The sequence below is a fragment of the Anolis sagrei genome, chromosome Y (assembly GCF_037176765.1).
Source record: "Anolis sagrei isolate rAnoSag1 chromosome Y, rAnoSag1.mat, whole genome shotgun sequence".
Lineage (NCBI taxonomy): Eukaryota > Metazoa > Chordata > Lepidosauria > Squamata > Dactyloidae > Anolis > Anolis sagrei.
In genome coordinates, this window is record NC_090035.1 from 6,113,469 (window position 1) to 6,252,962 (window position 139,494).

A 139,494-nucleotide genomic window follows, 5' to 3' on the forward strand; every position below is an offset into this window, starting at 1 on the left:
TCTGTGTGCCATATTTGGTTCAATTCCATCATTGGTGGAGTTCAGAATGCTCTTTGATTGTAGGCGAACTATACATCCCAGTAACTACACTTGCCGCACTTGCTCCCTTGCCTGGCCCGCTTTGGGTCCGGAGGCGTGCCTGAAGACCCCGGCCTGAAGACACCTCTTCTCCTGACTTTCTCCTCAGCCATTGGGACCAAGAGAGAGAGAGAGAGAGAGAGAGAGATGCCCACCTTTCCTGAAGGTAGGCGCAAAAACAAAGAAGGGAGCGGAGGTGGGAGATACCTCCAGCCAGAGGGGCTCTCTCTCTCTCTCTCTCTCTCTCTCTCTCTCTTGATCCCAATGGCTGAAGAAAAAGTCAGGAGAAGAGGCGACTTTTGGTGCACACGCTGGGGTCTTCAGACACGCCTCCGGACCCGAAGCGAGCCAGGTGTGGCAGCTCCGCCCCTTGGCCCACCTGGGGAGAGGAGAGGAGGCGGGTGGAGAGCCGGGGGATCGGGAAAGGGAGCCGGTCATGGGGAAGGGATCGAACGCGGAGAACGATTGAGCACCAGCTTTGCTCGCGCACTCGGTGGCGGGTGGAGCAGGAACGAGAGGGTCTAGGCGAGGCTCAAGGGCCCGGCCCCTTTGGGAAGAGGATCGCCTGGCAGCAAGGCAAGAAGGCCAAGGCTCCCCCCGGACTGCTGGGGCTGTTGTGAGCTGAGTGGGCGCTCCTCAAGTGGCGGTCGAGGGGCATTTACAGAGGCGCCTCTGCACCCCTGGCAAAAAAAAGTGTTCTGCGACCGCTTACTTCGCGTAATGGACGAGCCGCCCCTGGAGGCAGGCCTCACACGAAGGAGCCCTCGCCTGGCCCGCGCCCTTGGGGTGGGGCCAATGGAGGCAGCCTTGCGACCTCTCCAAAATGTCCAGGTGACCCCCCTGGGGATCACGACCCCCAGGTTGAGAACCGCTCTTTTAGAAGCATTCTCTCCTGATGTTTCACCTGCATCTATGGCAGGCATCCTCAGAGGTTGTGAGGATGCTTGCCATAGATGCAGGTGAAACATCACACTTCGGGGCGGAGAGTTCAACTGCTGAACAGCTCTCTCTCACAGTCAGGAAGTTCAATGTATTGTCGAAGGCTTTCATGGCAGTATTGTCATCTGAGTCCACACTGCCATATGTCCCAGTTCAAAGCAGATAATGTGGGATTTTATTCAGCTGTGTGGAAGGGGCTCATATAATCCAGTCCAAAGCAGATAATGTGGATTATCTGATTTGATAATCTGGAATTATATGGAAGTGTAGGTAGGTAAAGGTAGTCCCCTGACATTAAGTCCAGTCATGTCTGACTCTGGGGTGTGGTGCTCATCTCCATTTCTAAGCCGAAGAGCCAGCGTTGTCCGTAGACACCTCCAAGGTCATGTGGCCGGCATGACTGCATGGAGCGCCGTTATATGGAAGTGTGGAAGGGGCCTATCTCATACATGATGATCTCATAGAGTTGGGAAACTTATCACCACTTAGAGTTCATTGTTTTGGCACCATATATGTGGTTTTGCACGTGTGTTGTAATCTATTATTTATTTTTTTGCTTTTAAAGTTTCTTCTGCTGTATTTTTCAGTGTTTTTATGAGTGATGGTCACTAGTTGGCCTGATAGATGTCTTGTATCCAAATTTGGTGTCAATTCGTCCAGTGGTTTTTGAGTTATGTTAATCCCACAAACTAACACTACATTTTTATTTATATAGATTATCATAAGAGTTGTAGTTTCACAAAGTTTTAGCCATCAACTGTGAAAGCATGTTGGTTCCTCACCAGATGATGCTGCAAGTCGCTTTTGGTTGCTTCTGGAGTGAGAGAATCAACCGTCTACGAAGACGTTGCCCAGGGGACACCTGGATGTCTTGCAACCCTGCGAGGACTTCTCTCATGTCCCCCACACAAATGACCAGCCACTGCCAGAAGGGACAGAGAGTTCCATCTATGCTGATGATCGTGCCATTACTGCTCAAGCAGGGAGCTTTGAAATGGTAGAACAGAAGCTCTCCGAAGCTCTAGGTGCTCTAACTGCCTACTACAGGGAAAACCAGCTGATCCCTAATCCATCTAAAACACAGACATGTGCCTTTCACCTTAAGAACAGACAAGCATCCTGAGCTCTGAGCATGACTTGGGAAGGAATCCCACTGGAGCATTGCAGCGTACCCAAATACCTGGGAGTCACTCTGGACTGTGCCCTGACCTACAAGAAGCACTGCCTGAATATCAAGCAAAAGGTGGGTGCTAGAAACAATTTCATCTGAAAGCTGACTGGCACAACCTGGGGATCACAACCAGACACAGTGAAGACATCTGCCCTTGCGCTATGCTACTCTGCTGCTGAGTAAGCATGCCCAGTGTGGAACACAGCTTACCACGCTAAAACAGTGGATGTGGCTCTTAATGAGACATGCCGCATTATCACAGGGTGCCTGCGCCCTACACCACTGGAGAAATTACACTGCTTAGCCGGTATTGCACCACCTGACATCCGCCGGGAAGTAGCAGCCAATAGTGAAAGGACCAAGGCAGAGGCATCTCCAGCTCATCCCTTGTTTGGGTATCAGCCAGCATGTCAATGATGTAAATCAAGAAATAGTTTTCTAAGATCTACAGAGACACTCGCTGGAATACCTCAGCAAGCGAGAGTCCAAAAGTGGCAGGCTAAAATCCGGAACCTCAACCAATGGCTGATACCAAATGAGAGACTCCCCCTGAGCACACAGAAAACTGGGCAACTTGGGGGGCGCTGAACAGACTGCGCTCTGGCACCACGAGATGCAGAGCCAACCTCAAGAAATGGGGCCACAAAGTGGAATCCACGACATGCGAGTGTGGAGAAGAGCAAACCACAGACCACCTGCTGCAATGCACCCTGAGCCCTGCCACATGCACAATGGAGGACCTTCTTGCGGCAACACCAGAGGCACTCCAAGTGGCCAGATACTGCTCAAAGGACATTTAATCAACTACCAAGCTTGCAAACTTTGTGTTTTGTCTGTTTGTTTTGTTCTGTTAGAAATGTAATACAATTGCCTGGTTGCCCTGACACGATAAATAAATAAATAAACCAGATTATGAATCCCAACTACCTTCGATAGTTTTGAATATGTCCGATTTTGGATTTCCAAAATTTTGGATTTCTCTTTTGTCCGCTTCTTCATGTTTCATATCAGCAGCAGAAAGGTGGAATATGAACGAAACACTAAATAAATATATAGTAAGTTGCAATAGAAGATGCTCCAGTGATGCCTTACCTTGGATTCAGCAAATAAATCCCCCCAAAGCAGGGAATCAATAACACGAAGCTACACCCTGAAGCATCAGGCAGTTAGATGTGGAGAGATTAGAAAGCAATCTTTCAAATGCAGAGGTTTCCCTCCCGCCTCCCAAAGTGTATTTCATTCCTCTGCTTTGGGAACCTGAGCCGCTTGGATTACTCTCGTTCTCCTTAAACAAGATCTTCTTCAAATACAATCCCTTATGCACACCTATTTTATTTGTACCTCCGGCTAAACCTGGATCATTTCCCGACACCTTTCTCTTTGTAGCGAAATTATTAGAGAACTCTATCAGGAGACAAATCCCATGTCGAAAAGGAAGACTCCAAAACCGAAACTCCTTCTCTTACTGCGAATCCCTTGCTTAGCTGGTGCAATAAATCCATTTAATCTATGGTTCACGCTCTTCTCATTCAGAGATGCCTTTGCTCTTGTCTTTGGACCATGCAAGATTTTCAGGCTCTTGATCGACCCATTTGTTTTGTTTATCTCACTGTATTGACTAAGCTGTGTAGTGAGGGTTGAGGAGGAAAAGAGTAAAACACACACAACACCCCTAGTAGGTAGGCACGTGAACTCCTTCTCTCATGGCCTCTTTCAACTACGCAATGGGACACTCTGTCTCCAAGGCAAGAAATTAGTTCAGATTCTCAAAACTCTGCAGAGTCCTGGTCACAGTTAACAGAGATTATATAGCACAGCCTCACACTTTGTATAGTATCTCACCAGGTTGAATAAGCACACTTGAGCTCAGGCTTTCATTCAGGGCCCTTCCACACTGCAATATAACCCATAATATCTAGGCGGATAATCCACAATACAAATGACGTGCCAGGAGAAGTGGGGAGAGGGAGGAAAATAGCTCCTGTCCCCCCCCTCCTTCTCCTGGCATGTCATAAGTACGCACCAGGAAATTTCCGGCAACCATCTGATGGAGCCCGATGAGTTCTTTTCTTTTTTAAAACTTTGTTTTGGGGGCTTCTGGGAAGGGGGTTACGTTGTCCCAGGGTTCTACTAGAAGTCCTAGTAGAACATTGGGACACCAACCCCAGAAAGTGTGCACTTAAAAACACAGATTCTCTTGGGATAAAGGCCTGTCTGGAAATGCCCACAGAGAGATTGTGCATCTACAAGGATTGAATGAAAAGTAATGCCTCCACTTTCGTAACTCCTCAACAGATGGCAGTACTGGTATGCGGCAGGTACTGGCTTGTTCATTAGACTCTCCTCTACAGTTCCATTTTGGCAGGAAGCCTTAGCATTGAACAGTTGTGTTGTTAAAGTGCAAAGGATGGAACCCTGCATAGATGGTCGGTCGATGCGACTTAAGAACCTGTACCTTGAATTGTTACTGGAAGATGAAGGGCAGCCAATGGATCTCCTTAAACAGGGGGGTTGACTGCTCCCTGTAAGTTGCCCCGGTTATTAATCTGGCTGCCGACCGTTGGACACGTTGTAATTTCTGGGTCGTCTTCAAGGGTAGCCTCATGTAGAGTGCATTGCAGTAATCCAGTCTAGAGGTAACTAAGGCATAGACCACCATGGCCAAGTCAGACTTCATGAGGTATGGTCGCAGTTGGCGCACGAGTTTTAATTGTGCGAAGGCTCTCCCGGCCACCGCCGACATCTCTGCTTCAAGCGTCAGCACTGAGTCCAAGAGAACCCCCAAGCTGCGGACCTGTGACTTCAGGGGGAGTGCAACCCCATCCAGCACAGGTTGCCACCCAATTCCCCCTGTCAGATGGGCAACCTGGAGGACCTCTGTCTTGTCAGGATTGATCCTCAGCTTATCCATCCTCATCCAGCTCATCACAGCAGCCAGGCACTGGTCCAGTATCCTTGGAGCTTCCTTGGAGTCTGATGGAAATGAGTAGTTGAGTTGGGTGTCATCTGTGTAGAGATGGCACTGCACTCCAAAAATTGCGGATGACCTCTCCCAGTGGTTCCATGTACAAGGGGTATTTTTAAAGTAAGGTCCATTTTGTTGTAGACACTAGTAGTTTGCGTGCATACCGCAACGAGCATGTGCGTCGTGTACTGGCATGCCTCGGGAACAACTGTGCTCAGTTTCCGCTCTGTAGCTCACCTGTACAGTTCTGTTCTGTGCTTTAAAAATGTTTAAGACTGAGGTTCGCTCAGTGATACGGTTTTTGTCAGCAAGGAACCTGCCTGCTGCAGAAATTCATCGACAGATTTGTGAAGTGTACGGTGAGACTGTGATGAGTGAAAGCACAGTGCGTAAGTGGGTACGACAATTCAAAGATGGCCGTGACAACGTCCATGATGAGGACCACTCCGGTCACCCTTCTTTGATTACAGACGATTTGGTGGCTTCAGTTGAAGTGAGGATTCGTGAAGAGGGTATATTAAAATTGGTTCAGAGGTATGATAAGTGTTTGAACAAACTTGGCAACTATGCCGAAAAATAGAGTGAAGTATGTACTTTCTGAAAACAAATTTACTTTTTTGAAATAAACTTTCATTGTGTACTTATGTTCAAACGGACCTTACTTAAAAAATACCCCTCGTAGATGTTAAAAAGCATGGAGGACAGAATGGATCCTTGTGGGACCCCACACGTCAATGGCCAAGGTCCAAAATGCACAAGCCTACTTGTGTTTTTGTTGTAACCAAAATAATTCTCAAGTAACAAAGAAAAAGTTTTCACAAGTAACAAAAGCAGTTTAAAATAGCAACAAGTATCTCAATTTTTTAACAAAACAAACAAATATTTTGTTAGGTTTTTATGTAACAAAAACTTTTGTCAGATTTTCCCCGCAAGTAACAAAAAAGAGATAAACTTTTTAGAGGAACTACAAAGCAACAAACGTGGCAACGTGCCATGCAATCGCTTATGCAACACAGAGCTGCTTTTGAAAGGAGGAGAGACAGAAAGGAAATCCTTCCCTAACTGGGCCCCTGAGCCCCTCCTTGGGCTTTATCTCGGCTCTCTTTGCCTTTGGCAGTGGCCACGCTCCCCCTTTCTTTGTGACCTCTGGCGACCCACCTGCTTGCATAAGAGAGCACAGAAGTGGTTTCCCTGGGACTAAACTTTCCTGACCTCCCCGGTTCAGAAACATGTTGTTGACACAAAACACGGCAAGTCACAAGGGGAAGTCAAGGCACTTTGCACTTAGACTTTTGTACGCAAGGGAATTAAACGCAGAGGAGAGATATGATAACGTTGATACAGAGAAGCTATGCTTATTTCCACAAGATTGTTGTGCATCAGTATATTTATTGCACATGATAAATAATAATGATAAATATCCATAATGACCAGAATTGCTATTAGTCGTTGTTTCTCAACCTTCCAATGCCGTTCATAGAATCATAGAATCATAGAATCAAAGAGTTGGAAGAGACCTCATGGGCCATCCAGTCCAACCCCCTGCCCAGAAGCAGGAATATTGCATTCAAATCACCCCTGACAGTTGGCCATCCAGCCTCTGCTTAAAAGCTTCCAAAGAAGGAGCCTCCACCACACTCCGGGGCAGAGAGTTCCACTGCTGAACGGCTCTCACAGTCAGGAACGGCTCTCACCATTCCTCATGTTGTGGTGACCCCCAACCATAACATTATATTTGTTGCTACTTCCTAACTATTATTTTGCTATTGTTGTGAAATATAATGTAAATATCTGATATGCAGGATGTATTTTCATTCATTGGACCAAATTTGGCACCAATACTCGATATGCCCAAATTTGAATTCTGGTGGGGTTGTGGGTGGGGGTTGGTTTTGTCATTTGGGAGTTTGGTCGTGTCAGGAGCAAGTCGCTTCTGGTGTGAGAGAATTGGCCGTCTGCAAGGACGTTGCCCAGGGGACGCCTGGATGATTTGATGTTTTTATCATCCTTGTGGGAGGCTTCTCTCATGTCCCCGCATGGGGAGCTGGAGCTGACAGAGGGAGCTCATCCGCCTCTCCCCAGATTCGAACCTGCGACCTGTCGGTCTTCAGTCCTACCAGCACAGGGGTTTAACTCACTGCGCCACCGGGGGAGTTGAGTTGCTGGGATTTATAGTTCACCAATGATGGAATTGAACTCCATCAATGATGGAATTGACCCAATCTTGACCATCAGAAAATACTCTGAGGGTTTGGTGAGTATTGACCTTGAGTTTTGGAGTTGTAGTTCACCTATCTCCAGAGAGCACAGTGGACCTAAACAATGATACTCCACCAATGATGGAATTGAGCTAAACTTGGCCCACAGAACTCCCATGACCAACGGAAAATACTGGAAGGGTTTGGTGGGCATTGACCTTGAGTTTTGGGAGTTGTGGCTTAAGGAGCTGGGCATGTTTAGCCTGAAGAAGAGAAGGCTGAGAGGAGACATGATAGCCATGTATAAATACATGAGAGGAAGTCATAGGGAGGAGGGAGCAAAGTTGTTTTCTGCTTCCCTGGAGACTAGGACGCAATGGAACAATGGCTTCAAACTACAAGAAAGGAGATTCCATCTGAACACGAGGAAGAACTTCCATTAGCTAACGCCTCAGTCTGCAAGAAAAGGTTTCTGTGTTAGTAGGCCTCAGTCTGAGAGAACCCTCAGTGTGAGAAGGCCTCAGTGGGAGAAAGGCTTCAGTCAGAGAGAATCATGTTCCATCTGAACACAAGGAAGAACTTCCTGACTGTGAGAGCTGTTCAGCAGTGGAACTCTCTGCCGCAGAGTGTGGTGGAGACTCCTTCTTTGGAAGCTTTTAAACAGAGGCTGGATGGCCATCTGTCAGGGGTGATTTGAATACAATATTCCTGCTTCTTGGCAGAATGGGGTTGGACTGGATGTCCCATGAGGTCTCTTCCAACTCTAGGATTCTAAGAGGGGTCAAACTGCATTCATTCAACAGTGTTGCTGCAGCTTAATTCACCCCTTCCTCTTTTCTAAGAGAAGGTTCAGCTTAATTGCCAATTTTGATCCACAAGAAATAGCTCTTGTTTATTTTTCCTCTGAGGAATATGGTGTTCTGACCCTACTCTGAACCCTTGAGGGAATAAATCAGGTACAGTGACTTGCTCGTGACAGGATGTGCAGTCTTGGAGGAATGCTGTGCCTATGTTGACACTGCATTACTTCATCGCATGAAATGTACAGCTGACCTCATACCTTTTTATACCTCGAGGGGAAAATGAAGGTATCACCAGATCCCACACGAGTTCATGGCGCTCTTTGTTCCGATACAGTTTGACACACTTAATGGTAGCCCATATCATTTTGCTTCCATCTCTGCATGGACATCCCAAAACTGAGAGGAAGAACTCTGGAACTCTGGAATGGACATCTATTTTGATTTTCTCACCAGTTTGGGTGAGACCACACCTGGATATTGTGTCCAATTCTGGGCACCACAATTCAAGAGAGATACTGACAAGCTGGAATGTGTCCAGAGGAGGGCGACTCAAATGATCAAGGGTCTGGAGAACAAGCCCTATGAGGAGCGGCTTAAGGAGCTGGGCATGTTTAGCCTGAAGAAGAGAAGGCTGAGAGGAGATATGATAGCCATGTATAAATATGTGAGAGGAAGCCACAGGGAGGAGGGAGCAAGCTTGTTTTCTGCTTCCCTGGAGACTAGGACGCAATGGAACAATGGCTTCAAACTACAAGAGAGGAGATTCCATCTGAACATGAGGAACTTCCTGACTGTGAGAGCCGTTCAGCAGTGGAACTCTCTGCCCCAGAGTGTGGTGGAGGCTCCTTCTTTGGAAGCTTTTAAACAGAGGCTGGATGGCCATCTGTCAGGGGTGATTTGAATGCAATATTCCTGCTTCTTGGCACAATGGGGTTGGACTGGATGGCCCAGGAGGTCTCTTCCAACTCTAGGATTCTATGATTCTATATACCATGCAGCTGTGGACAAGTCTACATGTTGTTGTTGTTCATTCGTTTAGTTGTCTCTGACTTCGTAACTTCATGGACCAGCCCACGCCAGAGCTCCCTGTCGGCCGTCACCACCCCCAGCTTCTTCAAGGTCAGTCCAGTCACTTCAAGGATGCCATCCATCCATCTTGCTTAATTGCCAATTAAGCAAAAGATTCCCCCAGACACTGCCAAGCCATCAAATGCTAATTAAGGTGGTCAGTTGAAACATTCACACCTAGCACCTAGCCCTGGGGAAGGCAATGGCAAACCACCCCAGTATCCTTGCCAAGAAAACTAAATGGACCAGCACAAGTCAACATAGGGACCACCAAACGTAGCATTGCCCAAACACGAATCAAGGAACATGAAAGGCACTGCAGACTACTTCAACCAGAGAAGTCAGCCATAGCAGAGCACCTGATGAACCAACCTGGACACAGCAGATTATTGGAGAAATGCTGGACCACTCTCACAACCACCATGTCAGACTACACAGAGAAGCCATTGAAATACACAAGCATGCGGACAATTTCAACAGAAAGGAGGAAACCATGAAAATGAACAAAATCTGGCTACCAGTATTAAAAAACTCTAAAATTACAACAGCAAAACAACAGAGAGGAAACAATTAGGCACATCTAATCACCTCTAAACAAAAGATTCCCCCAGGCACTGCCAAGCCATCAAATGCTAATTAAGGTGGTCAGTTGAAACATTCACACCTAGCTCCAGAAGACAAGAGTCCTTTGTCTCACTCCGGTTATTCCACAGATATATAAACCCATTTTCCTACTTCCAACAGACCTCACTACCTCTGAGGATGCTTGCCATAGATGCAGGCGAAACATCAGGAGAAAATGCCACTAGAGCATGGCCATATAGCCTGGAAAAACAACCCAGTGATTCCGGCCATGGAAGGCTTCGACAATACAAGGCTTTGTTTGTTTTTGGATGTTAGATCATATCGGATTGGTAATTTGTAATGTCATTTATTAGGGAAAAAAAGCCAGTCTTTGGTCATTATTTATGAATGCTCCTATTAGAAAATACATAAGGATATGGGTGAACTGCAATTCCCAGAATCGTGGGTCAATCACTCCAAAACCCTGCCAGCATTCACAGTTGGCCATGTAGGGTCTGTGTGCTAAGTTTGGTCCAGATCAATAGTCAGCTATGCTCAGTGCTCTCTGGATAAAGGTGAACTACAAAGGCCAGATCCAAGGTCAATCAGGCCTGTATGAACAGTTGGCCGTTTTGCGTCTGTGTGCCAAGTTTGGTCAAGATCTGATGTTGGCTGAGTTCAGTGCTTTCTGGATGCAGGTTAACTACAACTCCCACAAACCCCTGCAGTATGGAGTTTCACTGTGCCAAGCTTGTTCCTGGTCTATTGTTGTTGGTGGTGTGGAGGTCACAATTTCTCTGGAGGCAAGTGAATGATAATTCCCATTAATCAAGCTCAATTTCCCCCCAAATGTCTCCAGTATGTTCTGTTGGCCATGGGGAGTCTCTTTGCCAAGTTTGGTCCAGGTCCATCCTTTGTAGGGGTTGCAGTGGTCTGCAGAAGTTGGAGTTGAATCGGGCAAAGGTACTGCAAATCCCATCATCTGTGGCCCATTCTCCACCAAACTGTACCAGGACGTAAAGTTGGTCATCGGGGGCGCCTCTGTGCCAAGTTTGTTTTAGATCCGTCTTTCATGAGGGTCGCAGAGGTCTGCGGAAGTGGCCACGTCACTGTATACATACATACATACACATCTGAAATTGTCCCCGAATGAAAACCTTCACTTGGGTGGTGGGCAGAGTGGCATTTGTGGTGGACATTGGCAGGGCTCTTGAACATGGTCATGGCACTCACTATAACCTGCAATGTCACTGGAGGGAATGCCATTGGTGTCTCCTGAATGGTGGGAGCTATAGCTTTTTGTGAAGGCAGGAGCTCGTCTGTGTAAGTGGACACTCCAGCTACATACACACATACAAATTTTCACTTTCATTATTTCATTTTCATTTATTACTAGCCGTCCCCTGCCATGCGTTACTGTGGCCCAGTCTGTGTATATGTGTTTTGTGTGTGTGTATATATATGTGTGTGTGTGTGTATTTGTGTATACATGTGCTTTTGTGCATGAATTGTAATGTATTTTCTATTTTTTTTTTTTGGCTTTTTAGGTCCCTTCCACTGTGTTTTTCAGTGTTTTTATGAGTGATGGTCACTTGTTGGCCTGATAGGTGTCTTGTGTCCAAATTTGGTGTCAGTTTATCCAGTGGTTTTTGAGTTATGTTAATCCCACAAACGAACATTACATTTTTATTTATATAGATTAGCTGTCCCCTGCCACGCGTTGCTGTGGCCCAGTGTGTATATGTGTTTTTGTGTGTATATATGTGTGTTGGAGGAAAGTTCTGAGAGTGCCTTGGACTGCGAGAAGCTCCAACCAGTCCATCCTCCAGGAAATAAAGCCCGGCTGCTCACTGGAGGGAAGGAGACTAGAGGGAAAGTTGAAGTCCTTTGGCCACATCATGGGGAGACAGCAAAGCCTAGAGAAGACAATGATGCTGGGGAAAGTGGAAGGCAAAAGGAAGAGGGGCCGACCAAGGGCAAGATGGATGGGTGGCATCCTTGAAGTGACTGGACTGACCTTGAAGGAGCTGGGGGTGGTGACGGCCGACAGGGAGCTCTGGCGTGGGCTGGTCCAGGAGGTCACGAAGAGTCGGAGGCGACTGAACGAATGAACAACAACAACATCCCTAAAATTCCCAAGCCTAGAGAAGACAATGATGCTGGGGAAAGTGGAAGGCAAAAGGAAGAGGGGCCGACTAAGGGCAAGATGGATGGATGGCATCCTTGAAGTGACTGGACTGACCTTGAAAGAGCTGGGGGTGGTGACGGCCGACAGGGAGCTCTGGCGTGGGCTGGTCCATGAGATCACGAAGAGTCGGAGATGACTGAACGAATGAACAACAACAACATATGTGTGTATATTTGTGTGTTTGCATGTGTGTGTGTGTATATATATGTGTGTGTGTGATTTTGCGCATGGGTTGTAATGTAATTTTTATTTTTTTGGCTTTTAAAGTGTCTTCTGCTGTGTTTTCAGTGTTTTTATGAGTGGTGGTCACTCGTTGGCCTGATAGGTGTCTTGTATCCAAATTTGGATTGACACCAAATTGATTGAGGTTCTGGGTTTGAGCCTGCCACTTTTGGACTCTCCCTTGCTGAGGGGTTCCAGTGAGTTTCTCTGTAGATCTTAGAGCTATTTCTTGATTTAAGTCGTTAACATGCTGGCTGATACCCAAACAGGGGATGAGCTGGAGATGTCGGTCTGAGTCCCTCTACAGAGGTAGAGAAGATCAGGATATAAAAGTTTTAAATAAATAATAATAATAATGTCACTGCCTTGGTCCTTTCACTATTTGTTGCTACTTCCCGGCGGATGTCAGGTGGTGCAATACCAGCTAAACCGTGTAATTTCCCCAGTGGTGTAGGGCGCAGACACCCCGTGATAATGCGTTAATCCCACATACGAACATTACCTTTTTATTTATATAGATGTGTATAGATAGATGGATAGTTTTACTTTGCTCTTCAACCCAAGAGTACAGGTGGAGGCAAAGAATGGGAATGTGTGTTGGCTGCTTGTTTTGGTTCTAAACCAGTTCCACATCTGGAAATAGTGTGCCAAATCAGCCGATGAAAGTACCCTCCATGTCTCTCCAAACTAATGAATTCAAAGCTCATAATAATTTTTACAATTATGTTCCTGATGAATAAGGTTTGGTTGTGGAAGCTCATTAGTGCCTATTTACGATGCTAGGAATGTTTGGTTATTACCCTGGGTGAAGTTAGTTCATGGATGAGTTATCGGTCAACGCCTTTGGTCGACCCTGCAAAACAAACAGTTGGTGTTCTGAGCTCCTCCCAATGTTTTCTCAGTGGAAGTGCGGTGGAACAAATGAGTATGAACTCCTTTCACCTTTAGTGTAGGGCCAGTTCATTCTACTTGTAAGCAAGCACATCATTCAAATATACGAGGGTTGAATGAAAAGTAATGCCTCCACCTTCGTTACTTGGGTTTGGAGGGGAATATTTTAATAAATCAAACACAGAAATAATCCTTAGAATGTGTTCTTTAAGTACCACTATTCACTTTGCCACATAATCACCGGACAATTGGATACATTTCTGCCAACGATGAACAAGTTTCCTGAAGTCGTCACGGGAGAAGTTGACACACTGTTTCTGCAATCAGCATCTCACAGGCATCTCCAGCACATCCCCTGTTTGGGTATCAGCCAGCACGACAATGACTTAAATCTAGAAATAGTTTACTAAGATCTACAGAGACACTCGCTGGAACACCTCAGCAAGCTGGAGTCCAAAAGTGGCAGGCTCAAACCCAGCACCTAAATCCATGGCTGATACCAGATGAGAGACTCCCTCCTGGGCACACAGAAGACTGGGCGACTTGGAAGGCACTGAACAGACTGCGCTCTGGCACCACAAGATGCAGAGCCAACCTTCAGAAATGGGGCCACAAAGTGGAGTCCACAACATGCGAGTGCGGAGAAGAGCAAACCACTGACCACCTGCTGCAATGCAACCTGAGCCCAGCCACATGCACAAGGGAGGACCTTCTTGCAGCAACACCAGAAGCACTCCAAGTGGCCAGATATTGGTCAAAGGACAACTAATCAACTACCAAACTCACAAATTTTGTATTCTGTATTTTGTATTTTTGTATTTTGTCTGTTTGTTTGCTTTGTTCTGTTAGAAATGTAATATAACTTGCTGGTTGCTGATGACTCGATAAATAAATAAATAAAAATAAATCTCACAGTTCTCTCATCCTGGGTATCCATCATGCACAGATCTTCCGATAGCCAAGCAAAGCAATAATGTGACCCACATGTGCTTGTGAAATGCTGATTATGCTTGAAATTTCTCTCTGAGTGATTCGACGATTGTCCTGATTCAATCTGTCAACCTTTTGCTTGTGAAACTCAGTGGTTGCTGTCACAGGACATCCAACTCTTGGTTTGTCACGCAAATCAGATGTTCCCACCTTAATATCTTTAAACTTAATCGTCCAACAACACACAGTACTTGCATCAACACAATCACCATAAACAGCTTGCATTCTCTGATGATCCTCTTTTAGGGTGACACCTTCTGCTGTCGAGAATTCAATGACCACATGTTGCTTAAGTCACATTGACCGACCATCTGTGCAGGGTTCCATACTTCACACTTTAGGCATCACGATGTTACAATGGACATACTTTAACAACACAACCATAGAATCATAGAATCATAGAATCAAAGAGTTGGAAGAGACCTCATGGGCCATCCAGTCCAACCCCCTGCCAAGAAGCAGGAATATTGCATTCAAATCACCCCTGACAAATGGCCATCCAGCCTCTGCTTAAAAGCTTCCAAAGAAGGAGCCTCCACCACACTCCGGGGCAGAGAGTTCCACTGCTGAACTGCTCTCACAGTCAGGAAGTTCTTCCTCATGTTCAGATGGAATCTCCTCTCTTGTAGTTTGAAGCCATTGTTCCATTGCGTCCTAGTCTCCAAGGAAGCAGAAAACAAGCTTGCTCCCTCCTCCCTGTGGCTTCCTCACATATTTATACATGGCTATCATATCTCCTCTCAGCCTTCTCTTCTTCAGGTTAAACATGCCCAGCTCCTTAAGCCACTCCTCATAGGGCTTGTTCTCCAGACCCTTGATCGTTTTAGTCGCCCTCCTCTGGACACATTCCAGCTTGTCAATATCTCTCTTGAATTGTGGTGCCCAGAATTGGACACAATATTCCAGATGCTAAGGCTTCCTGCCAAAATGGACCTGTAAAGGAGAGTCTACTGAACAAGCCAGTACATGGTGTATACCAATACTGCCATCTGTTAAGGAGTTACAAAGGTGGAGGCATTACTTTTCATTCCACCCTCGTATTACTTTTTGGTGAACTTTGGGCAAATTAGAAATATTACATAAATAAACATACCAAATTATCCTGAGAATTGGCAAATTTCAGATCCTGCACCATCTTCTCTAGGTTGCATGGTGACATGGAGGACTCTCAGGGCAAGAACACTGTCTTGAAAACTGTAAGCGTTTTGATATATTCTTCATAAGATTTGGTATGTTTTATTTGAATGATACATACTTTGTTTCTGGGGCTGATGCTCTGTATAACACACTTAAGAATGCCACAGAGGAGATACTCATCGCGACATTTCACAGGTAATATCACTAAGATCTTGTCCACTGTAACATCGTGAGAATACCTGGGGTTGTCAGATTGGACCTGACAAACTCTACTTTTACGTATCTCCCTACAGATTTATGTACTTTCCTAAATACTAAAGGCACCAGATCATGCCTGATGCTGAGGCTAAGCAGGGTTAGCCCTGGTTAGCATTTGGATGTGAGACCACCAATGAATCCCAGTTGAGTGGGCTATATTTCAGAGAAAGGTACTGGCAAAAACAGCTCTGACTTCATCCCACGCAGCATTTCTACACATTTAAGAAATGGCAGCCCACGATGCCCATCACGTAATGCAAGCTTCAACTGTGAGGTTGAGGTTTTTTGCCATTTCTAAAGTGGGTTGTTGTAGTTTCTTTGGGCTATATGGTCATGGTCAAGAGGCATTCTCTCCTGATGTTTCACCTGCATCTATGGCAAGCATCCTCAGAGGTAGGTAGTGCTCACTACCTCTGAGGATGCTTGCCATAGATGCAGGCGAAATGTCAGGAGAGAATGCCTCTAGACCATGGCCATATAGCCCGAAAAAACTACAACAGCCCAGTGATTCCAGCCATGAAAGCCTTCGACAATACATTTCTAAAGTGTTGGTTTCCCCAACAATTTCTAAGATGGTTGGCAATTGACTTATTTTAAAATTCCTCACATGCCATCTGAATGAACACTACAAAACGAAAACATGAAATAGAAGATGAGACAAATACCGGGTCCATGACTACTAGGAAATTCAAGGAGCCACCCAAAATCAGCAGGCAACTTGAGGGCACAAACCTGGGGGAAAACCAGCAGCATCTACCACCAAAATAAGACAAAGTCCCAAGGCTAGCTCCTTATATCCTGAAACTCTCAGCTGCAACCTATCTCTTGCATACCTCCATCCTTAATGGTTTTCACCCATGAACTCTTACTGACAGATTGCTCAACCTTTTAGAACTAAAGGCTTACAGTTGAGCACTGAGTAAGAGGTGCTTGGCGCTTGGCTGTTGACCTTGCCAGGGCCTACAGCTGAGCATCCCAAGCGCCTGGTGTGCTTGGATGTAGGCCATGGAAGGGCCTACAGCCGAGCATGCTGAGCACTGAAAATCATCCAGCCAAACGGATACCATTCCCACTTACCTTTGATTTCACGAATTTTTCCAAACAGGAACGGGGTGTACCATTTTGTGCCATCCGAATGAACAGTACGACACGAAAACATGACAGAAACAAATGAGACAAATACCGGGCTCATGACTACTAGGAAATTCAGAGAGCCACCCAAAATCAGCAGGTGACTTGAGGGCACGAAACCTCTATTCCAGTGTTTCTCAACCTTCCCAATGCAGCAAACCCTTAATACAGTTCCTCATGTTGTGGTGACCCCCAACCACAAAATTATTTTAGTTGCTATTTCATAACGGTCATTTTGCTACTATTATGAATCGTCATGTAAATATCTGATATGCAGAATGTCTATTCATTCACTGGACCAAATTTGGCACAAATACCCAATACACCCAAATTTGAATACTGGTGGGGTTGGGGGGGGGGGGGGGAGTGATGTTGTCATTTGGGAGTTGTAATTACTGGGATTTATAGTTCACCTACAATCAAAGAGCATTCTGAATTCCACCAATGATGGAACTGAACCAAACTTGGCACACAGAACTCCCATGACCAACAGAAAACACTGGAAGGGTTTGGTGGGCACTGACCTTGAGTTTTGGAGTTGTAGTTCACCTACATCTAGACAGCACTGTGGATGCAAACAATGATGGATTTAGACCAAACTTGGCACAGATACTCAATGTGCCCAAATGTGAACACTGGTGGAGTTTGGGGAAAATAGACCTTGACATTTGGGAGTTGTAGTTGCTGGGATTTATACTTCACCTGCAATCAATGAGCATTCTGAACCCCACCAACGATTGAATTGAACCAAACTTGGCACACAGAACTCCCATGACCAACAGAAAATACTGTGTTTTTGAATGGTTTTTGGTGACCCCTCTGACACCCCCTCACAACCCCCCCCCCCCCCCCCAGGTTGAGAAACGCTGCTCTATTCCCATTAATTGTGGCCATCATGATGTGGCTTGGCTAAACATTTACTGGTTTGAAATGTCGGGAGGTATAGTTTTGACCGTATGCATTGCCCGGTTGTCCTCCGTTGAGGCTCATCAGCTGAGATTTCTTAAGTACATCTCTCTTTTTGTGAGCATCTTCCACACAGACTGTGGGGTGACCCTTTCTTGTGGGGTGGCTATGACGCCAGACCTTGATGAATGGATTTTGAAGGAACGACAAGGACATGGAAGAAGTAATTGGAAAAGGGACAAAGATTAAAGCCGGGCAAAGCTTTTCAGATACTCCTGTTCAATCTCTCTCTCTCCCTCAATCTCGCTTTTTTATCAAAGAGAGATTCAAACCTGCTGATCCGAACAAGACTGGGCATGTTGACAAAGGAAAAGTTCTAACTAGATAAGAACCTGTGAGTGATTTCTCCAAAGGGCAAAGGCTTTGACCGGGAGGGTGGCCCGCTGCTTTCCATTCTTGATAAAGATTCTGCTTGACAGACGTTGGAAAAGAAACACTCCAGAAGCATCGGAGGCCAAGTAAATGCCTTACGCTAGGCTCTCATTGTAGGAACGATTAAATAGCACTGAAGTGTAGAAAAATGTCAAGCTAAAGATGGACTGCAGACACCTGGAGGAGGCAGAATATGGTATAATAATCCAGTAGATGAAAGGGTGGACTCAAATGATTTGGGATCAAGCCTCTACTGAAATATGAAGCTCATGTATTACATAGAATCATAGAATCAAAAAGTTGGAAGAGACCTCATGGGCCATCCAGTCCAACCCCATTCTGCCAAGAAGCAGGAATATTGCATTCAAATCACCCTTGACAGATGGCCATCCAGCCTCTGTTTAAAAGCTTCCAAAGAAGGAGCCTCCACCACACTCCGGGGCAGAGAGTTCCACTGCTGAATGGCTCTCACAGTCAGGAAGTTCTTCCTCATGTTGAGATGGAATCTCCCTTCTTGTAGTTTGAAGCCATTGTTCCATTGCGTCCTAGTCTCCAGGGAAGCAGAAAACAAGCTTGCTCCCTCCTCCTCCTTGTGGCTTCCTCTCACATATTTATACATGGCTATCATATCTCCTCCCAGCCTTCTCTTCTTCAGGCTAAACATGCCCAGCTCCTTAAGCCGCTCCTCATAGGGCTTGTTCTCCAGACCCTTGATCATTTTAGTCGCCCTCCTCTGGACACATTCCAGCTTGTCAATATCTCTCTTGAATTGTGGTGCCCAGAATTGGACACAATATTCCAGGTGTGGTCTAACCAAAGCAGAATAGAGCATGGGGAGCATGACTTCCCTAGATCTAGACACTAGGCTCCTCTTGATGCAGGCCAAAATCCCATTGGCTTTTTTTTTGCCACCACATCATATTGTTGGCTCATGTTTAACTCGTTGTCTATGAGGACAACAAGTCCTGCTCTCAAGCCAAGCGTCCCCCATTCTGTATCTTTGCATGTAGTTTTTCCTGCCTAAATGGAGTATCTTGCATTTGTCCCTGTTAGGGTCACCAGATCTCAGCCTTGAGTTTCTAGTTTTGTGGGTCATCTCCAGGGGTTACTCTGGCGTTACTCTAAGAAGGTCCTCCATTGTGCATGTGGCAGGGCTCAGGTTGCATCACAGCAGGTGGTCTGTAGTTTGCTCTTCTCCACACTCGCATGTCGTGGATTCCACTTTGTGGCCCCATTTCTTAAGACTGGCTCTGCATCTCATGGTGCCAGAGCGCAGTCTGTTCAGTGCCTTCCAAGTCGCCCAGTTTTCTGTGTGTCCGGGGGGGGGGGGGGGGGGAGTCTCTCATTTGGTATCAGCCATTGATTGAGGTTCTGGGTTTGAGCCTGCCACTTTTGGACTCTCGCTTGCTGAGGTGTTCCAGCGAGTGTCTCTGTAGATCTTAGAAAACTATTTCTTGATTTAAGTCGTTGATGTGCTGGCTGATACCCAAATAGGGGATGAGCTGGAGATGTCCCTGCCTTGGTCCTTTCACTATTGGCTGCTACTTCCCAGTGGATGTCAGATGGTGCAATACCGGTGAAACAGTGTAATTTATCCAGTGGTGTAGGGCGCAGACACCCGGTAATAATGCGGCATGTCTCATTAAGAGCCACATTTACTGTTTTAACGTGGTGAGATGTGTTCCACAGTGGGCATGCATACTCAGCAGCAGAGTGGCAAAGCACAAGGGCAGATGTCTTCACTGTGTCTGGTTGTGATCCCCAGGTTGTGCCAGTGAGCAGCCGGAATTTATTTCCAGGAGGATGGACTGGTTGGATCTTCTTGTGGTCAAAGGCACTCTCAGAATTTTCCTCCAGCCTTCTTTATGGCCCAGCTCTCACATCTATAGTTCACTACGGGGAATACCATTGTGCTAACATTGCCAGTGTGATGTCTCTACTCCTCACTATTTTATCGAGATGGGTCCTTGTTCTCCTACCAAGAAGGAAATGTCTTCTGATTTCCTGGCTGCAGTCTGCATCTGCAGTCCTCTTTGCACCTAGAAATACAAAATCTGGGTTGTTGTAGGTTTTTCCGGGCTATATGGCCATGTTCTAGAGGCATTTTCTCCTGACATTTTGCCTGCATCTATGGCAAGCATCCTTAGAGGTAGTGAGGTCTGACTACCTCTGAGACCTCACAACCTCTGAGGATGGTTGCCATAGATGCAGGCGAAACGTCAGGAGAAAATGCCTCTAGAACATGGCCATATAGCCCGGAAAAACCTACAACAATCCAATACTAAATCTGTCACTGCCTCCATGTTTTCTCCCTCTATTTGCTAGTTATCAATCATTCTTGTTGCCATAATCTTGGTTTTTTTTATGTTGAACTGCAACCCAGCTTTTGGCCTTTCTTCTTTCACCTTGGTGGTTAGAAGGCTCCTCAGTTCCTCCTCGCTTTCGGCCATCAAAGTGGTATCATCTGCATATCTAAGGTTGTTAATGTTTCTTCCAACAATTTTAACCCTAGCCTTGCCTTTGTCAAGCCTGTCAGGTTTGAGCATTCTTTAGCATTTCCCTTTTTGGTATGGGGATATAAGTTGATTTTCCTCCCAGTTTGATGGCCATTCTTGTGTTTTCCATATTTGCTGGCATGTGGCATGCATCACCTTGACAGCATCATCTTTCAAGGTTTTAAACAGTTCAGCTGGGATCCCGTCGTATGAACTTTGATTCATATTTAATGCATAACCTTTCATCACAAGAGCCATCCCTCAGTTTTGGCCCCGAAACTTCAGGCCTTGAGATGGTTCAGAACTGGCAACCTAATAGGAAGCTCTTTGGCAACTCTTTATCTCTTTCAGCTTAACCTGAAAGATTGTTTTTCAAGATAAAGGGAGAGAGGAAGAGCTATGAATGCCACCTTGAGGTCGTTGAAAGTAGAATTCATATATCACAACACACGTACACATGAATAAATGCTAATTGATAGTAGACAGTTTTTGGATGATAATCATCATCAACATCATCATCATGCACAAGATACCTTCTTTTGCAACATTTCTAAAAGTACATCTCCTGGTGTAACTGGGCCTTTGTTGGCATATGTCTTGCATGGATGTGTTTCTTCAGCTATCCAACATGGAGGACCAGAAGGTCTCCATTCCCGTTGATGTAACTAGGCCCAACACCATCCATGAAGTGATGAATGGATGGATATTTCTGCTCATTGTTATTGTTGTTCATTCGTTCAGTTGTCTTCGACTCTTCGTGACCTCATGGACCAGCCCACACCAGAGCTCCCTGTTGGCCGTCACCACCCCCAGCTCCTTCAAGGTCAGTCCAGTCACTTCAAGGATGCCATCCATCCATCTTGCCCTTGGTCGGCCCCTCTTCCTTTTGCCTTCCACTTTCCCCAGCATCATTCCCTTCTCTAGGCTTTCCTGTCTCCTCATAATGTGGCCAAAGGACTTCAGCTTTGTCTCTAGTCTCCTTCCCTCCAATGAGCAGTCGGGCTTTCTTTCCTGGAGGATGGACTGGTTGGATCTTCTCGCAGTCCAAGGCACTCTCAGAACTTTCCTCCAGCACCACAGCTCAAAAGCATCGATCTTCCTTCGCTCAGCCTTCCCTAAGGTCCAGCTCTCACATCCATAGGTTACTACAGGGAAGACCATGGCTTTGATTAGACGGATCTTGTTGCCAGTCTGATGTCTGCTCATTAGTGTTGTGCATTCGGGGTAAGCCTTGACCTATTTCATGTCCCAGTTTTCGGTGGGGGCTCCAATCCATTTTTGGGAGCCCCCCAAAATCGGAAGGTCAGATATCTGTTTTCGCTCTGGGGTGCCTAAAGATCTATCGGCCCATTATGGACTGGGGGGGGGGGGTGTCTTCCAAGGTTCCCTTTCCCATCATTTTAGACATTCAAGCTGTTTTACTCCAGAGGTGAAACACTCAGCTGCAGGCAAGCATGCCCTTTAAAGAGGCTACAGGCAGGTGGGCTAGGAAGCCCTGACATTGAGTGTAGTTGATTCCGACTCTGGGGGGTGGTACTCATCTCCATGTCTAAGCCGAAGAGCAGGCATTGTCCTTAGACACCTCCAAGGTCACATGACTGACATGACTGCATGCCAGCCTTCCTGCAGAAGCAATACCTATAGATCTACTCACATTTGCATGTTTTCAAACTGCTAGGTTGGCAGAAGCTGGGTCTAACAGTGAGAGCTCACCTTGCTCCCCAGATTCAAACCACCAACCTTTTGGTCTTCAAGTTCAGCAGCTCAGCAGTTTAACCCACTGCATCACCAGGTGGCCCCCAAAGGAGGCTTCTTAGCTTTTTCTTACTCTAGAGGAGGCACTTCGCTGCAGGCAAGTGTGTGCACTTTCTCAGCCTGAAAGCCACACATGCACTCTCTTTTCAAGGCAAGGAGGCAAGTTCTCATTCTTACTCTAGAGGAGGCGCTCAGCTGCAGGCAGGTGCATGCGCTTTCTGGGCCTGCACACCACACACACATTCTTTCCAAGGCAAGGAGGCAAGTTCTCTTACTCCAGAGGAGGCACTTGGCTAAAGGCAGGTGCACATGCTTTCTGGGCCTGCACGCTACATGCACTTTGCAAGGTAAGGAGACAAGTTCTCTTACTCCAGAGGAGGAGCTCAGATGTAGGCTGGTGCACATACTTTCTGGGCCTGAATGCCACACACACACTCTTTCCAAGGCAAAGAGAAGTTCTCTTACTCCAGAGGAGGCACTTGGCTGCAGGCAGGTATGCACACTTTCTGGGCCTTCACACCACACACACTCTCTTTCCAAGGCAAGTTCTCTTACTCCAGAGGAGGCACTTGGCTTCAGGCAGGCACATACACTTTCTGGGCCTGAATGCCACACACACTCTTTCTAGGGCAAGCAGAAGTTCTCTTACCCCAGAGAAGGTGCTTGGCTGCAGGTAGGCGCACATGCTTTCTGTGCCTGCATGCCACATGCTCTTTCCAAGGCAAGGAAGCAAGTTCTCTTACTCCAGAGGAGGAGCTCGGCTTCAGGCCTGAACGCCACACATGCACTCTTTCCAAGGCAAGGAGACATGTACTCACAAAAAGCAGGCGAGGAGCCGAGTTCAGCTCCCGCTTACTTTCGTGTTGAGCTGATTTTTGTACCGGAAGGGGCTTTCCCGTTACGTTCTCCCAAAGGTAACAAAAGTAACGAAAGAATGCATGAAACGAAGGAAAACGATTCTGTGCATAACCCTACTACTCATTGTCTACAATTGTTTCTCTCTATCTTGGAAACACCTTGCCACAACTCCAGCACTCCTGAAAGATTTCCACCCAGACTCTGCTTAGGTAAAGATAAAGGTTTTCCCCTGACATTAAGTCCAGTCGTGTCTGACTCTGGGGGTTGGTGCTCATCTCCATTTCTAAGCCGAAGAGCCGGCATTGTTCGTAGACACCTCCAAGGTCATGTGGCCATAGGCATGACTGCATGGAGCACTGTTACCTTCCTGCTAGAGTGGTACCTATTGATCTACACACATTTGCATGTTTTCGAACTGCTAGGTTGGCAGAAGCTGGGGCTGACAGCAGAAGCTCACACCGCTCCAATGATTCAAACCTGTAACCTTTTGGTCAGCAACTTCAGCAGCTCAGCGGTTTAACTCACTGTCCCTGACTCTGTTTAAAGATATTCAAACAGGAGAACCCATCACTTTCTGGGAAAGTCTGTTCTTTACTTTCTTACTTAGGCGATTCTCGTTGGCCGAGTAGGATAGTCTTCCAAGATCGGTATTCTGGTGAGTCCGTAGGTGACTGTGGAGCCCTATTCTTCTCCCACAGTGAGGGCTTTGGTTTCCAGTTGGAAGGCGGTCTCAGTCGGGGTTGGCTTGATGTGCCTTCCTCTTGGCACATTTCTCTCTCTCACCCTCCATTCGTGCCTCTTCAAATTCTGCAGCATTGCTGGTCACAGCTGACCTCCAGCTGGAACGCTCAAGGGCCAGGGCTTCCCAGTTCCCAGTGTCTATGCCACAGTTTTTGGCTTTGAGTCTTTTCTACTGTCAAATAATTAATATAGACAAGAAGTTCCTAATGTTTGAGTGGAATCTGTTTTCACGTAACTTGAATGCATTGGTTCATGTTCTAGTCTTTGGAACAGCAGAAAACAAGCCTGCTCCACCTTGTACACAGTGTCTCATCAGATATCTAAAGCATTGTGTAGTCCTTTGAGCATTGGACTATGATTTTGGACTATGATTTTGGTTTGCCCAATGTTTCCCCTGCTCCATCTTGTACACAGCGTCTCATCAGATATCTAAAGCATTGTGTAGTCCTTTGAGCGTTGGACTATGATTTTGGTTTGCCCAAGGTTTCCTTAGCCAGGAAACCTTGAGCAAACCACACTCTCTCAGCTTCAGAGGAAGACAATAGCAAGCTCCTTGCAAACAAATCTTGCCAAGCAAACCCTGTGTCTTAGGACCACGATAGGTTGGAAACAACTGAAAACCACACAACAATAGCAACTCATCTCAACTTTCAGTCTTCTCCAAACTAAATGTGCCCATCTCCTTAAGCCCTCAGTTGATGCTCCCTGGTGGCTTCCGGAAAAGGAATCATCAATGGTAGCCAATGCGCACAAATATGGCACTGATCCCTGGCCTTCTGGAACATCAAATATCCTGAGAGATACTGTTCTATTCACATATCTATTTCCAGAAGGTCACTGTGTCTGCTCATAGATTTCATCTGGACCTTTTTTGATTTGTTCTTCTACAAAATGTGTGTTTTGGGGTTGGCAACACTCTCAAAATAAATCATATCATGAGACCACTCATGGCACTCTTATCAACATTTCTAATGTGCCGACCCAAAGGTTAGTGAGATTGGGTCCAGTCAACTCAGGGCTGGATGAGTCAGCGTTCTTCAACCTTGACATGAGCTAGTTTTCCTATGGTCTGTGTCCATTATTTCATTATCCTGGCAAATAACGTAACGTTGATCAGCATCTGCTGTTGGGAAATACTTTATGCGTAGGCCAAAAGAGTTTGCATGGCATCCAAAGTCAATTCCGAGCCTCACCACACAAACTTTCATGACCCTTGCAGTCAACTCCAGTCACCTGTTTAGTTTGCCCTTTGGAAAGTTCATTTGCCCTTTGGAAAGTTCATGCCTTCGGTTTCTGAGACTCTGAAACAGCACAGCGTGTTCTGAACTATATTACATTGTGATACATTGTGAGCAATAGATACCAAGTGGGAATGAGGAAATACGTTATTGTCAGACTACAAATCCCATTCCCCATACCCCATAATATAATTTATTGATTCATTCATCTTTTCAGCAGTGAAAGAAGCTGACAGTGTTTTAAACTGTGTGTTTAATCTTATAGACAAACAGAAAAGCTGATGAGTACACCATCAAAATCTAGGGTGCACATGAACAGAGATCAAGATCATCTCGTTCGTTTTCAAAGCTCAATAGTATAAAAATGTTTTGAAGGAGGCCAAATAGGGACCATCCTAGCCTCCCTAGCAAGAGATTTCCAAATACAGTTGAACCTCAACTTAAAGGCACCCCAACTTAAGAATGTTTTGAGTTAAGAGAATCAATTGGTCCAGTTTTGCTTTAACATATGAGCAGTGCTTTGAGTTGAGAGTGAGCACCAAATGGGAGCGCAAGTGCGAGAGTTTTAAATGTAGTTGTAGTTGTATTTATTGTATTTCACTGTATTTTAATTGTATACTCACACAGTAATATTTTGCTCTTTTTTTTGCATTTGTTTTGTTCCGATTGTGTTTGTTAGCCACCCTGAGTCTCTACGAGGAGAAAGGTGGAATAATAATAATAATAATAATAATAATAATAATAATGATCTGCCAAAGAGTGCTGGTGTCTCACAAAACTATAGCTTCCAGGATTTCATAATATGGAACCATGGAAGTTCAAGTGGTGACAAAATGCATTCGTTCTACAGCGTTGATAGATGGCACGTCGTATGACTCATGAAGTTGCAATGCCTATTGCGTGGAGCTTTTCCTGGATGGCAGAAGGGGGATGGACTGGATGGCCTCTGGGGTTGCTCCTATTATTATTATTATTACTATTGCAAAGTCTGGCTGGCCATCTGTTGGGGGTGCTTTGATTGTGCTTTTCCTGAATGGCAGAAGGGGGTTGGACTAGATGGCCTCTGGGGTTGCTCCTATTATTATTATTATTATTATTATTATTATTATTGCAAAGTCTGGCTGGCCATCTGTTGGGGGTGCTTTGATTGTGCTTTTCCTGGATGGGTTGGAGTGGATGGCCACTGAGGTTTCAGCTCTTCTTCTTCTTCTTCTTCAGACTGGGTGGCCATCTGTTGGTGGTGCTTTGATTGTGCTTCTCCTGCATGGTAGAAGGGGGTTGGACTAGATGGCCCCTGGGGTTGTCCTATTATTATTATTATTATTATTATTATTATTGCAAATTCTGGGTGGCCATCTGTTGGGAGTGCTTTGATTGTGCTTTTCCTGCATGTCAGAAGGGGGTTGGACTAGATGGCCCCTGGGGTTGTTCCTATTATTATTATTATTATTATTATTATTGCAAAGTCTGGGTGGCCCTCTGTTGGGGGTGCTTGATGGTGCTTTTTCTGGATGGCAGAAGGGGGATGGACTGGATGGCCCCTGGGGTTGCTCCTATTATTATTATTATTATTATTATTATTATTATTGCAAATTCTGGGTGGCCATCTGTTGGGAGTGCTTTGATTGTGCTTTTCCTGCATGTCAGAAGGGGGTTGGACTAGATGGCCCCTGGGGTTGTACCTATTATTATTATTATTATTATTATTATTGCAAAGTCTGGGTGGCCCTCTGTTGGGGGTGCTTGATGGTGCTTTTTCTGGATGGCAGAAGGGGGATGGACTGGATGGCCCCTGGGGTTGCTCCTATTATTATTATTATTATTATTATTGCAAATTCTGGGTGGCCATCTGTTGGGAGTGCTTTGATTGTGCTTTTCCTGCATGGCAGAAGGGGGTTGGACTAGATGGCTCCTGACGTTTCTCCCATTATTATTACTATTGTTATTGTTGTTGTTGTTGTTGTTGTTGTTATTATTATTATTAGAAAAACTGGGTGGCCATCTGTTGGGGGTGCTTTGATTGTGCTTTTCCTCGATGGCAGAAGAGTGTTGGACTTGATGGCTCCTGAGGTTTCTCCTATTATTATTACTATTGTTATTGTTGTTGTTTTTATTGTTATTATTATTATTATTACAAAAACTGGGTGGCCATCTGTTGGGAGTGCTTTGATTGTGCTTTTCCTGCATGGGAGAAGGGGGTTGAACTAGATGGCTCCTGAGGTTTCTCCTATTATTATTACTATTGTTATTGTTGTTGTTATTATTATTATTAGAAAAACTGGGTGGCCATCTGTTAGGGGTGCTTTGATTGTGCTTTTCCTGGATGGCAGAAGAGTGTTGGACTGGATGGCTCCTGAGGTTTCTCCTATTATTATTATTACTATTGTTATTGTTGTTCTTGTTGCTGTTATTATCATTATTACAAAGACTGGGTGGCCATCTGTTGGGGGTGCTTTGATTGTGCTTTTCCTGGATGGCAGAAGGGTGTTCCAGGGCTCTTCCACTGAAACACTGTTAAGTTTATGTTGGTTAATGATGTTCTTCAAAAGTTTGGCCATGCCTGATACGTATACATTATATAATATATAATGTATACCATCATATCTATGGTAAACAACATTTCTTGGGACTCCACAAGAAACTTTTGCTTCAGAAAGGGCTCTGCAGCTGAACAAGTTTGAGAATCCCTGCTCTGACATAACTGGGAGAACTGGAAAGTTATGTAATGGAGAATCAAACGAACTGCCCATTGTGCCCGACTGAAGTCCCCCAGATTAAATGCGAGCCAGTGGCCATCTCACCTGGGCATTTGCTCCACCCCTTCTGAAGGGTAATAAATGTGTCTCCATGCCAGAGTAAGTCACTGACCTACCTGAGCCGAAGCAGATAAGATCTTCAGTAGCAAGAACGGTGTCCAACGTTGTGCCAATTGGCTGCCAGAGTCCAAACAGAGAGAATATTAACCAGGATGGATCTCCTTTCTTACTTCTCCGTGGAGACCTGGGCTCTTCTAATCCTATCCCTAGGTCTCTTGATGCTGTAAGTAACTTTACTTATTGATTAATTTTTGCAGAAACAATGTCATTCACATAATACTAAATCCTTTAACTAAAACAATAAACACATATGGATTGAAATGCTAAAGCATAACAAAATGTAATGCATCGTCAAAATAGTCCTCCATTCTGTATACAAAAAGAAAGGTGGTATTCTCTCTGAGCAAAATCATGGTGACACATCCTTAAGCTTTCCTCTTCTGACCCTCAGAAACTTGAAATAAAAAATGTCATTCTTTTTATCATGTATGCAAAAGCCTTTACTTTTAAAATGTGACTCACGTATTGACTTATTGGAAGTGTTACTAATGACTCAAAGAGAGTAACTTAATTCTTATAGAATGAAATGTTGTTGCAGCCACATTACCAAAAGTATCCTGTTAGGTAACTCTGTCACCTTTTTTTCCTCCTGAACTCTCATCCACTTATACCAGTGGTTCCCAACCTTTTTTTTTTTTAAACCAGGGATCACTTTGACCAGGGACCACCTGGACCAGGGACCACTTTCACCAGTGCCCACTTTGACCAGGCCCAACTTGACCAGGGACCCTTTTGACCAGGGACCACTTTGACCAGGGACCCCTTTGACCAAGGACCACTTTGACCAGGGACCACTTTGACCAGGGACTATTTGTCCAGGGACCAGACCCCTTTTACCAGGGAACCCTTTGACCAGAGACTACTTAGACCAGGGAACCCTTTGACCAGGGACCACTTTGACCAGGGACCATTTGTCCAGGGACCCCTTTGACCAGGGACCCCTTTGACCAGGAACCCCTTTGACCAGGGACCCCTTTGACCAGGAACCCCTTTGACCAGGGACCCCTTTGACCAGGGACCCCTTTGACCAGGGACCCCTTTGACCAGGGACCCCTTTGACCAGGGACCCCTTTGACCAAGGACCACTTTGACCAGGGACCCTTTTGACCAGGGACCCCTTTGACCAGGGACCACTTTGACCAGGGACCACTTTGACCAGGGACTATTTGTCCAGGGACCAGACCCCTTTTACCAGGGAACCCTTTGACCAGAGACTACTTAGACCAGGGACCATTTGTCCAGGGACCCCTTTGACCAGGGACCCCTTTGACCAGACACCTTTGACCAGGGACCCCTTTGACCAGGAACCACTTTGACCAGCAGGGACCCCTTTGACCAGGGACCACTTTGACCAGGGACCCCTTTGTCCAGGGACCACTTTGACCAGGGACCCCTTTGAGCAGGGACCACTTTGACGAGGGACCACTTTGACCATGGACCACTTTGACCTGAACCATTTGTCCAGGGACCCCTTTGACCAGACCCCTTTTACCAGGGACCCCTTTGACCAGGAACCCCTTTGACCAGGAACCCCTTTGACCAAGGACCCCTTTGACCAAGGACCACTTTGACCAGGGAACCCTTTGACCAAGGACCACTTTGACCAGGGACCACTTTGACCAGGGACCACTTTGACCAGGGACTATTTGTCCAGGGACCAGACCCCTTTTACCAGGGAACCCTTTGACCAGAGACTACTTAGACCAGGGACCATTTGTCCAGGGACCCCTTTGACCAGGGACCCCTTTGACCAGACACCTTTGACCAGGGACCCCTTTGACCAGGAACCACTTTGACCAGCAGGGACCCCTTTGACCAGGGACCACTTTGACCAGGGACCCCTTTGTCCAGGGACCACTTTGACCAGGGACCCCTTTGAGCAGGGACCACTTTGACGAGGGACCACTTTGACCATGGACCACTTTGACCTGAACCATTTGTCCAGGGACCCCTTTGACCAGACCCCTTTTACCAGGGACCCCTTTGACCAGGAACCCCTTTGACCAGGAACCCCTTTGACCAGGGACCCCTTTGACCAAGGACCACTTTGACCAGGGAACCCTTTGACCAGGGACCACTTTGACCAGGGACCACTTTGACCAGGGACCATTTGTCCAGGGACCTCTTTGACCAGGGACCCCTTTGACCAGGGACCCCTTTGACCAGGGACCACTTTGACCAGGGACTATTTGTCCAGGGACCAGACCCCTTTTACCAGGGAACCCTTTGACCAGGGACCACTTTGACCAGGGACCCCTTTGACCAGGGACCCCTTTGACCAGGGACCACTTTGACCAGGGACTATTTGTCCAGGGACCAGACCCCTTTTACCAGGGAACCCTTTGACCAGGGACCACTTTGACCAGGGACCCCTTTGACCAGGGACCCCTTTGACCAGGGACCACTTTGACCAGGGACTATTTGTCCAGGGACCAGACCCCTTTTACCAGGGAACCCTTTGACCAAGGACCACTTTGACCAGGGACCACTTTGACCAGGGACTATTTGTCCAGGGACCAGACCCCTTTTACCAGGGAACCCTTTGACCAGGGACCACTTTGACCAGGGACCATTTGTCCAGGGACCCCTTTGACCAGGGACCCCTTTGACCAGGAACCCCTTTGACCAGGGACCCCTTTGACCAGGGACCCCTTTGACCAGGGACCCCTTTGACCAAGGACCACTTTGACCAGGGACCCCTTTGACCAGGGACCCCTTTGACCAGGGACCCCTTTGACCAGGGACCCCTTTGACCAGGGACCCCTTTGACCAGGGACCACTTTGACCAAGGACCACTTTGACCAAGGAGCACTTTGACCAAGGAGCACTTTGACCAGGGACCCCTTTGACCAGGGACCCCTTTGACCAGGGACCACTTTGACCAGGGACCATTTGTCCAGGGACCCCTTTGACCAGGAACCCCTTTGACCAGGGACCCCTTTGACCAGGGACCCCTTTGACCAGGGACCCCTTTGACCAGGGACCTCTTTGACCAGGGACCCCTTTGACCAGGGAACCCTTTGACCAGGGACCCCTTTGACCAGGGACCCCTTTGACCAGGGACCTCTTTGACCAGGGACCCCTTTGAACAAGGACCCCTTTGATCAGGGACCCCTTTGACCAGGGACCCCTTTGACCAGGGACCCCTTTGACCAGGGACCCCTTTGACCAGGGACCCCTTTGACCAGGGACCCCTTTGACCAGGGACCCCTTTGACCAGGGACCCCTTTGACCAGGGACCCCTTTGACCAGGGACCCCTTTGACCAGGGACCCCTTTGACCAGGGACCCCTTTGACCAGGGACCCCTTTGACCAGGGACCCCTTTGACCAGGGACCCCTTTGACCAGGGACCCCTTTGACCAGGGACCCCTTTGACCAGGGACCCCTTTGACCAGGGACCCCTTTGACCAGGGACCCCTTTGATCAGGGACCCCTTTGAACAAGGACCCCTTTGACCAGGGACCACTTTGACCAGGGACCTCTTTGACCAGGGACCCCTTTGACCAGGGACCCCTTTGACCAGGGACCCCTTTGAACAAGGACCCCTTTGACCAGGGACCTCTTTGACCAGGGACCCCTTTGACCAGGGACCCCTTTGACCAGGGACCCCTTTGATCAGGGACCCCTTTGAACAAGGACCCCTTTGACCAGGGACCCCTTTGACCAGGGACCCCTTTGACCAGGGACCACTTTGACCAGGGACCTCTTTGACCAGGGACCCCTTTGACCAGGGAACCCTTTGACCAGGGACCCCTTTGACCAGGGACCCCTTTGACCAGGGACCACTTTGACCAGGGACCTCTTTGACCAGGGACCCCTTTGACCAGGGACCCCTTTGACCAGGGACCCCTTTGACCAGGGACCCCTTTGACCAGGGACCTCTTTGACCAGGGACCCCTTTGACCAGGGACCACTTTGACCAGGGACCTCTTTGACCAGGGACCTCTTTGACCAGGGACCCCTTTGACCAGGGACCCCTTTGACCAGGGACCACTTTGACCAGGGACCTCTTTGACCAGGGAACCCTTTGACCAGGGACCCCTTTGACCAGGGAACCCTTTATCCAGGGACCCCTTTGACTAGGGACCTCTTTGACCAGGGAACCCTTTATCCAGGGACCCCTTTGACTAGGGACCATTTGACCAGGGACCACATGACCAGGGACGATTTTGACCAGGGACCACTTTGACCAGGGACCACTTGAACAGGGACCACTTTGACCAGGGACCCCTTTGACCAAGGACCACTTTGACCAAGGACCACTTTGACCAGGGACCACTTTGACCAGGGACCCCTTTGACCAAGGACCACTTTGACCAGGGACCCCTTTGATCAGGGACCCCTTTGAACAAGGACCCCTTTGACCAGGGACCACTTTGACCAGGGACCCCTTTGACCAGGGACCCCTTTGACCAGGGACCCCTTTGACCAGGGACCACTTTGACCAGGGACCCCTTTGAACAAGGACCCCTTTGACCAGGGACCCCTTTGACCAGGGACCCCTTTGACCAGGGACCCCTTTGACCAGGGACCCCTTTGACCAGGGACCCTTTTGACCAGGGACCTCTTTGACCAGGGACCTCTTTGACCAGGGACCCCTTTGAACAAGGACCCCTTTGATCAGGGACCCCTTTGATCAGGGACCCCTTTGACCAAGGAGCACTTTGACCAGGGACCCCTTTGACCAGGGAACCCTTTGACCAGGGACCCCTTTGATCAGGGACCCCTTTGAACAAGGACCCCTTTGACCAGGGACCCCTTTGACCAGGGACCCCTTTGACCAGGGACCACTTTGACCAGGGACCTCTTTGACCAGGGACCCCTTTGACCAGGGAACCCTTTGACCAGGGACCCCTTTGACCAGGGACCCCTTTGACCAGGGACCACTTTGACCAGGGACCTCTTTGACCAGGGACCCCTTTGACCAGGGACCCCTTTGACCAGGGACCCCTTTGACCAGGGACCCCTTTGACCAGGGACCACTTTGACCAGGGACCTCTTTGACCAGGGACCCCTTTGACCAGGGAACCCTTTGACCAGGGACCCCTTTGACCAGGGACCCCTTTGACCAGGGACCACTTTGACCAGGGACCTCTTTGACCAGGGACCCCTTTGACCAGGGACCCCTTTGACCAGGGACCCCTTTGAACAAGGACCCCTTTGAACAAGGACCCCTTTGACCAGGGACCCCTTTGACCAGGGACCCCTTTGACCAGGGAACCCTTTGACCAGGGACCCCTTTGAACAAGGACCCCTTTGAACAAGGACCCCTTTGACCAGGGACCCCTTTGATCAGGGACCCCTTTGAACAAGGACCCCTTTGACCAGGGACCACTTTGACCAGGGACCTCTTTGACCAGGGACCCCTTTGACCAGGGACCCCTTTGACCAGGGACCCCTTTGACCAGGGACCCCTTTGATCAGGGACCCCTTTGAACAAGGACCCCTTTGACCAGGGACCCCTTTGACCAGGGACCCCTTTGACCAGGGACCACTTTGACCAGGGACCTCTTTGACCAGGGACCCCTTTGACCAGGGAACCCTTTGACCAGGGACCCCTTTGACCAGGGACCCCTTTGACCAGGGACCACTTTGACCAGGGACCTCTTTGACCAGGGACCCCTTTGACCAGGGACCCCTTTGACCAGGGACCCCTTTGACCAGGGACCCCTTTGACCAGGGACCTCTTTGACCAGGGACCCCTTTGACCAGGGAACCCTTTGACCAGGGACCCCTTTGACCAGGGACCCCTTTGACCAGGGACCACTTTGACCAGGGACCACTTTGACCAGGGACCTCTTTGACCAGGGAACCCTTTGACCAGGGACCCCTTTGACCAGGGACCCCTTTGACCAGGGACCCCTTTGACCAGGGACCACTTTGACCAGGGACCTCTTTGACCAGGGACCCCTTTGACCAGGGACCCCTTTGACCAGGGACCCCTTTGACCAGGGACCCCTTTGACCAGGGACCTCTTTGACCAGGGACCCCTTTGACCAGGGAACCCTTTGACCAGGGACCCCTTTGACCAGGGACCCCTTTGACCAGGGACCACTTTGACCAGGGACCTCTTTGACCAGGGAACCCTTTGACCAGACCCCTTTGACCAGGGAACCCTTTATCCAGGGACCCCTTTGACTAGGGACCATTTGACCAGGGACCACATGACCAGGGACGATTTTGACCAGGGACCACTTTGACCAGGGACCACTTGAACAGGGACCACTTTGACCAGGGACCCCTTTGACCAAGGACCACTTTGACCAAGGACCACTTTGACCAGGGACCACTTTGACCAGGGACCACTTTGACCAGGGACCCCTTTGACCAAGGACCACTTTGACCAGGGACCCCTTTGACCAGGGACCCCTTTGACCAGGGACCCCTTTGACCAGGGAACCCTTTGACCAGGGACCACTTTGACCAGGGACCCCTTTGACCAGGGACCACTTTGACCAGGGACCCCTTTGACCAGGGACCCCTTTGACCAGGGACCCCTTTGACCAGGGACCCCTTTGACCAGGGACCCCTTTGACCAGGGACCCCTTTGACCAGGGACCCCTTTGACCAGGGACCCCTTTGACCAGGGACCACTTTGACCAGGGAACCCTTTGACCAGGGACCCCTTTGACCAGGGACCCCTTTGACCAGGGAACCCTTTGACCAGACCCCTTTGACCAGGGACCCCTTTGACCAGGGACCTCTTTGACCAGGGACCTCTTTGACCAGGGACCCCTTTGACCAGACCCCTTTGACCAGGGACCCCTTTGACCAGGGACCCCTTTGACCAGGGACCCCTTTGACCAGGGACCCCTTTGACCAGACCCCTTTGACCAGGGACCCCTTTGACCAGGGACCCCTTTGACCAGACCCCTTTGACCAGGGACCCCTTTGACCAGGGACCCCTTTGACCAGGGACCCCTTTGACCAGACCCCTTTGACCAGGGACCCCTTTGACCAGGGACCCCTTTGACCAGACCCCTTTGACCAGGGACCCCTTTGACCAGGGACCTCTTTGACCAGGGACCCCTTTGACCAGACCCCTTTGACCAGGGACCCCTTTGACCAGGGACCCCTTTGACCAGACCCCTTTGACCAGGGACCCCTTTGACCAGGGACCCCTTTGACCAGGGACCCCTTTGACCAGGGACCCCTTTGACCAGGGACCCCTTTGATCAGGGACCCCTTTGAACAAGGACCCCTTTGACCAGGGACCACTTTGACCAGGGACCACTTTGACCAAGGAGCACTTTGACCAGGGACCCCTTTGACCAGGGACCCCTTTGACCAGGGACCCCTTTGACCAGGGACCCCTTTGACCAGGGACCCCTTTGATCAGGGACCCCTTTGAACAAGGACCCCTTTGACCAGGGACCCCTTTGACCAGGGACCCCTTTGACCAGGGACCACTTTGACCAGGGACCTCTTTGACCAGGGACCCCTTTGACCAGGGAACCCTTTGACCAGGGACCCCTTTGACCAGGGACCCCTTTGACCAGGGACCACTTTGACCAGGGACCTCTTTGACCAGGGACCCCTTTGACCAGGGACCCCTTTGACCAGGGACCCCTTTGACCAGGGACCCCTTTGACCAGGGACCACTTTGACCAGGGACCTCTTTGACCAGGGACCCCTTTGACCAGGGAACCCTTTGACCAGGGACCCCTTTGACCAGGGACCCCTTTGACCAGGGACCACTTTGACCAGGGACCCCTTTGACCAGACCCCTTTGACCAGGGACCCCTTTGACCAGGGACCCCTTTGACCAGGGACCCCTTTGACCAGGGACCCCTTTGACCAGGGACCCCTTTGACCAGACCCCTTTGACCAGGGACCCCTTTGACCAGGGACCCCTTTGACCAGGGACCCCTTTGACCAGGGACCCCTTTGACCAGGGACCACTTTGACCAGGGACCCCTTTGAACAAGGACCCCTTTGATCAGGGACCCCTTTGACCAGGGACCACTTTGACCAGGGACCACTTTGACCAGGGACCACTTTGACCAAGGAGCACTTTGACCAGGGACCCCTTTGACCAGGGACCCCTTTGACCAGGGACCCCTTTGACCAGGGACCCCTTTGACCAGGGACCCCTTTGATCAGGGACCCCTTTGAACAAGGACCCCTTTGACCAGGGACCCCTTTGACCAGGGACCCCTTTGACCAGGGACCACTTTGACCAGGGACCTCTTTGACCAGGGACCCCTTTGACCAGGGACCCCTTTGACCAGGGAACCCTTTGACCAGGGACCCCTTTGACCAGGGACCCCTTTGACCAGGGACCACTTTGACCAGGGACCTCTTTGACCAGGGACCCCTTTGACCAGGGACCCCTTTGACCAGGGACCCCTTTGAACAAGGACCCCTTTGAACAAGGACCCCTTTGACCAGGGACCCCTTTGATCAGGGACCCCTTTGAACAAGGACCCCTTTGACCAGGGACCACTTTGACCAGGGACCTCTTTGACCAGGGACCCCTTTGACCAGGGACCCCTTTGACCAGGGACCCCTTTGACCAGGGACCCCTTTGATCAGGGACCCCTTTGAACAAGGACCCCTTTGACCAGGGACCCCTTTGACCAGGGACCCCTTTGACCAGGGACCCTTTGATCAGGGACCCCTTTGAACAAGGACCCCTTTGACCAGGGACCTCTTTGACCAGGGACCCCTTTGACCAGGGACCCCTTTGACCAGGGAACCCTTTGACCAGGGACCCCTTTGACCAGGGACCCCTTTGACCAGGGACCACTTTGACCAGGGACCTCTTTGACCAGGGACCCCTTTGACCAGGGACCCCTTTGACCAGGGACCCCTTTGACCAGGGACCCCTTTGACCAGGGACCCCTTTGACCAGGGACCCCTTTGACCAGGGACCCCTTTGACCAGGGACCTCTTTGACCAGGGACCCCTTTGACCAGGGAACCCTTTGACCAGGGACCCCTTTGACCAGGGACCCCTTTGACCAGGGACCACTTTGACCAGGGACCTCTTTGACCAGGGAACCCTTTGACCAGACCCCTTTGACCAGGGAACCCTTTATCCAGGGACCCCTTTGACTAGGGACCATTTGACCAGGGACCACATGACCAGGGACGATTTTGACCAGGGACCACTTTGACCAGGGACCACTTGAACAGGGACCACTTTGACCAGGGACCCCTTTGACCAAGGACCACTTTGACCAAGGACCACTTTGACCAGGGACCACTTTGACCAGGGACCACTTTGACCAGGGACCCCTTTGACCAAGGACCACTTTGACCAGGGAACCCTTTGACCAGGGACCACTTTGACCAGGGACCCCTTTGACCAGGGACCACTTTGACCAGGGAACCCTTTGACCAGGGACCACTTTGACCAGGGACCCCTTTGACCAGGGACCACTTTGACCAGGGAACCCTTTGACCAGGGACCACTTTGACCAGGGACCCCTTTGACCAGGGACCCCTTTGACCAGGGACCCCTTTGACCAGGGACCCCTTTGACCAGGGAACCCTTTGACCAGGGACCCCTTTGACCAGGGACCACTTTGACCAGGGACCCCTTTGACCAGGGACCCCTTTGACCAGGGACCCCTTTGACCAGGGAACCCTTTGACCAGGGACCCCTTTGACCAGGGACCCCTTTGACCAGGGACCCCTTTGACCAGGGACCCCTTTGACCAGGGACCACTTTGACCAGGGAACCCTTTGACCAGGGACCCCTTTGACCAGGGACCCCTTTGACCAGGGAACCCTTTGACCAGACCCCTTTGACCAGGGACCCCTTTGACCAGGGACCTCTTTGACCAGGGACCCCTTTGACCAGACCCCTTTGACCAGGGACCCCTTTGACCAGGGACCCCTTTGACCAGGGACCCCTTTGACCAGGGACCCCTTTGACCAGGGACCCCTTTGACCAGACCCCTTTGACCAGGGACCCCTTTGACCAGGGACCCCTTTGACCAGGGACCCCTTTGACCAGGGACCCCTTTGACCAGGGACCACTTTGACCAGGGACCCCTTTGAACAAGGACCCCTTTGACCAGGGACCCCTTTGATCAGGGACCCCTTTGAACAAGGACCCCTTTGACCAGGGACCCCTTTGACCAGGGACCTCTTTGACCAGGGACCCCTTTGACCAGGGACCCCTTTGACCAGGGACCACTTTGACCAGGGACCACTTTGACCAGGGACCACTTTGACCAAGGAGCACTTTGACCAGGGACCCCTTTGACCAGGGACCCCTTTGACCAGGGACCCCTTTGACCAGGGACCCCTTTGACCAGGGACCCCTTTGACCAGGGACCCCTTTGAACAAGGACCCCTTTGACCAGGGACCCCTTTGATCAGGGACCCCTTTGAACAAGGACCCCTTTGACCAGGGACCCCTTTGACCAGGGACCTCTTTGACCAGGGACCCCTTTGACCAGGGACCCCTTTGACCAGGGACCACTTTGACCAGGGACCACTTTGACCAGGGACCACTTTGACCAAGGAGCACTTTGACCAGGGACCCCTTTGACCAGGGACCCCTTTGACCAGGGACCCCTTTGACCAGGGACCCCTTTGACCAGGGACCCCTTTGACCAGGGACCCCTTTGAACAAGGACCCCTTTGACCAGGGACCCCTTTGACCAGGGACCCCTTTGAACAAGGACCCCTTTGACCAGGGACCCCTTTGACCAGGGACCTCTTTGACCAGGGACCCCTTTGACCAGGGACCCCTTTGACCAGGGACCACTTTGACCAGGGACCCCTTTGACCAGGGACCCCTTTGACCAGGGACCCCTTTGACCAGGGAACCCTTTGACCAGGGACCCCTTTGACCAGGGACCCCTTTGACCAGGGACCCCTTTGACCAGGGACCCCTTTGACCAGGGACCACTTTGACCAGGGAACCCTTTGACCAGGGACCCCTTTGACCAGGGACCCCTTTGACCAGGGAACCCTTTGACCAGACCCCTTTGACCAGGGACCCCTTTGACCAGGGACCTCTTTGACCAGGGACCTCTTTGACCAGGGACCCCTTTGACCAGACCCCTTTGACCAGGGACCCCTTTGACCAGGGACCCCTTTGACCAGGGACCCCTTTGACCAGGGACCCCTTTGACCAGGGACCCCTTTGACCAGACCCCTTTGACCAGGGACCCCTTTGACCAGGGACCCCTTTGACCAGGGACCCCTTTGACCAGGGACCCCTTTGACCAGGGACCACTTTGACCAGGGACCCCTTTGACCAGGGACCCCTTTGAACAAGGAGCACTTTGACCAGGGACCACTTTGACCAGGGACCACTTTGACCAAGGAGCACTTTGACCAGGGACCCCTTTGACCAGGGACCCCTTTGACCAGACCCCTTTGACCAGGGACCCCTTTGACCAGGGACCCCTTTGACCAGGGACCCCTTTGACCAGGGACCCCTTTGACCAGGGACCTCTTTGACCAGGGACCCCTTTGACCAGGGACCCCTTTGACCAGGGACCACTTTGACCAGGGACCACTTTGACCAGGGACCACTTTGACCAAGGAGCACTTTGACCAGGGACCCCTTTGACCAGGGACCCCTTTGACCAGGGACCCCTTTGACCAGGGACCCCTTTGACCAGGGACCCCTTTGACCAGGGACCCCTTTGAACAAGGACCCCTTTGACCAGGGACCCCTTTGATCAGGGACCCCTTTGAACAAGGACCCCTTTGACCAGGGACCACTTTGACCAGGGACCTCTTTGACCAGGGACCCCTTTGACCAGGGACCCCTTTGACCAGGGACCCCTTTGACCAGGGACCCCTTTGACCAGGGACCCCTTTGATCAGGGACCCCTTTGAACAAGGACCCCTTTGACCAGGGACCCCTTTGATCAGGGACCCCTTTGAACAAGGACCCCTTTGAACAAGGACCCCTTTGACCAGGGACCACTTTGACCAGGGACCCCTTTGACCAGGGACCCCTTTGACCAGGGACCCCTTTGACCAGGGACCCCTTTGACCAGGGACCCCTTTGACCAGGGACCACTTTGACCAGGGACCCCTTTGACCAGGGACCCCTTTGACCAGGGACCCCTTTGACCAGGGACCCCTTTGACCAGGGACCCCTTTGACCAGGGACCCCTTTGATCAGGGACCCCTTTGAACAAGGACCCCTTTGACCAGGGACCCCTTTGATCAGGGACCCCTTTGAACAAGGACCCCTTTGACCAGGGACCACTTTGACCAGGGACCCCTTTGACCAGGGACCCCTTTGACCAGGGACCCCTTTGACCAGGGACCCCTTTGACCAGGGACCCCTTTGACCAGGGACCCCTTTGACCAGGGACCACTTTGACCAGGGACCACTTTGACCAGGGACCACTTTGACCAGGGAACCCTTTGACCAGGGAACCCTTTGACCAGGGACCCCTTTGACCAGGGACCCCTTTGACCAGGGACCACTTTGACCAGGGACCCCTTTGACCAGGGACCCCTTTGACCAGGGACCCCTTTGACCAGGGACCCCTTTGACCAGGGACCCCTTTGACCAGGGACCCCTTTGACCAGGGACCCCTTTGACCAGGGACCCCTTTGACCAGGGACCCCTTTGACCAGGGAACCCTTTGACCAGGGACCACTTTGACCAGGGACCCCTTTGACCAGGGACCCCTTTGACCAGGGACCCCTTTGACCAGGGACCACTTTGACCAGGGAACCCTTTGACCAGGGACCACTTTGACCAGGGACCCCTTTGACCAGGGACCCCTTTGACCAGGGACCCCTTTGACCAGGGACCCCTTTGACCAGGGACCCCTTTGACCAGGGACCCCTTTGACCAGGGACCCCTTTGACCAGGGACCCCTTTGACCAGGGACCCCTTTGACCAGGGACCCCTTTGACCAGGGACCCCTTTGACCAGGGACCCCTTTGACCAGGGACCCCTTTGACCAGGGACCACTTTGACCAGGGACCCCTTTGACCAGGGACCCCTTTGACCAGGGACCCCTTTGACCAGGGACCCCTTTGACCAGGGACCCCTTTGACCAGGGACCCCTTTGACCAGGGACCCCTTTGACCAGGGACCCCTTTGACCAGGGACCCCTTTGACCAGGGAACCCTTTGACCAGGGACCCCTTTGACCAGGGACCCCTTTGACCAGGGACCCCTTTGACCAGGGACCCCTTTGACCAGGGACCCCTTTGACCAGGGACCCCTTTGACCAGGGACCCCTTTGACCAGGGACCTCTTTGACCAGGGACCCCTTTGACCAGGGACCCCTTTGACCAGGGACCCCTTTGACCAGGGACCCCTTTGACCAGGGACCCCTTTGACCAGGGACCCCTTTGACCAGGGACCCCTTTGACCAGGGACCTCTTTGACCAGGGACCCCTTTGACCAGGGAACCCTTTGACCAGGGACCCCTTTGACCAGGGACCCCTTTGACCAGGGACCCCTTTGACCAGGGACCCCTTTGACCAGGGACCCCTTTGACCAGGGACCCCTTTGACCAGGGACCCCTTTGACCAGGGACCCCTTTGACCAGGGACCCCTTTGACCAGGGACCCCTTTGACCAGGGACCCCTTTGACCAGGGACCCCTTTGACCAGGGACCACTTTGACCAGGGACCCCTTTGACCAGGGACCCCTTTGACCAGGGACCCCTTTGACCAGGGACCCCTTTGACCAGGGACCCCTTTGACCAGGGACCCCTTTGACCAGGGACCCCTTTGACCAGGGACCCCTTTGACCAGGGACCTCTTTGACCAGGGACCCCTTTGACCAGGGAACCCTTTGACCAGGGACCCCTTTGACCAGGGACCCCTTTGACCAGGGACCACTTTGACCAGGGACCCCTTTGACCAGGGACCCCTTTGACCAGGGACCCCTTTGACCAGGGACCCCTTTGACCAGGGACCCCTTTGACCAGGGACCCCTTTGACCAGGGACCCCTTTGACCAGGGACCCCTTTGACCAGGGACCCCTTTGACCAGGGACCACTTTGACCAGGGACCCCTTTGACCAGGGACCCCTTTGACCAGGGACCCCTTTGACCAGGGACCCCTTTGACCAGGGACCCCTTTGACCAGGGACCCCTTTGACCAGGGACCCCTTTGACCAGGGACCCCTTTGACCAGGGACCCCTTTGACCAGGGACCCCTTTGACCAGGGACCACTTTGACCAGGGAACCCTTTGACCAGGGAACCCTTTGACCAGGGACCCCTTTGACCAGGGACCCCTTTGACCAGGGACCACTTTGACCAGGGACCCCTTTGACCAGGGAACCCTTTGACCAGGGACCCCTTTGACCAGGGACCCCTTTGACCAGGGACCCCTTTGACCAGGGACCACTTTGACCAGGGAACCCTTTGACCAGGGAACCCTTTGACCAGGGACCCCTTTGACCAGGGACCCCTTTGACCAGGGACCTCTTTGACCAGGGACCCCTTTGAACAAGGACCCCTTTGATCAGGGACCCCTTTGACCAGGGACCCCTTTGACCAGGGACCCCTTTGACCAGGGACCCCTTTGACCAGGGACCCCTTTGACCAGGGACCCCTTTGACCAGGGACCTCTTTGACCAGGGACCCCTTTGACCAGGGAACCCTTTGACCAGGGACCCCTTTGACCAGGGACCCCTTTGACCAGGGACCTCTTTGACCAGGGACCCCTTTGAACAAGGACCCCTTTGATCAGGGACCCCTTTGACCAGGGACCCCTTTGACCAGGGACCCCTTTGACCAGGGACCCCTTTGACCAGGGACCCCTTTGACCAGGGACCCCTTTGACCAGGGACCCCTTTGACCAGGGACCCCTTTGACCAGGGACCCCTTTGACCAGGGACCCCTTTGACCAGGGACCCCTTTGACCAGGGACCCCTTTGACCAGGGACCCCTTTGACCAGGGACCCCTTTGACCAGGGACCCCTTTGACCAGGGACCCCTTTGACCAGGGACCCCTTTGACCAGGGACCCCTTTGACCAGGGACCCCTTTGACCAGGGACCCCTTTGATCAGGGACCCCTTTGAACAAGGACCCCTTTGACCAGGGACCACTTTGACCAGGGACCTCTTTGACCAGGGACCCCTTTGACCAGGGACCCCTTTGACCAGGGACCCCTTTGAACAAGGACCCCTTTGACCAGGGACCTCTTTGACCAGGGACCCCTTTGACCAGGGACCCCTTTGACCAGGGACCCCTTTGATCAGGGACCCCTTTGAACAAGGACCCCTTTGACCAGGGACCCCTTTGACCAGGGACCCCTTTGACCAGGGACCACTTTGACCAGGGACCTCTTTGACCAGGGACCCCTTTGACCAGGGAACCCTTTGACCAGGGACCCCTTTGACCAGGGACCCCTTTGACCAGGGACCACTTTGACCAGGGACCTCTTTGACCAGGGACCCCTTTGACCAGGGACCCCTTTGACCAGGGACCCCTTTGACCAGGGACCCCTTTGACCAGGGACCTCTTTGACCAGGGACCCCTTTGACCAGGGACCACTTTGACCAGGGACCTCTTTGACCAGGGACCTCTTTGACCAGGGACCCCTTTGACCAGGGACCCCTTTGACCAGGGACCACTTTGACCAGGGACCTCTTTGACCAGGGAACCCTTTGACCAGGGACCCCTTTGACCAGGGAACCCTTTATCCAGGGACCCCTTTGACTAGGGACCTCTTTGACCAGGGAACCCTTTATCCAGGGACCCCTTTGACTAGGGACCATTTGACCAGGGACCACATGACCAGGGACGATTTTGACCAGGGACCACTTTGACCAGGGACCACTTGAACAGGGACCACTTTGACCAGGGACCCCTTTGACCAAGGACCACTTTGACCAAGGACCACTTTGACCAGGGACCACTTTGACCAGGGACCCCTTTGACCAAGGACCACTTTGACCAGGGACCCCTTTGATCAGGGACCCCTTTGAACAAGGACCCCTTTGACCAGGGACCACTTTGACCAGGGACCCCTTTGACCAGGGACCCCTTTGACCAGGGACCCCTTTGACCAGGGACCACTTTGACCAGGGACCCCTTTGAACAAGGACCCCTTTGACCAGGGACCCCTTTGACCAGGGACCCCTTTGACCAGGGACCCCTTTGACCAGGGACCCCTTTGACCAGGGACCCTTTTGACCAGGGACCTCTTTGACCAGGGACCTCTTTGACCAGGGACCCCTTTGAACAAGGACCCCTTTGATCAGGGACCCCTTTGATCAGGGACCCCTTTGACCAAGGAGCACTTTGACCAGGGACCCCTTTGACCAGGGAACCCTTTGACCAGGGACCCCTTTGATCAGGGACCCCTTTGAACAAGGACCCCTTTGACCAGGGACCCCTTTGACCAGGGACCCCTTTGACCAGGGACCACTTTGACCAGGGACCTCTTTGACCAGGGACCCCTTTGACCAGGGAACCCTTTGACCAGGGACCCCTTTGACCAGGGACCCCTTTGACCAGGGACCACTTTGACCAGGGACCTCTTTGACCAGGGACCCCTTTGACCAGGGACCCCTTTGACCAGGGACCCCTTTGACCAGGGACCCCTTTGACCAGGGACCACTTTGACCAGGGACCTCTTTGACCAGGGACCCCTTTGACCAGGGAACCCTTTGACCAGGGACCCCTTTGACCAGGGACCCCTTTGACCAGGGACCACTTTGACCAGGGACCTCTTTGACCAGGGACCCCTTTGACCAGGGACCCCTTTGACCAGGGACCCCTTTGAACAAGGACCCCTTTGAACAAGGACCCCTTTGACCAGGGACCCCTTTGACCAGGGACCCCTTTGACCAGGGAACCCTTTGACCAGGGACCCCTTTGAACAAGGACCCCTTTGAACAAGGACCCCTTTGACCAGGGACCCCTTTGATCAGGGACCCCTTTGAACAAGGACCCCTTTGACCAGGGACCACTTTGACCAGGGACCTCTTTGACCAGGGACCCCTTTGACCAGGGACCCCTTTGACCAGGGACCCCTTTGACCAGGGACCCCTTTGATCAGGGACCCCTTTGAACAAGGACCCCTTTGACCAGGGACCCCTTTGACCAGGGACCCCTTTGACCAGGGACCACTTTGACCAGGGACCTCTTTGACCAGGGACCCCTTTGACCAGGGAACCCTTTGACCAGGGACCCCTTTGACCAGGGACCCCTTTGACCAGGGACCACTTTGACCAGGGACCTCTTTGACCAGGGACCCCTTTGACCAGGGACCCCTTTGACCAGGGACCCCTTTGACCAGGGACCCCTTTGACCAGGGACCTCTTTGACCAGGGACCCCTTTGACCAGGGAACCCTTTGACCAGGGACCCCTTTGACCAGGGACCCCTTTGACCAGGGACCACTTTGACCAGGGACCACTTTGACCAGGGACCTCTTTGACCAGGGAACCCTTTGACCAGGGACCCCTTTGACCAGGGACCCCTTTGACCAGGGACCCCTTTGACCAGGGACCACTTTGACCAGGGACCTCTTTGACCAGGGACCCCTTTGACCAGGGACCCCTTTGACCAGGGACCCCTTTGACCAGGGACCCCTTTGACCAGGGACCTCTTTGACCAGGGACCCCTTTGACCAGGGAACCCTTTGACCAGGGACCCCTTTGACCAGGGACCCCTTTGACCAGGGACCACTTTGACCAGGGACCTCTTTGACCAGGGAACCCTTTGACCAGACCCCTTTGACCAGGGAACCCTTTATCCAGGGACCCCTTTGACTAGGGACCATTTGACCAGGGACCACATGACCAGGGACGATTTTGACCAGGGACCACTTTGACCAGGGACCACTTGAACAGGGACCACTTTGACCAGGGACCCCTTTGACCAAGGACCACTTTGACCAAGGACCACTTTGACCAGGGACCACTTTGACCAGGGACCACTTTGACCAGGGACCCCTTTGACCAAGGACCACTTTGACCAGGGACCCCTTTGACCAGGGACCCCTTTGACCAGGGACCCCTTTGACCAGGGAACCCTTTGACCAGGGACCACTTTGACCAGGGACCCCTTTGACCAGGGACCACTTTGACCAGGGACCCCTTTGACCAGGGACCCCTTTGACCAGGGACCCCTTTGACCAGGGACCCCTTTGACCAGGGACCCCTTTGACCAGGGACCCCTTTGACCAGGGACCCCTTTGACCAGGGACCCCTTTGACCAGGGACCACTTTGACCAGGGAACCCTTTGACCAGGGACCCCTTTGACCAGGGACCCCTTTGACCAGGGAACCCTTTGACCAGACCCCTTTGACCAGGGACCCCTTTGACCAGGGACCTCTTTGACCAGGGACCTCTTTGACCAGGGACCCCTTTGACCAGACCCCTTTGACCAGGGACCCCTTTGACCAGGGACCCCTTTGACCAGGGACCCCTTTGACCAGGGACCCCTTTGACCAGACCCCTTTGACCAGGGACCCCTTTGACCAGGGACCCCTTTGACCAGACCCCTTTGACCAGGGACCCCTTTGACCAGGGACCCCTTTGACCAGACCCCTTTGACCAGGGACCCCTTTGACCAGGGACCCCTTTGACCAGGGACCCCTTTGACCAGACCCCTTTGACCAGGGACCCCTTTGACCAGGGACCCCTTTGACCAGACCCCTTTGACCAGGGACCCCTTTGACCAGGGACCTCTTTGACCAGGGACCCCTTTGACCAGACCCCTTTGACCAGGGACCCCTTTGACCAGGGACCCCTTTGACCAGACCCCTTTGACCAGGGACCCCTTTGACCAGGGACCCCTTTGACCAGGGACCCCTTTGACCAGGGACCCCTTTGACCAGGGACCCCTTTGATCAGGGACCCCTTTGAACAAGGACCCCTTTGACCAGGGACCACTTTGACCAGGGACCACTTTGACCAAGGAGCACTTTGACCAGGGACCCCTTTGACCAGGGACCCCTTTGACCAGGGACCCCTTTGACCAGGGACCCCTTTGACCAGGGACCCCTTTGATCAGGGACCCCTTTGAACAAGGACCCCTTTGACCAGGGACCCCTTTGACCAGGGACCCCTTTGACCAGGGACCACTTTGACCAGGGACCTCTTTGACCAGGGACCCCTTTGACCAGGGAACCCTTTGACCAGGGACCCCTTTGACCAGGGACCCCTTTGACCAGGGACCACTTTGACCAGGGACCTCTTTGACCAGGGACCCCTTTGACCAGGGACCCCTTTGACCAGGGACCCCTTTGACCAGGGACCCCTTTGACCAGGGACCACTTTGACCAGGGACCTCTTTGACCAGGGACCCCTTTGACCAGGGAACCCTTTGACCAGGGACCCCTTTGACCAGGGACCCCTTTGACCAGGGACCACTTTGACCAGGGACCCCTTTGACCAGACCCCTTTGACCAGGGACCCCTTTGACCAGGGACCCCTTTGACCAGGGACCCCTTTGACCAGGGACCCCTTTGACCAGGGACCCCTTTGACCAGACCCCTTTGACCAGGGACCCCTTTGACCAGGGACCCCTTTGACCAGGGACCCCTTTGACCAGGGACCCCTTTGACCAGGGACCACTTTGACCAGGGACCCCTTTGAACAAGGACCCCTTTGATCAGGGACCCCTTTGACCAGGGACCACTTTGACCAGGGACCACTTTGACCAGGGACCACTTTGACCAAGGAGCACTTTGACCAGGGACCCCTTTGACCAGGGACCCCTTTGACCAGGGACCCCTTTGACCAGGGACCCCTTTGACCAGGGACCCCTTTGATCAGGGACCCCTTTGAACAAGGACCCCTTTGACCAGGGACCCCTTTGACCAGGGACCCCTTTGACCAGGGACCACTTTGACCAGGGACCTCTTTGACCAGGGACCCCTTTGACCAGGGACCCCTTTGACCAGGGAACCCTTTGACCAGGGACCCCTTTGACCAGGGACCCCTTTGACCAGGGACCACTTTGACCAGGGACCTCTTTGACCAGGGACCCCTTTGACCAGGGACCCCTTTGACCAGGGACCCCTTTGAACAAGGACCCCTTTGAACAAGGACCCCTTTGACCAGGGACCCCTTTGATCAGGGACCCCTTTGAACAAGGACCCCTTTGACCAGGGACCACTTTGACCAGGGACCTCTTTGACCAGGGACCCCTTTGACCAGGGACCCCTTTGACCAGGGACCCCTTTGACCAGGGACCCCTTTGATCAGGGACCCCTTTGAACAAGGACCCCTTTGACCAGGGACCCCTTTGACCAGGGACCCCTTTGACCAGGGACCCCTTTGATCAGGGACCCCTTTGAACAAGGACCCCTTTGACCAGGGACCTCTTTGACCAGGGACCCCTTTGACCAGGGACCCCTTTGACCAGGGAACCCTTTGACCAGGGACCCCTTTGACCAGGGACCCCTTTGACCAGGGACCACTTTGACCAGGGACCTCTTTGACCAGGGACCCCTTTGACCAGGGACCCCTTTGACCAGGGACCCCTTTGACCAGGGACCCCTTTGACCAGGGACCCCTTTGACCAGGGACCCCTTTGACCAGGGACCCCTTTGACCAGGGACCTCTTTGACCAGGGACCCCTTTGACCAGGGAACCCTTTGACCAGGGACCCCTTTGACCAGGGACCCCTTTGACCAGGGACCACTTTGACCAGGGACCTCTTTGACCAGGGAACCCTTTGACCAGACCCCTTTGACCAGGGAACCCTTTATCCAGGGACCCCTTTGACTAGGGACCATTTGACCAGGGACCACATGACCAGGGACGATTTTGACCAGGGACCACTTTGACCAGGGACCACTTGAACAGGGACCACTTTGACCAGGGACCCCTTTGACCAAGGACCACTTTGACCAAGGACCACTTTGACCAGGGACCACTTTGACCAGGGACCACTTTGACCAGGGACCCCTTTGACCAAGGACCACTTTGACCAGGGAACCCTTTGACCAGGGACCACTTTGACCAGGGACCCCTTTGACCAGGGACCACTTTGACCAGGGAACCCTTTGACCAGGGACCACTTTGACCAGGGACCCCTTTGACCAGGGACCACTTTGACCAGGGAACCCTTTGACCAGGGACCACTTTGACCAGGGACCCCTTTGACCAGGGACCCCTTTGACCAGGGACCCCTTTGACCAGGGACCCCTTTGACCAGGGAACCCTTTGACCAGGGACCCCTTTGACCAGGGACCACTTTGACCAGGGACCCCTTTGACCAGGGACCCCTTTGACCAGGGACCCCTTTGACCAGGGAACCCTTTGACCAGGGACCCCTTTGACCAGGGACCCCTTTGACCAGGGACCCCTTTGACCAGGGACCCCTTTGACCAGGGACCACTTTGACCAGGGAACCCTTTGACCAGGGACCCCTTTGACCAGGGACCCCTTTGACCAGGGAACCCTTTGACCAGACCCCTTTGACCAGGGACCCCTTTGACCAGGGACCTCTTTGACCAGGGACCCCTTTGACCAGACCCCTTTGACCAGGGACCCCTTTGACCAGGGACCCCTTTGACCAGGGACCCCTTTGACCAGGGACCCCTTTGACCAGGGACCCCTTTGACCAGACCCCTTTGACCAGGGACCCCTTTGACCAGGGACCCCTTTGACCAGGGACCCCTTTGACCAGGGACCCCTTTGACCAGGGACCACTTTGACCAGGGACCCCTTTGAACAAGGACCCCTTTGACCAGGGACCCCTTTGATCAGGGACCCCTTTGAACAAGGACCCCTTTGACCAGGGACCCCTTTGACCAGGGACCTCTTTGACCAGGGACCCCTTTGACCAGGGACCCCTTTGACCAGGGACCACTTTGACCAGGGACCACTTTGACCAGGGACCACTTTGACCAAGGAGCACTTTGACCAGGGACCCCTTTGACCAGGGACCCCTTTGACCAGGGACCCCTTTGACCAGGGACCCCTTTGACCAGGGACCCCTTTGACCAGGGACCCCTTTGAACAAGGACCCCTTTGACCAGGGACCCCTTTGATCAGGGACCCCTTTGAACAAGGACCCCTTTGACCAGGGACCCCTTTGACCAGGGACCTCTTTGACCAGGGACCCCTTTGACCAGGGACCCCTTTGACCAGGGACCACTTTGACCAGGGACCACTTTGACCAGGGACCACTTTGACCAAGGAGCACTTTGACCAGGGACCCCTTTGACCAGGGACCCCTTTGACCAGGGACCCCTTTGACCAGGGACCCCTTTGACCAGGGACCCCTTTGACCAGGGACCCCTTTGAACAAGGACCCCTTTGACCAGGGACCCCTTTGACCAGGGACCCCTTTGAACAAGGACCCCTTTGACCAGGGACCCCTTTGACCAGGGACCTCTTTGACCAGGGACCCCTTTGACCAGGGACCCCTTTGACCAGGGACCACTTTGACCAGGGACCCCTTTGACCAGGGACCCCTTTGACCAGGGACCCCTTTGACCAGGGAACCCTTTGACCAGGGACCCCTTTGACCAGGGACCCCTTTGACCAGGGACCCCTTTGACCAGGGACCCCTTTGACCAGGGACCACTTTGACCAGGGAACCCTTTGACCAGGGACCCCTTTGACCAGGGACCCCTTTGACCAGGGAACCCTTTGACCAGACCCCTTTGACCAGGGACCCCTTTGACCAGGGACCTCTTTGACCAGGGACCTCTTTGACCAGGGACCCCTTTGACCAGACCCCTTTGACCAGGGACCCCTTTGACCAGGGACCCCTTTGACCAGGGACCCCTTTGACCAGGGACCCCTTTGACCAGGGACCCCTTTGACCAGACCCCTTTGACCAGGGACCCCTTTGACCAGGGACCCCTTTGACCAGGGACCCCTTTGACCAGGGACCCCTTTGACCAGGGACCACTTTGACCAGGGACCCCTTTGACCAGGGACCCCTTTGAACAAGGAGCACTTTGACCAGGGACCACTTTGACCAGGGACCACTTTGACCAAGGAGCACTTTGACCAGGGACCCCTTTGACCAGGGACCCCTTTGACCAGACCCCTTTGACCAGGGACCCCTTTGACCAGGGACCCCTTTGACCAGGGACCCCTTTGACCAGGGACCCCTTTGACCAGGGACCTCTTTGACCAGGGACCCCTTTGACCAGGGACCCCTTTGACCAGGGACCACTTTGACCAGGGACCACTTTGACCAGGGACCACTTTGACCAAGGAGCACTTTGACCAGGGACCCCTTTGACCAGGGACCCCTTTGACCAGGGACCCCTTTGACCAGGGACCCCTTTGACCAGGGACCCCTTTGACCAGGGACCCCTTTGAACAAGGACCCCTTTGACCAGGGACCCCTTTGATCAGGGACCCCTTTGAACAAGGACCCCTTTGACCAGGGACCACTTTGACCAGGGACCTCTTTGACCAGGGACCCCTTTGACCAGGGACCCCTTTGACCAGGGACCCCTTTGACCAGGGACCCCTTTGACCAGGGACCCCTTTGATCAGGGACCCCTTTGAACAAGGACCCCTTTGACCAGGGACCCCTTTGATCAGGGACCCCTTTGAACAAGGACCCCTTTGACCAGGGACCACTTTGACCAGGGACCCCTTTGACCAGGGACCCCTTTGACCAGGGACCCCTTTGACCAGGGACCCCTTTGACCAGGGACCCCTTTGACCAGGGACCACTTTGACCAGGGACCCCTTTGACCAGGGACCCCTTTGACCAGGGACCCCTTTGACCAGGGACCCCTTTGACCAGGGACCCCTTTGACCAGGGACCCCTTTGATCAGGGACCCCTTTGAACAAGGACCCCTTTGACCAGGGACCCCTTTGATCAGGGACCCCTTTGAACAAGGACCCCTTTGACCAGGGACCACTTTGACCAGGGACCCCTTTGACCAGGGACCCCTTTGACCAGGGACCCCTTTGACCAGGGACCCCTTTGACCAGGGACCCCTTTGACCAGGGACCCCTTTGACCAAGGACCACTTTGACCAGGGACCACTTTGACCAGGGACCACTTTGACCAGGGAACCCTTTGACCAGGGAACCCTTTGACCAGGGACCCCTTTGACCAGGGACCCCTTTGACCAGGGACCACTTTGACCAGGGACCCCTTTGACCAGGGACCCCTTTGACCAGGGACCCCTTTGACCAGGGACCCCTTTGACCAGGGACCCCTTTGACCAGGGACCCCTTTGACCAGGGACCCCTTTGACCAGGGACCCCTTTGACCAGGGACCCCTTTGACCAGGGAACCCTTTGACCAGGGACCACTTTGACCAGGGACCCCTTTGACCAGGGACCCCTTTGACCAGGGACCCCTTTGACCAGGGACCACTTTGACCAGGGAACCCTTTGACCAGGGACCACTTTGACCAGGGACCCCTTTGACCAGGGACCCCTTTGACCAGGGACCCCTTTGACCAGGGACCCCTTTGACCAGGGACCCCTTTGACCAGGGACCCCTTTGACCAGGGACCCCTTTGACCAGGGACCCCTTTGACCAGGGACCCCTTTGACCAGGGAACCCTTTGACCAGGGACCCCTTTGACCAGGGACCCCTTTGACCAGGGACCCCTTTGACCAGGGACCACTTTGACCAGGGACCCCTTTGACCAGGGACCCCTTTGACCAGGGACCCCTTTGACCAGGGACCCCTTTGACCAGGGACCCCTTTGACCAGGGACCCCTTTGACCAGGGACCCCTTTGACCAGGGACCCCTTTGACCAGGGACCCCTTTGACCAGGGAACCCTTTGACCAGGGACCCCTTTGACCAGGGACCCCTTTGACCAGGGACCCCTTTGACCAGGGACCCCTTTGACCAGGGACCCCTTTGACCAGGGACCCCTTTGACCAGGGACCCCTTTGACCAGGGACCTCTTTGACCAGGGACCCCTTTGACCAGGGAACCCTTTGACCAGGGACCCCTTTGACCAGGGACCCCTTTGACCAGGGACCCCTTTGACCAGGGACCCCTTTGACCAGGGACCCCTTTGACCAGGGACCTCTTTGACCAGGGACCCCTTTGACCAGGGAACCCTTTGACCAGGGACCCCTTTGACCAGGGACCCCTTTGACCAGGGACCCCTTTGACCAGGGACCCCTTTGACCAGGGACCCCTTTGACCAGGGACCCCTTTGACCAGGGACCCCTTTGACCAGGGACCCCTTTGACCAGGGACCCCTTTGACCAGGGACCCCTTTGACCAGGGACCCCTTTGACCAGGGACCCCTTTGACCAGGGACCACTTTGACCAGGGACCCCTTTGACCAGGGACCCCTTTGACCAGGGACCCCTTTGACCAGGGACCCCTTTGACCAGGGACCCCTTTGACCAGGGACCCCTTTGACCAGGGACCCCTTTGACCAGGGACCCCTTTGACCAGGGACCTCTTTGACCAGGGACCCCTTTGACCAGGGAACCCTTTGACCAGGGACCCCTTTGACCAGGGACCCCTTTGACCAGGGACCACTTTGACCAGGGACCCCTTTGACCAGGGACCCCTTTGACCAGGGACCCCTTTGACCAGGGACCCCTTTGACCAGGGACCCCTTTGACCAGGGACCCCTTTGACCAGGGACCCCTTTGACCAGGGACCCCTTTGACCAGGGACCCCTTTGACCAGGGACCACTTTGACCAGGGACCCCTTTGACCAGGGACCCCTTTGACCAGGGACCCCTTTGACCAGGGACCCCTTTGACCAGGGACCCCTTTGACCAGGGACCCCTTTGACCAGGGACCCCTTTGACCAGGGACCCCTTTGACCAGGGACCCCTTTGACCAGGGACCCCTTTGACCAGGGACCACTTTGACCAGGGAACCCTTTGACCAGGGAACCCTTTGACCAGGGACCCCTTTGACCAGGGACCCCTTTGACCAGGGACCACTTTGACCAGGGACCCCTTTGACCAGGGAACCCTTTGACCAGGGACCCCTTTGACCAGGGACCCCTTTGACCAGGGACCCCTTTGACCAGGGACCACTTTGACCAGGGAACCCTTTGACCAGGGAACCCTTTGACCAGGGACCCCTTTGACCAGGGACCCCTTTGACCAGGGACCACTTTGACCAGGGACCCCTTTGACCAGGGACCACTTTGACCAGGGACCCCTTTGACCAGGGACTCCCTTGACCAGGGACCACTTTGACCAGGGACCCCTTTGACCAGGGACCCCTTTGACCAGGGACCCCTTTGACCAGGGACCCCTTTGACCAGGGACCCCTTTGACCAAGGACCACTTTGACCAGGGACCCCTTTGACCAAGGACCACTTTGACCAGGGACCCCTTTGACCAGGGACCCCTTTGACCAGGGACCCCTTTGACCAGGGACCCCTTTGACCAGGGACCACTTTGACCAGGGACCCCTTTGACCAAGGACCACTTTGACCAGGGACCCCTTTGACCAAGGACCACTTTGACCAGGGACCCCTTTGACCAGGGACCCCTTTTACCAGGGACCCCTTTGACCAGGGACCCCTTTGACCAGGGACCACTTTGACCAGGGACCCCTTTGACCAAGGACCACTTTGACCAGGGACCCCTTTGACCAGGGACCCCTTTGACCAGGGACCACTTTGACCAGGGACCCCTTTGACCAGGGACCCCTTTGACCAGGGACCCCTTTGACCAGGGACCCCTTTGACCAGGGACCCCTTTGACCAGGGACCACTTTGACCAGGGACCCCTTTGACCAAGGACCACTTTGACCAGGGACCCCTTTGACCAGGGACCCCTTTGACCAGGGACCACTTTGACCAGGGACCCCTTTGACCAAGGACCACTTTGACCAGGGACCCCTTTGACCAGGGACCACTTTGACCAGGGACCACTTTGACCAGGGACCCCTTTGACCAGGGACCCCTTTGACCAGGGACCCCTTTGACCAGGGACCCCTTTGACCAGGGACCCCTTTGACCAAGGACCACTTTGACCAGGGACCCCTTTGACCAAGGACCACTTTGACCAGGGACCCCTTTGACCAGGGACCCCTTTTACCAGGGACCCCTTTGACCAGAGACTACTTAGACCAGGGACCCCTTTGACCAGGGACCCCTTTGACCAGGGACCCCTTTGACCAGGGACCCCTTTGACCAGGGACCCCTTTGACCAAGGACCACTTTGACCAGGGACCCCTTTGACCAGGGACCCCTTTGACCAGGGACCCCTTTGACCAGGGACCCCTTTGACCAGGGACCCCTTTGACCAGGGACCACTTTGACCAAGGACCACTTTGACCAGGGACCCCTTTGACCAGGGACCCCTTTGACCAGGGACCCCTTTGACCAGGGACCCCTTTGACCAGGGACCCCTTTGACCAAGGACCACTTTGACCAGGGACCCCTTTGACCAGGGACCACTTTGACCAAGGACCACTTTGACCAGGGACCCCTTTGACCAGGGACCCCTTTGACCAGGGACCCCTTTGACCAAGGACCACTTTGACCAGGGACCCCTTTGACCAGGGACCACTTTGACCAAGGACCACTTTGACCAGGGACCCCTTTGACCAGGGACCCCTTTGACCAGGGACCCCTTTGACCAGGGACCCCTTTGACCAGGGACCCCTTTGACCAGGGACCACTTTGACCAAGGACCACTTTGACCAGGGACCCCTTTGACCAGGGACCCCTTTGACCAGGGACCACTTTGACCAGGGACCCCTTTGAACAAGGACCCCTTTGACCAGTGACCCCTTTGACCAGGGACCACTTTGACCAGGGACCCCTTTGACCAGGGACCCCTTTGACCAGGGACCCCTTTGACCAGGGACCCCTTTGACCAGGGACCACTTTGACCAGGGACCACTTTGACCAGGGACCCCTTTGACCAGTGACCCCTTTGACCAGGGACCACTTTGACCAGGGACCCCTTTGACCAGGGACCCCTTTGACCAGGGACCCCTTTGACCAGGGACCACTTTGAACAGGGACCACTTTGACCAGGATCACTTGACCAGGGACCCCTTTGAACAAGGACCCCTTTGACCAGGGACCCCTTTGACCAGGGACCCCTTTGACCAGGGACCCCTTTGACCAGGGACCCCTTTGACCAGGGACCCCTTTGACCAAGGACCCCTTTGACCAGGGACCCCATTGACCAGGGACCCCTTAGACCAGGGACCACTTTGACCAGGGACCCCTTTGACCAGGGACCCCTTTGAACAAGGACCCCTTTGACCAGGGACCCCTTTGACCAGGGACCCCTTTGTCCAGGGACCCCTTTGAACAAGGACCCCTTTGACCAGGGACCCCTTTGACCAGGGACCCCTTTGACCAGGGACCCCTTTGACCAGGGACCCCTTTGAACAAGGACCCCTTTGACCAGGGACCCCTTTGACCAGGGACCCCTTTGACCAAGGACCACTTTGACCAGGGACCCCTTTGACCAGGGCCTATTTTGACCAGGGACCCCTTTGACCAGGGACCCCTTTGACCAGGGACCCCTTTGACCAGGGACCCCTTTGACCAGGGACCCCTTTGACCAGGGACCCCTTTGACCAGGGACCCCTTTGACCAGGGACCCCTTTGACCAGGGACCCCTTTGACCAAGGACCCCTTTGACCAGGGACCACTTTGACCAGGGACCCCTTTGACCAGGGACCCCTTTGACCAGGGACCACTTTGACCAGGGACCCCTTTGTCCAGGGACCGCTTTGACCAGGGACCCCTTTGTCCAGGGACCCCTTAGACCAGGGACCACTTTGTCCAGGGACCACTTTGACCAGGGACCCCTTTGTCCAGGGACCGCTTTGACCAGACCCCTTTGACCAGGGACCCCTTTGACCAGGGACCACTTTGACCAGGGACCCCTTTGACCAGGGCCTATTTTGACCAGGGACCCCTTTGACCAGGGACCCCTTTGACCAGGGACCCCTTTGACCAGGGACCCCTTTGACCAGGGACCCCTTTGACCAGGGACCCCTTTGACCAGGGACCCCTTTGACCAGGGACCCCTTTGACCAGGGACCCCTTTGACCAAGGACCCCTTTGACCAGGGACCACTTTGACCAGGGACCCCTTTGACCAGGGACCCCTTTGACCAGGGACCACTTTGACCAGGGACCATTTGTCCAGGGACCGCTTTGACCAGGGACCCCTTTGTCCAGGGACCCCTTAGACCAGGGACCACTTTGTCCAGGGACCACTTTGACCAGGGACCCCTTTGTCCAGGGACCGCTTTGACCAGACCCCTTTGACCAGGGACCCCTTTGACCAGGGACCATTTGTCCAGGGACCACTTTGACCAGGGACCCCTTAGACCAGGGACCATTTGTCCAGGGACCACTTTGACCAGGGACCCCTTAGACCAGGGACCATTTGTCCAGGGACCCCTTTGACCAGGGACCCCTTAGACCAGGGACCATTTGTCCAGGGACCACTTTGACCAGGGACCCCTTTGACCAGGGACCCCTTTGACCAGGGACCATTTGTCCAGGGACCACTTTGACCAGGGACCCCTTAGACCAGGAACCATTTGTCCAGGGACCCCTTTGACCAGGGACCCCTTTGACCAGGGACCCCTTTGACCAAGGACCCCTTTGACCAGGGACCCCTTTGACCAAGGACCCCTTTGACCAGGGACCACTTTGACCAGGGACCCCTTTGACCAGGGACCCCTTTGACCAAGGACCACTTTGACCAGGGACCCCTTTGACCAGGGACCCCTTTGACCAGGGACCCCTTTGACCAGGGACCCCTTTGACCAGGGACCCCTTTGACCAGGGACCCCTTTGACCAGGGACCCCTTTGACCAGGGACCCCTTTGACCAGGGACCCCTTTGACCAGGGACCCCTTTGACCAGGGACCCCTTTGACCAAGGACCCCTTTGACCAGGGACCCCATTGACCAGGGACCCCTTTGACCAGGGACCCCTTTGACCAGGGACCCCTTTGACCAGGGACCCCTTTGACCAGGGACCCCTTTGACCAGGGACCCCTTTGACCAGGGACCACTTTGACCAGGGACCCCTTTGACCAGGGACCCCTTTGTCCAGGGACCACTTTGACCAGGAACCATTTGTCCAGGGACCCCTTAGACCAGGGACCATTTGTCCAGGGACCCCTTTGACCAGGGACCCCTTTGACCAGGGACCCCTTTGACCAGGGACCACTTTGACCAGGGACCCCTTTGACCAGGGACCATTTGTCCAGGGACCCCTTTGACCAGGGACCCCTTAGACCAGGGACCATTTGTCCAGGGACCACTTTGACCAGGGACCCCTTTGACCAGGGACCACTTTGACCAGGAACCATTTGTCCAGGGACCCCTTTGACCAGGGACCCCTTAGACCAGGGACCATTTGTCCAGGGACCACTTTGACCAGGGACCCCTTTGACCAGGGACCCCTTAGACCAGGGACCATTTGTCCAGGGACCACTTTGACCAGGGACCACTTTGACCAGGGACCACTTTGACCAGGAACCATTTGTCCAGGGACCACTTTGACCAGGGACCCCTTTGACCAGGGACCCCTTAGACCAGGGACCATTTGTCCAGGGACCACTTTGACCAGGGACCACTTTGACCAGGGACCCCTTTGACCAGGGACCATTTGTCCAGGGACCACTTTGACCAGGGACCCCTTTGACCAGGGACCCCTTTGACCAGGGACCACTTTGACCAGGGACCCCTTTGACCAGGGACCCCTTTGACCAGGGACCCCTTTGACCAGGGACCCCTTTGACCAGGGACCCCTTTGACCAGGGACCACTTTGACCAGGGACCACTTTGACCAGGGACCCCTTAGACCAGGAACCATTTGTCCAGGGACCCCTTTGACCAGGGACCACTTTGACCAGGGACCATTTGTCCAGGGACCCCTTTGACCAGGGACCACTTTGACCAGGGACCACTTTGACCAGGGACCACTTTGACCAGGGACCATTTGTCCAGGGACCCCTTTGACCAGGGACCACTTTGACCAGGGACCCCTTTGACCAGGGACCATTTGTCCAGGGACCACTTTGACCAGGGACCCCTTTGACCAGGGACCCCTTTGACCAGGGACCCCTTTGACCAGGGACCCCTTTGACCAGGGACCCCTTTGACCAGGGACCCCTTTGACCAGGGACCCCTTTGACCAGGGACCATTTGTCCAGGGACCCCTTTGACCAGGGACCATTTGTCCAGGGACCACTTTGACCAGGGACCCCTTTGACCAGGGACCCCTTTGACCAAGGACCACTTTGACCAGGGACCCCTTTGACCAGGGACCCCTTTGACCAGGGACCCCTTTGACCAGGGACCCCTTTGACCAGGGACCCCTTTGACCAGGGACCATTTGTCCAGGGACCCCTTTGACCAGGGACCATTTGTCCAGGGACCACTTTGACCAGGGACCCCTTTGACCAGGGACCCCTTTGACCAGGGACCCCTTTGACCAGGGACCCCTTTGACCAGGGACCCCTTTGACCAGGGACCCCTTTGACCAGGGACCCCTTTGACCAGGGACCCCTTTGACCAGGGACCCCTTTGACCAGGGACCCCTTTGACCAGGGACCCCTTTGACCAGGGACCCCTTTGACCAGGGACCACTTTGACCAGGGACCACTTTGACCAGGGACCCCTTAGACCAGGAACCATTTGTCCAGGGACCACTTTGACCAGGGACCACTTTGACCAGGGACCATTTGTCCAGGGACCCCTTTGACCAGGGACCACTTTGACCAGGGACCCCTTTGACCAGGGACCATTTGTCCAGGGACCACTTTGACCAGGGACCCCTTTGACCAGGGACCCCTTTGACCAGGGACCCCTTTGACCAGGGACCCCTTTGACCAAGGACCACTTTGACCAGGGACCCCTTTGACCAGGGACCACTTTGTCCAGGGACCCCTTTGACCAGGGACCCCTTTGACCAGGGACCCCTTTGTCCAGGGACCCCTTTGACCAGGGACCCCTTTGACCAGGGACCCCTTTGACCAGGGACCCCTTTGACCAGGGACCATTTGTCCAGGGACCCCTTTGACCAGGGACCATTTGTCCAGGGACCACTTTGACCAGGGACCATTTGTCCAGGGACCCCTTTGACCAGGGACCATTTGTCCAGGGACCACTTTGACCAGGGACCCCTTTGACCAGGGACCCCTTTGACCAAGGACCACTTTGACCAGGGACCCCTTTGACCAGGGACCCCTTTGACCAGGGACCCCTTTGACCAGGGACCCCTTTGACCAGGGACCCCTTTGACCAGGGACCCCTTTGACCAGGGACCCCTTTGACCAGGGACCCCTTTGACCAGGGACCCCTTTGACCAGGGACCCCTTTGACCAGGGACCCCTTTGACCAGGGACCCCTTTGACCAGGGACCCCTTTGACCAGGGACCCCTTTGACCAGGGACCCCTTTGACCAGGGACCCCTTTGACCAAGGACCACTTTGACCAGGGACCCCTTTGACCAGGGACCCCTTTGACCAGGGACCCCTTTGACCAGGGACCCCTTTGACCAGGGACCATTTGTCCAGGGACCCCTTTGACCAGGGACCATTTGTCCAGGGACCCCTTTGACCAAGGACCACTTTGACCAGGGACCCCTTTGACCAAGGACCACTTTGACCAGGGACCCCTTTGACCAGGGACCCCTTTGACCAGGGACCCCTTTGACCAGGGACCCCTTTGACCAGGGACCCCTTTGACCAGGGACCCCTTTGACCAGGGACCCCTTTGACCAGGGACCCCTTTGACCAGGGACCCCTTTGACCAGGGACCCCTTTGACCAAGGACCCCTTTGACCAGGGACCCCATTGACCAGGGACCCCTTTGACCAGGGACCCCTTTGACCAGGGACCCCTTTGACCAGGGACCCCTTTGACCAGGGACCCCTTTGACCAAGGACCACTTTGACCAGGGACCCCTTTGACCAGGGACCCCTTTGACCAGGGACCCCTTTGACCAGGGACCACTTTGACCAGGGACCCCTTTGACCAAGGACCCCTTTGACCAGGGACCCCTTTGACCAGGGACCCCTTTGACCAGGGACCCCTTTGACCAGGGACCCCTTAGACCAGGGACCCCTTAGACCAGGGACCACTTTGACCAGGGACCCCTTTGACCAGGGACCCCTTTGACCAGGGACCCCTTTGACCAGGGACCCCTTTGACCAGGGACCACTTTGACCAGGGACCACTTTGACCAGGGACCCCTTTGACCAGGGACCCCTTTGACCAGGGACCCCTTTGACCAGGGACCCCTTTGACCAGGGACCCCTTTGACCAGGGAACCCTTTGACCAGGGACCCCTTTGACCAGGGACTATTTGTCCAGGGACCAGACCCCTTTTACCAGGGACCCCTTTGACCAGAGACTACTTAGACCAGGGACCCCTTTGACCAGGGACCCCTTTGACCAGGGACCCCTTTGACCAGGGACCCCTTTGACCAGGGACCCCTTTGACCAAGGACCACTTTGACCAGGGACCCCTTTGACCAGGGACCCCTTTGACCAGGGACCCCTTTGACCAGGGACCCCTTTGACCAGGGACCCCTTTGACCAGGGACCACTTTGACCAAGGACCACTTTGACCAGGGACCCCTTTGACCAGGGACCCCTTTGACCAGGGACCCCTTTGACCAGGGACCCCTTTGACCAGGGACCCCTTTGACCAAGGACCACTTTGACCAGGGACCCCTTTGACCAGGGACCCCTTTGACCAAGGACCACTTTGACCAGGGACCCCTTTGACCAGGGACCCCTTTGACCAGGGACCACTTTGACCAGGGACCCCTTTGACCAGGGACCCCTTTGACCAGGGACCCCTTTGACCAGGGACCCCTTTGACCAGGGACCCCTTTGACCAGGGACCCCTTTGACCAGTGACCCCTTTGACCAGGGACCACTTTGAACAGGGACCACTTTGACCAGGATCACTTGACCAGGGACCCCTTTGAACAAGGACCCCTTTGACCAGGGACCCCTTTGACCAGGGACCCCTTTGACCAGGGACCCCTTTGACCAGGGACCCCTTTGACCAGGGACCCCTTTGACCAAGGACCCCTTTGACCAGGGACCCCATTGACCAGGGACCCCTTAGACCAGGGACCACTTTGACCAGGGACCCCTTTGACCAGGGACCCCTTTGAACAAGGACCCCTTAGACCAGGAACCATTTGTCCAGGGACCCCTTTGTCCAGGGACCCCTTTGACCAGGGACCCCTTTGAACAAGGACCCCTTTGACCAGGGACCCCTTTGACCAGGGACCCCTTTGTCCAGGGACCCCTTTGAACAAGGACCCCTTTGACCAGGGACCCCTTTGACCAGGGACCCCTTTGACCAGGGACCCCTTTGACCAGGGACCCCTTTGAACAAGGACCCCTTTGACCAGGGACCCCTTTGACCAGGGACCCCTTTGACCAAGGACCACTTTGACCAGGGACCCCTTTGACCAGGGCCTATTTTGACCAGGGACCCCTTTGACCAGGGACCCCTTTGACCAGGGACCCCTTTGACCAGGGACCCCTTTGACCAGGGACCCCTTTGACCAGGGACCCCTTTGACCAGGGACCACTTTGACCAGGGACCCCTTAGACCAGGGACCACTTTGACCAGGGACCCCTTTGACCAAGGACCACTTTGACCAGGGACCCCTTTGACCAGGGACCCCTTTGACCAGGGACCCCTTAGACCAGGGACCCCTTTGACCAGGGACCCCTTTGACCAGGGACCCCTTTGACCAGGGACCCCTTTGACCAAGGACCCCTTTGACCAAGGACCCCTTTGACCAGGGACCCCTTTGACCAGGGACCCCTTTGACCAGGGACCCCTTTGACCAGGGACCCCTTTGACCAGGGACCCCTTTGACCAGGGACCCCTTTGACCAGGGACCCCTTTGACCAGGGACCACTTTGACCAGGGACCACTTTGACCAGGGACCCCTTTGACCAGGGAACCCTTTGACCAGGGACCACTTTGACCAGGGACCACTTTGACCAGGGACCCCTTTGACCAGGGACCCCTTAGACCAGGGACCCCTTTGACCAGGGACCCCTTTGACCAGGGACCCCTTTGACCAGGGACCCCTTTGACCAGGGACCCCTTTGACCAGGGACCCCTTTGACCAGGGACCCCTTTGACCAGGGACCCCTTTGACCAGGGACCCCTTTGACCAGGGACCCCTTTGACCAGGGACCCCTTTGAACAAGGACCCCTTTGATCAGGGACCCCTTTGACCAGGGACCCCTTTGACCAGGGACCCCTTTGACCAGGGACCCCTTTGACCAGGGACCCCTTTGACCAGGGACCCCTTTGAACAAGGACCCCTTTGTCCAGGGACCCCTTTGACCAGGGACCCCTTTGACCAGGGACCCCTTTGACCAGGGACCACTTTGACCAGGGACCACTTTGACCAGGGACCCCTTTGTCCAGGGACCCCTTTGACCAAGGACCCCTTTGACCAGGGACCCCTTTGAACAAGGACCCCTTTGAACAAGGACCCCTTTGACCAGGGACCCCTTTGACCAGGGACCCCTTTGACCAGGGACCCCTTTGACCAGGGACCACTTTGACCAGGGACCCCTTTGACCAGGGACCCCTTTGTCCAGGGACCCCATTGACCAGGGACCCCTTAGACCAGGGACCACTTTGACCAGGGACCCCTTTGACCAGGGACCACTTTGACCAGGGACCCCTTTGACCAAGGACCCCTTTGACCAGGGACCCCTTTGACCAGGGACCCCTTTGACCAGGGACCCCTTTGACCAGGGACCCCTTTGACCAGGGACCCCTTTGACCAGGGACCCCTTTGACCAGGGACCCCTTTGACCAGGGACCCCTTTGACCAGGGACCACTTTGACCAGGGACCCCTTTGACCAGGGACCCCTTTGACCAGGGACCCCTTTGACCAGGGACCCCTTTGACCAGGGACCCCTTTGACCAGGGACCACTTTGACCAGGGACCACTTTGACCAGGGACCACTTTGACCAGGGACCCCTTTGACCAGGGACCCCTTTGACCAGGGACCCCTTTGACCAGGGACCCCTTTGACCAGGGACCCCTTTGACCAAGGACCCCTTTGACCAGGGACCCCTTTGACCAGGGACCCCTTAGACCAGGGACCACTTTGACCAGGGACCCCTTAGACCAGGGACCACTTTGACCAGGGACCCCTTTGACCAGGGACCCCTTTGACCAGGGACCCCTTTGACCAGGGACCCCATTGACCAGGGACCCCTTAGACCAGGGACCACTTTGACCAGGGACCCCTTTGACCAGGGACCCCTTTGACCAGGGACCCCTTTGACCAGGGACCCCTTTGACCAGGGACCCCTTTGACCAGGGACCCCTTTGACCAGGGACCCCTTTGACCAGGGACCACTTTGACCAGGGACCACTTTGACCAGGGACCCCTTTGACCAGGGACCCCTTTGACCAGGGACCCCTTTGACCAGGGACCACTTTGACCAGGGACCCCTTTGACCAGGGACCCCTTTGACCAGGGACCCCTTTGACCAGGGACCCCTTTGACCAGGGACCACTTTGACCAGGGACCACTTTGACCAGGGACCACTTTGACCAGGGACCCCTTTGACCAGGGACCCCTTTGACCAGGGACCCCTTTGACCAGGGACCCCTTTGACCAGGGACCCCTTTGACCAAGGACCCCTTTGACCAAGGACCCCTTTGACCAGGGACCCCTTTGACCAAGGACCCCTTTGACCAGGGACCCCTTAGACCAGGGACCACTTTGACCAGGGACCCCTTAGACCAGGGACCACTTTGACCAGGGACCCCTTTGACCAGGGACCCCTTTGACCAAGGACCCCTTTGACCAGGGACCCCTTAGACCAGGGACCCCTTTGACCAGGGACCACTTTGACCAGGGACCCCTTTGACCAGGGACCCCTTTGACCAGGGACCCCTTTGACCAAGGACCCCTTTGACCAGGGACCCCTTTGACCAAGGACCCCTTTGACCAAGGACCCCTTTGACCAGGGACCCCTTTGACCAGGGACCCCTTAGACCAGGGACCACTTTGACCAGGGACCCCTTTGACCAGGGACCCCTTTGACCAGGGACCCCTTTGACCAGGGACCCCTTTGACCAGGGACCACTTTGACCAGGGACCACTTTGACCAAGGACCCCTTTGACCAAGGACCCCTTTGACCAGGGACCCCTTTGACCAGGGACCCCTTTGACCAGGGACCCCTTTGTCCAGGGACCCCATTGACCAGGGACCCCTTAGACCAGGGACCCCTTTGACCAGGGACCCCTTTGACCAGGGACCCCTTTGACCAGGGACCCCTTTGACCAGGGACCCCTTAGACCAGGGACCCCTTTGACCAGGGACCACTTTGACCAGGGACCCCTTTGACCAGGGACCCCTTTGACCAGGGACCCCTTTGACCAGGGACCCCATTGACCAGGGACCCCTTAGACCAGGGACCACTTTGACCAGGGACCACTTTGACCAGGGACCATTTGTCCAGGGACCCCTTTGACCAGGGACCCCTTTGACCAGGGACCCCTTTGACCAGGGACCCCTTTGACCAGGGACCCCTTTGACCAGGGACCCCTTTGACCAGGGACCCCTTTGTCCAGGGACCCCTTTGACCAGGGACCCCTTTGACCAGGGACCCCTTTGACCAGGGACCCCTTTGACCAGGGACCCCTTTGACCAGGGACCCCTTTGACCAGGGACCCCTTTGTCCAGGGACCCCTTTGACCAGGGACCCCTTTGTCCAGGGACCCCTTTGACCAGGGACCCCTTTGACCAGGGACCCCTTTGACCAGGGACCCCTTTGACCAGGGACCCCTTTGTCCAGGGACCCCTTTGACCAGGGACCCCTTTGTCCAGGGACCCCTTTGACCAGGGACCCCTTTGACCAAGGACCCCTTTGACCAAGGACCCCTTTGACCAGGGACCCCTTTGACCAGGGACCCCTTTGACCAGGGACCCCTTTGACCAAGGACCCCTTTGACCAGGGACCCCTTTGACCAGGGACCCCTTTGACCAGGGACCCCTTAGACCAGGGACCACTTTGACCAGGGACCCCTTTGACCAGGGACCCCATTGACCAGGGACCCCTTAGACCAGGGACCCCATTGACCAGGGACCACTTTGACCAGGGACCATTTGTCCAGGGACCCCTTTGACCAGGGACCCCTTTGACCAGGGACCCCTTTGACCAGGGACCCCATTGACCAGGGACCCCTTTGTCCAGGGACCCCATTGACCAGGGACCCCTTAGACCAGGGACCACTTTGACCAGGGACCACTTTGACCAGGGACCCCTTTGACCAGGGACCCCTTTGACCAGGGACCCCTTTGTCCAGGGACCCCATTGACCAGGGACCCCTTAGACCAGGGACCACTTTGACCAGGGACCACTTTGACCAGGGACCCCTTTGACCAGGGACCCCTTTGACCAGGGACCCCTTTGACCAGGGACCCCTTTGTCCAGGGACCCCATTGACCAGGGACCCCTTAGACCAGGGACCACTTTGACCAGGGACCACTTTGACCAGGGACCCCTTTGACCAGGGACCCCTTTGACCAGGGACCCCTTTGTCCAGGGACCCCATTGACCAGGGACCCCTTAGACCAGGGACCACTTTGACCAGGGACCACTTTGACCAGGGACCCCTTTGACCAGGGACCCCTTTGACCAGGGACCCCTTTGACCAGGGACCCCTTTGTCCAGGGACCCCATTGACCAGGGACCCCTTAGACCAGGGACCACTTTGACCAGGGACCCCTTTGACCAGGGACCATTTGTCCAGGGACCCCTTTGACCAGGGACCCCTTTGACCAGGGACCCCTTTGACCAGGGACCCCTTTGACCAGGGACCATTTGTCCAGGGACCCCTTTGACCAGGGACCCCTTTGACCAGGGACCACTTTGACCAGGGACCACTTTGACCAGGGACCATTTGTCCAGGGACCCCTTTGACCAGGGACCCCTTTGACCAGGGACCCCTTTGACCAGGGACCCCTTTGACCAGGGACCACTTTGACCAGGGACCCCTTTGACCAGGGACCCCTTTGACCAGGGACCACTTTGACCAGGGACCCCTTTGACCAGGGACCCCTTTGACCAGGGACCACTTTGACCAGGGACCACTTTGACCAGGGACCCCTTTGACCAGGGACCCCTTTGACCAGGGACCACTTTGACCAGGGACCCCTTTGACCAGGGACCACTTTGACCAGGGACCCCTTAGACCAGGGACCACTTTGACCAGGGACCACTTTGACCAGGGACCCCTTTGACCAGGGACCCCTTTGACCAGGGACCCCTTTGACCAGGGACCCCTTTGACCAGGGACCCCTTTGACCAGGGACCCCTTTGACCAGGGACCCCTTTGTCCAGGGACCCCATTGACCAGGGACCCCATTGACCAGGGACCACTTTGACCAGGGACCCCTTTGACCAGGGACCCCTTTGACCAGGGACCCCTTTGACCAGTGACCCCTTTGACCAGTGACCCCTTTGACCAGGGACCCCTTTGACCAGGGACCCCTTTGTCCAGGGACCCCTTTGACCAGGGACCCCTTTGACCAGGGACCCCTTTGACCAGGGACCCCTTTGTCCAGGGACCCCTTTGACCAAGGACCCCTTTGACCAGGGACCCCTTTGACCAGGGACCCCTTTGACCAGGGACCCCTTTGACCAGGGACCACTTTGACCAGGGACCCCTTTGACCAGGGACCACTTTGACCAGGGACCACTTTGACCAGGGACCATTTGTCCAGGGACCCCTTTGACCAGGGACCCCTTTGACCAGGGACCACTTTGACCAGGGACCCCTTTGACCAGGGACCCCTTTGACCAGGGACCCCTTTGACCAGGGACCACTTTGACCAGGGACCCCTTTGACCAGGGACCCCTTTGACCAGGGACCCCTTTGACCAGGGACCCCTTTGTCCAGGGACCCCTTTGACCAGGGACCCCTTTGACCAGGGACCCCTTTGACCAGGGACCCCTTTGTCCAGGGACCCCTTTGACCAGGGACCCCTTTGACCAGGGACCCCTTTGACCAGGGACCCCTTTGACCAGGGACCCCTTTGACCAAGGACCCCTTTGACCAGGGACCCCTTTGACCAGGGACCCCTTTGACCAGGGACCCCTTTGTCCAGGAACCACTTTGACCAGGGACCATTTGTCCAGGGACCCCTTTGACCAGGGACCACTTTGACCAGGGACCCCTTAGACCAGGGACCACTTTGACCAGGGACCACTCTGACCAGGGACCACTTTGACCAGGGACCCCTTTGACCAGGGACCACTTTGACCAGGGACCCCTTAGACCAGGGACCACTTTGACCAGGGACCCCTTTGACCAGGGACCCCTTTGACCAGGGACCCCTTTGACCAGGGACCCCTTTGACCAGGGACCACTTTGACCAGGGACCCCTTTGACCAGGGACCACTTTGACCAGGGACCCCTTTGACCAGGGACCACTTTGACCAGGGACCCCTTTGACCAGGGACCCCTTTGACCAGGGACCCCTTAGACCAGGGACCACTTTGACCAGGGACCCCTTTGACCAGGGACCACTTTGACCAGGGACCATTTGTCCAGGGACCCCTTAGACCAGGGACCACTTTGACCAGGGACCCCTTTGACCAGGGACCCCTTAGACCAGGGACCACTTTGACCAGGGACCCCTTTGACCAGGGACCCCTTTGACCAGGGACCCCTTTGACCAGGGACCCCTTTGACCAGGGACCACTTTGACCAGGGACCCCTTTGACCAGGGACCACTTTGACCAGGGACCCCTTTGACCAGGGACCACTTTGACCAGGGACCATTTGTCCAGGGACCCCTTAGACCAGGGACCACTTTGACCAGGGACCCCTTTGACCAGGGACCACTTTGACCAGGGACCACTTTGACCAGGGACCACTTTGACCAGGGACCACTTTGACCAGGGACCATTTGTCCAGGGACCCCTTAGACCAGGGACCACTTTGACCAGGGACCACTTTGACCAGGGACCACTTTGTCCAGGGACCACTTTGACCAGGGACCCCTTAGACCAGGGACCACTTTGACCAGGGACCACTTTGACCAGGGACCATTTGTCCAGGGACCCCTTAGACCAGGGACCACTTTGACCAGGGACCACTTTGTCCAGGGACCACTTTGACCAGGGACCACTTTGACCAGGGACCACTTTGACCAGGGACCCCTTTGTCCAGGGACCCCTTAGACCAGGGACCACTTTGTCCAGGGACCACTTTGACCAGGGACCCCTTAGACCAGGGACCACTTTGACCAGGGACCACTTTGTCCAGGGACCCCTTAGACCAGGGACCACTTTGTCCAGGGACCACTTTGACCAGGGACCCCTTAGACCAGGGACCACTTTGACCAGGGACCACTTTGTCCAGGGACCACTTTGACCAGGGACCATTTGTCCAGGGACCCCTTTGACCAGGGACCCCTTAGACCAGGGACCACTTTGACCAGGGACCACTTTGTCCAGGGACCACTTTGACCAGGGACCCCTTAGACCAGGGACCACTTTGACCAGGGACCACTTTGTCCAGGGACCACTTTGACCAGGGACCATTTGTCCAGGGACCCCTTTGACCAGGGACCCCTTAGACCAGGGACCACTTTGACCAGGGACCACTTTGTCCAGGGACCACTTTGACCAGGGACCACTTTGACCAGGGACCACTTTGACCAGGGACCCCTTTGACCAGGGACCCCTTTGACCAGGGACCCCTTAGACCAGGGACCACTTTGACCAGGGACCACTTTGACCAGGGACCACTTTGACCAGGGACCACTTTGACCAGGGACCCCTTTGACCAGGGACCACTTGACCAGGGACCCTACAAATCCTAGGAATCCATAGCACTGAGCCATGGCAGTTAAAGTAGAGTCAAACTGCTTTAATTCTTCAATGTAGGTGCACCTTTAGTCCACCCTCAAACTACAGCACTGCGCTGAATCAACACAGAGATAAATAGAAGTGACTCAACGAGTCTAGCAATAGATTTCATTTCAGACTTTCTCCTAAACCAACATTGACTTCCCAAACAACAAGAATCATAGAATCAAAGAGTTGGAAGAGACCTCATGGGCCATCCAGTCCAACCCCATTCTGCCAAGAAGCAGGAATATTGCATTCAAATCACCCCTGACAGATGGCCATCCTGCCTCTGTTTAAAAGCTTCCAAAGAAGGAGCCTCCACCACACTCTGGGGCAGAGAGTTCCACTGCTGAACGGCTCTCACAGTCAGGAAGTTCTTCCTCGTGTTCAGATGGAATATCCTCTCTTGTAGTTTGAAGCCATTGTTCCGCGTCCTAGTCTCCAGGGAAGCAGAAAAAAAGCTTGCTCCCTTCCTCCCTGTGGCTTCCTTTCACATATTTATACATGGCTATCATATCCCCTCTCAGCCTTCTCTTCTTCAGGCTAAACATGCCCAGCTCCTTAAGCCGCTCCTCATAGGGCTTGTTCTCCAGACCCTTGATCATTTTAGTCGCCCTCCTCTGGACACATTCCAGCTTGTCAATATCTCTCTTCAATTGTGGTGCCCAGAATTGGACACAATATTCCAGGTGTGGTCTAACCAAAGCAGAATAGAGCATGGGGAGCATGACTTCCCTAGATCTAGACACTAGGCTCCTCTTGATGCAGGCCAAAATCCCATTGGCTTTTTTTGCCACCACATCACATTGTTGGCTCATGTTTAACTTGTTGTCCACGAGGACTCCAAGATCTTTTTCACACGTACTGCTCTCGAGCCAGGCATTGTCCCCCATTCTGTATCTTTGCATGTCGTTTTTCCTGCCAAAGTGGAATATCTTGCATTTGTCCCTGTTGAACTTCATTTTGTTAGTTTTGGCCCATCTCTCTAATCTGTCAAGATTTTTTGAATCCTGCTCCTGTCCTCTGGAGGTCTATGGTGGCTCCAAAAACTGTAGTTCTATAGGTAAAATCCCGAAAGTGGGCCTTGAAATGTTTTTCTAAATACTCTTTCTGCAAACAGACCACTTTAAATCAAGAAGCAAGTTGAGGAGGGGGAAAAAACCCATCCTCCAAACCCAAACAAAGAATTCCTTTGATTCTTCAATTCAGGCCACAACTCCTAACTCGGCTTTGATTCCTCAGCAATAAATATGTGCAAGCAGCATTTTATTTTTCCTCTCTTCGTGCGCTCTTTGGCTCCGGCTTCCTATCTGGGTGCCTTGGTTTGGCAAAGAGCCGGGAGAGAAATCTCAGCCTCTCTCTCCCTTTCTCTCTCCTTGCTCAAGCCTTGAAGGCCCGGTCTCCACGAGGGCACCTTTCCCTTTATGAAATGATTGCTTTTACCTCGGGGTTATCTCCTTCCTCTGAAGATGTGTGCCGCAGCAGCAAGCGTGCGCCCGGCGCTTTATCAACAGCAGGGCTTATTAAACACTCTCGCAAAGCCCTTATTGCCAAAGTGGGAGGGAAAAGGATGAAGGCGGAGGGGGATGTCGACAGCACATTTCCTTTCTTTCCCTGGACCAGCGTAAATGCTCAGTTCCCGAGTTAACATTAACAACTTGACCGCCTCTGGGAACGGTTTCAAAGATCTTTCATCCCAACATTGTGTTCTATTTATGAAAGGATGGAGTGCCGCTGTTTTTCCCCCCCTAACAGCTAAGCTAATTTTGCTTAAATGGAACATCACTTTCCTTCTTCTATCTGCACTATCCAGAAGCCGGCTTTTGTCTCCCTCTTGCAAATTACCTGTTTCCAATATGGAAGTCATCACACTTTGCTCTCTTTTTTCTGGCTCTCCATTCTTAATCACAGCTGTGTTAGAATCATAGAATCATAGAATCCAAGAGTTGGAAGAGACCTCCTGGGCCATCCAGTCCAACCCCATTCAGCCAAGAAGCAGGAATATTGCATTCAAATCACCCCTGACAGGTGACCATCCAGCTTCCAAAGAAGGAGCCTCCACCACACTCCGGGGCAGAGAGTTCCACTGCTGAACGGCTCTCACAGTCAGGAAGATCTTCCTCATGTTCAGATGGAATCTCCTCTCTTGTAGTTTGAAGCCATTGTTCCATTGCGTCCTAGTCTCCAAGGATGCAGAAAACAAGCTTGCTCCCTCCTCCCTGTGGCTTCCTCTCACATATTTATACATGGCTATCATATCTCCTCTCAGCCCTCTCTTCTTCAGGCTAAACATGCCCAGCTCCTTAAGCCGCTCCTCATAGGGCTTGTTCTCCAGACCCTTTATCATTTTAGTCGCTCTCCTCTGGACACATTCCAGCTTGTCAATATCTCTCTTGAATTGTGGTGCACAGAATTGGACACAATATTCCAGATGTGGTCTAACCAAAGCAGAATAGAGCATGGGTAGCATGACTTCCCTGGACCTAGACACTATGCTCCTCTTGATGCAGGCCAAAATCCCATTGGCTTTTTTTGCCGCCACATCACATTGTTGGCTGATGTTTAACTTGTTGTCCACGAGGACTCCAAGATCTTTTTCACACGTACTGCTCTCGAGCCAAGTGTCCCCCATTTTGTATCTTTGCATTTCATTTTTCCTGCCAAAGTGGAGTATCTTGCATTTGTCACTGTTGAACTTCATTTTGTTAGTTTTGGCCCATCTCTCATCTGTCAAGATGGTTTTGAATCCTGCTCCTGTCCTCTGGGGTGTTGGCTCTCCCTCGCAATTTGGTGTCGTCTGCAAACTTGATGATCCTGCCTTCTAACCCTTCATCTAAGTCATTAATAAAGATGTTGAACAGGACCGGGCCCAGTGCCACATTCATCAAACATCACTTTCCTTCTTCTATCTGCACTATCCAGAAGCCTGCTTTTGTCTCCCTCTTGCAAATTACCTGCTTCCAATATGGAAGTCATCACACTTTGCTCTCTTTTCTCTGTCTTTCCATTCTTAATCACAGCTGTGTGATACTGCACAAGACGATCCTTCAGTGCCACATTCATCAAACATTTCTCTGGGTTGTTGTAGGTTTTTCGGGCTGTATGGCTATGTTCTAGAAGCATTCTCTCCTGACGTTTTGCCTGCATCTGTGGCAAGCATCCTCAGAGGTAGTGAGGTTTGTTGGAAACTAGGAATATGGGTTTACATATCTGTGGAATGATGTCCAGGATGGGAGAAAGAACTTATGCTCTAACAAATTGTGAATATCCTGCGGCTCCTCCATGATGACATGATGGCAACAGTTTTGGACAACAATGGCTCCCAAACTGCACGACAGCTCCAAGAAAAATGCAGGGAACAAAACCAACCTCTGTACATGGCATTCATCGACCTTGCAAAGGCATTCGACACAGTGAATCGCAGCGCTCTCTGGACCATCCTCCTAAAAATCGGGTACCCTAAGAAATTCGTGAACATCCTGCGGCTCCTCCACGATGACATGATGGCAACAGTCTTGGACAGCAATGGCTCCCAAAGTGACCCATTTAAGGTGGAATCAGGTGTCAAACAAAGATGTGTTATTGTCCCAACCTTATTCTCCATCTTCATCGCGATGATACTTCACCTTGTTGATGGGAAGCTTCCCACCGGAGTGGAAATCATCATTAGGGGACTATTACATACAGCTCTGTACATGGCATTCATTGACCTTGCAAAGGCATTCGACACAATGAATTGCAGCGCTCTCTGGACCATCCTCCTAAAAATCGGGTGCCCTAACAGATTTGTGAACATCCTGCGGCTCCTCCATGAGGACATGATGGCAACAGTCTTGGACAGCAGTGGCTTTCAAAGTGACCCATTTAAGGTGGAATCAGGTGCCAAACAAGGATGTGTTATTGCCCCAACTTTATTCTCCATCTTCATCGCTATGATACTTCAACTTGTTGATGGGAAGCTTCCCACCGGAGTGGAAATAATCTGTCGGACAGATGGCAAGCTATTTAACCTCAGCAAACTGAAAGCCAAAACCAAGGTTACAACATCTGTTATAGAACTCCAGTATGCTGATGACAACGTCATCTGTGCACATTCAGAAGAAGATCTACAAGCCACTCTAAACACCTTTGCAGAAGCATACAAGAAGCTCAACCTGTCATTGAACATCGAGAAAACCAAAGTGCTCATTACCTCTGAAGATGCTTGCCATAGATGCAGGCGAAACGTCAGGAGAAAAATTGCCTCCAGAACATGGCCATATAGCCCGGAAAAACCTACAACAACTCACAAACCAAAGTGCTGTTCCAACAGTCACCAACCAACCCCTCTCCAATGCCAGAGATACAGCTTAATGGCGTGACATTTATTTATTTATTTATTTATTTTGCGCATTTCTACCCCGCCCTTCTCAACCCCGAGGGGGGACTCAGGGCGGCTTACAAAAGGCACAATTCGATGCCAACACAGACAATAAGATAAAAAACATTAGAAAATGTGGGCCATTTCCGCTACCTTGGCAGCCACCTCTCTCACCTGGAGCATTATCTCACTAGTGGTGAGACTGGCTCAGTGCCTCTGCACTAAGCTTTTATTTATTTATTTATTTATTTACAGCTTTTATATTCCACCCTTCTCACCCCACAGGGGACTCAGGGTGGATTACAGTGTACACATATATGGCAAACATTCAATGCCAATTTTTGACATACAACACATACAGACATACACAGAGGCTTTCATCGTCCATCTGCAACACTGATGAAGTACTTCCGCATTCCCTGCATACTTTTGCTGGAGTGCTTGCTGGAGTCTTCTTTATGGCCTCATAAATTAGTTAATTTAGCCTCCCCACACTTTAAGGTGGTACCTAATTTTCCTACTTGACAGATGCAACTGTCTTTCAGGTTGCAAAGGTCGACAACAGGCTACACAATTGGTTGGAAACTCACTCCAACCCGGGCTGGCTTTGAACTCATGATCTTTTGGTCAGAGTGATCTTAATGCAGTGGTTCAGCCGGCACAAGGGTTTAACCCATTGTGCCATTGTGGCTCCTTCAAAGCAGCTGGAATAGTGGGATCTCAGGGGATTAATTGGGACCATTCCTAGCAGATTGGAACAGTTGGAGTTTTGGGGTGCCTCTACGCTATAGAATTGGTTCATACCACTTTAACTGCACTGGCTTTATGCTATGGAATCCTTGGTGAAGGACCACCCGACAATGCTAAAGAGTAAAGTCAAATGATACTCAGCCAGCTGCGCCACAATCTCCAGAGATGGGAGTTTTTAGATCTTCACACTCTTGTTCTTCCTAGACCAGTTCACATGGAAACACACCTTGATAACTCAACCTGATGGAAGCAGCAGCTCTATCAGAACCAAGGTGGTATTTCATCTCTGGCGACTCTTCCACACATACAGTCTGTCACTTGATGTCACTGTTTCCAAATGATGTACAGGCATGGATCTATCAAAGTCCATGTGACTTATCTACCTTAGGACTGATCTACAGGTAATGCTGTGGATGTAGCATATCTTGACAAGGTTCCTCATGATCATCTTTCAAATAAACTAGTAAAATCCGGATTAGATAGTACTACCGTTGGTCAAGTGACTGAACCGCAAGGAAGTCCACCATTGTGCATGTAGCAGGACTCAGGTTGCATTGCAGCAGATGATCAGTGGTTTGCTCTTCTCCACACTTGCATGTCGTGGATTCCACTTTGTGGCTCCATTTCTTGAGGTTGGCTCTGCATCTCGTGGTGCCAGAGCGCAGTCTGTTCAGCGCCTTCCAAGTCGCCCAGTTTTCTGTGTGCCCAGGGGGGAGTCTCTCATTTGGTATCAGCCATTGATTGAGATTCTGGGTTTGAGCCTGCCACTTTTGGACTCTCGCTTGCTGAGGTGTTCCAGCGAGTGTCTCTGTAGATCTTAGAAAACTATTCTAGTCTCACCTGGTATAGCATTCTCACCTGGTATAGTAGTCTCACCTGGTATAGTATTCTCACCTGGTATAGTAGTCTCACCTGGTATAGTAGTCTCACCTGGTATAGTAGTCTCACCTGGTATAGCATTCTCACCTGGTATAGTAGTCTCACCTGGTATAGTAGTCTCACCTGGTATAGTAGTCTCACCTGGTATAGTATTCTCACCTGGTATAGTATTCTCACCTGGTATAGTAGTCTCACCTGGTATAGTAGTCTCACCTGGTATAGTATTCTCACCTGGTATAGTATTCTCACCTGGTATAGTAGTCTCACCTGGTATAGTAGCCTCACCTGGTGTAGTATTCTCACCTGGTATAGTAGCCTCACCTGATATAGTAGCCCCACCTGGTATAGTAGTCTCACCTGGTATAATAGTCTCACCTGGTATAGTAGCCTCACCTGGTATAGTAGTCTCACCTGGTATAGTATTCTCACCTGGTATAGTAGTCTCACCTGGTATAGTATTCTCACCTGGTATAGTAGCTTCACCTGGTATAGTATTCTCACCTGGTATAGTATTCTTACCTGGAATACTATGTCATATTCTGGGCACCACAGTTTAAGAGGAATGTTGACAAGATGGATGGTGTCCAGAGGAGGACAACTAAAAGGATCAAAAGTCTGGAGACCATGATTTTTTTGGAGGATCATCTTAAAGAATTGGGTTTGTTTTGCCTCAGAAGAGAAGGTTGAGAGGAGACATGATCTCCATATCTAAATATATGAAAAGATGTCATAAGGAAGAGGGAGCATGCTTGTTTTCCGCTGCTCTGGAGATTAGGACTCAATGGAGCCATGGGTTCAAATGACCAAAAAAAAGAGTTTCCACTTCAACATTAGGAAGAACCTTCTGACCATAAGAATCATTCAACAGAGGAACTCACGGCCTCTGAGTCTGGTGGGTGCTCCTTCTTTGGAGGCTTTTAAACGGGTTGGATGGCCATCTGTCAGGGGTACTTTGAATGTTCTTTTCCTTCATGGCAGGGGGTTGGACTGGATAGCCCATGCGGTCTCTTCCAACTCTATGATTCTATGTAATTTGTTTCAACATACACAATGGCCATCATGGCAATCTACCATTTCATATTTCAACGTACTTTTCTGCTTTACAGGTATGGCATCTGGCCTTTCGGGGTCTTCAAAAAGTTGGGCATACCAGGACCTAGACCCCTCCCTTTCATCGGGACTGCTTTGGCCTATCGCAAAGTAAGCTCACAAATATTGTATTGTCGAAGGCTTTCATGGCTGGAATCACTAGGTTCTTGTGGGGGTTTTTTCGGGCTATAGGGCCATGTTCTAGAGGCATTTCTCCTGACGTTTCACCTGCATCTATGGCAAGCATCCTCAGAGGTAGTGAGCATATTATTTGAGAACACAGAAATGCTGGACCACTCCAACAACCACCATGTCAGACTACAGAGAGAAGCCATTGAAATCCACAAGCATGTGGACAATTTCAACAGAAAGGAAGAGACTGTGAAAATGAACAAAATCTGGCTACCACTATTAAAAAAAACTCTAAAATTACAACAGCAAAACAGCAGAGAGGAAACAACCAGGCACATCTTAACACCTCTCAACGAAAGATTCTCCCAGGCTCAGCCAGGCCTTCAAATGCTAATGAAGGTGGTCAGTTGAAACATTCACACCTAGCTCCAGCAGAGAAGAGCTCTTTGCCCCACCCCAGCCATTCCACAGATATATAAACCCGTTGTCCTAATCCCAACAGATCTCACTACCTCTGGGGATGCTTGCCATAGATGCAGGCGAAACGTCAGGAGAAATGCCTCTAGAACATGGCCATATAGCCCAAAAACACCCACAAGAACCTACTCACAAATATTGATTGACATTTTGCAATATGGGTGGTTTCTACTTTATAACTCACTTGATGTCCTTCACCACTTCCTTATGTCATACATGAAGGTGAACAGACGTCCTGTTGTAAACTAACCACAGTTCCTTGTAATGCCTGAATCCACTCATCTGTGTCTTGTAACAATGAATGTTTCTAAGATTGTGTCTGCATTTTACTGAATTTTGGTACAACTGATTGTAGTCTATTGTGGTGCTTCATTTTGACTCTATATTAAAACGTTTCCTTACAGGGACTCTTGGCGTTTGACAAAGCCTGCTTTAAGAAATATGGAAAAATCTGGGGGTAAGCAGCATATATTCTTTAATTTGCCAATCTCTACTGAAATGATTGCTAGTTTAAGCAACTCAAATCTTAGAACAGTGGTTCTTAACCTTCCTAATGCCGTGACCCTTTAGTACAGGTCCTCATGTTGTGGTGACCCCCAACCATAATGTTATTTTCGTTGCTACTTCACAACTGTAATTTTGCTACTGTTATGAATCGTCATGTAAATATCTGATATGCAGGATGTATTTTCAGTCACTGGAACAAATTTGGCACAAATACCCAATAAGCCCAAATTTGAATACTGGTGAGGTTGGGGGTGATTGATTTTGTCATTTGATAATGCTGGAGTTGCTGGGATTTATAGTTCACCTAAAATTAAAGAGCCTTTTGAACTCCACCAATGATGGAATTGAATCGAACTGGGCACACAGAATTCCCATGACCAAGAGAAAATACTGGGAAGGTCTGGTGGACATTGACCTTGAGTTTTTTGGAGTTGTAGTTCACCTACTTCCAGAGAACACTGTGGATTCAAGCAATGATGGATCTGGATCAAACTTGGCACAAATACTCAATATGCCCAAATGCGAACACTGGTAGAGTTTGGAGAAAATAGACCTTGCCATTTGGGAGTTGTAATTATTGGGATTTATAGTTTACCCACAATGAAATAGCATTCTGAACCCCACCGATAGAATTGGACCGAACTTTCCACACAGAACCCCCATGATCAACAGAAAATACTATGTTTTCTGATGGTCTTTGGCGACCCCTCTGACACCCCCTCGTGACCCCCACGGGGGTCCCGACCCCTAGGTTGAGAAACACTGTCTTAGAAGGAGAGAAAAAAAAAGACCTGGACCCACAAAATCTCTTATTTTAAAAACCTACCAAGTTTCAACAATTTGAGCACAAATTTTTGTCCTAGGTTTTACGATGGCCGAACCCCAGTCTTGGCCATCACCGATCCAGCTGTCATCAAAGCGGTCTTAGTGAAGGAGTGCTACTCGGTTTTCACCAATCGGAGGGTAAGTTCCCATTTGAGACTTTGTCTTTCTGCTTCCCTGGAGACTAGGATGCAATGGAACAATGGCTCCAAACTACAAGAAAGGCGATTCCATTTGAACATTAGGAAGAACTTCCTGACTGTGAGAGCTGTTCAGCAGTGGAACTCTCTGCCCCATAGGGAGTGTGGTGGAGGCTCCTTCTTTGGAGGCTTTTAAACAGAGGCTGGATGGCTATCTGTTGGGAGTGCTTTGAATGCAATTTTCCTGCTTCTTGGCAGAATGGGGTTGGACTGGATGGCCCATGAGGTCTCTTCCAACTCTAGGATTCTATGATTCTTGCAAGGTGGGAAAAAATCACTCTTAAACCTGATGATCCAAACTAATCCCCTCTCTCTTAGAGATGAGTAACTCTTGATAGTGTGTACCATAAGGACCATCCAGCCCAACTCCCATTCCCAAGAACAAGCAAGGCTGAAAGCGCAGAGAGGATGTGGAAATTAGGCAATGTGATGGTGAAGGACATAATTGTGTCCAATTCTGGGCACCACAATTGAAGAGAGATACTGACAAGCTGGAATGTGTCCAGAGGAGGGCGACTAAAATGATCAAGTGTCTGGAGAACAAGCCCTATGAGGAGCGGCTTAAGGAGCTGGGCATTTTTAGCCTGAAGAAGAGAAGGCTGAGAGGAGATACGATAGCCATGTATAAATATGTGAGAGGAAGCCACAGGGAGGAGGAGGGAGCAAGCTTGTTTTCTGCTTCCCTGGAGACTAGGATGCAATGGAACAATGGCTTCAAACTACAAGGAAGGAGATTCCATCTGAACATGAGGAAGAACTTCCTGACTGTGAGAGCCGTTCAGAAGTGGAACTCTCTGCCCCAGAGTGTGGTGGAGGCTCCTTCTTTGGAAGCTTTTATACAGAGGCTGGATGGCCTTCTGTCAGGGATGATTTGAATGCAATATTCCTGCTTCTTGGCAGAATGGGGTTGGACTGGATGGCCCATGAGGCCTCTTCCAACTCTTTGATTCTATGATGCTATGATTCTAAGTGAAGCACTAGTGCAGGCATGGGCCAACTTGGGCTCTCCAGGTGTTTTGGACTTCAATTCCCACAATTCCTAACAGCCAGTAGGTTGTTAGGAATGGTGGGAGTTGAAGTTCAAAACACATGGAAGTTTGCCCAGGCCTGCACTAGAGACTGAACTTTTCCTGAACCATATGGATGAGCTTATTTATTTATTTCATGCATTTTTACTCCACCCTTCCTCGCCGGAAAGGGGACTCAGGGCGGGCTCACACAAGCTCCATATGATGCTATCAACATATAAACATTAAAGACATTAAAATCATTAAAAACATTATACAATTCATTAAAACAATAAACAGTTAAAACCATATCCAAGTCTGAGCAGATTCAATGTCACAATTTCAATTGCCGCTATCCACTAATCAAACGCCTAGTCCCAAAGCCATGTCTTCAATTGTCTTCTAAAGGACAGGAGGGAGGTGGCCAACCTGATGTCCCTGGGGAGAGAGTTCCATAGATGGGGGGCCACTGCACAGAAGGCCCTGTCTCTCGTTCCCACCAACTGCGTTTGTGATAGTGGTGGGATCAAGAGCAGGGCCTCTCCTGAAGATCTTAAACTTCGTGATGGTTCATAACAGGAGATACATTCGGACAGGTAATCTGGGCCAGAACCATTTAGGGCTTTAAAGGTTAAAACCAGCACCTTGAATTGTGCTCAGAAGCTGATCGGCAGCCAGTGGAGCTGACGTAACACAGGAGTTGAATGCTCCCTGTATGCTGCTCCGGTGAGCAACCTGACTGCCGACTGTTTGACTAGTTGAAGCTTCTGGGCAGTCTTCAAAGGCAGCCCCATGTAGAGAGCGTTGCAGTAGTCTATTCGGGATGTAACAAGAGCGTGGACCACTATGGCCAAGTCAGATGGGTTGTATCCTCACTGTATGCTGCTCCGCTGAGCAACCTGACTGCCGACTGTTTGACTAGTTGAAGCTTCCGGGCAGTCTTCAAAGGCAGCCCCATGTAGAGAGCGTTGCAGTAGTCTATTCGGGATGTAACAAGAGCGTGGACCACTATGGCCAAGTCAGATGGGTTGTATCCTCACTGTATGCTGCTCCGCTGAGCAACCTGACTGCCGACTGTTTGACTAGTTGAAGCTTCCGGGCAGTCTTCAAAGGCAGCCCCACGTAGAGAGCGTTGCAGTAGTCTATTCGGGATGTAACAAGAGCGTGGACCACTATGGCCAAGTCAGATGGGTTGTATCCTCACTGTATGCTGCTCCGCTGAGCAACCTGACTGCCGACTGTTTGACTAGTTGAAGCTTCCGGGCAGTCTTCAAAGGCAGCCCCACATAGAGAGCATTGCAGTAGTCTATTCGGCATGTAACAAGAGCATGGACCACTATGGCCAAGTCAGATGGGTCGTATCCTCACTGTATGCTGCTCCGCTGAGCAACCTGACTGCCGACTGTTTGACTAGTTGAAGCTTCCGGGCAGTCTTCAAAGGCAGCCCCATGTAGAGAGTGTTGCAGTAGTCTATTCGGGATGTAACAAGAGCGTGGACCACTATGGCCAAGTCAGATGGGTTGTATCCTCACTGTATGCTGCTCCGCTGAGCAACCTGACTGCCGACTGTTTGACTAGTTGAAGCTTCCGGGCAGTCTTCAAAGGCAGCCCCACATAGAGAGCATTGCAGTAGTCTATTCGGCATGTACCAAGAGTGTGGACCACCATGGCCAAGTCAGATGGGTTACCATCCTGTCCTCACATGGGAAGCAGTAGCAGAGTTATTTGGATACACAACAGGGTTTTATTACCCTGCATTTCAAAGGATAGGAAGAAAAAATGGAGATGAGAAGGAGAAGGAGGATGCCAATAGAGACCTTAATGCAATCCATACCAGATACATTTATTCCCATAATGGTTTTTTGGTTTTTCCCTCGCCAATTTCAGAAATTTGGCCCAACTGGCAAACTGGAAAGTGCTGTTTCCCTTGCTGAAGATGAAAACTGGAAGAGGATCCGCACCGTGCTCTCTCCAACCTTCACCAGTGGAAAGTTGAAGGAGGTAAGAACGTGCAGACGGTTTGCAACAAACCACCACGAGGGGCAATGTATGAGGGTTGAATGAAAAGTAATGCCTCCACCCTCGTTACTTGGGTTTGGATGGGAATATTTTAATAAATCAAACGCAGAAATAATCCTTAGAATGTGCTCTTTAACTTGCTTGAAAGTTTACTCTGAGTAATATGACGATCGCCCTGAATCAATCTGTCAACCTTTTGCTTGTGAAACTTGGTGGCGGCTGTCACAGGATGTCCAACTCTTTGTTTATCACGCAAATCAGACATTCCCACTTCAACATCTTTAAACTTACTCGCCCAACGACGCACAGTACTCACATCAACACAGTCACCATAAACAGCTTGCATTCTGTGATTAATCTCTTTTGGGGTGACACCTTCTGCTGTCAAGAATTCAATGACTGCACGTTGCTTAAGTCGCATTGACCGACCTTCTGCGCAGGGTTCCATACTTCACACTTTAACAGCACAACCGTTCAATGCTAAGGCTTCCTGCCAAAATGGAACTGTAGAGGATAGTCTACTGAACAAGCCAGTACCTGTCGCATACCAGTACTTCCATCTGTTGAGGAGTTACAAAGGTGGAGGCATTACTTTTCATTCAACCCTTGTCCTGTGCAGGGTCCCATACTTTGCACTTTAACAACACAACCATTCAATGCTAAGGCTTCCCGCCAAAATGGAACTGTAGAGGAGAGTCTACTGAACAAGCCAGTACCTGCCGCATACCAGTAGAGCCATCTGTTGAGGAGCTACGAAGGTGGAGGCATTACTTTTCATTCAACCCTTGTACTGTGCAGGGTTCCATACTTTGCACTTTAACAACACAACCATTCAATGCTAAGGCTTCCTTCCAAAATGGAATTGTAGAGGAGAGTCTACTGAGCAAGCCAGTACCTGCCACATACCAGTACTGCCATCTGTTGAGGAGCTACGAAGGTGGAGGCATTACTTTTCATTCAACCGTCATAGCTAAAAGTAAACAAAAGCATGGGATCACCTATTCATCACACTAAACTGGTTTTACACTTGCAGCAGCTGAAGTTAGCTGAGGACAAAGGGAGAAATAGGACGAGAATGGGGAAACTGGGATATTTTCTAAGTAGCTTTTTATTTTATTTTACTAGCCGTCCCCTGCTGTGGCCCACTCTGGTGGTCATGGGGGTTCTGTGTTGGATGTTTGGCCCAATTCTATCATCGGTGGGGTTCAGAATTCTCTTTGATTGTAGGTGAACTATAAATCCCAGCAACTACAGCTCCCAAATGTCAAGAATCTATTTTCCCCAAACTCCACCAGTGCTCACATTTGGGCATACTGAGTATTTGTGTAGTTTGATCGAGATCTATAATTGTTTGACTTCGCAGTGATTGCTGGATGTAGGTGAACTACAACTCCAAAACCAAAGGACACTGCCCACCAAACCCTTTCAGTATTTTCTGTTGGTCATGGGAGAACTGTGTGCCAAGTTTGGTTCAATTCCATCGTTGGTGGGGTTCAGAATGTTCTTTAATTGTAGGTAAACTATAAATCCCAGGAACTACAACTCCCAAATGGCCAAATCAATTTTTTTTTGGGTGAAGGACATACATTGGGTTGTTAAGTGTCTTGTGTCCAAATTTGGTGTCAATTCGTCCAGTGGTTTTTGAGTTCTGTTAATCCCACAAACGAACATTACATTTTTATTTATATAGATTATTGTGTCAGAAGCAAATTGAGAATATACTGCAAGTTGCTTCTGGTGTGAGAGAATCAGCCATCTACAAAGATGTTGCCCAGGGGATGCCTGGATGTGTTACCATCCTATGGGTGGTTTCTCTCATGTCCTTACATGGGAAGCTGTAGCTGACTGACAGGAGCTCACCCCGTCTTGTGCATTTGAACAGCTGACCTTCAGGTCAGCAGTTCAGCCGGCACAAGGGCTTAACCCATCGTGCCATTGCGGCTCCTTCAAAGCAGCTGGAATAGTGGGATCTCAGGGGATTAATTGGGGCCATTCCTAGCAGATTGGAACAGGTGGAGTTTTGGGGTGCATCTACACTATAGAATTAGTTCATACCACTTTAACTACACTGGTTTTATGCTATGGAATCCTTGGATTTGTCATTTGCTGAAGTACCACCCAACAATGCTAAAGAGTAAAGCCAAATGATTCCACAGCATTGAGCAACGGCCATTAAAGTAGAATTAAAGTGTATTAATTCTACAGTGTAGATGCCCCCTTGGGTTTATTATCCTGGAAATCTTTTGAAACCACTGTCAGCTGGAACAGACTGATCTCTCCTTAAATGAGGAAAAATCCAAACTGCAATGTCTGAAGAGTGATGGTGAGCTTGGCCTGTGCAGCTCTCTCTCCTTCGGTGACGTTTGGCTTCAGATGTTTTTCTGCCAGAGGCAAGGAACAAAACATCTTCCCCTGCACCACAATCCCATGTAGGGAGCCTGACTTGACTGGCAACTGGCCGACTCCATTGCCTCTGAAGACAACGGGGTGGTTTTGGGAATGAAGGGCAGGATTCACAAGGAACATCAAATGTCACCCCCCATGACCTTAATGTCACTCTCTGACCCCCAGCATCTGCTGCCTGAGGCTGTTTCCTCATTTTGTCCAAGTTCAGCCTTGCCTTTAGACTTTGGAAAGCGGAGCAAAGTGAATCTTCTCAAAGTGGACTTTGGAGTTCATTTATTATGATGATTGTAATACAAGAATCATTGCGTACATTCTGTTACCAACGGAACGTATGCAATTTTTCTTATATTGCAATCTATATAAATAAAAATGTAATGTTCGTTTGTGGGATTAGCATAACTCAAAAACCACTAGACGAATTGACACCAAGTTTGGACACAATACACCTCTCAGGCCAACAAGTGTCCATCATCCCTAAACACACACACACATATAGACACACACACAAAACCCCAGCGGAACAGACTTAAAAACGCAAAAAATACACCATATATACATACACATACACTCATATACATATACACTAAAATGATAAAAGGTCTGGAGAACAAGCCCTATGAGGAGCGGCCTAAGGAGCTGGGCATGTTTAGCCTGAAGAAGAGAAGGCTGAGAGGGGATATGATAGCCATGGATAAATATGTGAGAGGAAGCCACAGAGAGGAGGAGGGAGCAAGCTTGTTTTCTGCTTCCCTGGAGACTAGGACGCAATGGAACAATGGCTTCAAACTACAAGAGAGGAGATTCCATCTGAACATGAGGAAGAACTTCCTGACTGTGAGAGCCGTTCAGCAGTGGAACTCTCTGCTCCGGAGTGTGGTGGAGGCTCCTTCTTTGGAAGCTTTTAAACAGAGGCTGGATGGCCATCTGTCAGGGGCAATATTCCTGCTTCTTGGCAGAATGGGGTTGGACTGGATGACCCAGGAGGTCTCTTCCAACTCTTTGATTCTATGATTCTATGCACACATTCATACACACACATGTATGCACAAACACACACAAATGTACACACATACACACAGACATATACATACACACATGTACACATGCACACATTCATGCACACACATACATATACACACACATACACACTAACATGCATATAGACAATCACACACATATACACAATATGCATGTACACATATAAACACACAAATACACATATATAAACACCCACACACACACCCATACACAAACACACATATATACACAAATATATACACATATATACACACACACACATAAACATATATATACACACACAAAACACATATACACAGACTGGGCCACAGCAACGCCTGGCAGGGGACGGCTAGTCTATATAAATAAAAATGTAATGTAATGTTGTGAAGGAGCGTAAAATTACTGCCACCAAGTTTGTGAGGAAAGCCAGGCAATGACCAGTATCAGCTTAGGAGCTAGTTTATAAAGGGACTATTATTTGCAGAAGGCTTTATTCATTTCATAGCGTAGCGTTTTCTGTCCCTGGTTTGGTTTTACGTCTTATGTAGGCTGTTTGACTTAGGAGAAACTGTATCAGGCAAGGCTTGAGGATAACAGTAACAAATTTATTTAACAGGAGTATAACATATTCAATTGTTTCTTCACAAGAGGCACAAATCTTGATTGGTTACATTAGTAAGGTTTCATGAGTAACTTTAGGTACAGACTTTAAGAGGTTTCTGTAAGCAGATGTATCTTTCCTGGACAACTCTCCTAATAAAACAAATAAGCTAAAAGGCTTATTTAACAGAATTGGCTCCCAACCAAACCCTGATTCTTAATATTAAAGAAACAGTCTTCCCTATAGTTCTCTAACTATAGTATTCCTTATGGTTTTCCACACACCACAAGATCAACTACCTTCTCCTGTAACTCTTTGGTCACAGACTAGTTCCCTGAATCGCCACCTAGAGATTTCAGTCTTCCCTGTAACTCTACCAGTCACAGACTAGTTCCCCGTTTCTCCCACTAGAGAAATCAGTCCTTTCTGCAACTCTAATAGTCACAGACTCTTCCCTGATTCCCCCACTAGAGAAATCAGTCTTCCCTGTAGCTCACCGGCTTACAGACTGCCTATTTCAAACTGCTGCCCCGTGAAGTGACAGTTGGCTCCACCCCCGTTGCTATGGCAACTCAGCTCAAGCCAAACCAGCCACCATCTCTAACAAAATATAATCCTACATACTTACCATTTATTAACTACTGTTTAAACAACATATAACCATAGAAATAAAATTACACATCGTCACAAATGTAATAAAATGTAATGTAATAAAAATGTAATGTTCGTTTGTGGGATTAACATAACTCTAAAACACTGGATGAATTGACACCAAATTTGGACACAAGACACCTCTAAGGCCAAGAAGTAACCATCACACATTAAAACACCGAAAACACAGCAAAAAAGATTTAAAAAGCTACCCCCCCCAAAAAAAAACAACAACGCATGCACAAAACCACATATATATATACGGAAACACACATATACACAAATATATACACATGCAAAACACATATACACAGACTGGGCCACAGCATCATGTGACAGGGAACAGCTAGTCTATATAAATAAAAATGTAATGTTCGTTTGTGGGATTAACATAACTCAAAAACCACTGGATGAATTGACACCAAATTTGGACACAATACACATATCAGGCCAATGACTGACCATCACTCATAAAAACAATGGGGGGAAAAGCAGAAGAGACTTTAAAAGCCAAAAATTTTTAAAAAAATCATTACAACGAATGCACAAAACTACACATATATATGCAAACGCACATATATACACACACAAAACACATATACACAGACTGGGCCACAATAACGTGTGGCAGGGGACAGCTAGTATCATAATAAATGCATTCATTACACGTTGGTTTTGTTGTCATTCTACTCTACTGCATTGTATGGCATTGTGTTGCCTCGTCAGTCTGTTTTCGGAACGAAAAATGAGGCAGGGCTCAATGGGAATGCCATCATCCTAACCTTGTTTTCCCATTTTCTGCTCCACCTACCAAGATGCTCCCTATCATCCAGCACTATGCAAAAAGCCTCATCAAAAACTTTGCAGAAAAAGCAGACAAAGGAGAGCCTGTGGATATTAAAGAGTGAGTAACTATCGTCGTACATCTAGCCATTTGAGTCATGCTTCATCACAGGGAAGAGGGGCTGTTTTCTGGGGAAACTCCATTTCTGCAGTGATGAATCTGTCTATTGGGAAGATTGAGAGCAAGAAGGAAAATGTGGAATGATGGAGACTGGAGACTGCGGCTTCTCCAAGAAATGCCAAAAATGACAACAAGAGGCAGGACTAGTTTCTTCCCTTCCCTCCCCCAAATGCTTTGAGTCGGATTATATGAGTCTGCATTGCCATATAATCCAGCCCAAAGCAAATAATATGGATTTTATATGGTGGTGTAAAAGAGGCCTAGGAAAATGGAACCCACATTACTTTTGCCCTTTGTGTTTTGGACACACTGATTAATGCAGGATTTGGCCACCTTTTCTGACCCCTTTCTCCTCCAATTGCCTCTCTTTAGTGTCATTGGACCCTACAGCATGGACGTGGTCACCAGCAGCTCCTTTGGGGTCAACATCGATTCCATGAACAATGCCCAGGACCCTTTTGTCAAGCACGCCAAGAAACTTGTGAAGTTCAACTTTTTCTCTCCGTTATTTATTCTAATGTGTAAGTTGCTCTCCTTCGGGAATCAGTCTTCCTTGTTGTTATTGTTGTTATTGTTGTTTTGTTGTTGTTGTTATGTTATGCTCTACTCTTTGGGTAGACTGGAAATCCATTCAGTGGTGAAAAAAATGGATAGAGAGTCATAGTCCATCCCATAATTCCTGGTTTGGTGGGGAAAAAGAATTATGGCTCTGTATTGTTGAAGGCTTTCATGGCTGGAATCACTGGGTTGTTGTAGGTTTTTTGGGCTATGTGGCCATGTTCTAGAAGTATTCTCTCCTGACGTTTCACCTACATCTATGGAAAGCATCCTCAGAGGTTGTGAGGACCTCACAACCTCTGAGGATGCTTGCCATAGATGCATGCAAAACGTCAGGAGAGAATGCTACTAGAATATGGCCATATAGCCCGAAAAAACCTACAACAACCCAGTGTATGACTATGTTCCAGAAGCATTCTTTCCTGATGTTTCGCCCACATCTATGGCAGGCATCCTCAGAGGTTGTAAGGACCTCACAACCTCTGAGGATGCTTGCCATAGATGCATGCGAAACGTCAGGAGAGAATGCTACTAGAATATGGCCATATAGCCCGAAAAAACCTACAACAACCCAGTGTATGACTATGTTCCAGAAGCATTCTCTCCTGATGTTTCGCCCACATCTATGGCTGGCATCCTCAGAGGTTGTGAGGACCTCACAACCTCTGAGGATGCTTGCCATAGATGCAGGCAAAAGTCAGGAGAGAATGCTTCTAGAACATGGCCATATAGCCTAAATAAACCTACAACAACCCAATTATTGCTCTCTGTCCACATCCCGCAAAGCAGGGATAGTGTGGCCATTGAGGGAAAATGTATCCAGAATGCATACTATACAGTGGATATACATTTTCAATTAAATATCTTTAATTAAAAAAAATTCAAGCTGGTGCTGAAATGGAATACAATGAGTATGGGCTTCAAGATATTTGAATGCCATTGTATCAAAAGCGGTAGGTTTTCTTGCTGCTTGCAATATCCTTCCTTTGTGCAAATAGCTACATGTCACTTACTTAGGTGATCCCGCATTGTCCGAGTAAGTTTGGTGTCCTGCCAGTGTGTCCATAGGTGACTGGAGCCCTATTCTTGATCTGCATCTTCTCCCGCCTTGAGGGCATTGGTTTCCAGGTGGAAGGCGGGCTCGGTCAGGGTTGGCTTGACACGTCTTCCTCTTGGCACGTTTCTTCCTTTCGCCCTCCATTCGTGCCTCTTCAAATTCTACAGCACTGCTGGTCACACCTGACCTCCAGTTAGAGCACTCAAGGGCCAGGGCTTCCCATTTCTCGGTGTCTATGTGACAGATTTTAAGGTTGGCTTTGAGCCCATCTTTCAATCTTTTTTCCTGCCCTCCAACATTCCGTTTTCCGTTCTTGAGTTCGGAATAGAGCAACTGCTTTGAGAGACGGTGGTCGGGCATCCGGACAACATGGCCGGTCCAGCGGAGTTGATGGTGGAGGACCATCACTTCAATGCTGGTGGTCTTTGCTTCTTCTAGCACGCTGACATTTGTCTGGCTGTCTTCCCAAGAGATTTGCAGGATTTTTTGGAGGCAGCGCTGATGGAATCGTTCCATGAGTTGCATGTCATGTCTGTCGACAGTCCACGTTTTGCAGGTGTATAGCAGAGTTGGGAGGACAATAGCTTTGTAAACAAGCACCTTGGTCTCCCTATGGATGCCCCCGTCCTCAAACACTCTCTGCTTCATTTGACAAAATGCTGCACTCGCAGAGCTCAGGTGGTGTTGTATTTCAATGACAATGCTGACCTATGTGGAGAGGTGGCTGCCAAGGTAGCAGAAATGGTCAACATTTTCTAATATTACACAATTAAGCTGTATTTCTGGCATTTCAGAAGGATTGGTTGGTGACTGCTGAAAGAGCACTTTGGTTTTCTCAATGTTCAATGACAGGCCAAGCTTCTCATATGCTTCTGCGAAGGTGTTGAGAGTGGCTTGTAGGTCTTCTTCTGAATGCGCACAGATGACATTGTCATCAGCATATTGGAGTTCTATAACACATGCTATAACCTTGGTTTTGGCTTTCAGTCTGCTGAGATTAAATAGCTTGCCTTCTGTCTGATAGATTATTTCCACCCAGTGGGACACTTCCCATCAAGAAGTATCATAGCAATGAAGATGGAAAATAAGGCTGGGGCAATAACACATCCCTGTTTGACACCTGATTCCACCTTAAATGGGTTACTTTGGGAGCCATTGCTGTCCAAGACTGTTGCCATCATGTCCTCATGGAGGAGCCGCAGGATGTTCACAAATCTGTTAGGGCACCCGATTTTTTGGAGGATGGTCCAGAGAGCGCTGCGATTCATTGTGTCGAATGCCTTTGCAAGGTCAATTAATGTTGTTTTCTTCTTCCACTAGACATGGTTCCATGGCTGACTCCTATCCTGAACAAGATGAATGTCAGCCTATTTTCCGCCGAGGCAGTCGATTTTTTTGCACAAGCAGTAGGAAAAATAAAGAAGCAGCGACAACAAGAGGCTGAAAAGGTAAAGAAAAAAGAGAAAGAAGACATGACATACTGTAGAGTCTCGCTTATCTGACATGAACGGGCCAGCAGAACGTTGGATAAACGAAAATGTCGGATAATGCGGAGTCTTTTACCGTTACTCATCCGACACAGCACTAAACACCTAGAATACTAACAACAGGGATTCAAAGGGTGAAGGCAAAGCAATGCTTTAGGGCTAGAGTGGCCCAGCAGGAAGTACCCGGATGTGGAAGAGGAGTGTGGAAATCACAGAGGGAAGGAGGAAGGATGCTTCCACTTCCAGTCTTGCCTCTTTTCCCCCTTTCCTCTCTCCTCTTCTTCCTCCTTATCTTGCCTTTTTCACCTATTGGGAATGGAGAAGGAGAGTTAGGGTCGTTGTTCATTCGTTCAGTCGTCTCCGACTCTTCGTGACCTCATGGACCAGCCCACGCCAGAGCTCCCTGTCAGCCGTCACCACCCCCAGCTCCTTCAAGGTCAGTCCAGTCACTTCAAGGATGCCATCCATCCATCTTGCCCTTGGTCGGCCCCTCTTCCTTTTGCCTTCCACTTTCCCCAGCATCATTCCCTTCTTTAGGCTTTCCTGTCTCCTCATGATGTGGCCAAAGTACTTCAACTTTGTCTCTAGTCTCCTTCCCTCCAGTGAGCAGCCGGGATTTATTTCCTGGAGGATGGACTGGTTGGATCTTCTCGCAGTCCAAGGCACTCTCAGAGTTAGGGAGCATTCCTTAAATTGAAGGGGAAATGCTGGAGGAAAAGGGGGGTGTCAGATAAGATGAAATGTCAGATAAGCGAAGGTCGGATAAATGAGACTCTACTGTATATAGACTTCATCAGATACATTGCAGAAAGTGTGTGTGTGTGTGTGGGGGGGATTTTCTTCTTAGCAAAGTGTATTTTAAAAGACAGCTGGTAAATCATCAGCAATTATAAAATCTATCAACAAAAAAAGTTGCAAGTTTCGAAACCCCGGGTTGGCATGAGCTGCCAACTGTCAGCCTAGCTCATTGTTTACCTACAATTCGAAAGCGGCCTTAGCTGTGATTAGAGAAATTAGGTACCGCTAAAAAGCGGGGAAGGTGTTTTATGATGCCAGAAAGAAAGAAGATCAGAAAATGCTGGGTGACCAAAAGGAAGGAGGAAGTCCTAACGGCTCTTCGTCATAGAGGATTGAGCAACAGCACCTCCTGGACTTGAGCCTAACCTTCCATGGCACCAAAAATAGCTGGACACTGACTCAAAACAAACCACCTCCTTCTGTTCTGTCTGTCTGTGTGTTGTCTATACAAAGCGGCATTGAATGTTTGCCGTGTATATGTAATGTTATCTACCCTGAGTCCCCTTCGGGGTCAGAAGGGCAGAATATAGATAAAGTATTATTATTATTGTTATTATTATTATTAACTCAATTAAGCTTTGCAAGTTGTGGAATTAAACCTATCAAGCCTTTCACACAGCCTTTTACTTTTGCCCAATACTGGTCTTTCACTGTCTGTTCATAGCGATGACTGCTTTATTCATGTCCTAGGGCCGGGTGGATTTCTTGGCACTGATGATTGAATCCCAAAAATCAGAGATCAAATCCCAAAGTAACGGCATGAATCAAGCGTACAAAGGTAATGGCATGAAAATTTTCCCAACTGACCAGATGGGGATCAAACTAGAATCAGTTTGTTGCTACTAGAGCTTTACAACAGGTTTTTTCTAAGTAACAGGAAGGATGAGAAAAAATTCTCTTACAGCTGCCACAAGTTAAATGGCTGTGTTTTCTGCTTCTGCATATAACAAGGCACTAGCTTTGTAAGTTTTGAGCTTTGCATTTGGCTTAGCTTGATGGCTCTTTGTTAGAGCTGAAGCAGTTGGCTGTTGCTGGGAGTGGTTATGCAGCATCCTGAAGCTCAACCATTTGGAGTGCCAAGGAAAACTGCTGATTTATGGCAAGATAATGACATCCTACTGATAACAAAGCAGAGAGACTGTAATATTTTCTACGTGCATGTCATTTAAAGAAGAAATCGTAATTGTTTTTAATTTATTGTGTATTTATGGTTTTATATTGTTGTTTATATTGTGATATTGCAGCATCGAATTGTTGCCAGTGTTAGTCACTCTGAGTCCTCCCCCCCCGGGGGGGCGGGTTTGAAAAGTGCGGGGTAGAAATGTTGTAAATAAATAAATAAGAAGACTCATCAGAGATATAGTTTGTTACACATTGGTGAGAACAACTCTTCTGTTTTGCCTTGTATTATTGAACTATATTTTTTAGGGTTGGGCGGTTTCGTTCGTTAATTTCGTAATTCGTTATTAATTCATATTTAAATTAGCTTACGATCTGATATTGAGCCATGCAGGAGTAATTAAAAATCGAAACGAATTTTTTCAATTTATTTCGTAATTGTTTCGAAATTGTTTCGTAATTGTTTCGTAATTTTACGAAATTTCGTATATTTCGAACTTTTTTAAAGGAAAATTTTGGAATTCTTTTAAGAAACGAAACGCAAAAACCCCCTAAAAACGAATCAAGTTTAGAAACAAATTTTTCCGTGGTTACCCAGCCCTAATAAAGCAACAGACTCGTGTATTTTTTTTTTGAGTTTTTAATCACACTAAGAGTAAAAGGGGCTGAAATATTCTGTGGGCTACCAATGCTATCCTGACACAGTTTTCGTGACCAAAAAGTTGTTGTTATTGAAGACCCTTGCTTTTAGAACACACCTTTCAACTTGGCTTGGTTTTTCTTTTATAGCTTTGACTGATGAAGAGATTCTGGCCAATGCCATTATCTTTATCTTTGGGGGATATGAAGCCACCAGCAACGTCCTCTGCTACATGCTGTATGAGTTAGCCAGGCATCCCGATGTTCAGCAGAAACTGCAGGATGAAATTGATGCCGCTCTACCAAATAAGGTACGTAGTAGCCCTATGGCAAGGATGGGGAACATGTGGTCCTCTGGAATCTTCTGGATGTACACATCCACGAATCCTAGCCAACCAAGACAGTGGGAGGAGGAGCTAGAATTTGCCACCCATCAATGTCTTGGAGTTATACATCCTCCATCCAAGGACCCATTCCTTGAAGTATGACCCTTACTCAACTGTGATTTGGCTATGTGACTTCACATCCTTATATATTTGGAAACAGTTAAGATTATTGTTGAAGGCTTTCATGGCCGGAATCACTGGGTTGTAGTGAGTTTTTTGGGCTGTATGGCTATGTTCCAGAAGCATTCTCTCCTGATGTTTCACCCACATCTATGGCAGGCATCCTCAGAGGTTGTGAGGTCTCCCAACCTCTGAATATGCCTGCCATAGATGCAGGCAAAACGTCAGGAGATAATGCTTCTGGAACATGGCCATACAGCTCAAAAAACTCACAATAACCCAATTAATATTATGTTACTAGCTTGGGTGCCCGCAGTTGCCTGGGTTATTTGAAAAAGTCAGTTTTTAATTGTCCAAAATGCATAAGGTAGTGGGTGAACTTCAACTCCCATCATGCCAGGTTAACCCTCAGAAACTCCATCAGTACTTAAAGTTTGTTGTGTTGGGCAAGTTTGCTCTAGATGCATCATCGATGGAGTTCAGCACTAAGTTCAGTACTTAGGCGATCCCTCGTTGTTCGAGTAGGATGGTCTTCCGAGATCAGTGTACTGGCGGTGGGTCCGTACGTGGCTGTGGAGCCCTATTCTTGACCTGCATCTTCTCCCGCAGTGAGGGCATTGGTTTCCAGGTGGAAGGCGGTCTTGGTCGGGGTTGGCTTGACATGCCTTCCTCTTGTCACATTTCGCTCTCTTTCGCCTTCTATTCGTACCTCTTCAAATTCTGCAACACTGCTGGTCACAGCTGACCTCCAGCTGGAGCGCTCAAGGGCCAGGGCTTCCCAGTTCTCAGTGTCTATGCCACAGTTTTTGAGGTTAGCTTTAAGCCCATCTTTAAATCTCTTTTCCTGTCCACCAACATTACATTTCCCATTCTCGAGTTGGTAGTATAGTAACTGTTTTGGGAGACAGTGATTGGGCATTCGGACAATGTGGCCGTTTTCCGTTCTTGAGTTCGGAGTAGAGCAACTGCTTTGGGAGACGGTGGTCGGGAATATACCTAACAAGAACTGTGTTGGCTTCCTATTGGTTTCCAAGCCCTAATTCAAGGTGTTAGTCTTGACCTGCAAACTCTTAAATGGCCCAGAATACATCCAACACTTGCCTCCTCTCTTATGTGCCTGGCCGAAACCTAAGATCCTCAGCAGATGCCCTGCTGCACGTCCAACCACATTGTGAAGCTATGTCATGAGGTGGCAGCTCTTTCTTCTGAACAGCAACCCAACTGTGGACCTCTTCTTTGAAGAGATCAGCCTGTCTCCATCCCCTTTGAGTTTGCACAGAGGAGCGCTATTTTGGTTGACCTTCAGACACTAAAATTAGCTCTGACTGTTTTTAGACATATTCTTAAAGAGAATCCTTAAGTGTTCCAATTAGCTTTTACTCACTTATTTAATCTTATTTTTACTTCTTGGACAACTGACAAGTAATTTAATTTATGTATTTGTCGTGTCAGAGCAACCAGTCCATTGTATTACATTTCTAACAGAACAAAGCAAACAAACAGACAAAATACAAAACTTGTGAGTTTGGTAGTTGGTTAAATGTCCAGTATCTGGCCCCTTGGAGTGCTTCTGGTGTTGCTGCAAGAAGGTCCTCCATTGTGCATGTGGCTGGGCTCAGGTTGCATTGCAGCAGGTGGTCAGTGGTTTGCTCTTCTCCACACTCGCCTGTCGTGGACTCCCCTTTGTGGCCCCATTTCTGAAGGTTGGCTCTGCATCTCGTGGTGCCAGAGCGCAGTCTGTTCAGCGCCTTCCAAGTCTCCCAGTCCTCTGTGTTCCCAGGGAGGAGTCTCTCATTTCGTATCAGCCATTGGTTGAGGTTCTGGGTTTGAGCCTGCCACTTTTGGACTCTCGCTTGCTGGGGTGTTCCAGCGAGTGTCTCTGTAGATCTTAGAAAACTATTTCTAGATTTAAGTCATTGACATGCTGGCTGATACCCAAACAGGGGATGAGCTGGAGATGTCTCTGCCTTGGTCCTTTCACTATTGGCTGCTACTTCCCGGCGGATGTCAGGTGATGCAATACCAGCTAAGCAGTGGTGTAGGGCGTAGAGACCCCGTGATAATGTGGCATGTCTCATTAAGAGCCACATCCACTGTTTTAGTGTGGTGAGATGTGTTCCACACTGGGCATGCATACTCAGCAGCAGAGTAGCACAGCGCAAGGGCAGATGTCTTCACTGTATCTGGTTGTGATCCCCAAGTCGTGCCAGTCAGCTTTCGTATGATATTGTTTCTGGCACCCACTTTTTGCTTGATGTTCAGGCAGTGCTTCTTGTGGGTAAGAGCACAGTCCAGAGTGACTCCCAGGTATTTGGGTGCGCTGCAATGCTCCAGTGGGATTCCTTCCCAGGTGATCCTCAGAGCTCGGGATGCTTTTCTGTTCTTGAGATGAAAGGCACATGTCTGTATTTTAGATGGGTTAGGTATCAGCTGGTTTTCCCTGTAGTAGGCAGTATGAGCACCTAGAGCTTCGGAGAACTTCTGTTCTACCGTCTCTACCCCTTGAGCAGTAATGGCACGACCATCAGCATAGATGAACCTCTCTGTCCCTTCTGGCAGTGGCTGGTCATTTGTGTAGATGTTGAACATAGATGGAGCAAGCACGCTCCCTTGAGGCAGGCCGTTCTTCTGTTTCCGCCATCTGCTACTCTGGCCCTGGAACTCAACAAAAAAGCTCCTGTTTTGTAGAAGGTTTCATTTTCAAGTAAATAGATTTGGTGCATTTTCCCCTCTTTTCCAATTGAATCATCACAACTTTGTGAGAGAAGTCAAGCTGAGAGGCAAAGCCAACCAGGGAATCGGATATCCCTTTCTAGATACTAGTGCCAAAGGTCTTTTTTACTTCTTGTGCGCTCTCTCAGAGAGTTGACAAGTAATTTAAAAAATGCCTTAAACAAGTGAATAGTTTTGGTGCATTTCCTCAACATACTAAAGAGTATGTTGAAAGCAATCATGACCTACTTACCTGCAAAGCACAACTCTCTCCTTCTTTCTCTTGAAGGCTCCGCTGGCTTATGAGGCCGTCATGCAAATGGAATACCTTGATATGACAGTCAACGAACTGCTCCGCCTGTATCCCATTGGCGGGAGACTTGACAGGATCTGCAAGAAGGATGTTGAGATAAATGGGATCACCATTCCGAAAGGCGTTTCTGTGATGATCCCTCCACACGTCCTGCATTTTGACCCAGACCTATGGGAGCAACCTGAAGAATTTAGACCTGAAAGGTACTGACGAGGAGTGTTGCGTCTTTCTGCATTGGCTCTTCTTTCGTCTAGTTTGTGGTCTTTTCTATTGGGGTGACAATGAAAATGACAGTGAGGTTAAACTGCTAAGCTGCAGAACTTGCTGATTGGATGGTTGGTGGTTCAAATCTGTGGGTGACCTCCCGTTGTTAGTCCCAGCTTCTGCCAACCAAGCAGTTAGAAAACATGAAAATGTAAGCTGTAGAACTTGCTGATTGGAAGGTTGGTAGTTTGAATCTGTGGACAGGGTGAACTCCTGTTGTTAGCCTCAGCTTCTGCCAACCAAGCAGTTAGAAAACATGAAAATGTAAGCTGCAGAACTTGCTGATTGGAAGGTCGGTAGTTTGAATCTGTGGACAGGGTGAACTCCTGTTGTTAGCCCCAGCTTCTGCCAACTAAGCAGTTTCAAAACGTGCAAATGTGAGTAGATCAATAGGTACTGCTTTGGTGGGAAGGTAATGGTGCTCCATGCAGAAAAAAAGGGGGAAGGAAGGAAAGGGGTAGAGAAGGAAGGGGAGAAGAAAGAAGGAAGGAAAGAGGGAGGGAGGGAAAGAAAGGAGAAAGAGGGAAGGAAGAAAAGAAGGAAAGAGAGAGGGAAGAATGGAAGCAAAAAGCGAAGGAAGGAAGAAAAGAGTTAGAGAAGGAAGAAAGGAGAGAAAGAGGAAGGAAGGAAGGAAAGAGAAGGAAGGATGAAAACAAAAAGTGAAGGAAGGAAGGAAAGAGGTAGAGAAGGAAGAGAGGAGAGGAAGAGGAAGGAAAGAACAACAGAGAAGGAAGGATGAAAACAAAAAGTGAAGGAAGGAAGAAAAGAGATAGAGAAGGAAGAAGGGAGGGAAAGAGGAAGGAAAGAAGGAAAGAGAAGGAAGGATAGAAGCAAAAAGTGAAGGAAGGAAGGAAGGAAAGAAGGAAAGAGGTAGAGAAGGAAGAAAGGAGAGAAATAGGAAGGAAAGAACGAAAGAGAAGGAAGGATGGAAACAAAAAGCGAAGGAAGGAAGGAAGGAGGTAGAGAAGGAAGAAAGGAGAAAAAGCAGAAGGAAAAGAAAAAGGGGGAAGGAAGGAAAGAGGGCGTGAAGGAAGGAGGGAAAGAAGGAGAGAAAGAGGGAGGGAAGAAAAATAGGAGAGAGTATTACAAGCAAAAAGTGAAGGAAGGAAGGAAAGCGGCAGAGAAGGAAGAAAGGAGAGAAAGAGGAAAGGAAGGAAAGAAGGAAAGAGAGAGAGAAGAATGGAAGAAAAAAGCAAAGGAAGGAAGAAAAATGGTAGAGAAGGAAGAAAGGTGAGAAAGAGGAAGGAAAGAAGGAAAGAGAAAGGGAAGAATGGAAGAAAAAAGCAAAGGAAGGAAGAAAAGTGGTAGAGAAGGAAGAAAGGAGAGAAAGAGGAAGGAAAGAAGGAAAGAGAAGGAAAGAAGGAAAGAGAGAGGGAAGAATAGAAGGAAAAAGCAAAGGAAGGAAGAAAAGTGGTAGAGAAGGAAGAGAGAAAGAGGAAGGAAAGAAGGAAAGAGAAGGAAGGATGGAAGCAAAAAGCAAAGGAAGGAAGGAAGGAAAGAGGCAGAGAAGGAAGAAAGGGGAAAAAGCAGAAGGAAAAGAAAAAGAGAGAAGTAGAGAAGGAGATACAGAAGGAAGGAAAGAAAAAGGAAGGAAGGAATGAGGGAGTGAAGGAAGAAGGGAAAGAAGGAGAGAAAGAGGGAGGGAAGGAAAGAAGGAAAGAGAGAAGAAAGGATGGAAGCAAAAAGTGAAGGAAGGAAGGAAGGAAGGAAGGAAGGAAGGAAGGAAGGAAGGAAGAAAAGAGGTAGAGAAGGAAGAAAGGAGAAAAAGAGGAAGGAAAGAAGGAAAGAGAAGGAAGGATGGAAGCAAAAAGCGAAGGAAGGAAGGAAGGAAAGAGGTAAAGAAGGAAGAAAGGAGAAAAAGCAGAAGGAAAAGAAAAAGGGGGAAAGGAAGGAAAGAGGGAGCGAAAGTTGACCATAGCCATGTGTGGTGGGTACAGCTAGTTTACATACTCATAACATCCTGGAGGTGGGATCCAAATCTAAACACAACATTTATTTCTGCTTCATCGATACCTCACCCACATAGCCTGAAGGTCATTTCATAATCGTGTGTTCACTGAACCGTCAGAGAACAAAGGCGTCATTGTCTTGTCACCCATATGGACGGTTTTGGATTTTGGAGTATTTCCCAGATAAGGAATACCCGACCTATACAGCGATTGTGTGGCGAGCGCAAATGAGCGAGTGCCGCACATCTGCATGATAAAACACACCGTGCCCGGAGGGTTTTCAAAACTGGCCATCCCTGCTTCCGATGAATCCTCTCCATCCCTCCCTCTTCCAAGGTTTGTTTTTCTCATGTCAACTTCTGCAAGATAACAGGTGGAGAGGCGTGATGTCAGCACAACACAGTGCCAGGGGGTGATTTTTCCCCCTACCTAGCCAGAAGGTAGCTTGCATTAATGAGCTGACTCCTGTCAGAGCGGAGACGACAACATTTTCAAACCATTTGAAGAAGTTTTCTTCAGCTGACCTCCCATCAAATGTGTTGCAATGAGTTTGGACTGTGTTGCTGTTAAGTTTTTTTTGGGATGCCTGGCCATGTTCCAGAAGCATTCTCTCCTGACGTTTCGGCTGCATCTATGGCAGGCATCCTCAAGAGGTTGTGAATGTTGGAAACTAGGCAAGTGCGGTTTATATGAGGGTTGAATGAAAAGTAATGCCTCCACCCTCATTACTTGGGTTTGGATGGGAATATTAGAATCATAGAATCAAAGAGTTGGAAGAGACCTCATGGGCCACCCAGCCCAACCCCATTCTGCCAAGAAGCAGGAATATTGCATTCAGATCACCCCTGACAGATGGCCATCCAGCCTCTGTTTAAAAGCTTCCAAAGAAGGAGCCTCCACCACACTCCGGGGCAGAGAGTTCCACTGCTGAACGGCTCTCACAGTCAGGAAGTTCTTCCTCATGTTCAGATGGAATCTCCTCTCTTGTACTTTGAAGCCATTGTTCCGCGTCCTAGTCTCCAGGGAAGCAGAAAACAAGCTTGCTCCCTCCTCCCTGTGGCTTCCTCTCACATATTTATACATGGCTATCATATCCCCTCTCAGCCTTCTCTTCTTCAGGCTAAACATGCCCAGCTCCTTAAGCCGCTCCTCATAGGGCTTGTTCTCCAGACCTTTTATCATTTTAGTCGCTGGAGAACAAGCCCTATGAGCCCTATTCGGTTGGAGTTTTCCTAACTCCAACAGACCTCACTACCTCTGAGGATGCTTGCCATAGATGCAGGGGAAACGTCAGGAAAAAATGCCTCTAGAACATGGCCATATAGCCCGAAAAAACCCACAAGAACCTAGTGATTCCAGCCATGAAAGCCTTCAACAATACATTCCTTAAAATAATTCTTAAAAGTGCTCTTTAACTACCACTATACACTTTTTCACATAATCACCAGACAATTGGATATATTTCTCCCAACGATGAACAAGTTTTCTGAAGCTGCCACGGAAGAAGTCGACATTCTGTTTCCGCAACCAGCGTTTCACAGTTCTCTCAACGTCTTCATCAGAAGCATCATGATGTCCTCGCAGATCTTCTTTCATTATCAGGAACGTGATCATCCTGAATCATGATCGTCCTGAATCAATCTGTCAACCTTTTGCTTGTGAAACTCGGTGTCATAGAATCATAGAATCATAGAATCAAAGAGTTGGAAGAGACCTCATGGGCCATCCAGTCCAACCCCATTCTGCCAAGAAGCAGGAATATTGCATTCAAAGCACCCCTGACAGATGGCCATCCAGCCTCTGTTTAAAAGCTTCCAAAGAAGGAGCCTCCACCACAGAGAGTTCCACTGCTGAATGGCTCTCACAGTCAGGAAGTTCTTCCTCGTGTTCAGATGGAATCTCCTCTCGTGTAGTTTGAAGCCATTGTTCCATGTCCTAGTCTCCAAGGAAGCAGAAAACAAGCTTGCTCCCTCCTCCTCCCTGTGGCTTCCTCTCACATATTTATACATGGCTATCATGTCTCCTCTCAGCCTTCTCTTCTTCCGGCTAAACATGCCCAGCTCCTTAAGCCGCTCCTCATAGGGCTTGTTCTCCAGACCCTTGATCATTTTAGTCGCCCTCCTCTGGACTCATTCCAGCTTGTCAATATCTCTCTTGAATTGTGGTGCCCAGAATTGGACACAATATTCCAGGTGTGGTCTAACCAGAGCAGAATAGAGGGGTAGCATGACTTCCCTAGATCTAGACACTCTGCTCCGATTGATGCAGGCCAAAATCCCATTGGCTTTTTTTGCCGCCACTTCAGTGATCAGTAAATCCAATTGTTCAGAGAGCTAACAAATGGTCTCCTTTGTCCTTTTCTCCCCTCACAGGTTCAGTAAAGAGAACAAAGGCAGCATAGACCCCTATGTTTATCTGCCGTTTGGAGCCGGTCCGCGGAACTGCATCGGGATGCGATTTGCGCTTCTCGTCCTGAAGGCTGGTGCTGTGAGCTTGTTGCAGAATTTCACCTTCAAGCCCTGCAAGGAAACACTGGTGAGAAAGCAGGATGGAGCTCAGCTCGTGCATATTTGGAATAGATCATGGCTTTTTGTGGGCAGTAGAGGTAGCCATGGTAGATCTTGTTAGATCCGGATTAGACTACTTCAACATACTCTATGTAGAGTTGCCCTTGAAGACTGTTCATAAGCTTCAAATAGCCCAACAGGCCGCAGCCAGGTTTCTTATTGGAGTGGCATACAAGGAACATACAACCTCCCCTCCCCCCCTGGTTATGTCAGTTCAACTGGCTCTATGTCCCAAGCGGCCAGGAATGGATTTCATTTCAGCCTTGACTCTGTTATCAATCTCTCTCTCAGTCTGGCAGAACACTGGAGAGATTGATTTGTTTGCCAGTGCTAATTAAAAATATGCCTTCTATCTACTGGCTCATTAATTTCGGCAGCTGACCCAGGTGCTGACCCAGGTGCTGACCCAGATGCTTCCAAGGACCAAGGACCAGGAAAGGCGTCTTGACTCAATTCCAATGTTGCTTCGTCTGACTATAGATTCTGTACTTGGCACTTTTATCCCCTGATCTACTCTATGTCCCAAGCGGCCAGAAATGGATTTCATTTCAGTCTTGACTCTGTTATCAATCTCTCTCTCAGTCTGGTGGAACACCGGAGAGATTGGTTTGTTTGCCAGTGCTGATTGAAAATATGCCTTCTATCTACTGGCTCATTAATTTCTGCAGCTGGCCCAGTTGCTGACCCAGGTGCTTCCAAGGACCAAGGACCAGGAAAGGCATCTTGACTCAATTCCAATGTTGCTTCGTCTGACTATAGATTCTGTACTTGGCACTTTTATCCCCGATCTACTCTTGTCCCAAGCGGCCAGAAATGGATTTCGTTTCAGTCTTGACTCTGTTATCAATCTCTCTCTCAGTCTGGCAGAACGCCAGAGAGATCGGTTTGTTTGCCGGTGTTGACTGAAAATATGCCTTCTATCTATTGGCTCATTAATTTCTGCAGCTGGCCCGATATATGCCTTCTATCCACTGGCTCATTAATTTCTGCACCTTTTCTCAAACTCAAAGTCCTGGGAATTTTCAGGCTCAAAGTCCTGGGAATTCTTTGGTAGCAATTCAGGCCCTCTTCAAGGGACCATACCATCATCCCCAAATCCTTAAGGAACATTCTCATCTGAAAAGACATTTTGAACAGGAATTCTATTGTCATTCTCTGCATCTAAAGCAACCTCATCATTAGAAACATCATTCTCATTCCCAACATCCAGAGTACCCTGATCATTAGACACAACCACGGGCTGAACTCCAACAGTCACACATTTCCAATAGCAGTGTAAACATCTGAAAGATGTTCAAAGAGCATCTCTGAGCATGTCCCATATTTCAAAAGGGAGACAGTGAACTTTGCACTTCATTTTTTTTTTTTGAGGAGGAGGAAGGGAGACTTTCGACATCTGATTATGCAACAGTATAATTATAATCTCTTTCTCCTCTTTCGTGTTGCAGATCCCCATGGAGTTGTCTTCAACAGGACTGATGATTCCCAAAAAGCCCATCATCTTGAAAGCAATCCCCAGAGCCAGCTCTTCACACTAGTGGAGGCTTTCGAGTTATGTTTCTAAACGTTCCTTAGGGACCATTATTTCACCTGCGCCACCAGGAAAACAGCTGCCATTGTGAACTGTTCTTTTGTACGTAATTGTTGAGGCTATATTTGCATAAAGTCCCATATCCCCTGCCGTGTGAAGGCACAAATGTCTCTGGGATTTTTTCTTCCCTCAAAAGAAGAAGAAAAAGGAAGAGGACAGGAAACAACGAATGTGTGCCTGTGCGCCCCATATTTCTACTTTCAGGTGGCTTAAGTGAAAAGCCTATCGTTCTGGTACAGCCGCACCAGGAGCTCCAGCTTATCTTGCTATTTGTTGATTACTGCGTGTATTTTAAAGTTCTATGCCTTTGCCATTAGATGGCTTTCCTTAGTTTGCATTTGTTGGATCTATGACCTGTCAATTATCGTTAGGTTCCCTGGTCCCACCCCCTTTTTGGGTTTTGGAGGGAATAGGAGCCATTTTGGGTCAGTCCACACAGAGAAGCCTTTCATACAGGACATAAAACCAGGAGCTCCTGTAGAAAGCTTCGTCTTCTACAGCTTGGCCGGGGAGATACAGCCCCATAGCTTGGCCAGAGAGATGCAGTCTCAGCACAGCTCTTTTGCTGAGGATTTTACAGCCTTTCAGCTCCTTTGCTGAGGGAATCCGGTCCCACAGCACTTCAGCCAGCCATCACCGAAACCTGAACACCTTCCTTTCCCCTGGAAGTCTACAAAGCTCTGCTTGGTAAGGGTCACTCGTGGCAGCCAGAAGCAGTTGGTACCGGGTGTAGGGGCTCCACGCTAACAGAGGCAAAGACAGACTGCCCAGATAAGAGGCTAAGGATTTCCCCATTAGTTAAAATACAGTTATGAAGATAGTGCCTGTCCCCTGTGGACAAGATTGAGAGAGCCAATAGACTGTTAAGAAAGCTTTGAAGTACCTGTTTGATTTCAACAATAAAGAACTTTGTTGAACCTTTAAGCAATCTAAAGACTCTGTTTAAGGAAATCCAAAGGCCTTTAGCCTGAGGCAGCCCCGGCGTCCCGTTGAGCACACAGAATTTATGTCCTGTCTACAGTTCTTTGTACAGGCCCAGCGTGCGACAGCACACCTATGTCAAGAAAAAATGCCATAAATTAAGGGATCCCACTCATAAATAAATTCTGTTCGTCCATTAGTCTAGGAAACTTGGCTGTAGAAGTTATCCAGCATGGTGTAGGAAAGTGTTGGTTCTTGACCTGAGATCAAGGTTGGAATTCCCCCTCAACTGTTGAAGCCCACTAGGCGACCTGAGCTAAGTCACACTCTCTCGACCTCAGAGGAAGGCAAAGGCCAAGCCTTGTCAAGAAAATAGAATTGCCTTGGGGTCATCATAAATCAGAAATGACTTGAAGGCACACAAGAAAGTCTAGGACAGTGGTTCTCAACCTTCCTAATGCCGCGACCCCTTAGTACAGGTCCTCATGTTGTGGTGACCCCCAACCATAATGTTATTTTCGTTGCTACTTCACAACTGTAATTTTGCTACTGTTATGATTCGTAATCTAAATATCTGATATGCAGGATGTATTTTCAGTCACTGGAACAAATTTGGCACAAATACCCAATACGCCCAAATTTGAATACTGGTGAGGTTGGGGGTGATTGATTTTGTCATTTGGTTATGCTGGAGTTCCTGGGATTTATAGTTCACCAAAAAACAAAGAGCCTTCTGAACTCCACCAATGATGGAATTGAATCAAACTGGGCACACAGAATTCCCATGACCAAAAGAAAATACTGGGAAGGTCTGGTGGACATTGACCTTGAGTTTTTTGGAGTTGTAGTTCACCTACTTCCAGAGAACACTGTGGACTCAAGCAATGATGGATATGGATCAAACTTGGCACAAATACTCAATATGCCCAAATGTGAACACTGGTAGAGTTTGGAGAAAATAGACCTTGCCATTTGGGAGTTGTAATTGTTGGGATTTATAGTTCACCCACAATGAAATAGCATTCTGAACCCCACCGATAGAATTGGACCAAACTTTCCACACAGAACCCCCATGATCAACAGAAAATACTATGTTTTCTGATGGTCTTTGGTGACCCCTCTAACACTCCCTCACGACCCCCAGAGGGGTCCCGACCCCCAGGTTGAGAAACACTGGTCTAGGAAGCATATAAGGGTAGATTTCTTTCTATATGGGGCTCACAGTGAGTAGTGTTGGAAATCATGGGTGGTGGGTTCATGGGTGGGGCTAGGAGGGGAAAGATTGGATAGAATAGTGCAATGTATTGGTTGTATTGGATTATCTTTTGATCTTCCTCCTGTACATATTTTGTATCTCATTAATTTCACTCAATAAATTTATAAACATTTTTTTTAAGTCTAAGAAGTACTATTCATGCTAAGTGAGCATTCTTTTAGCACAGTGTTTCTCAACCTGGGGGTCGGGACCCCTGGAGGGGTCACGAAGGAGTGTCAGAGGGGTCACTAAAGACCATCAGAAAACACAGCAGTTTCTGTTGTTCATGGGGGTTCTATGTGGGAAATTTGGCCCAATTTTGTCATTTGTGGGGTTCAGAATGCTCTTTGATTGTAGGTGAACTATAAATCCCAGCAACTACAGCTCCCAAAATATCAAGGTCTTTTCCCCCCAAACTCCACCAGTGTTCACATTTGGGCATATTGAGTATTCGTGCCAAGTTTGGTCCAGAACCATCATTGTTTGAGTCCACAGTGCTCTCTGGATGTAGGCAAACTACAACTCCAAAACTCAAGGTCAATGCCTACCAAACCCTTCCAGTATTTTCTCTTGATCATGGGAGTTCTGTGTGCCAAGACTGGTTCAATTCCATAGTTGGTGGGGTTCAGAATGCTCCTTGATTGCAGGTGAACTATAAATCCCAGCAACCACAACTCCCAAATGACAAAATCAACTCCCCCCAACCCCACCAAATCTGGACGTATAGGGTATTTGTGGCAAATTTGGTCCAGTGAATTAAAATACATCCTGCATAGCAGATATTTACAATTGATAGCCATAGCAAAATGACAGTTATGAAGTAGGAAGGAAAATAATTTTATGGTTGGGGGTCACCACAACATGTGGAATTGTCTTAAGGGGTCGCAGCATGAGGAAGGTTGAGAACCACTGTTTTAGCACATGTCATGACCTCCTTTTCTGGTTTTGTGTGGAACCAATAAAGAAGACCTTGCCTTAGCTTGCCCTGGCCTGTGCATACTTGAAATAAGGGAAAGGGCTTCCATGGAAATGGGAGCAATGAAGGGAAGGGGCCAGGGTGAGGGATAGGAAGTGCGAGGGAAAGACTGTCAGTTGGAATTTTGTTTTGTAACCACACTGGTAACCTTCCCACTCTGTTTGTGAGGCAATTTCTTCACCAGAAAATTGCAGAACAGGGCAGCACATACTGAAATGTAATTGGTTACATGGCTTAGGATTGTTATAAAGAAGTAGAGCTAAAAATATGAATTATGAGAGGTGGCCCCATTGGGAAGGATAGTTAGAGTGCCGCAGGGATCCATCCTGGGCCCGGTCCTGTTCAACATCTTTAGTAATGACTTAGATGAAGGGTTAGAAGGCAGGATCATCAAGTTTGCAGACGACACCAAATTGGGAGGGAGAGCCAAGACTCCAGAGGACAGGAGCAGGATTCAAAATGATCTCGACAGATTAGAGAGATGATTGGCCAAAACTAACAAAATGAAGTTCAACAGGGACAAATGCAAGAGACTCCACGTAGGCAGAAAAAACGAAATGCAAAGATACAGAATGGGGGACAATGCCTGACTCGAGAGCAGTACGTGTGAAAAAGATCTTGGAGTCCTCGTGGACAACAAGTTAAACATGAGCCAACAATGTCATGTGGCGGCAAAAAAAGCCAATGGGATTTTGGCCTGCATTAATAGGAGCATAGTGTCTAGACCACATTGATTAGCATTTGATGGCCTGACAGTGCCTGGAGCAAACTTTTGTTGAGAGGTGATTAGATGTCCTTGTTTGTTTCCTCTCTGTTTTGTTGTTGTTGTTAAAACTATTTATTTTGATTATGGTACATAACAGAAAAGCAAATCATGGCAGATATAATCAGGTACCAATATTTTTGACGTGTACATGTCTATCTACCTTATTCAATCAATCAGTTAATTTTGACATTAGGTACAAATTATTATCATTTACATATCTTAATACACATAGACTTGCTATTTCCACCTGTTTTCCACTGCTTTGAGTCAGAGCTTTCTATTAAATTTTTTCCATAACATTCAGGAAATCAGCACATGGCATTTTACACACATACCCCAGACCTTACAGTCATCCCAAAACCCCTATCCTAAACAAAATAATTTGTTTGTTTCCTCTCTGTTGTTGTGCTATTGTAATTTTAGAGTTTTTTTTTAATACTGATAGCCAGATTTTGTTCATTTTCATGCTTTCCTCCTTTCTGTTGAATTTGTCCACATGCTTGTGGATTTCAATGGCTTCTCTGTGTAGTCTGACATGGTGGTTGTGAGAGTGGTCCAGCACTTCTGTGTGTCCAGGTTGGTTCATCAGGTGCTCTGCTATGGCTAATCTAATCTAATCACCTCTCAACAAAAGTTTGTTCCAGGCACTGTCAGGCCATTATATGCTAATCAAGGTGGTCAGTTGAAACATTCACACCTAGCTCCAGCAGACAAGAGTCCTTTGTTCCACCCTGCAGTCATTCCACAGATATACAAATCCATTTTCCTAGTTCCAACAGACCTCACTACCTCTGAGGATGCTTGCCATAGATGCAGGCGAAACGTCAGGAGAGAATGCCTCTAGACCAGGGGTCCTCAAACGTTTTAAAGCGGGGGCCAGTTCACTGTCTCCAAGACTGTTGGAGGGCCGGACTATAGTTTTTTTTAAAAAAAAATCAATAAAAAAATTCCTATGCAGATTGCACATACCTTATTTTGCTGTATGGAAGGGCCCTTAGAGGGAGGGGGTTCTTTCTAGCCCTCTTTAGGCAGTAATTCCTGGAGCAGAGAATGGGAAATCTTCCTATTTCTAGTCTGAACAAAATCTGGCTACCAGTATTTAAAAAAAAAACACTAAAATTATAACTGTAAATAAAGAACAACACTCAAACACAAGGGAACTCCAGACAAGAAACAATCAGGGCCAGCTAATCACTTCTCAACAAAGGATTCTCCCTAAAAACTGTCAGGCTATGAAATGGTAATCAAGGTGGCCAATTGAAACATTCATACCTACCTCCAACAGACAAGAGTTCTTTCTCCCACCCTGGATCTTCCACAATTTTCCTAGTTAAAGGTTTTCCTCTGACATGAAGTCCAGTCGTGTCTGACTCTGGGGTGTGGTGCTCATCTGCATTTCTAAGCCGAAGAGCCGGCGTTGTCCGTAGACACATCCAAGGTCATGTGGCTGGCATGACTGCATGGAGCGCCGGGGCAGCCTCCCTTGGCTGGCTCACGCTGCCCATCGGGCCTGACGGATAGCGTGAGCCCGCCAAGGGAGGAGCAGCCCCGCGCGGCCTACTTGCACATAAAGCACCTCACAAGGTGCTTTACGTGTGAGTAGACCATGCGGAGCAGCCTCCCTTGGCTGGCTCACGCTGCCCGTCGGGCCTGATGGATAGCGTGAGCCAGCCAAGGGAGGGTCATGTGTGGGTGGGGGGCGCGCGCTCCTCCTCCGCGGGCCGGATAAGTGCCCTTGGCGGGCCGGAAGTGGCCCACGGGCCGTAGTTTGGGGACCCCTGCTCTAGACCATGGCCAAAAAAACCTACAACAACCCAGTGACTCCGGCCATGAAAAGTAGGGCTGGGCAACAACGGAAAAATTTGTTTCTAAACTCGATTCGTTTTTAGGGGGTTTTGCGTTTCGATTTTTAAAAGAATTCCAAATTTTTTCTTTAAAAAAGTTCGAAATTTACGAAATTTCGGAAATTACGAAACAATTACGAAATGATTATGAATCGATTAGTTAATGGTGGCCGCGATCTGTGCCAATTCTGGGCACCACAATTCAAGAGAGATATTGACAAGCTGGAATGTGTCCAGAGGAGGGCGACTAAAATGATCAAGGGTCTGGAGAACAAGCCCTATGAGGAGCGGCTTAGGGAACTGGGCATGTTTAGCCTGAAGAAGAGAAGGCTGAGAGGAGATATGATAGCCATGTATAAATATGTGAGAGGAAGCCACAGGGAGGAGGAGGGAGCAAGCTTGTTTTCTGCTTCCTTGGAGACTAGGACGCAATGGAGGAATGGCTTCAAACTACAAGAGAGGAGATTCCATCTGAACATGAGGAAGAAGTTCCTGACTGTGAGAGCCGTTCAGCAGTGGAACTCTCTGCCCCGGAGTGTGGTGGAGGCTCCTTCATTGGAAGCTTTTAAGCAGAGGCTGGATGGCCATTTGTCAGGGGTGATTTGAATGCAGTATTCCTGCTTCTTGGCAGAATGGGGTTGGACTGGATGGCCCATGAGGTCTCTTCCAACTCTTTGATTTTATGATTCTATGATCGCGCAATATGCTAAAAAAACCTCCAAATGGGACAGGGGGAACTTCTGAAGCTTCCCTCTCCCTCTGTTGTTGACTGTTGGTGTGATAATTATCTATTTTTTTCACTGAGAAAACAAACAGCAACCCTAAAACTTGCACCAGACATGCAGAAATAATAACAAAACAATTACGAATCGATTACGAATCGATTACGAAACAATTACGAAACGAATTGGAAAAATTCGTTTCGTTTTTTAGTTGCTCTTGAATGGTTCAATATCGCTTCGTTATAAAAAAAAATAACAAATTAATAACGAATTACGAAATTAACGAACGGAATCACCCAGCCCTAATGAAAAACCTTCGACGATTATTTCTGCGTTCGATTTATTTCAATATTCCCATCCAAACCCAAGTAACGAAGGTGGAGGCATTACTTTTCATTCAATCCTCGTATACAGTTAAAGTAGTTTCAAATTACTATAATACTGCAGTGTGGATGATCTCTTAGTTTTAGACGACGTGAAATACGGGCCAATATTTGTCATGTCCTTCAAACCTCAATTAAAAACGTGTCTGTTTCCTGCCTCCCATTTGGATACGAGCTAATTCATTGTTCCAGGGTAAGCCAATTAATTCTGAACTTGAGTATGAATATATCATTTCTTTATTATTATTTTTGAAAAGCAAGTCACATTACAAAAGATGGCACCACTTTTTGGTCTGCCCCCCCCCCCCAACTTCTCTTACCCTGTGTAAGGTTGAAATGGAAAAGTGTGTGTGGGGGGGGGGGGGGGGGGGAATAAGCACCTACTAATTACAAAATATTCTCAGCAAAAGGGTGGAAAACACACTTTTTTTTTAGTATCCTGGAAATGACAGTGGAGAGAGAGAAAGAGAGCGAGGCAGAGAATTTTTGGCATTTAGTAAGCAAAACATGCACTTCTTAATGGGATATTTAAAATGAATGATTGTTAATCTAGCCGTAATACGTCGAGAACGCCCCGTACGCAGTACATGAAGTCTTCAGAAATGAAATCATTAGTGTAACTGCATATGGTGCTCATTCTTTTCAAGATAGGGTGGGGGGAAATGAATAATTCCCTGCCAAGGGACAATTACAGCCTGCCATTTCCGCTCGGCAAGGCCATATGCATCAAGGGGTAACAAGATAACATTAATAAGTATTCTGCAGAGAAAATTAGATCAATAATGGTTTGGCAGCATAACATCTAATTTGAAAATGATACCCACAATGGCTCAGCACTATACAATGGAGACGCCTCCTGCATATTCCTGACGTCTTTCGAGAATTCTCACCTTCATTCCACCTTCTTTTATTGCGGCGCTGAAAGGTACTCGGGATACAGAGTTCGGCTCCAAATGGAGTCATAACCGAGACATCGGCAATGGAAGCCATGAAAAGAAAGGGCATTTGTAAGGAGCCTGGCTTAGTCAGAGCTCTCAACTTAATAACACCCCCCAAATTCACTGGGGTTAAGGCACAAGGCCCCCGGGAAAGTGGAATAGCGCAAGTAAAGACATGGCCAAACTTCTCTATCAATGTATAGCTCTTCCAGCATGGTCAGCGTCCAGTCCAGTGGAAGCTACACATCCCAGCATTTCAGCTGTGGTTGAGAAAGAGGCAATCATAGTCTATAACTGTATAGTGTGGAAGGTCTCCCAGGTTAAAGACAGCATTGAGACTGGAGATGAAATTTTGTCTAATTTTGTTTTTTAGGTAAGGTGCTGGAGCGGGTGGTTGCCTCCCAGCTCCAGGGCTTTTTAGATGACATCAGCTACCTAGATCAGTCACAGCTTGGTTTCAGGCCTGGTCATGGCACTGAGACAGCCTTGGTCGCCTTGGTGGATGACCTCCATAGAGAGCTGGACAGGGGGAGTGTGACTCTGTTGGTTCTCTTGGACATCTCAGCGGCTTTCAATACCATTGATCATGGTAGCCTTCTGGGTCGACTCTCTGGGATGGGTCTCGGGGGCACGGTTCTGTCATGGCTTTGGTCCTTCCTGGAGGGTCGAACCCAGATGGTGAAGCTGGGAGATGCCTGCTCGGACCCCTGGCCTTTGTCCTGTGGGGTCCCGCAAGGCTCTATTCTGTCTCCCATGCTTTTAACATCTACATGAAATCGCTGAGAGAGGTCAACCGGAGTTTTGGAGCTAGGTGCCACCTCTATGCAGATGACACACAACTCTACAACTCTTTTCCACCTAATTCCAAGGAGGCCTCACGGGTGCTGGACGAGTGCCTGGCCGCTGTGTCTATCTGGATGAGGAACAACAAGCTGAAGATCAATCCCGACAAGACAGAGGTCCTCCTGGTCGATCATAAACCTGACCGGGGTATAGGGTGGCAACCTGTGCTGGACGGGGTTACACTCCCCCTGAAGCCACAGGTCCGCAGCTTGGGAGTCCTCCTGGACTCATCGCTCACGCTTGAGGCTCAGGCTTCGGCGGTGTCCGGGAGGGCTTTTGCACAACTGAGACTTGTGTGCCAGCTACGTCCGTACCTCGCTAAGGCTGATCTGGCCAGGGTGGTCCATGCCTTAGTCACCTCTAGACTGGATTACTGCAATGCGCTCTACGTGGGGCTGCCCTTGAAAACGGCTCGGAAGTTCCAACTGGTCCAACGGGCAGCAGCCAGGATGTTAACTGGGGCCCCTTACAGAGAGAGGTCAACCCTCCTGTTCAAGGAGCTCCACTGGCTGCCGTTTATTTTCCGAGCCCAATTTAGGGTGCAGGTGCTTACCTACAAAGCCCTGAACGGTTTGGGACCATCCTACCTGCATGACCGCATCTCTGTTTATGAACCCACGCGCTCACTTTGATCATCCGGAGAGGCCCTGCTCGTGATTCCAACTACGTCGCAGGCGCGGTTGGTGAGGACGCGAGACAGGGCCTTTTCTGTGGTGGCCCCCCGACTCTGGAACACCCTCCCCAAAGATCTTAGACAGGCCCCTACATTGGCAGTGTTTAGAAAGAACCTGAAGACCTGGCTGTTCTGATGTGCCTTTCCAGAATAGGAATACTCCAACAAGTCCCAGAAGCACTTTACTAGAATTGAGATTGCCACACACTGCACACTGCACTTACCCTATAATCCTTACATATCACCTGTCACATCAGCACTTTTAACCTTGCACCCATTACTCTGGCCCGGCCCAGTTTTATAGTGTTTTGTTGTATTGTTTATTGCTTGTGGTTTAATATGCTTTAACTGTTTTTAATTTGCTTTAGGTGTTGTATTGTTATGTTGTGTGTTGAGGCCTTGGCCTTTGTAAGCTGCATCGGGTCCTTCGGGAGATGCTAGCGGGGTACAAATAAAGATAATAATAATAATAATAATAATAATAATAATAGCAAAAAACTGTATTGTTCCGTTATCTGGACAGAGGCCACAAGGGGGCACTAGAGTGAGAAGGATAGCCTATTTGACAGGGATGGAGGGTGGGCTGAAGGAGTAAAAGCATTTCCCCTTGTTTTCCTGTTATTTCCAGTCATGGAAACAGCCATTGTTTATGATATGGGAAGTGGGGAGGGGGAATAACCAACGAAAACAGGGGAAATTGTTTTCCTCCTTCAACTCCCCTCCTGTAAAATGGATTATCGTTCTCTCTCTAGTGGCCCCTAGTGGTCTCTTTTTGGATAATGGAACAGTATCCAAAAAACATACATATATACCAGTGGTTTCCAACCTTTTTTGACCAAGGACCACTTTGATCAGGAAACACTTAACCAGGGACCACTTTAACCAGGGACCATTTTGGCCAGGGACCACTTGGACAGGGGCCAATTGAAAAGGGACCACTTTGATCAGGTGCCACTTGACCAGGGATCACTTTGACCAGGGACCACTTTGACCAGGGACGACTTGAACAGGGACCACTTTGATCAGGTACCACTTAACCAAGGACCACTTTGATCAGGTACCTCTTGACCAGGGACTACTTTGACCAGAGACCACTTGATCAGGGACCACTTTGATAAGAGACCACTTTGATCAGGGACTACTTTGACCAGAGACCACTTTGATCAGGGACTACTTTGACCAGAGACCACTTTGACAAGGGACCACTTTGACCAGGGACCACTTGAATAGGGACCAATTGAACAGCGACCACTTTGACCAGAGACCACTTGACCAGGGACCACTTGACCAGGGACTACTTTGACCAGGGATGACTTGACCAGGGACCACTTTGATCAGGTACCACTTGACCAGGGACCACTTTGACCAGGGACCACTTGACCAGGGACCACTTTGACCAGGGACCACTTTGATCAGGGACCACTTAACCAGGAATCACTTTGACCAGGGACCACTTGACCAGGTACCACTTTGACCAGGGACCACTTTGACCAGGCATGACTTGAACAGGGACCAATTGAACAGGGACCACTATGATCAGGTACCACTACCAAGGACCACTTTGACCAGAGACCACTTGAACAGGGACCACTTTGATTAGGTGCCACTTGACCAGGGGCCACTTGAACAGGGACCAATTGAACAGGGAACAATTGAACAGGGAACACTTTGATCAGGTACCACTTGACCAAGGACCACTTTGACCAGGGACCACTTGAACAGGGACCACAACAGGGAACCCGGGGACCACTTTGACCAGGCACCACTTCTTGCTGCAGCTGAGGATGAGCTCCATTGTTTCATCTGCTTCCTTACAGAGTCTACACTTGGAACCCGTCATCGACTTTTCAATTCTGCTTTGATGGCATTGGTTCTCATGGCTTGTTCTTGGGTTGCAAGAAGGAGACCCTCCATCTCCTTTTTCAAAGTTCCATTTGTGAGCCACACCCATGTTGTTGTTGTTGTTATATTTATAGCCCGTTTTATCACCCCAAAGAGGACTCAAAGTGCTTTGACATAAAAGTATTAATATACAATTTAAAATATACAAAAATGCAAACATTGAAACAGAATTAAACACAGGGTTGTTGTAGGTTTTTTCAGGCTATATGGCTATGTTCTAGAGGCATTCTCTCCTGATGTTTCGCCTGCATCTATGGCAAGCATCTTCAGAGGTAGTGAGGTCTGTTGGAACTAGGAAAAGGGGTTTATATATCTGTGGAAGGACCAGGGTGGGACAAAAGACTCTTGTCCGCTGGAGCTAGGTGTCAATGTTTCAACTGGCCACCTTGATTAGCATTTGATGGCCTGGAAGTGCCTGGGGCAATCTTTTGTTAAGAGGTGATTAGATTTTATTTATTTATTTATTTATTATTTAAACTTATATGCCGCCACTCCCCTGGGGCTCGGAGCGGCTTACAAGAATAGCTAAAATCTAACAAAGTTTAAAAGCAATTTAAAACAATTTAAAAACAACAGTATCAAACATTAAAAGCCTGTCGGAACAGGTATGTCTGACATGCCCTGCGGAAAGCTTGTAAGTCCCGCAGGGCACGAACCTCAGGTGGCAGAGCATTCCAGACTGATGGCGCCACTGCTGTGAAGGCTCTGCGTCTGGTTGCCGCTAGACGCAAGGTCTTGACACTGGGGACCTCCAATAGATCTTGGTCCTCAGAACGGAGGGATCTCTGGGGTTGGGAGGGGGTGAGACGATCCCTCAGATACATTGGCCCCAGACCATGCAAAACCTTCAAGGTGAGTACCATCACTTTGAAAGTGATCCGGTGCTCAATTGGTAACCAATGCAGCTGCAGTCAGATTGGGGTGATGTGGCATCTCATCAGAATTCCCGCAAGAAGCCGAGCAGCTGCGTTTTGTACCAACTTGAGCTTCCAAATCACCAACAGAGGGAGGCCAATGTAGAGGGCGTTACAGTAGTCCAGTCTTGAGATGACTGTGGTCTGGATCACCGTAGCTAGGTCGTCCCTGGACAGGGAGAGGACCAGCCATCTAGCCTGCCGCAGATGAAAGAAGGCGGTTCTGCTCACGGCGGAGACCTGGGCCTCCATCATCAGCAGAGGGTCCAAAAGGACTCCCAGACTCTTGACCAATGATGACGGGCGTAACGCCTCGCCATCCAGGGTGGGCAGCTGGATATCCCCTCTGCCCGGTCCACCCAGCCATAGGATCTCCGTCTTTGCTGGATTCACCCTCAACCTGCTGGCACGCAGCCATCCAGTAACGGCCTCGAGGCACTGATGGAAACAATCGGGTACAGAGTCCGGTCGGCCTTCCATCTTCAGCACCAGCTGAGTGTCATCGGCATACTGATAACACTCCAGCCCAAAACCTCGAACCAGCTGAGCAAGTGGTCGCATATAGATGTTAAACAACAGAGGGGAGAGAATGGCCCCCTGAGGAACCCCACAAGATAGAGAGAGGGGACCTCTCAGAGACCAGGCCTCCCCTCTCCACTCGCTGTCTACGGTTGTGAAGAAAGGAGGACAGCCAGTTTAAAGCTGTCCCCCTGATTCCAGCAACAGCAAGGTGGTGGGTCAAGAGATTGTGGTCGACTGTGTCAAATGCTGCTGTGAGATCCAATAGCACGAGCAGTGCTGACCCGCCCGGGTCAAGCTGGCATCGAAGGTGATCCGTGATGGAGACCAGCACAGTCTCTGTCCCATGCCCCGCACGGAAGCCAGATTGGAAGGGATCTAGTCCGGCTGTGTTGTCTAGGAATTGTCCCTGATTGTTTTCCCTCTGCTGTTTTGCTGTTTTAATTTTAGAGTTAGAATTAAGCACAAGCAGTATTTTTAAAAATCACAGCTAAAAAATTCGTAATTAGTAAGTCCAATGGTTATACTGATTCAAGGATGCTGGGAGGTGTGATTTAAATTGTATTTTCCACCAAAGCTTGCTTCAAATAAAATACCATTTTCGATAAAGTAGGACCCCTCTATCCTATTCCAGAAAACAATTTCTTCTCTTCTGAAATGGTGAATGGCTTTACCTACAGCTGAATTCAAGAACGATTGGCTTGGCTCTCCATCTCTCCATCCATCCATCTCATTGTGTGAATTGCTTTTGAGCCATGTGTCAAGTCCAACACGTTTCTGAACCACTCACCTTGCAAAAACAAAACTCGGCAAATGTTGGGTATTGTTTTCAAAGCTTTCCCCATGGCTTCACCCCCTGAGCCAAAGGCACGTTTCCCTGCCTTGCTTTCCATGAGTAAATAAATGTATCTGGGAGTTGGTTGGGGTTGAAGAGTGCAATGGGAGAACCAGCAGAACGTCTGCATGAATTAATTTCCTTGCAATGGGATGGAGAAACTACCTTGAGGGTCTGAGTAGAGGATTAGAATCATAGAATCATAGAATCAAAGAGTTGGAAGAGACCTCATGGGGCATCCAGTCCAACCCCATTCTGTCAAGAAGCAGGAATATTGCATTCAAATCACCCCTGACAGATGGCCATTCAGCCCCTGCTTAAAAGCTTCCAAAGAAGGAGCCTCCACCACACTCCGGGGCAGAGAGTTCCACTGCTGAACGGCTCTCACAGTCAGGAAGTTCTTCCTCATGTTCAGATGGAATCTCCTCTCTTGTAGTTTGAAGCCATTGTTCCACGTCCTAGTCTCCAGGGAAGCAGAAAACAAGCTTGCTCCCTCCTTCTCCCTGTGGCTTCCTCTCACATATTTATACATGGCTATCATATCCCCTCTGAGCCTTCTCTTCTTCAGGCTAAACATGCCCAGCTCGTTAAGCCGCTCCTCATAGGGCTTGTTCTCCTCATAGGGCTTGATTGGTTGCCAGGAGCATTCTGAAACTTCAGGGTGTCCTTTGAAGAGTAAATATCATTTCTATCATGTTGGGGACGCCACGAGAAAGCACTGTGTGTCTTTAGGCTTTCAAGGTTCAGAAGAAAGCAATGGGAAATCTCTGCATAACACATCTTGCAGGCGAGAGAGAAAAAACTTTCAAAGATACACAGCAATAGTTTTTGTTTGTGTTTATGTGTGTGCTGTCAAGTCATTGTTGACTGTTAGTGACTCTATGAATTTCATGAGTTTTCATAGAATCCTAGAGTTGGAAGAGACCTCATGGACCATCCAGTCCAACCCCATTCTGCTAAGAAGCAGGAAAATCACATTCAAAGCACCCCCGACAGATGGGCATCCAGCCTCATAGAATCATAGAATCAAAGAGTTGGAAGAGACCTCATGGGCCATCCAGTCCAACCCCATTCTGCCAAGAAGCAGGAATATTGCATTCAAAGCACCCCTGACAGATGGCCATCCAGCCTCATGGAATCATAGAATCAAAGAGTTGGAAGAGACCTCATGGGCCATCCAGTCCAACCCCATTCTGCCAAGAAGCAGGAATATTGCATTCAAAGCACCCCCGACAGATGGCCACCCAGCCTCATAGAATCATAGAATCAAAGAGTTGGAAGAGACCTCATGGGCCATTCAGTCCAACCCCATTCTGCCAAGAAGCAGGAAAATCACATTCAAAGCACCCCCGACAGATGGCCATCCAGCCTCATAGAATCATAGAATCATAGAGTTGGAAGAGACCTCATGGGCCATTCAGTCCAACCCAATTCTGCCAAGAAGCAGGAAAATCACATTCAAAGCACCCCCGACAGATGGCCATCCAGCCTCATAGAATCATAGAATCATAGAGTTGGAAGAGACCTCATGGGCCATTCAGTCCAACCCAATTCTGCCAAGAAGCAGGAAAATCACATTCAAAGCACCCCCGACAGATGGCCATCCAGCCTCATAGAATCATAGAATCAAAGAGTTGGAAGAGACCTCATGGGCCATCCAGTCGAACCCTATTCTGCCAAGAAGCAGGAATATTGCATTCAAAGCACCCCTAACAGATGGCCATCCAGCCTCTGTTTAAAAGCCTCCAAAGAAGGAGCTTCCACCACACTCCGGGGCAGAGAGTTTCACTGCTGAACAGCTCTCACCGTCAGGAAGTTGTATTGTCAAAGGCTTTGACTTTACTACCTCTGAAGATGCTTGCCATAGTTGCAGGTGAAACGTCAGGAGAAAATGCCTCTAGAACATGGCCATATAGCCCGGAAAAACCTACAACAACCCAGTCAGGAAGTTCTTTCTCATGTTCAGTGGAATCTCCTTTCTTGTAGTTTGAATCCATTGTTTCGCGTCCTAGTCTCCAGGGAAGCAGAAAACAAGCTTGCTTCCTCCTCCCTGTGGCTTCCTCTCACATATTTATACATGGTTATCATATATCCTTTCAGCCTTCTCTTCTTCAGGCTAAACATGCCCAGCTCCTTAAGCCGCTCCTCATAGGGCTTGTTCTCCAGACCCTTGATCATTTTAGTCACCCTGCTCTGGACACATTCCAGCTTGTCAATATCTCTCTTGAATTGTGGGGCCCAGAATTGGACACAATATTCCAGGTGTGGTCTAACCAAGGCAGAATAGAGGGGTAGAATGACTTCCCTAGATCTAGACCAGGGGTCCACAAACTTTTTAAACAGAGGGCCAGGTCGCAGTCCCTCAAACTGTTGGAGAGCCGGATTGTAATTTGCAAAAAACATGAATGAATTCCTATGCAAACTGCACTTATCTTATTTGTAATGCAAAAAAAAAATACTTAAAAACAATAGAATAGTGAAAATGAAGAACAATTTTAACAAATATAAACTTATTAGTATTTCAGTGGGAAGTGTGGGCCTCCTTTTGGCTGATGAGATAGGATTGTTGTTGTTGTTGTTGTTGTTGTGTGCTTTCAAGTCGTTTCAGACTTAGGTTGACGCTGAGCGAGGGCCGGGTAAATGACCTTGGAGGGCCACATCCGGCCCCCGGGCCTTAGTTTGAGGAACCCTGGTCTAGACATGATGCTCCTCTTGATGCAGGTCAAAATCCCATTGGCTTTTTTTGCCGCCACATCACATTGTTGGCTCATGTTTAAAATACTGTTTGCTTACTGTTGAAAATTGCCTAGGGCCGCCTCTGCCTGCGGGGTGTGAAGGGTGGAATATAAATACTGTAAATAAATAAATTTGTTATCTGAATTTATTTATTTATTTCGGTTACTTCTACCCCGCCCTTCTCACCCCGGAGGGGACTCAGGGCGGCTTACAAAGGCACAATTCGATGCCGACATCACATAACAGTAGTAGTAGTATGTCGAGGTCCTGAACCGGTGCCTGGCCGCTGTAACAGTCTGGATGAGGGCGAACAAATTGAAATTGAATCCAGACAAGACAGAGGTACTCCTGGTCAGTCGCAAGGCCGAACAGGGTATAGGGTTACAGCCTGTGCTGGATGGGGTCGCACCCCCCTTGAAGGCGCAGGTTCGCAGCTTGGGTGTGATCCTGGACTCATCGCTGAGCCTGGATCCCCAGGTCTCAGCGGTGACCAGGGGAGCATTTGCACAGCTCAGGCTCGTGCGCCAGTTGCGCCCGTACCTCGGGAAGTCTGACTTGGCCACGGTAGTACACGCTGTGGTCACATCCCGCCTTGACTACTGCAACGCTCTCTACGTGGGGCTGCCCTTGAAGACGGCCCGGAAGCTCCAGCTAGTCCAGCGCGCGGCAGCCATGTTACTAACAGGAGCGGGTGGCAGGGAGCACACAACGCCCTTGTTGTACCAGCTCCACTGGCTGCCGATTTGCTACCGGGCCCAATTCAAGGTGCTGGTGTTGGCCTACAAAGCCCTAAACGGTTCCGGCCCAAAATACCTGTCTGACCGCATCTCAGCCTATGAGCCCACGAGGACTTTGAGATCCGGGGAGGCCCTTCTCTCGATCCCGCCTGCCTCACAGGCACGCCTGGCGGGGATGAGAGATAGAGCCTTCTCGGTGGTGGCCTCCCGGCTGTGGAACACCCTCCCTGTGGACATCAGATTGGCGCCCTCCCTTATGACATTCCGCAAGAGACTAAAGACGTGGTTGTTTGCGAAGGCGTTTGAGTAAGTGCTGCAATAACTGGCAATGACGATTGGAACGGAACATGGATAACGAGATTGGATTGTGATTCAACAATGAGACGGCGCGAATGATTTAGTGTAATGGTATTATTGATAGTGATGTTGTTTAATATTGTTGTGTTATTTCTTATGCTGGAAATTGTACCTGTTTTTACGTGTTGTACACCGCCGTGAGTCGCCCTAGGGCTGAGAACGGCGGTCTACAAGTGCAGTAAATAAATAAATAAATAAATAAATAAATAAATAATAAAACAATCTAGCAGCAATTAACAGTTAAGAAACAGTTTCTGCATCTAAATATATAAATTTGTTAGGGGCATCCAATGAGGAAACAAAACTCAAAAACCCCCCAACGAAACTTAACCAAAATTCCCATGCCCATAACACAATCCACAAGGTACAAACATATCTACTCAAAATGAAAAACAACACAACAACACACTCACAAAACGGCAAAACAACAAAACTCAAAAATCCCCCAACGAAACTTAACCCAAATCCCTGTGCCCATAACACAACCCACAAGGTACAAACATATCTACTCAAAATGAAAAACAACACAACAACACACTCACAAAATGGCAAAACAACAAAACTCAAAAATCCCCCAACGAAACTTAACCAAAATCCCTGTGCCCATAACACAACCCACAAGGTACAAACATATCTACTCAAAATGAAAAACAACACAACACACTCACAAAACGGCAAAACAACTGAGCATGCGCATTGGCGCCCAGCCGCAAGTTCCATTGCGCGCGCACATGGCCTTCCGGCCAACGTTCCCTCTGCGGAAACCATGCCCACTCCAAGCCCCGCTGCGCCGCTTCCCGCACACACACACCCCCTGCCGCACACACACACGCAACCCCACGCTCCATCACTCCCCCCACCGCCGCACACACACGCAACCCCACTCCCCCCGCCGCCGCACACACACACACAACCCCAGGCTCCATCACTCCCCCCGCCGCCGCACACACACACGCAACCCCACGCTCCATCACTCCCCTGCTCCAATCTTACCTCCTTTTACTTCAGGCCACCTCCAAACCCCACCCCGCCCCTTCCCGCCCTGTCAAAATCTAGGAAAGACAGGAAGGAAAGAAAGAAGGAAGAAAGAGAAAGGGAGGTAAAGAAAAAGGGGGAAGGAAGGAAAGTTGGAGGAAGAAGAAAAGGAAAGAAAAGGAAAGATGGAAGGAAAGAAAAGAGAGACAGCAGAAGAGAAAGAAAAAGGGGGAAGGAAGGAAAGAGATAGAGAAAGAAGAGGAGAAGGAAAGATGGGAAGGAAGGAAGGAAGGAGGGAGGGAGGGAGGGAGGGAAAGAAGGAGAGAAAGAGGGAAGATTGGCCACAGCAACACGTGGCGGGTAAAGGTTGTTATTTCTATTATTATTATGATGCTATTGTTCCTCTGAGACCCTTTTAGGGGGAATGGGAGAGGTGTCAGGTCCCGGAGGCAATGCATTGCATTATTGTTATTGTTATGATGGTGGTGAAATAAAAGGAAATAAAAAGTGAAAGAAGGAAGCAAACAGGGAGGGAAGAAAGGCAAAGGAAGAAAGGGGGAGGGAATGAAGGAAAGAGAGAAGGATGAAACCAAGTAGTGAAAGAAGGAAAGAAAGAAAGAGGTAGAGAAGGAAGAAAGGAGAGAAAGGGGGAGGAAAAGGGGGAAGGAATAGGTAGGGACCTCTCTTTCATAATAGTCCAGATATCTACCTCAACTTTGATAAGTTTTACTATAGGCCACAGCAACGCGTGGCAGGGCACAGCTAGTATAACAATAAAACCAATAAAGCCGATAAAACCACTAAAAACCAATTGCACCTCATTAACGGTCAGCGTTCGCCATCTCATAGTCCAGTTTCCAATTCCACTTTGTCAGTCCTAATCGTCTGATTGTCCTTATCTAGTTGTCAGATTGCCCAAAGGCCTGGTCCCACAACGACGTCTTTACTTTCCTCCTGAAGGAGAGGAGGGAAGTTGATGACCTAATTTCCCCCGGGAGTGAGTTCCACAGGTGAGGGGCCACCTCTGAGAAGGCCCTGCTCCTCGTCCCCACCAACCTCACTTGTGATAGCGGTGGGGTCAAGAGCAGCCCCCCCCCCCAGATGATCTCAAACTCCGGGGTGGGACGTAGAGGGAGATGCGTTCGGACAGGTATGCTGGACCGGAACCGTATAGGGTTTTATAAGGTCAAAACCAGCACCTTGAATTGTGCTCGGAACTGGATCGGCAGCCAGTGGATTTGAAAATATTGTTTTCCCATAATCAGCTGGTTTTGTAAAAACAATGAGCGACATGGTCCAATGATCTCCTGAGTTAAGGCAACTCCTATTGGCCTTGGACTTCATTAGCTAAACTCGTGTGACATGTGATCCCTGATTGGCAAGGTTACTTATTTGCTTAGCATCAAAATACTGCCTCCAGACTGAAAGTCCATGATCTGCCTAAAGAGAAAGGTTTTTGCAGGAATCCTTATGACCACCAGAACTACTGTTTTAAATCCTAGAATCCGTGCATGTGAATATCTGAACATATTGGCAGGAAAAACGAAATGCAAAGAGACAGAATGGGGGACAATGCCTGGCTTGAGAGCAGTACGTGTGAAAAAGATCTCGGAGTCCTCGTGGGGAGGAAGGGGAAGATGAGCCAACAATGTGATGTGGTGGCAAAAAAAGCCAATGGGATTTTGGCCTGCATCAATAGGAGCCTAGTGTCTAGATCTAGGGAAGTCATGCTCCCCATGCTCTATTCTGCCTTGGTTAGAGCACACCTGGAATATTGTGTCCAATTCTGGGCACCACAATTGAAGAGAGATCTTGACAAGCTGGAATGTGTACAGAGGAGGGTGACTCAAATGATCAAGGGTCTGGAGAACAAGCCCTATGAGGAGCGGCTTAAGGAACTGGGCATGTTTAGCCTGAAGAAGAGAAGGCTGAGAGGAGATATGATAGCCATGTATAAATATGTGAGAGGAAGCCACATGGAGGAGGAGGGAGCAAGCTTGTTTTCTGCTTCCTTGGAGACTAGGACGCGGAACAATGGCTTCAAACTACAAGAGAGGAGATTCCATCTGAACACGAGGAAGAACTTCCTGACTGTGAGAGCCGTTCAGCAGTGGAACTCTCTGCCCCGGATTGTGGTGGAGGCTCCTTCTTTGGAAGCTTTTAAACAGGGGCTGGATGGCCATCTGTCAGGGGTGATTTGAATGCAATATTCCTGCTTCTTGGCAGAATGGGGTTGGACTGGATGGCCCATGAGGTCTCTTCCAACTCTTTGATTCTATGATTCTATGATTGATTCTATATTGGCTTCTGCTTAGTCGTTCTTGATGTTGGGCGCCATAGGTTCCAATTGATGGCGCAAAGAGAACCTTTTGTCAAACTCTCTTGAATCCAGATCAAAGTCTCCCTTCACCGTAAGCAGAAACGGCTCTGTTTAAACACGGCAAATTGCCGGCTCAGGTTATTGCTGAACCTTATCTTGCCGTGGCTCTGCTTTTATCAGGTGAATCAGATTGGGGGAGGCACCTTTTCTTTATTACAGTGCAATCTTTTCTACTTATGCAACAGCTGTGACAGGTGCCAGATAACACAGCGTTGGGTAATAAAGCTGCCTTTTAAATGCACATATAAGGTCTTTTTCTTTTTGCACAATGTGAAATATTCCTTTGAGATATCCTTCTTAGGCTTGGGACCAGATCAGTGTGACCGAAAGTGATTTGTAATATTCGGTGGCCCTTTTCGTGTAATCCCCAAAAACAGAACAGGGAAGAGGGAACTATTTATTTATTTATTTATCGTGTCATCCGCAGCCAGAACATTGTATTACATTTCTAACAGAAGAAAACAAACAAACAGATTAAAAAACAACAACAACAACAACAACAACAACAACACATATTTTGCAAACTTGGTAGCTGATTAAATGTCCTTTGAGCAGTATCTGGCCACTTGGAGTGCCTCTGGTGTGGCTGCAAGAAGGTCCTCCATCGTGCATGTGGCAGGGCTCAGGTTGCATTGCAGCAGGTGGTCTCTGGTTTGCTCTTCTCCGCACTCACATGTCGTGGATTCCACTTTGTAGCCCCATTTCTGAAGGTTGGCTCTGCATCTTGTGGTGCCAGAGGGCAGTCTGTTCAGAGCCTTCCAAGTCGCCCAGTCTTCTGTGTGCCCAGGAGGGAGTCTCTCATCTGGTATCACCCACGGATTGAGATGCTGGGTTTGAGCCTGCCACTTTTGAACTCTCGCTTGCTGAGGTGTTCCAGCAAGTGTCTCTGTAGATCTAAGAAAACTATGTCTAGATTTAAGTCGTTGACGTGCTGGCTGATACCCAAACAGGGGATGAGCTGGAGATCATAGAATCATAGAATCATAGAATCATAGAATCAAAGAGTTGGAAGAGATCTCATGGGCCATCCAGTCCAACCCCATTCTGCCAAGAAGCAGGAATATTGCATTCAAATCACCCCTGACAAATGGCCATCCAGCCTCTGCTTAAAAGCTTCCAAAGAAGGAGCCTCCACCACACTCCGGGGCAGAGAGTTCCACTGCTGAACGGCTCTCACAGTCAGGAAGTTCTTCCTCATGTTCAGATGGAATCTCCTCTCTTGTAGTTTGAAGCCATTGTTCATTGTCCTAGTCTCCAAGGAAGCAGAAAACAAGCTTGCTCCCTCCTCCCTGTGGCTTCCTCTCACATATTTATACATGGCTATCATATCTCCTCTCAGCCTTCTCTTCTTCAGGCTAAACATGCCCAGTTCCCTAAGCCGCTCCTCATAGGGCTTGTTCTCCAGACCCTTGATCATTTTAGTCGCCCTCCTCTGGACACATTCCAGCTTGTCAATATCTCTCTTGAATTGTGGTGCCCAGAATTGGACACAATATTCCAGATGTGGTCTAACCAAAGCAGAATAGAGATGTCTCTGCCTTGGTCCTTTCACTATTGGCTGCTACTTCCTGGCGGATGTCAGTTGGTGCAATACCGGCTAAGCAGTGTAATTTCTCCAGTGGTGTGGGGCACAGACACCCTGTGATAATGTGGCATGTCTCATTAAGAGCCACATTCACTGTTTTAGTGTGGTGAGATGTGTTCCACACCGGGCATGCGTACTCAGCAGCAGAGTAGCATAGCGCAAGGGCAGATGTCTTCACTGTATCTGGTTGCGATCCCCAGGTTGTGCCAGTCAGCTTTCGTATGATGTTGTTTCTAGCACCCACTTTTTGTTTGAACTGAACTGAAAAGCTGGCAAAATGGATTGAGAGAGCCGGATTTATCAGCTACTGGAAAGGATGGTGTTAAGTCTGAATTATACCTAAGGCAGAGGTCTGCCGCAGGGCTCCTGGAGAAGATCCTGAAGCATCTTTTCTACCTCCCTGGCAGCGAAAAACTTCTCTAGGCTCTTCTCCTGAGAGAGCCCTGCTGGAAACTCGTTTTCCCAGCAGCACTTGCGTGGGACGGGCATTGAAAAGTCTCTGAGTTCTGGGTTGTTGTAGGTTTTTTTGGGCTATATGGCTATGTTCTAGAGCAGTGTTTCTCAACCTGGGGATCGGGACCCCTGGAGGGGTCGCGAGGGGGTGTCAGAGGGGTCACCAAAGACCATTAGAAAACACAGTATTTTCTGTTGGTCATGGAGGCCCTGTGTGGAAAGTTTGGCACAATTCAATCATTGGTAGGGTTCAGAATGCTCTTTGATTGTAGGTGAACTATAAATCCCAGCAACTACAACTCCCAAATGTCAAGGTCTATTTCTCCAAAACTCCACTAGTGTTTACATTTGGGCATATTGAAAATTTGTGCCAAGTTTGGTCCAGATCCATCATTGTTTGAGTCCACACTGCTCTCTGGATGTAGGTAAACTACAACTCCCAAAACCCAAGGTCAATGCCCACCAAACCCTTCCAGTATTTTCTGTTGGTCATGGGAGTTCTTTGTGCCGAGTTTGCTTCAATTCCATCGTTGGTGGAGTTCAGAATGCTCTTGGATTGTAGGCGAACTATAAATCCCAGCATCTACAACTCCCACAGAACAAAATCAATACCCTCCCCCAATCCCACCAGTATTCAAATTTGCATGTATTGGGCATTTGTGCCAAATTTGGTCCAGTGTATGCAATTACATCCTGAATATCAGATATTTACATTACTGTTTATTGCAGCAGCAAAATGACAGTTATGAAGTAGCAACGAAACTAATTTTATGGTTGGGGGTCACCATAACATGAGGAAGCGTATTAAGGGGTCGTGGCATTAGGAAGGTTGAGAACCATTGTTCTAGAGGCATTCTCTCCTGACGTTTCGCCTGCATCTATGGCAAGCATCCTCAGAGGTAGTGAGGTCTGTTGGAACTAGGAAAAGGAGTCTATATATCTATGGAATGACCAGGGTGGGACAAAGGACTCTTGTCTGCTGGAGCTAGGTGTGAATGTTTCAACTGACCACCTTGATTAGCATTTGATGGCCTGGCAGTGCCTGGGGCAATCTTTTGTTGAGAGGTGATTAGATGTCCCTGATTGTTTTACCTCTGTTGTTTAGCTGTTGTAATTTTAGAGTTTTTTTTAATACTGGTAGCCAGATTTTGTTCATTTTCGTGGTTTCCTCCTTTCTGTTATTTATTATTTATTTATTTCAGAGTTTTATATACTGAGCTTCTCACCTCATAAGAGGGACTCAGCCATAAAACCATAAAAACACATACAATCGGTAAAAATATCAAAATACACATTACAATAAAACATTAAAAAAGCACATATATTTAAAACTACAGTGGTCAGTCGTCATACTAAAATCTAATATACACCGTCTTCCATCCAGATCATTGTCTCATTCTTCGAAAGCCTGACTCCATAACCACTACTTCACCTGTTTCCTGAATGTCAGGATTGTTGGGGCAGTTCTAACCTCTGGCGGGAGAGAGTTCCAGAGTCGTGGGGCCACCACCGAGAAGGCCCTGTCCCTCGTCCCCACCAGCCGCGCTTGTGAGGCCGGTGGGACCGAGAGCAGGGCCCCTCCAGACGATCTTAGTAATCTTGATGTTGAAATTGTCCACGTGCTTGTGGGTTTCAATGGGTTTTGCCCTTTCTTCTTTCACCTTGGTTAGAAGGCTCCTCGGCTCCTCTTTGCTTTTGGTCATCAAAGTGGTATCATCTGCATATCTAAAGGTTGTTAATGGAACAATGGTTCCATGGCACAAATGCTCCTGATATATTACAAATTCCAGACCAAAACAAGTTGTGCTACACAACTGTTCCTGACATATAACCCTCTTTGTGCACATGTTCTGAATTTTTTTTGGTCGTGTCAGGAGCAACTCGAGAAACTGCAAGTCGCTTCTGGTGTGAGAGAATTGGCAGTCTGCAAGGACATTGCCCAGGGGACGCCTAGATGATTTGATGTTTTGTCATCCTTGTGGGAGGCTTCTCTCATGTCCCCGCATGAGAAGCTGGAACTGATAGAGGGAGCTGATAGAGGGAGCTCATCCTTGTGGGAGGATTATCTCATGCTCCCGCATGAGGAGCTGGAGCTGACAGAGGGAGCTCATCCATGCTCTCCCCGGATTCGAACCTGCGACCTGTCGGTCTTCAATCCTGCTGGCACAGGGGTTTAACCCACTGTGCCACCGGGGGGTCCTACATGTTCTGATGAAGAATTGGAACTTCCATTGTGTAAATGGGACATCTTTCCCCATTGTTGTAATTCTTGGGGGAAAGCAATAGTAAACCTCCTTGGAGTAAACCTTGCCAAGGAAAACTGAGGTTAAGGTTGTCTTGAAAGCACATACTAACTGTAGCAGCAGATAAGCATTGATATTAAGGAGCCCCCAGTGACGCAGTGGGTTAAACCCTTGTGCAGGCAGGACTGAAGACTGACAGGTCGTAGGTTCAAATCTGGGACGAGCGCGGATGAGCTCCCTCTGTCAGCTCCAGCTTTCTCTGTCAGCTCCAGCTCCCCATGCGGGAGCATGAGAGAATCCTCCCACAAGGATGGTAAAATATCAAGACATCCAGGCGTCCCCTGGGCAACTTCCTTGCAGACGACCAATTCTCTCACAACAGAAGCAACTTGCAGTTTCTCAAGTCGCTCCTAACACAGAAAAAAGGCAGTGATATTAAATAGAAGAGAGGTATTTCTTTTTCATTCCGCAGGTCTCTTGGAACAACTTTCATTTAAAATGCTTAATCTGAAAGATATTTTAGAATAAATGTATTTATTATGAATGTGTTATGAGGATGACTCAGCCCTGCAATTTCCTGAAGTAGAATCCCAACTAATGAGGCAAAAGGTGATAGTTAATATTTAAACAAGATAAAATAGCTCTGGGCAACAGGGCTAGTTTCTAAATGTACATTTAAGGGCTGTTCTTATAATGTGCAATTTTGCTCAGGGAGGACCTTCTATGGTTGGCCTATATAACAGAACAATGCGCTTGAAAGAAATAATTGTACAATATTTCGCGGCACACCTCCTTGCGAGCATATCTCTCTGGCTGGCACACCCATTTTACATACCGAAGAATGTAAACTTTGTTCATGACAGATGTAATAAATGAATGTGATAAATAAAGCAATCACTCTCAATGAGATCTTTTTTTCCCCCATAGAGGATAACAGACACACAACTGGGAACGTAAGCACTAGGGATGTGCAATCCATAAAAAATGGTTCAAAGATCATTACAAAACTGGTGGGCACTGACATTTCATTTCTAAAATGTTTCTAAAGTATCGGTAATGAAAAATTCATTGCTGTAATGATATAATGAGAGTAACAAAATTTTGTTACTATTTCATTATAGTAATTGCATATAATTACTCTAATTGGGGAAACTTCAGGGGCTCCTTTCTTTCTCATTTTTAAAGCTCTTAGAGTGAAACTTGCCACAATGGTAGAACACATTTACCACTATTAGGCCACCAAATTTCAGAACATTTCACTTGTTCACAGATTATCCCTATACAGTTCTGGCCCAGCGTACCTGTCCGAACGTATCTCTTTCTGCATCCCCATCTTCTGGGGAGGCTCTGCTCTCAGCCATACCTCTGTCGCAAATGCGCTTGGCGGGGATGAGAGACAGGGCCTTCTTGGTGGTGCCCCCCCTCCCCCCGCCTGTGGAATTCACTCCCCAATGAAATTAATTATCTACGTCCCTTCTTTCCATTAGCAAGAAGTTAAAAATGTGGATGTGGGACCAGGCCTTTGGATAATCTTGCTGACAATGACAATGACATTGATGACAATCGCTATGGAAATGGACGATTGACATGCTTGATGGAGTCTCTAACTACAAAATTTGGCTCAGATGAGGCCACCAGCCTGTTATTGAAACATAAACAGATTTTAATTAATGTGATTTATTGTTTTAAATGTATGTAATTATTGGATTTTATTATGTATTTTATTATGTGTACATTGGAGGCATCAAATTGTTGCCGGCTGGAAGGCGCCCTGAGCACCCCCCCCCCCCCGGGGGGGGGGTGTTGAGAAGGGCAGGGTACAAATATCTGAAATAAATAAATAAATAAATCTGGGGGAATTTTCAAAGTTTTTATAAACAACAAGAGCTAACTACTTGGATTTTATATACAGTACAATGCACAAGATAACCAGGGCACCATCCCCAAAAGTCCCAGAAAGGTTATGGGGACCCAGTGAGCAGATACCTTATGCAGGTGAAGATGCATCTTGGATTATTTTTTCCATGCGCCCCACACTTATCTTGACATTTTGGACTAGGTAGCGAATGGTTATGGGGCGATTTTCCAAAATGACGAACTCTACTAGCTGGATGGTGTGTTCATCAAGAGCAGAGTGCCCTGGAATGGGATCTGTTTCCACCAAAGTCTGACCACATTTGAATTGATGATGCCAGTTCTTGACTCCGTCATATGTTGGGGAATCCTCACCATAAACCTCTTTCATCTCCTCGAATGTCTCCTTTGGTGTGTGGCCTTTCAAGGAAAGGAACTTGAGGACTGCTCTGGATTTATTTATTTATTTACAACATTTTTATCCCGCCCATTTCAGCCCGAAGGCGACCCAGGGCGGCGTACAGATCGGCAACAATTAGATGCCATATAGAAATACATATATCAGTAAAAACAATTAAAACACATCATAAATACATATAAAATCCATAAAAAACTATAAAACTATAAAAATCAATAAAAAAACCAATGTCTACCAATCCAAATTCCTCATCCGTTTACATAGTCTTACCCGTTCCATGTTCGTATTACGATTTTGTGTTAACTGGTCACACTGCAGCTCCAAACGTTTGCTCAAAGAGCCACGTTTTCACTTGTTTTCGAAAGGTCAGGAGGGAGGGGGCCGATGTAATATCCCTTGGGGCCACCACTGAGAAGGGCCTGTCTCTTGTCCCTGCCAAACGCACCTGTGAGGCAGGTGGGATCGAGAGCAGGGCCTCCTCAGATGATCTCAAATTCCTTGTTCCATCTTCCAGGAGCATGGTTTACGTTGCCTTTTAGCTGCATGGGATAGCATTCCTTTGCATTTCCCCAGGGTTACTATAGACCCAGCAACACCCTGGAAGTTAAAGAGTATCAGAGTCTGGAAAGCCAGGCTGCAGGTCCTCTGCAGTTATTGGTTTAGAAAGTATCTCTTTCACCTTTTTTCCTGGGGATGAGATCTTCATTTTGGAATCTTCCGTGCCTCCTTCAGTAGAGAAAAGAGCCTCAGATATGCTGTTGGTCAGAGAGCTCTGAAAACCCATTGTGAGTACAATTGAGTACAATTGAGAAATTGAGATAGATAGAATAGCAATTGAGTAATTGAAAAATAGAGAGAAATAGTTATTGAATACTATTGAGCATTACTTCATCTCCAAACCTAACCTAATTGCTTAGATAGGGGAAGACCTGGTCTTTCTAACCATAGCAGCTCAGGATTAGGGTGAAAGATCTTAGGATTTTTTCTACCTTTTGGAGAAAAGTTACCTCAGTAATTGAAGGAAAAGGAAAGAACATCTCTATGGTTTCCCAAATTGACTGTTTGTGTTGTAACTTTATCAACCTGTGCCAGGTCTGTCAAGGACTTTGAAAATAAATATTTTGTTGATGTTCATATCTTGACTGGCATCAGTTGCTGAAAGTATTGAGTTACTGCTTCAAAGAAAGACCCCCAGCAGTTCACCCAGATAAAGAGAGAAGCACATCTTAGTTTTAACGTTATAGCATCTGGGTGTGACGGCACATTCCTAGAAGGTTCATAGGGAGAGATACGTTCGGATAGATAAGCTGGGCCAGAACCATTTAGGGCTTTATAGGCCAAAGCCAGCACTTTAAAGCCAACTGGCAGCCAGTGGAGCTGGCACAACAGTGGAGTAGTATGCTCCCTGAGCGCAGCTCCCGTTAGTAGCCTGGCTGCCACATACTGGACCATTTGAAGTTTCTGGACAGTCTTCAAAGGCAGCCCCACATAGAGCGCATTGCAGTAGTCTATACGGGATGTAACCAGAGCATGGACTACCGTGGCCAAGTCAGACTTTCCAAGGTATGGGTGCTGTGCCTATAGCAATTGCCTTTTGAACAGGACGTGCTCTTTGTGCCCAGCGGGAAGCTGGGGTGCCTCAGCTAAGAGGCTATAAGGATTTTCCTATACAAAAGTCTTTAGATTCTTGAAAAGTTTAACAAAGTCCTTTATTATTGCTTAGGTCTTCAACAAAACAATCAAATACTTCTCAGATCTTTGAATCAACTGGTGGCTTTCTTAATCTTGTCCACAAGGGACAGGCAACTGGCTTTGTGAACTGTTTCTTTTCTTTAACAAGGAAAACCCTTTTTAATCCCTCCCGGGCAATCTGTTTTAGGCTTTGCTGGCATGGGGCCCCTACACCCGGTTCCGAATTGCGTTATGGCTGCCGCGAGAGGTCCTTACCAAGCCAAAGTCTCTGTGTAGATTTTCCAGCTGGAGCCCTTTTGGATTTTCTCCACGAATGATGTGGATCTGTATCTTTAACCCCAACAAGGGTTGTGCTGTAAAACTGTTTTCCTTAGAAGCTTTAGGGCTGTTTCCCCCAGATGTTGTGAGAAACGAAGCTTCTCTACAGGTGGGGAAAGCTCACGTCCTGTAACTAAGCTTTCAACTATAAGACTGAACTAAAATGGCTCCCTTTCCCTTCCTGAACCCTGGGGAAATGGGCGGGACTAAGAAACCCAACAATGACAGGCAGGTGGTTAACCCCATGACTGCAAACCAAAGGAAGCCACCTTGCTGCAAAATGCATGGAACTTTGTAATACATGCAAACACTCAAAAAAAGAAAAGGAAGTTGGAGCTCCTGGTACAGCCGTACCAGCACAGGTGCAGCTGGCGCACAATATCAAACCTCACACCATTTCAGCATCTGTCAAATCAAGACCGTTATCACTTCTGAGTTGTAAATTGGCATGTAACCTACAGAGACTTCTATCATCATACATGTGCAGTTTTAGTGTCCTGTGATAAATAGATGTGAGTCAAGAGAAATCTTTAATGAACGTACCTTCGTAGTTGAGGCCAGGATGAGAGCTACGGAGTTCTGATGGGGTTTTAAATAGCATGGAAAACAGCCTCCGTTTCCGTGCCAAAGAAAATGAACATACTTCATAAACCTTCCTGCTGATTCAGCTCGTCCGGCAAAAGCTCTGCGCAGCATCGTCAATGAAGCCAAGCAGAGGAACAATTGCAACATTGGCAGGCTTCCACCAGTGTTTGGGAGCCATTCTGATTGCAATTTTCCTGATGTGGTGGCTAAATACATGATTCCAGCCACGGATGACCTTCAAGAGGGTTATCTCCCTATTTCACCTCCCCATTGCCTAGACTCTGAAGAAAAGCAATGGCTCTTTATGCCACATCCCAAGTGGGATCGCCGATTAGAGCTTCTATTCGGGGTTTGCTCGCGGGGCAAGGAGGTGTTTTGAAGATAAGTCTCAACTCTCTAGAATGAAAACTTTAGTACTGCTCAGCTTGTAAAGAAGAAGGAGGACAGGAGCAGGATTCAAAAGGATCTTGACAGATTAGAGAGATGGGCCAAAACTAACAAAATGAAGTTCAACAGGGACAAATGCAAGATACTCCACTTTGGCAGGAAAAACGAAATGCAAAGATACAGAATGGGGGACGATGCCTAGCTCGAGAGCAGTACGTGTGAAAAAGATCTTGGAGTCCTCGTGGACAACAAGTTAAACATGAGCCAACAATGTGATGTGGCGGCAAAAAAAGCCAATGGATTTTGGCCTGCATCAAGAGGAGCCTAAACTTACCCAAGGGTAAGAACTAGGGCTGGGCGATTTCGTAATTTCGTAATTCGTTAAAAATTCGTTATTTTTTTTATAACGAAGCGATAACGAACCATTCAGGAGCAACTAAAAAACGAAACGAATTTTTAAATTCGTTTCGTAATTGTTTCGAATTCGTTTTGTATTTGTTTCGTTATCGTTTTGAAATTGTTTCGTTATTATTTCCGCATGTCTAGTGCAAGTTTTATAGTTGTTTGTTTAATCAGTGAAAAAAATTATAAATATCACACCAACAATCAACAACAGAGGGAGAGGGAAGCTTCAGAAGTTCCCCCTGTCCCATTTGGAGGTTTTTTAGCGTATTGCGCGGTCGCGTCCGCCATTAACGAATCAATTCGTAATTGTTTCGTATTGTTTTGTAATTTACGAAATTTCGTAAATATCGAACTTTTTAAAAGAAAAATTTCGGAATTCTTTTAAAAATCAAAATGCAAAAACCCCCAAAAAACGAATCGATTTTAGAAACAAATTTTTCCGTGGTTGCCCAGCCCTAGTAAGAACCTCAGAATTGGTGCTGAGAGGTAACTTAATCAGGGGCTTTTAGCGCCAAGTCTCTTACTCACATCCATCTGGTAGAAAATCTGATGGTGGAATGAAAAAGGGAAGCACTCCCCTCCTCCAGGAAGAGGTGGAGCCAAACAACTGAGCTGAGAAAGCAATTCAATTGGTGCAAACAACATTGGTTGACAGCTATAAATAACCAATCAATCCAACTATACATAAGCAGGGTAAAAAGGCAGGATTAAGCATAATACAACAGTTTAAATCTTGCAACTAGCAGTTATACATATAGGTGGCGTGACTCGTGCCGTCACACTTCCTCTCCCTCCTGTCCTTCAGAACGATGGTAAAAACTTGGCTGTGGGACCAATCCTTTGGGACAGTGCAATAAGACAGCAATAGGAAACTTTACCTTGCTGATTGGATCCGGCATGACTTATCTGAGATGGCTTTAAACAATTGATTTTAAAGTGGAAATAATTGAAGTTAGTGTTTGTGTATATTTATAGTTTATGTTCCAGCACTGAATGTTTGCTCTATATATGTTGTGCACCACCCTGAGTCCCCTTCGAGGTGAGAAATGCAGAATGTAAATGCTTTAAATAAATAAATAATAAGTGCAATGTATTGTCGAAGGCTTTCATGGCCGGAATCACTGGGTTGTTGTAGGTTTTTTCGGGCTATATGGCCATGGTCTGGAGGCATTTCTCCTGACGTTTCACCTGCATCTATGGCAAGCATCCTCAGAGGTAGTGAGGTCTGTTGGAAGTAGGGAAAAGGATTTATATATCTGTGGAATGACCAGGGTGAGACAAAGGACTCTTGCCTGCTGGAGCTAGGTGTGAATGTTTCAACTGACCACCTTGATTAGCATATAATGGCTAATCAAGGAGGAAACCATGAAAACAAAATCTGGCTACCAGTATTAAAAAACTGACCACCTTGATTAGCATATAATGGCCTGACAGTGCCTGGAGCAAACTTTTGTTGAGAGGTGATTAGATTAGATCAGCCATAGCAGAGCACCTGATGAACCAACCTGGACACAGCATTTTATTTGAGAACACAGAAATGATAGACCACCCTCACAACCACCATGTCAGACTACACAGAGAAGCCATTGAAATACACAAGCATGTGGACAATTTCAACAGAAAGGAGGAAAGCATGAAAATGAACAAAACCTGACTACCAGTATTAAAAAACTCTTAAATTACAACAGCACAACAACAGAGAGGAAACAAACAAGGACATCTAATCACCTCTGAACAAAAGATTGCTCCAGGCTCAGCCAGGCCTTCAAATGCTAATGAAGGTGGTCAGTTGAAACATTCACACCTAGCTCCAGCAGACAAGAGTTCTTTGTCCCACCCTGGTCTTTCCACAGATATATAAACCCCTTTTCCTAGTTCCAACAGACCTCACTACCTCTGAGAATGCTTGCCATAGATGCAGGCGAAACGTCAGGAGAGGCCATATGGTCCTGTTCAACATCTTTATTAATGACTTAGATGAAGGGTTAGAAGGCAGGATCATCAAGTTTGCAGACGACACCAAATTGGGAGGGATAGCCAATACTCCAGAGGACAGGAGCAGGATTCAAAACAATCTTGACAGATTAGAGAGATGGGCCAAAACTAACAAAATGAAGTTCAACAGGGACAAATGCAAGATACTCCACTTTGGCAGGAAAAACGAAATGCAAAGATACAAAATGGGGGACAATGCCTGGCTCGAGAGCAGTACGTGTGAAAAAGATCTTGGAGTCCTCGTGGACAACAAGTTAAACATGAGCCAGGAATGTGATGTGGCGGCAAAAAAAGCCAATGGGATTTTGGCCTGCATCAATAGGAGCATAGTGTCTAGATCTAGGGAAGTCATGCTACCCCTCTATTCTGCTTTGGTTAGACCACACCTGGAATATTGTGTCCAATTCTGGGCACCACAGTTCAAGAGAGATATTGACAAGCTGGAATGTGTCCAGAGGAGGGCGACTAAAATGATCAAGGGTCTGGAGAACAAGCCCTATGAGGAGCGGCTTAAGGATCTGGGCCTGTTTAGCCTGAAGAAGAGAAGGCTGAGAGGAGACATGATAGCCATGTATAAATATGTGAGAGGAAGCCACAGGGAGGAGGGAGCAAGCTTGTTTTCCGCTTCCTTGGAGACTAGGATGCGGAACAATGGCTTCAAACTACAAGAGAGGAGATCCCATCTGAACATGAGGAAGAACTTCCTGACTGTGAGAGCTGTTCAGCAGTGGAACTCTCTGCCCCGGAGTGTGGTGGAGGCTCCTTCTTTGGAAGCTTTGAAACAGAGGCTGGATGGCCAACTGTCAGGGGTGATTTGAATGCAATATTCCTGCTTCTTGGCAGAATGGGGTTGGACTGGATGGCCCATGAGGTCTCTTCCAACTCTTTGATTCTATGATTCTATGATTCATATAGCCCGAAAAAACCTACAACAACCCAAATAATAAGTTAATTGCGGTGGCAACAGGGCAACGTCTCGTCGGATCACGTTCCACCATGACCCAAAATATATGGAGCCCCTTTTCCTCATATCATCACCATGGCCCCATTTCCTCACTCTCTAAGTTTTGTAAAAGGCTTTCTTTTCAAATTGAATACTTGGAAGATTAATTTTTATTTCCGGCAAGCCTCTTTACACCCTCCTGCTGTGTGTTTGTGTGGCTTGGTGCCAGCTGCCCCATGGCTTCTCTTTTAATAGCTGGACATAAAAACCGGGCCAATGTTTCAGGTGCTCAAGCCATTGCAGGTGTCGGTTTCTCACACACAGTTAATTAAATCCCATGCCCTGTTTATGGATGAACCTCATAAAAAAGGATCCCGCGTGGCACGTCAGAGAGAGGACGGCGAACAAAAACAATGCATTATTAGGCATTATGGCTTTCTCACTGGCCACTTCGTTTCTTTTCGCTGGTATTTGTGAAATGCACTTGTTGGTCTTGGGTGACATCAGATTCTGCCTGAAATTGGATGCTAAGCAGGGTCAGTCCTGGTTAGTATTTGGATGGGAGACCATCATGGTTACTATTTGGATGAGAAAACCAAAGTGCTCTTCCAGCAGGCACCTGCAAATCCATCTGCAATGCCAGAAATACAGTTTAATGGTGTAACATTAGAAAATGTTGACCCTTTCCTCTCCCTTGGCAGCCACCTCTCGACAAAAGTCAACACTGACACTGAAATACAACACCATCTGAGCTCTGCGAGTGCAGCATTCTTCCAAAGGAAGCAGAGAGTGTTTGAGGACTGGGACATCCAGAGGGAGACCAAAGTGCTTGTTTATAAAGTTATCGTCCTCCCAACCCTGCTATACGCCTGTGAGACGTGGACTGTCTACAGATGTCACATGCAACTCCCAGAACGATTCTATCAGTGTTGATTCCAAAAAATCCTGTAAATCTCTTGGGAAGACAGTCAGTGCTGGAAGAAGCAAAGACCATCAGCATTGAAGCGATGGTACTCCACCATCAACTCTGTTGGCCACGTTGTCCAAATGCCTGATCACCATCTCCCAAAGCTCTACTCCGAACTCAAGAATGGAAAATGCTGGTGGGCAGGAAAAGAGATTCAAAGATGGACTCAAAGCCAACCTTAAAAACTCTGGCATAGACACTGAGAACTGGGAAGCCTTGGCCCTTGAGCGCTCGAGCTTGAGGTCAGCTGTGACCAGCAGTGCTGTAGAATTTGAAGAGGCACGAATGGAGGGTGAAAGAGAGAAATGTGCCAAGAGGAAGGCGCGTCAAGCCAACCCTGACCGGGACCACCTCCCACCTGGAAACCGATGCCCTCACTGCGGGAGAACATGCAGATAAAGAATAGGGCTCCACAGCCACCTACTTATCCACCGCCAAGACTTGGAGGACCATCATCCTTGGACTACGAGGGATCGCCTAAGTAAGTAAGGATGGGAGACCACCAATTTATTTATTTAAAATATTTATATTCTGCCTTTCTCACCCGAAACGGGACTCAGGGCCAATCACAGAATACATATACAGCAAACATTCAATGCCTATTATACAATGACAGGACAGACACAGATAGAGGTATACTGTATATAGGCTTTCCCATCAATGCATATCTATACGTTACATTTCACAGGAAGAAGCACCGGGATTGTGTCAGCTGCATTAAGACCACTCTGACCATAAAGGTCATAAGTTTGAATCCAGCCCGGATTGGAGTGGGTTTCCAACCAATTGTCTAGCCTGTTGTCGACCTTTGCAACCCGAAAGACAGTTGCATCTGTCAGGTAGGAAAATTAGGTACCACCTTAAAGTGTGGGGAGGCTAAATTAACTAATTTATGAGGCCATAAAAAAGACTCCAGCAAAGCATTCCAGCGGGGAAGAATGCGGGGAATGCGGAAGTGCTTAATCAGCGTCGCAGATGGACGATGAAAGCGACAGCTCCCCTGGCGGCCAGAAAAAGTTAAATAGCCTCTGTCTATGTCTGTATATGTTGTATGTTAAAACTGGTGTTGAATGCTTGCCATATATGTGTACACTGTAATCCACCCTGAGTCCCCTGCGGAGTGAGAAGGGCAGAATATAAAAGCTGTAAATAATAATAATAATCATCATTTTTGAGTATTCCTAGCCTAAGAAAACCCCACTCCTTGCATAAATAGACTGGGGATTTGAAAGGCTATGTGTGTGTATGTGTGTGCACACGCATACATCTCAGGTTGTCCTGATATGGCTCAGAGCTATGGAAGTTGTTGCTTTACAAGACCTTTAGCTTTTATGATTATCATCATCATCATTTGTGACTTTAGGCAGGTTAGGGTGTAACTACATTACAGAGCTAATACAAATCAACACAATTTCAAGCAACTACCATGGCTCAATGATATAGAATCATGGGAGTTATAGCCTTGGGACTGATCTTCGGGAGAAAAGTTGTTGGAGCATGTAAGAAATTGGTTAGTGTGTGTGTGTGAAATGTAAAATAAAATGTACAAAGCTCATTGATTGGGCTATATCTGGGGAGCTGGCTGAGCCTGGGACTTTTGGATACTGTTACATTTTTTAGGCTTGAGCTATACAGGTGCTTGCAGTAAAGCGGAGAGAAGCGGACAGAGAGACAGTTTGAAGTGTGTTCTTGTTTCCTGAGCTGCTGGAGGAAGATTCTCCACATGGACAAATAGAGGCCATTTTAAATCTCTCGAACAATGTCATGTATCATGTCATGTACCCTAAAATGATAAAGGGTCTGGAGAACAAGCCCTAAGAGGAGCGGCTTAAGGAACTGGGCATGTTTAGCCTGAAGAAGAGAAGGCTGAGAGGGGATATGATAGCCATGTATAAATATGTGAGAGGAAGCCACAGG

At 49.3% G+C, this 139,494-nt stretch overlaps 1 protein-coding gene across 1 annotated transcript; it reads left to right on the forward strand.

Annotated features, from left to right (window-relative positions):
• Positions 1-27,872: 27,872 nt before the first annotated feature.
• Positions 27,873-103,112, forward strand: LOC137095311 (cytochrome P450 3A9-like). Its single transcript, XM_067461782.1, has 13 exons — positions 27,873-28,067; positions 76,708-76,801; positions 77,704-77,756; positions 78,670-78,769; positions 81,723-81,836; positions 87,348-87,436; positions 87,869-88,017; positions 90,432-90,559; positions 92,087-92,174; positions 93,305-93,465; positions 96,662-96,888; positions 101,271-101,433; positions 102,914-103,112. The coding sequence occupies exons 1-13, from the start codon at positions 27,997-27,999 to the stop codon at positions 103,001-103,003; spliced, it is 1,527 nt and encodes a 508-aa protein (XP_067317883.1). The 5' UTR covers positions 27,873-27,996; the 3' UTR covers positions 103,004-103,112.
• The last annotated feature ends 36,382 nt before the right edge of the window (positions 103,113-139,494 follow it).

Bases quoted from the DNA above. Each gene is read 5' to 3' on its own strand.
- LOC137095311 (XM_067461782.1), top strand. From the start codon at position 27,997: ATGGATCTCCTTTCTTACTTCTCCGTGGAGACCTGGGCTCTTCTAATC. The intron at 78,770-81,722 runs GTAAGTTCCCAT...CGCCAATTTCAG, and splicing joins CGGTTTTCACCAATCGGAGG to AAATTTGGCCCAACTGGCAA. The intron at 87,437-87,868 runs GTGAGTAACTAT...GCCTCTCTTTAG, and splicing joins GAGCCTGTGGATATTAAAGA to TGTCATTGGACCCTACAGCA.